Raw genomic sequence first — 144,179 nt, 5'->3', positions numbered from 1 at the left:
TCCAGCCCCAACCCCCCTTCATCGGCATCTGTCCAACTCTGCCCCAGCCCGTCCTGCATTTCAGAAGCACTAGTCTAACACGTCACAGATACTTTACCCCCTTTCTATCGGCCTCTCATGAGACTGAATCTTCCAGGCATTGTAGCCTTTCGTGTGTACTTGCCTCTCACACCTGGTCTTAATGGGACATCAGTCTATCAAGTGACTGACGTGGCTTCTGCCCTATTAGAGTCACTGACCTGTTCTGTTATATTTGTGACTCTACCCCAGCCCTTCCAGTGGTATCTGGTATCTGATATGAAAATGAACCTATTGAAGATTCTCTGGAGTTTAGGAGTTAACAGCGTGAGGCGTGACTGACTCTGCTCCAGGCCACCTGCAAGTGACTGACTCTGCCCCAGCCCCTTCGCTTCTCCAGCGGTGCGGATCTGAAACCCCATCCTTGAATGTTGTAGCCTGTCATGAGTGGCTAAAGTGCACACCCCGCCCCTGACACCCCTGCTGGGGCCTGGGGGATGCTGTCAGATGTGGTTAGCATCATCTGCGCCCTCACACTGCAGGAGCGTGGCTGATGTCTGCTCAGACGGGAGACACGTCCCCACCGCCCCCAGGCAGAGCAGTCCATCCTCTGGTGCTCTGCCCCGAGGGGACAGCGAGGATCGCACTGCGTCACTGCCCTGGCGTTAGGGATGGCGAGTTATCATCAGAGATGCATCTCAAGCGATAACCGACGCGGAGCAGGACTTCCGGTTCTTGGATTATTTACAGGACAGCCCCATCAGGCCCTAATCCCGCGGCCCCCTGGAGGGGAGCGCGCGGAATCCTGGTGCATGTTTTATATTCCTCATTACATACGAAGGCCGGGCAGTGCTCACATTGAAACACGCCTCCCATGACTGAACATGCTGATCTCTGTTGTCCGCTGTTTGTGTCGTTGGTCCTCAAGGAGTCATTCTGTGTATCACAGCCACCCAGTAGTGGCGGGGTCTGCTGTAGCGCTGCTGGCGCCCCCCATCCGTGGTGGGGGTGATGACCAACTCCACCACAGATTCCCTCACTACCACCCTTGAGCTGTGCCCCTCAGGACTCCATAACCACTCTCTTGCTCAGATGCATTTAATTAGTTATATAGCGCAACTCATACCAGTGTAAGGTGTCAGAGCACTTTGCATCACACACACATTACACAGAGAGATTCAATCTATCAATCATACGCGTGTAAATCAGTGTTTAGGAAATCACATGACAACCAAACTAGTAGGCAGTATAGGTTCAGAGTGCTTGGTCTGGAGAAGCACAAACACAGAATTGAAAAGGAAACACCATAGTTGGGAGTTCTCTTCAATAATAAGAATCGATTTCTACCCAAATGAACCCTTTTTGCAACATTAATCTATGCACTAATCGATACTTTGCAGTGTGCATGCAGCTTTTTGACGAGAGGTCATAATTCACTGTTCTATATAGGATTTTTATTTTATAAACTGCAAATAAACAAAAGGCTGTCTCTTGGAAAAGCAGTAACCCACTGACCTACCTATTTACAATATATTCTCTTCGTGAACTGCAGGGTACACATGCTTTAACCTTCTGTGCTACCTTTTTATTGTTGCTTGAAGTCAGCACCCAGTGGGGTGGCATCGGTGACACCACCCTAAAGCCGGTACTGAGTAGTACAGAGCATGCCATCGAATAGTCTCAAACAATCTATTCCTACGCAATACATGCCCTGCACCAGTCCTGCACATTCTCTAACCTGAACCAGTCACATAGTCACAAACAATCTATGCCATGCGCTGACCTACACAATCCACATAGTGCACCAGTGTCTTACAATCCATTCCCTGCACAAGTCCCACATAATGCATGTCTGCACCAGTTTGCTCAATCCATGCCCTGTGCCAGTCCCACACAATCTATGCCCGCACTAGTCCCACACATTGTCTGCCCTGGACCACTCCTGCACAATCCATGCCCTGCACCCGTCCCTCAAGGTACATGCATGCCCTTCACTAGTCTGCTCATTCCATTCCCTGCGTCACTCCAGTACAATCTATGCCCTGCACCAGTCCTGCGCAATCCATGCTCTACTCCAGTCTCGCACAAACCATGCCCTGCACAAGTCCCTCAGGGTACATGCATGCCCGCACCAGTCCCACACAATGTATGCCCTGCACCAGTCTTGCACATTCCATGCTATGCACCAGTCCCTCAGGGTACATGCATGCCCGCACCAGTCCTACATAATGTACACCCTGCACAAGTCTTGCACAATCCATTCTCTGCACCAGTCATGCACCATTCATGCTCTACACCAGTCTGCATAAACCATGCCCCGCACTAGTCTGCACAATCCATACCCTGCACCACTCCCTCAGGGTAAATGCATGCCCCACACAAGTCCCACACAATGTATGCCCTACGCCAGTCTTGCACAATCCATTCTCTGTACCAGTCCCTCAGGGTACATGCATGCCCGCACCAGTCCTACATAATGTACACCCTGCACAAGTCTTGCACAATCCATTCTCTGTACCAGTCATGCACAATCCATGCCCTGCACCAGTCTGTACAGTCCATGCTCTGCACCAGTCTGCACAATCCTTTCTCTGCACCAGTCTTCACAATCCATGCCCTGCACCAGTCTTCACAATCCATGCCCTGCACCAGTCTTCACAATCCATGCCCTGCACCAGTCTGCACAATCCATGCCCTGCTTCAGTCTTCACAATCCATGCCCTGCACCAGTCTTCACAATCCATGCCCTGTACCAGTCTTCACAATCTATGCCCTGCACCAGTCTGCACAATCCATGCCCTGCACCCGTTTTCACAATCCATGCCCTGCACCTGTCTGCACAATCCGTGCCCTGCACCAGTCTTCACAATCTATGCCCTGCACCAGTCTGCACAATCCATGCCCTGCACCAGTCTGCACAATCCATGCCCTGCACCAGTCTGCAAAATCCATGTCCTGCACCAGTCCGCACAATCCATTCTCTGCACCAGTCATGCACCATTCATGCCCTGCACCAGTCTTCACAATCGATGCCCTGCACCAGTCTGCACAATACATGCCCTGCACCAGTCTGCACAATCCATGCCCTGCACCAATCTTCACAATCCATGCCCTGCACCAGTCTTCACAATCCATGCCTTGCACCAGTCTGCACAATCCATGTCCTGCACAACTCTACACAATCTATGCCCTGCACCAGTCATACACAATCCAAGCCCTGCACCATTAATGCACAATCCATGCCCATGCACCAGTCTGCACAATCCATTCTCTGCAGCAGTCATGCACAATACATGCCCTGCACCAATCTGCACAATCCATGCCCTGCACCAGTCCCACACAGTCCATGCCTTGCACCAGTCTGCACAATCAATGCCTAGCACCAGTCTGCACAATCCATGCCTAGCACCAGTCTGCACAATCAATGCCCTGCAACAGTCTGCACAATCCATGCCTTGCACCAGTCTGCACAATCCATGCCCTACACCTGTCTCACACAGTCCATGCCTTGTACCAGTCTGCACAATCAATGCCCTGCACCAGTCTGCACAATCCATGCCTAGCACCAGTCTGCACAATCCATGCCTTGCACGAGCCCTGCACAATCCATGCCCTGCACCAGTCCTGCACAATCCATGCCCCTCACCAGTCTGAACAATCCATGTCCCGCACCAGTCTCACACATTCCATTCCCTGAACTAGACTACACTATCCATGTCCTGCACCAGTCCTACACAATCCATGCTCTGCACCAGTCTACACAATGCATGCCCTGCACCAGTCTGCACAATATATGCCCAGCACCAGTTTGCACAATCCATGCCCTGCACCAGCCCTGCACAGTCCATGCCCTGCACCAGTCTTCACATTCCATGCCCTGCACCAGTCTTCACAATCCATGCCCTGCACCAGTCTGCACAATCCATGCCCTGCACCAGTCGTACACAATCCATGCCCTGCACCAATCCCACACAATGCTTGCCCTGCACTATTGCTACATAATGGATGTTTTGCATGAGTCCTGCACAGTGCATGGATGCCATGCACCAGTCCTACACAATGAATGCTTCATGAGCCCTACACAATCCATGCCCTGCACCAGTCTTCACAATCCATGCCCTGCACCAGTCTTCACAAGCGATGCCCTGCACCAGTCTTCACAATCCATGCCCTGCACCAGTCTTCACAATCCATGCCCTGCACCAGTCTTCACAATCCATGCCCTGCACCAGTCTTCACAAGCGATGCCCTGCACCAGTTTTCACAACCCATACCCTGCACCAGTCTGCACAACCCATGCCCTGCACCAGTCTTCACAATCCATGCCCTGCAACAGTCTGCACAATCCATTCCCTGCACCAGTCTTCACAATCCATGCCCTGCACCAGTCTGCACAATCCTTTCTCTGCACCAGTCATGCACAATGCATGCCCTGCACCAGTCTGCACAATGCATGCCCTGCACCAGTCTGCACAATCCATGCCCTGCACCAGTCTTCACAATCCATGCCCTGCACTAGTCTTCGCAATCCATGCCCCGCACCAGTGCTACACAATCCATGCCTTGCACCAGTCTGCACAATCCATGCCCTGCACCAGTCTTCACAATCCATGCCCTGCACCAGTCCTGCACAATCCATGCCCTGTGTAGAAAGGTGGAATCTGACTATATGGTTGCCCCCACTTTTTGCCTGGTGTTTTGCTGATTTATGACTTAGTTGGACTGGGATCCTGCTATTCAGGGCCCCAGTCTATCTGCTTTCTCTGTAAAATTGTTTGCATGTACATTAGGTACATATCTAATTGGATTCTGGAGTGCCATAGAAGCCCCTAGTATATGGTACACTATGTACCTAGGGCATAGGTACCTCAGTGGCCTACCAGGGGCTGCAACATATATTATGCCATCCCTGGGAAGCACTCCAAAATGGCACCACAGGTCTGCTACTGCAGCCTGGGTAAGGGTGTGCTTGCACCCCTTACAGTGGTATAGGCTACCTATATCCACACCTATATACAGACACATTTAAACCTATAAGCCACTCCTATGGCAGGCCTTGACAATCCTGAAGGCAGAGTGCTTGGTTTTATGTGAGAGGGTGCCCAAGCATGAGCTGAGCCCCTCTGCAGCATTCGGAAATACTTCCTTATGGCTGTCCTGTGATACAGCCATACCATATACTCTTAAGTGCACTTTAACCTTGCGGTAAATGCTAACTTTGGGATGGCTGCATCAAAACATGTTGTGTTTGGTGTCAAACACTTTGGAATACTACCCCCCCCCCCCCGGCAGTTCTGGCAGCGGGGGTAGCATTCCACCCTTCTAGAGGGAGAGATATGTTCACACTGGCTAAACCCGGTAGGACTTTCCTGAGCCCTGGCATCACAAAATGGATGCCTCTGCCACAGACACAGGTCTGGCCTCCTCCTGCTGACCGAAACTCCATCAGGGGAGGCCTGGACAGTAGGTTTCCTGTCAAGGGGAGGTGTCCCCACCTCCCCACACAGGCTGATGTGTATTGGGGCTGGGCGGGAGCACTCTCTGGTGCCTTGAAGTCCTGCACTGGGGGCACAATTGGTGTCCCTGTGCATACTCCAGTTCAAACCGGTTGCAGGGGCTACCTGCCCTTGCTCTGGCGTGAAACTGGACAAAGAAAATGGGTGTAACCAGCCCTCTTTCTTGGCCCACCCATAGGTGGGGCCTTAGAGTTAGTCCATCCCTTAAACTTAGTATAAGTATAGGAATCCAGTCCCTAGGACTTTAGATTACCCTGGACGAAACTCTGCAATATACATCCTGGACCTTCGACGTTCTATCCTGACTAGAAGACTGAAGAAATCTCCCTTGGGGTCAAGGAGTGACTCCCCTGCTTGGCAGGCACCAAAGAAGCAACTGACAAGTCTGCAGTTCTGAAGCTCTTGCCGGACGCCAAAGTCTCTGCATCCCCAGAGGTGGATTTCCAGACTTCCCAGAGGCTACCCTGAGTCCACAGCAAAGCTGAGGCCCGTGACTTTCGTGGGTGACATGGGACCGTGACCCCTGGACACTGTGAACTTTTGCAGCAACACTATCTTCCTGGTCCTCCTTGAAGTTGTGCTTTGGGCTCCGAGTAGCCCCAGCCTTGAGCACCTCCTGCACCGAAGATTGTTGGCCTCTACTCCACGAGTGACCCATGGGCCAGCTTGAAGTGCGACCGCTTGAGGCTCCTTTGCGATCACTAGCCCGTTGGCTTGCAGGTCCCCACGAAGGCGACTCCTTTTCTGATTGGGCTTACCTGGTTGCTTCAGATGTGCCCTGATTTACCCTCGCTGGGTGAGACCCCCGGATCTTGCTGGTCTGCACCGCAGTCCTTTCTCTGAATTCTAGTGACTTGCCGTTGCCAAGGCTTGTTGGATCCATTCTGGTCGCCAACACCCCAGCACTCGACAGACTTTGTGGGACAGCTCGAATCCGTCTCGTGGACTTCGTCGACGCCTCCTTGACCTCGTGGCTGAAGAGTCAAGACACCCATCAACTCACCTGAAGCACCCAACATCTGTGGGCATTGGTCCATCCTGCCCTCTGTCACTGGCTAGTGACCCAGACTCTGTCCCCTCTACTTTCAAGTTACTTACATCCTAGATCCATGCATGGATCTCTTCGGACACTTATCCTCTTCCCGGCAGCAGCAGTTCTTTGCAGGCTTCCATTGAAATCGACAACGCGACCCGACACCAAAAGACATTGATGCACCCATCTTCCCTGGGTGAGGTAACTCGAGTCCTCCGGTCCAAAAGGGTTTGGTCCAGACTCGATTAGAAGTGTCCATAATCTTTAAATTTCCAACCACGACATTGCCCATAGAAGATAATATGAACCCGTGGTTGTGTTTTCACACTGCATACAGCTCCCGTGGGTCCCCTGTGTCACTACCCTGGGTGGTGCCTTGGGGTCCCAGTGATTCTAGAGGCAATAGGCCTAGTGCCTGTTCTAGTCGTGGTTCTTATACCACTTTCTTGGTGTTAGAAATGGGATTTCTGGTTGGCTAAGGCTTGCGCCAAAGTCAGGCAGAAACCACCACTCTAGTCAGGGCAAGGAAGTTACACGCCAAAGATAACCCCTGCTCACCCCCTTGGTAGCTTGGCACGAGCAGACAGGCTTATCCCTGAGGCGATGTGTAAAGCGTTTGCGCGCGCACCCAGCAACAACACCCAAGGCCCACCACAAAGGAAACTCCACACAAGGTATTCTATAAAAATAGCCTTTGTATTATACACAACACATTAGATAAAAACACACACTCTACAATGTGCCAACAGGCACGGGCAGAATTTACAAGGGATTATATATACAGGGGACAGGGCCACCTGGACCGCTGTCCGGAATTAGCACTCTTAGAACATAGGAATAATACTGTAGTATAAAATAACATATGTAGCACACAACCAGTAACTACTGGTATCAGGTAAGTACCACCTACGCAACCCTAACCACCTTAGGCAAATATTGCGCAGGGAATCAGGACCTCACTAGCACCACCTGTACTAGGGAGAAAACAACCACCTAAGTATCACAATCCCTGTAGGGGTCTAAGCACATAAACACATGATGCATAACATTCAGAGGTGTAAAGCAAAGCACATGACGCATAAACACATTCAGAGGTGCAGAAAAGGTACAATGGCGCCAAAACTCACATTAGCCACTACTGTGGCAGTCCCTATGCCAACTGGCCGTGAAGGGGCAAGGGCGCCCTGTGTCCAAATGTTAGGGCAAGGCTGCGCAAGCTGCGCCAGCCAAAACACAGAGGCTACAACCTAAACGTAGCAGTTGCCCACTAAGTGCTGGGCAACTGGAGAAATGCTGGGGCCAACGTTGGAGCCTCCCAGGGCTCTGAAACAACTGAAATGCCCCCTAGAGCCTCGCAGGCTCTAAATAATAATGTGCCGTCGTTGGAGTCCCTCTGGACTCTGAACTACTGATGGCCCCGCTGAAGCCTCAGGGCTCTGGAGTAATGATGCCCGGTAACGTGGGAGCCCCTCTGGGCTCTAAAACCAATGTAGCCCCCGTCGTTGGAGTGCTACTCGCACTCGAGAACATTCATGCCCAAGTTGGAGCGCCTCGCGCTCGAAACATGCATGCCCCCACGTTGGAGCGTACTCGCGCTCTGGACAACCACTGTCCCTTCGTTGGAGCGCCACTCACGCTCGAGAAGAAGAATGTCCCCAACCGTTGGAGCTACACAGAGCTCGAGAACCAAGCAATGCGGGCCTTCGCTGGAGCGCACCAGCGCTCTAAGCCAGCATGCACACGGAGTCCCCCCCAGCCCTTCCGCACTCACCGGGCTGTTGCACGGGGGACTCCCGCGTCGCCTTCTCTCTCTCTCTCCGGGGCAATCTTCCAGGGAGGCGGGGCCTACGGGCTCCGTACACGATGGCAGCTCGTCCCAGTGCGGGGTGGGCTCCCGCCTGGGTGGGACGTTTCTCCTCCGTGTCAGGGCACCGGGGCGCAGGGTAGGCTCCTGCCTGCTCCGGGACCTCCAGAACCAGCAGCGAGTCCTCGGTGGGAGGCGGGGTAGGCTCCCGCCCTCCTACTTCCTGTTCCTGTTGTCCCGGCGGCCCGCCCCCGGCCCGCCTGACTTCCGGGATGTCCCGGCCCGGGCTGCAGCGGTGATTTTTAAATATCGGCAATAAGAGGGGTAGGCTCCCTCGTGATAATAAAACACTATCCCGCGGGGTGGGCACCCGCTTATAGTTTTAGCAATGTCCCTGGCAGGGTGGGCACCTGCCAGGAGACCCCGGACTCGGCGAAAACGGGGCAAACGCCGGGTGGGCACCGGCTTGCAGCAAGACAGCGCTCCCGAGCGCTAAAGGCGGATAAAAGCGCTCCCAGGCGCTTAGGGCTACAAATAAAGCGCTCCCAGCGCTTTAAGGCACAAATAAAGTCCAGCCAAAGTCTTCCAAGAGCAGGGGGGCAAAGGCTGGGCCCAGAGCCAGCACACAGGGCCCTCCAGCAGGGAGGCAGTCCCCAGTGGCGGTCTCTCCTGGCGCCCAGCAGCAGCAGGCCCCCTCCAGATGATCCTGCAAGAGAACAGTTTCTGTGGGGACACAGCCCCATTTTTATACAGGCAAACCCTTTGTTCTGGGTTCAGGGTGAGGGGGAAAACCAGTCGCAGCTGGTTGGGGAGCACCCTTGATGTGCTCAGCCCCTCACTCTATTCACTGGCAGGGCTAGGGTCGTCAGTCGCACCACAGGGGGCGGGGCCAGCATTGTGTGTGGAAAACCCTGTCCTATTCAGGACCCAGGTGTACTCCTCCCACCCATCTAGCTGCTGATCTCCCCATTCACCACTGGGTGACTCATCCTGACTCTGGGGAATCCCTAGCCCGTCACATGACACGACCAGCCAATCACGCGACAGACACACTGCACACAGAAGTGCCCACTTCTAGAAGTGGCACTTCCACACTAGGTACATGCACGCCGCACACATCATCGCGCAGCATTCACTCCCACGAGTCCGCACATACCAAACTCGGGCCTGCACACCCCACGCATCAGGAACTACTAGGGACACATACATTCCCCATGCATTCCTATGGGAGGGCAGGCCTATCTCACCACATGCACTCAGAGTGTGCACGCACTTTACCCTGGGACACAGGGAAAGTGCGCAGGAACCAAACAAATCACCACACCAAGTCACCAGTAAAAAGCAAAAAAGTTCAGGGGTGAACCTGCCAGAAGGGCCAAGTCCAACACAACCCCCTTCCAGCCAAAACGCAGGGCAGACCAATCACCACCGTGATGGACTTCCCTGCTTGGGGCGATAGAACACGGACGCGGGCCCGCAACTGCAGGGACACCCTCCGGTTCTACGCCACGGTGAACCCATGGAATTCTTTCTAACACCACTGTCTGGACCAACTGGGCTACCCCACTGGTACTCCCAAGCTGTCCGCGGCCAAGACCAGGCCCTAGGCCACCCAGGTGCCACCGGTCTTTGCCTAATCACAGAGTGGGGGGTAGTAACCCCTGGCACATAGCGGCCATTCTCCACTCTTCCTCTCTGCAAGACAGGACTAGACTGCCACTGGTTCTCCAGCCTAGGGTCTACACCCTCAGGCGGACCAGGAGTCTCAGGGAAGGCTCTCCTCCCCCTACCTCTTCTCCTAGGGTTCCTCCTCCTCTGGTGAGGGGTACACCTAGAACGCCATTCCAACCCAGGGTTTAACCCCTCAGGTTGTACCGGGGCCAGCGGTGGGCTCTCCCACCCTCTGCACCCCCTTCCAGAGCCCTGCTCCCTACCAACTGGGGCGGTACCTCTGGAAGAAGAACTGGTCGGGACGCTGGTTACAGACGTCCCACCCTTCAGGTCAGGCTGATCCCGAACCTGGCCTTCCAACCTCCGGCCTAGAACCTTTGGTGGAATAATTGCCTGGCACTCCAGGACTTCTGGGGATTTCCACTCCATCCCCCTGAGGCTATCAAATGACACATATGTTGAGCGACTGTCTGTCTGGCGCTGATCTCCCGTCCCCTGTCCACCTGACAGTGCACGGAGAGTCCCCAGAACAGAAGTGGTGCCACCCTGGTCACTACACAGGATCCTAGCCCAACTGGGTAGTCCCTGACCCACAGGCTCTTCCACTGGGAAACTCATCCCCCAATCACTCCTCACACTGGACTCCTGTACCCTCCCTACCGGAGCGGTACTACCAGACTCTAGAACCACAGGAGCCCTGGTTACAGGTGCTCCAGGTCCCCCACTCACTAAGAGATCTTCCTCAAGTGGACTAACAGGACAGCCTAGGTCCCCAACTTGGTGTTATGTTATGTTATGTTAGTTGCATTTTAATGCGCACAGCAGCTCCAGCGAAGGAGCGTCCTGGCGCAGGGAAAGGTAAACACAACACAACACTAGGTCCGGTAACAAAAAGCAAACAATAAAAGCTAGAAACAATTAAAACAGGAAGGTTTTCAGGGCCCTGCGGAAAGACATTAGGTCATTCGAAAGGCGGATTTCCAAGGGGAGCGCATTCCAGAGGGTTGCGGCTTTCACGCGGAAGGAGCGACCCCCCATCCGACTAAGTCTGAAACGGGGGACGACCACCAAGGACTGTCCAAGGGATCGTAGTGAGCGGGTAGGAACATAGGGAGAGATCAGTGTATTGAGTATTCCGGGTGCCAACTCTCTCAGAATTTTAAAAACCAGGCAGAGAGCCTTGAATTGGATACGCTTGCATATCGGGAGCCAGTGCAAGGACCGCAGGGTGTTAGAGGTAGGGCAGGTTCGAGGCAGACCAACCACCGCCCTAGCCGCCGCATTCTGGACTCGTTGTAAACGAAGAATCTCGGCTTGGTTCGCTCCTAGTAGGAGAGAACTGGCGTAATCCAACCGCGAGATGATCATTGCTTGAATGACCAGCTGTCTTGTAGGAGCATCGAAGAATCGCAGCAGGGGTCTTAGCCCGCGTAGTACTCCAAAACAGCAGGCCGCCACTCTCTTTGTATGAGTCACAAAGCTTAGCGTGTGGTCAAGCCATACTCCGAGATTCCTGAGTTCCAGGACAGGGGCCGGCACTGATCCCAGCTCTGGAGGCCACCATTCGTCCCCCCAGTGGTCCGCTTCCCTTCCAACGATCATCACCTCTGTTTTTGACGCGTTCAGCTGGAGACAGTTGTTATTCATCCAGCTGGCCACCTCTCTCAGTCCACTTCGGAACCTGAAGGCATCCTGCTTGGCATCCCCGCTGATTGTAACCGCCAACTGAGTGTCGTCAGCATAGGAGACCATGGTAAGGCCCCATTGCCTGACGACCTCAGCCAGCGGCTGCACGTACAGATTAAAAAGCGCGGGACTCAGCGAGGAGCCCTGAGGGACCCCCAGGTCCAAAGGATGGTACTTGGACTGAAAAGGAGGGGTGGCAACGCAGAAGGAGCGATCACTGAGGAAGGAGCGGAACCACTGCAGAGCTGAACCACAAATGCCAATGTCCTGCAGGCGGTGTAGCAAGATGCGATGGGAGACAGTGTCAAAGGCAGCGCTCAGGTCTAGTAAAATAAGCGCTGCCGTTTGACCTGCATCGAGCACACTTCGCAAATGCTCAACCATTGCCAGAAGGGCCGTCTCAGTGCTGTGGCCAGCACGAAACCCATTCTGCGTGGGATCCAGGACATTCACAAGGGTCATATGCTCCGTGAGGGCCCGATTTACATGGGCCTCCATAACCTTGGCCGGCCAAGGGAGCAAAGATATAGGGCGGTAGTTTTCAGGTCTCGATGGATCCAAAGATGGTTTTTTTAGGATCGGGGAAACCACCGCTTGCTTCCATTTGGCAGGGACCAGGCCAGAGGTTAGGGAGAGGTTAATCAGGGAGCACACTGCTGTGCGTCCCTGAAAAGCAACGTCCCTGAAAAGAGCAGATCTTACCGGGTCTGCAGGCGATCCAGACTTGACTCGCAGGGCCCACTTTGCGAACTCCTCATTGGAGATGGTAGGAAGGGAGTGCAGCGATGGACAGCTGCTAGAGCCGCTCCAGGGAATCACAGGAGACAGTGTGCTTGGAAACGCCAGATAGATCTTCCTGACTTTATCCAAAAAGAAGGTGGCTAGGGCTTCACAGTGGGCGGTGGAACTGTCCAACTGTGGGGGAACTCTCTTTGCCATTAAGTCTTTTATGGTTTTAAAGATGGTTTTAGTCGGGTTAAGGCTATTTCGAAATTCGGCTGCGTAAAACGCCGCCCGGGCCCTGCATATAGCTCGATGGTAAAGCTTAACTAAGGCCAGGTAGATGGATTTCTTGTCGGTATCGTACGACTTACGCCACACCCTTTCCGCCCGTCTGCAAGAGGACTTCATTGCACGCAGCGCGCTGTCATACCAGGGGCTAGCCTGCCGGGGACTGGACTTGCTGGAGATGATAGGTACCAGGACGTCCAGCGCCCTGGTAATCCAGTTACAGAACCGGTCATAGCCCGAGGTGGCATTCAGCAGGGGACCTAATGGCTCAGCACCCATAATGCGGTGAAGGTCCTCTAACCTAAGTTTGTTCCAGTGGCGCCGGGGTATCCGCAAAGGAGGCGGTATAGTGGGATTGGCAGGGAGGGGAAGCCAAGCAGACACCAGATAGTGGTCAGACCATATCACAGGATCAACCGCCACAATCCGAACATCAGAGAGAGTGGTAAAAAACGGATCAAGGGTGTGGCCGGCCACGTGTGTAGGCTGAGAAATAAGCTGGGTCAACTGCAAAGCCTCTAAATCGGCCAAAAAACCACTGATGGCCAGAGACTCTAACCTATCAAAGTGGAGATTTAGGTCGCCCAAGATAGAAAAGTTTGCACAGCCGCTAGCCAATAGGCTCACAGCCTCCGGAAAGGCACCTCTAAAAGCTACATCGCTGTCTGGAGGGCGATAGACAACCATCCCTGACAGCGAGAACTGAGGGCTGATGGAAACCTTAAACAGCGCACTCTCACATCCAGCAATCTGCAAGACCGTCCAGGTACATGTAAAGGCGGATCTGATAAATAAGGCGATCCCTCCACCTCTAGAATGGCGGTTAGATCTGAAGCATGAATAGCCCGGAGGACAGGCAAGATTGACTATGGCGTCATCAGTATCTTGTAGCCAGGTTTCAGTTACAGCCAACAGATCTGGTGTCTTATCCAAAATGAGATCAGCCACAGACAGATGGTGTTTCACTAGAGATCTGGTGTTCAGATTTAAAAATCGTAGACCAGATCCCAAGCTACCAGGCAACGGAGAGAGACCAGGAGGAGCTCGTGGGGCGGGAGAAGTGGCGAGCTCGCGAATACCTACAGGCTGGCCCAATGACCATCTGTTGCAAGCACACTGAAACGGGCCACACAGCGGATGGTGGGGTGTGGCAGAGCAGCGTGGGAGAGTATCTCTGATGGCAAGAAGCGAGGCACCGGAATACATAATCATCCTGACAGGGCGACAGCTACGGGCACACAAATATACACAAAGTAAAGATAAAAGATAAAATCCCCCGCGTACCGCGCGTACTTAGCGCGGACTCCGGCGCGAGTCAGGCGCTACCGCTGCGCGTCACCGCTGCGCTAGCAGAGTGAGCTTTAAATACCAGCTCACCTGGGCTACATGAAGCGCTAGAGCGCTGCAGCAAGTGGCACAGGAGGCAGAGACCACCCCAAGATGGCGGCCAAGCGCCACGAAAAAACTACAAAACCGGTGAAATTCCGCGAAAAAACGCGGTGGGGGCACAATTTAAAATGCAGGTATGAGGCCAGAAACAGTTATACAAATAAAACGAGGCTCCAAACAAAAATAGTGAAAATGTCAGAAACGAGCTTTAAAATCAATAATAAGCGCAGCGCGCTTAAATGCGACTAGTATAGCGCATGCAGGCACCTTTCCCTCCTGAAACCATCCAAGTCCTGAGGCAGGGTTTCGGGCGTCTGGGGACCCTCGGTCACCCCCTCACTCCTGCTCCACTGAGCCAGGCAGTGAGCCCCTACACCCTCCTCGCTATCCTGGGACCTAGCTGGGCTACACTGAGCCTCCTCCACCACGCTGGGCTGGAGGATCTCTGACCCACTATTGTTGGAATCACTCACTAATGACACTAGAGGACCTCTCGCACTTTCCCAGCGCTCTGCTTCATCTCCAAGCTCAAATGGTGCAGACACTCCACACCCTAACAGGTGTTGGCGCAACCCCGGCGCACAACAATTGAGCAGGTGTTCTCTGAGAATCAGATCACACAGTTTATCATAATCAGATTCTGCGGGAACTCGTATCCAATCAAACAGTGCATCCTCACATTCATCCACAAACTCCTCCCAAGACTGGTGAGACAGTTTCCTACTGCCCCTGAACTTCAACCTTAACTCCTCCTCCTGGGGAACAGGTACCAGACTGGGGGAACTGGGACTGGGATTTCCTACACTGGAATCTATCTGGCTGCTACCACTGGACTCAACCCTCCCTGGGGAGTCCAGAAAACCACAACTGCGCTCAGGGGATAACCTACCCTCCAGAGCTAGTTTCTCTCTAGCAAAGGCCCTCTCAGCCTCCGCCATCTGTCCTTTGACCTCCAGCTGCGCCATCGCCTGGGCATGCTGCAACCTGAGCTTTTCTAACGTCAGCTGGTGCTCCCTTTCTTTCCTCCTATCTTCCCACTCCTCTGGGGACAGGGAAAGGGATGAGGCGCTGCCTCCTACTCTGGACCCAGCAAGGGACGCCCTACCTATGGGGTCTTCACTCTCTACTGGCGTCCAGGTATTGTCATCCTCTACCTCCTCTTCTGAATCTTCAGGGCTCCCCACAGACCCACCACCCTCCAGGTGTGAGGCCTGGGCCCTTTCCGTACTGCGCTCAAGATCCCTTTGCCTCTTAACCCACTGGATCATGTGGCCCCTAAGTTCACACATAGTGTCTGACTCTCTCACCCCTATGCCTCTCTCTCTACAGAACCTTTCCAACTCCTGCATACTGTAATAAATTAGATCACTGAGATCAAAAGCAGGCTCCATTCTGGCAGACGTTCTAGAGAAAAGATCACACAGGGAACCTAGGGGTCTGCGTTTAACACAGGAGCACACAATTCACAAAAAGATTCAGCAAGCTCTCTAACCCAGAGAACTCACACTCACTTGCCTAGTGCCACACACCATTCATCCACACACACAACCCTCCCCTCGGACTGGTAAGGCAGTTTCTACCACCCCTGATTCCTCAACCTGACCACCACGTGACACAGGTACCAACTCTGGGCGCAGGGCGGGGGACAAATGTACAGGACACTATTACGCTGCCACCACTGGATCCCACCCTCTGGTGAATCCAGAAACACAATGCACTAAGGGGGATGATCTACCCTCCCGAGCTAGGGACACCTAACTCACAGTGCACAAAAACACATTTCCAAAGAAATGACAAGTAAAAACAATTTTAAAACAATAATCCCTATACCATGTGATTTATCTAAATGCAGAGTTTTGTAGTGCGGCCAGTTGCTGCTGCGGTACAGCGCAAACGCAAGTCCAAATCCCACCGCTGATCACCAATGTTAGAAATGGGATTTCTGGTTGGCTAAGGCTTGCGCCAAAGTCAGGCAGAAACCACCACTCTAGTCAGGGCAAGGAAGTTACACGCCAAAGATAACCCCTGCTCACCCCCTTGGTAGCTTGGCACGAGCAGACAGGCTTATCCCTGAGGCGATGTGTAAGGCGTTTGCGCGCACACCCAGCAACAACACCCAAGGCCCACCACAAAGGAAACTCCACACAAGGTATTCTATAAAAATAGCCTTTGTATTATACACAACACATTAGATAAAAACACACACTCTACAATGTGCCAACAGGCACGGGCAGAATTTACAAGGGATTATATATACAGGGGACAGGGCCACCTGGACCGCTGTCCGGAATTAGCACTCTTAGAACATAGGAATAATACTGTAGTATAAAATAACATATGTAGCACACAACCAGTAACTACTGGTATCAGGTAAGTACCACCTACGCAACCCTAACCACCTTAGGCAAATATTGCGCAGGGAATCAGGACCTCACTAGCACCACCTGTACTAGGGAGAAAACAACCACCTAAGTATCACAATCCCTGTAGGGGTCTAAGCACATAAACACATGATGCATAACATTCAGAGGTGTAAAGCAAAGCACATGACGCATAAACACATTCAGAGGTGCAGAAAAGGTACAATGGCGCCAAAACTCACATTAGCCACTACTGTGGCAGTCCCTATGCCAACTGGCCGTGAAGGGGCAAGGGCGCCCTGTGTCCAAATGTTAGGGCAAGGCTGCGCAAGCTGCGCCAGCCAAAACACAGAGGCTACAACCTAAACGTAGCAGTTGCCCACTAAGTGCTGGGCAACTGGAGAAATGCTGGGGCCAACGTTGGAGCCTCCCAGGGCTCTGAAACAACTGAAATGCCCCCTAGAGCCTCGCAGGCTCTAAATAATAATGTGCCGTCGTTGGAGTCCCTCTGGACTCTGAACTACTGATGGCCCCGCTGAAGCCTCAGGGCTCTGGAGTAATGATGCCCGGTAACGTGGGAGCCCCTCTGGGCTCTAAAACCAATGTAGCCCCCGTCGTTGGAGTGCTACTCGCACTCGAGAACATTCATGCCCAAGTTGGAGCGCCTCGCGCTCGAAACATGCATGCCCCCACGTTGGAGCGTACTCGCGCTCTGGACAACCACTGTCCCTTCGTTGGAGCGCCACTCACGCTCGAGAAGAAGAATGTCCCCAACCGTTGGAGCTACACAGAGCTCGAGAACCAAGCAATGCGGGCCTTCGCTGGAGCGCACCAGCGCTCTAAGCCAGCATGCACACGGAGTCCCCCCCAGCCCTTCCGCACTCACCGGGCTGTTGCACGGGGGACTCCCGCGTCGCCTTCTCTCTCTCTCTCCGGGGCAATCTTCCAGGGAGGCGGGGCCTACGGGCTCCGTACACGATGGCAGCTCGTCCCAGTGCGGGGTGGGCTCCCGCCTGGGTGGGACGTTTCTCCTCCGTGTCAGGGCACCGGGGCGCAGGGTAGGCTCCTGCCTGCTCCGGGACCTCCAGAACCAGCAGCGAGTCCTCGGTGGGAGGCGGGGTAGGCTCCCGCCCTCCTACTTCCTGTTCCTGTTGTCCCGGCGGCCCGCCCCCGGCCCGCCTGACTTCCGGGATGTCCCGGCCCGGGCTGCAGCGGTGATTTTTAAATATCGGCAATAAGAGGGGTAGGCTCCCTCGTGATAATAAAACACTATCCCGCGGGGTGGGCACCCGCTTATAGTTTTAGCAATGTCCCTGGCAGGGTGGGCACCTGCCAGGAGACCCCGGACTCGGCGAAAACGGGGCAAACGCCGGGTGGGCACCGGCTTGCAGCAAGACAGCGCTCCCGAGCGCTAAAGGCGGATAAAAGCGCTCCCAGGCGCTTAGGGCTACAAATAAAGCGCTCCCAGCGCTTTAGGGCACAAATAAAGTCCAGCCAAAGTCTTCCAAGAGCAGGGGGGCAAAGGCTGGGCCCAGAGCCAGCACACAGGGCCCTCCAGCAGGGAGGCAGTCCCCAGTGGCGGTCTCTCCTGGCGCCCAGCAGCAGCAGGCCCCCTCCAGATGATCCTGCAAGAGAACAGTTTCTGTGGGGACACAGCCCCATTTTTATACAGGCAAACCCTTTGTTCTGGTTTCAGGGTGAGGGGGAAAACCAGTCGCAGCTGGTTGGGGAGCACCCTTGATGTGCTCAGCCCCTCACTCTATTCACTGGCAGGGCTAGGGTCGTCAGTCGCACCACAGGGGGCGGGGCCAGCATTGTGTGTGGAAAACCCTGTCCTATTCAGGACCCAGGTGTACTCCTCCCACCCATCTAGCTGCTGATTTCCCCATTCACCACTGGGTGACTCATCCTGACTCTGGGGAATCCCTAGCCCGTCACATGACACGACCAGCCAATCACGCGACAGACACACTGCACACAGAAGTGCCCACTTCTAGAAGTGGCACTTCCACACTAGGTACATGCACGCCGCACACATCATCGCGCAGCATTCACTCCCACGAGTCCGCACATACCAAACTCGGGCCTGCACACCCCACGCATCAGGAACTACTAGGGACACATACATTCCCCATGCATTCCTATGGGAGGGCAGGCCTATCTCACCACATGCACTCAGAGTGTGCACGCACTTTACCCTGGGACACAGGGAAAGTGCGCAGGAACCAAACAAATCACCACACCAAGTCACCAGTAAAAAGCAAAAAAGTTCAGGGGTGAACCTGCCAGAAGGGCCAAGTCCAACACTTGGTATATGGTTTGGTACGCCCCTAGGGCCCAAACGTGTACTTGTCCTTTTACTGATGCTTAATCACTTGTAACTTAAGTACTTCAAACTCCAGTCTCATAAAGAGACTAGAGGGGTGAGTGTTAACCTAAATACATATATTATAAATATATACCTGGTGCGGTTGTCCTTTCATTTGATCATTCAAGAGATTATAGACTGGTAAAACAAGCTGCTTTACATTCCTTCGAGACTTAGCCTGAAGGCTGCTCTCCATAGCTACCATTAGGATAGCTTTCATATAAGATTATCTTTAACCATTCACCATAAGGGGTTGTTTGGACTGATACAAGTTGCCCACTAGAACTAGTGGACAGCATATATTAGGCCACCTTCTCACACCCTGCACCAGTCCTGCACAATCCATGTCCTGCACCAGTCCTGCACAATCCATGCCCCGCAACAGACCCTCAGGGTACATGCATGCCCTTCACTAGTCTGCTACTTCCATGCCCTGTGCCACTCCCATACAATCAATGCTCCGCACAAGGCCCCAAAAACTGTATGCCCTTCACCAGTCTAAACACAATCTATGCCCTGCACCCGTCATACACAAACTATGCTCTGCACCAGTCCTACACAGTGCATGCCTTGCATGAGTTCTGCACAATTCATGCATTCCCTGCACCAGTCCTACACAATCAATAACGTGCATCAGTCCATGCCCTGTGCCAGTCTCGCACAATCCATTCTCTGCACCAGTCCCACACAATGCATGGCCTGCACCAGTCTGCACAATCCATTCCCTGCACCAGTCCTACACAATCGATGCCCTGCACCAGTCTTCACAATCCATGCCCTGCACCAGGCTTCAAAATCCATGCCCTGCACCAGTCTTCACAATCCATGCCCTGCACCAGTCCTACACAATGCATGCCCTGCACCAGTCTTGCACAATTTATGCTCTGCACCAGTCACACACAATCCATGCCCTGCACCAGTCATGCACAATCCATGCCCTGCACCCGTCCACATAATTCATGTTCTGCACCAGTTTTTAACAATCCATGTCCTGCACCAGTCCCTCAGGGTACATGCATGCCCGTACCAGTCCCACACAATGTATGCCCTGCACCAGTCATGCACAATCCATACCCTGCACCAGTGTGCACAATCCATGTCGTGCAACCGTCTGTACAATGCATGCCCTGCAACAGTCATGCACAATCTATGCCCTGCGCCAGTCTCTCACAATCCATGCCCTGCACTAGTCTGCACAATCCATGCTCTGCACCAGTCTTCACAATGCATGCCCTGCACGAGTCTGCAAACTCCGTGCCCTGTGGCAGTCGCGGATGATCCAGGCCCTACACCAGTCCTACACAATGCATGCTGTGCATGAGTCCTGCATTGTGCATGCATGCCCAGCACCAATTCCACACAATTTCATTCCCTGCACTAGTCTTGCACAATCTATGCCCTGCGAGAGTCTCACACAATCTATGCCCTGCAGTAGTCCTACATAATGCATGCCTTGCATGAGCCCTACACATTACATGCTGTCATGTACAAGTCCTACATAAATAATACTTCACCAGTCCTACACAATGCATGCCCTGCACCAGTCTGCACAATCCATGCCATGCATCAGTCTTGCATGATTCAGGCCCTACACTAGTCTTACACAATGCATGCCTTGCATGAGCCCTCTACAGTACATGCATGCCATGCATCAGTCTTACGCAATGAATGCTGCACCAGTCCTGCACAATGCATTCTCTGTACCAGTCTCGCAGGGTACATGCAAGCCCTTCACTAGTCTGCTCAATCCATGCTCTGTGCCGGTCCTGCACAATCTATGCCCTGCACTAGTCCTACACAATTCCTGCCTTGAACCAGTCCTGCACTAGTCTTCACAATGCAAGCCTTTCACTAGTCCTACACAATGCATGCCTTGGACCAGTCCTACACAAAGCATGCCCTGCACAAGTCCAGCATATTGTATGCCCTGTACAAGTCTCGCAGAATCCATGCCCTGCACCATCCTACGCAATCTATGCCCTGCATGAATACTACACAATGTATGCATGTCCTGCACACACTAGACCCACTCAATCTAAGTCCTGCACCAGTCTTACAAAAAGTATTTTCTGCACCAGTGCAGTACATGCATACCCTGCTAGTGTGCTCAATCCATGCCCTGCACTTGTGTAGTACATGCATGCCCTCCACCAGTGTAGTACATGCATGCCCTGCTAGTGTGCTCAATCCATGCCTTGCACCAGTGTAGTACATGCATGCCCTGCACTACTGTGCTCAATCCATGCCCTGCACCAGTGTAGTACATGCATGCCCTGCACTACTGTGCTCAATCCATGCCCTGCACCAGTGTAGTACATGCATGCCCTGCTAGTGTGCTCAATCCATGCCCTGCACCAGTGTAGTACATGCATGCCATCCACCAATGTAGTACATGCATGCCCTGCTAGTGTGCTCAATCCATGCCCTGCACCAGTGTAGTACATGCATGCCCTCCATCAGTGTAGTACATGCATGCCATGCTAGTGTGCTCAATCCATGCTCTGCACCAGTGTAGTACATGCATGCCTTGCACTACTGTGCTCAATCCATGCTCTGCACCAGTGTAGTACATGCATGCCCTGCACTACTGTGCTCAATCCATGACCTGCCCCAGTGTAGTACATGCGTGCCCTGCACTGCTGTGCTCAATCCATGCTCTGCACCAGTGTAGTACATGCATGCCCTGCACTACTGTGCTCAATCCATGCCCTGCACCAGTGTAGTACATGCATGCCCCGCATCAGTGTAGTACATGCATGCCCTGCACTACTGTGCTTAATCCATGCCCTGCACCAGTGTAGTACATGCATGCCCTGCACTACTGTGCTCAATCCATGCCCTGCACTTGTGTAGTAGATGCATGCCCTCCACCAGTGTAGTACATGCATGCCCTGCTAGTGTGCTCAATCCATGCCCTGCACCAGTGTAGTACATGCATGCCCTCTACCAGTGTAGTACATGCATGCCCTGCTAGTGTGCTCAATCCATGCCCTGCACCAGTGTAGTACATGCATGCCCTGCACTACTGTGCTCAATCCATGCTCTGCACCAGTGTAGTACATGCATGCCCTGCACTACTGTGCTCAATCCATGCCCTGCACCAGTGTAGCACATGCATGCCCTGCATCAGTGTAGTACATGCATGCCCTGCACTACTGTGCTCAATCCATGCCCTGCACCAGTGTAGTACATGCATGCCCTGCACCACTGTGCTCAATCCATGCCCTGGACCAGTGTAGTACATGCATGCCCTGCACTACTGTGCTCAATCCATGCCCTGCACCAGTGTAGTACATGCATGCCCTGCACCACTGTGCTCAATCCATGCCCTGCATCAGTGTAGTACATGCATGCCCTGCACTACTGTGCTCAATCCATGTCCTGCACCAGTGTAGCACATGCATGCCCTGCATCAGTGTAGTACATGCATGCCCTGCACTACTGTGCTCAATCCATGCTCTGCACCAGTGTAGTACATGCATGCCCTACACTACTGTGCTCAATCCATGCTCTGCACCAGTGTAGTACATGCATGCCCAGCACTACTGTGCTCAATCCATGCCCTGCCCCAGTGTAGTACATGCGTGCCCTGCACTGCTGTGCTCAATCCATGCTCTGCACCAGTGTAGTACATGCATGCCCTGCACTACTGTGCTCAATCCATGCCCTGCACCAGTGTAGTACATGCATGCCCCGCATCAGTGTAGTACATGCATGCCCTGCACTACTGTGCTCAATCCATGCCCTGCACCAGTGTAGTACATGCATGCCCTGCACTACTGTGCTCAATCCATGCCCTGCACTTGTGTAGTAGATGCATGCCCTCCACCAGTGTAGTACATGCATGCCCTGCTAGTGTGCTCAATCCATGCCCTGCACCAGTGTAGTACATGCATGCCCTCCACCAGTGTAGTACATGCATGCCCTGCTAGTGTGCTCAATCCATGCCCTGCACCAGTGTAGTACATGCATGCCCTGCACTACTGTGCTCAATCCATGCTCTGCACCAGTGTAGTACATGCATGCCCTGCACTACTGTGCTCAATCCATGCCCTGCACCAGTGTAGCACATGCATGCCCTGCATCAGTGTAGTACATGCATGCCCTGCACTACTGTGCTCAATCCATGCCCTGCACCAGTGTAGTACATGCATGCCCTGCACCACTGTGCTCAATCCATGCCCTGCACCAGTGTAGTACATGCATGCCCTGCACTACAGTGCTCAATCCATGCCCTGCACCCGTGTAGTACATGCATGCCCTGCACCACTGTGCTCAATCCATGCCCTGCATCAGTGTAGTACATGCATGCCCTGCACTACTGTGCTCAATCCATGTCCTGCACCGGTCCCAAATAATCCATGCCCTGCACCAGTCCTACACAGTCCATGCCCATGCACCAGTCCTACACAGTTCACGGCCATGCACCGGTACTTACATGCCCTGCACCAGTCTGCACCGTATTGCAGAAAATGATTTTCTTTTTTACTGATTGTTTGCATTCCGTGGATCATTCAAGGTGCCAGGGTGCTGGGCCTTCAGTTCTGCAGAGCAGATCTTCTCTGATACATGTGGACTCATGCTGTCTGCAGCGTGTTGCTGAGTGAGTCTGGGTGTCCGGTGACAGGAGCCTTGTGATGGGGTCTGGTTTAAGGGCGTTAATGGGGAACATTTGAGGGACAGGATTGTGGTTTAGGTGTAAGGTGGTTGTAATGAGTGAAAAGGGTCTGTCAGAGGGAGGACGGGATGGTGAAGCGCACTGTCCAACCCAGAGGTGTTTTTTAAATTAATTTTTTTACAGTTTTATATAGCGCACACTAGACCCGAGACATCGTGTATCAGAGCGCTTTACATGAGAACCAGATTCGTTACAGATAGACACATTAATTTTTTTGTTAGGCACGGGGAGATTAAGTGATTTGCCCAGAATCACAGGATGTTGGGTGTCCTTGCCGAGACTTGAACCCAGTCTCCCAGCTTCGGGGTTGACCGCTCTAACCGTAAGGCTTCATCCTCTCCCCCATGCTGAGAGTAGCAAGAAGGCGGGGCATGGACGAGGATTCTGTTGCTTTCAGGACTTCTTGTTCAGTATTAAGATGTTGAGGAGGTCACCTTACAAATAACAAAGCTGGACATTGAGGGGAAGCCGTATTGGAAGGAAGCAGCGACTGCTGGACCAGAAGGCAGAAGCCATACAATGACCGAATCTAAACTGATGTCCACAGGAGGCATTCCATGAGCATCGTGGTGGGTTCACCCACACAGCACCCATGGAATTTGATTCTGCCCCAGATTTACAAAGTGATGTGAACATGGGGAAGTGTCACATCTGTATGCCTTCAGAGGTGAGGCGTAATGAAGAGAAATATGTTAATTTCTCCTCATGTTAACTATGTTCAACATTTTTATGCTGCTCTAACTTGGTATGTATTTCTCTTACAAGTGATGAGCCACCCTTGAGGAAAAGCTACATAAGGAACGCATCTTCTACAAATGGCTTGCCAGCTATTCGCTTGTGCGACATAACCATCATTTACGGGCATGTAGCCTTTGCCCTATGCCAAAGTGAATGGGCAGAAATGCACCATATTTATGCAATAGGCCACATTTCTGTCCTTTCCCCCTGCACTGGCACCGGTACGGAAACCTAGCACCAATGCAGGCACCCTTGGACCATGGTTCAAGGGTGCCTACAAGAGTGCTAGGCTGCCAAAATGGCACAAGAGCAGGCAGAAAGGACAGAAATTCACTGTCTTAATTAAATATGGTGCATTTCCTCCCCGGTCCCTCCTGTCCTCGTCCCATTCATAAAATAGTGAGATATTACTATCTCACGACAGAAAAAAACACACAAAGGAATGCTGGCCCAACCCCCCAATCCCTCTGGGAGTACAAAAGAGTAGCAATCCCAGCATTCCTCCCGTTCTTTTTTTCTCTCTTGGACAGAATGAGACGAGGATGCAGGAGCTGGGGAGCTCCTGTTGACTTACCTGCTCTGCTGCCGGGCGGTGGAGTTTTGCTGGTCCCGCCCTCCTCCCTGCTGGGCTTGAGGGACTTCGGGTGGATTCCCTCTGCTAGGATTACTGAGAGAAGTTGGCCTGATATATGCTGTCCACTAGTTCTAGTGGGCACCTTGTACCAGTCCCAACAACCCCTTATGGTGAATAGGTTAAAGACAACCTTATGTGAAAGCTATCCTAGTGGTAGCTATGGAGAGTAGCCTTCAGGCTAAGTCTTGAAGGAATGTAAAGCAGCTTGTTTTACCAGTCTATAATCTCTTGAATGACCAAATGAAAGGACAACCACACCAGGTATATATTTAAAATATATGTATTTAAGATAAAACACACCCCTCTAGTCTCTTTATGAGATTGGAGTATGAAGTACTTAAGTTACAAGTCAGTATTCAACAATAACAGCACAAATACACGTTTGGGCCCTAGGGGCGTACCAAACCATATACCAATAAAGTGGTATAAGAACCACGACTGAACTAGACACAAGGCCTAGAACCTGTAGAAGTGCTTGGACCACAAGGTAGGGACACAGGGGACCCACGGGGGACGCGTGCAGTGTGAGAACACAGTCGCGAATCGCCGTTAACTTCTATGGGGAAAGTCACGGTTGGAAATTAAGAATTTAAGGACACTTAGAGGATGACTACGAGCGAACCCTTTTGAACTTAGAGGTGTCTAGGGCCAACACCCACGGGAGCACCGGAGTACTCGAGTTACCTCACCCAGGGAAGCCGGGTGCATAGGTGTCTTTTGGTGGATCGTCGCGTCGCTGTTTTCAATGAAAGCTGGCAAAGAAGTGCTGCTGCTGTGAAGAGGAGAAGTGTCCAAAGAGATCCAAGCCTGGATCAAGGATGGAAGGAACCTGAAAGCAGAGGGGACAGAGTCTGGGTCACTTGCCAGTTACCTAGGGCAGGATGGACCAATGCCCACAGATGTCGGGTCCTTCAGGTGAGTTGATGGGTGTCTTGACTCTTCAGCCACGAGGTCCAGGAAGCGTCGACGATGACCAGGAGCTGTATTCAAGCTGTCCCACGAAGTCAGTCGAGTGCTGCGGTGTCGGCGACCAGAATGGACCCAACAAGCCGTGGCAACGGCAAGTCAAGTAGAAATAGAAGAAGGATGTCGGTGCAGACCAGCAAGGTCTGGGGGACTCACCCAGCAAGGGTAAGTCAGGGCATGTCTGGAGCAACCAGGAAAGCCCAAGCAGAAAAGGAGATGCCTTCGTCGGGACCCACTAGCCAACGGGCTAGCGATGGCGAAGGAGCCTCGAGCAATCGCACTGGAAACTGGCCCATGGGTCACTCGTGGAGGCCAGAGATCTTCGGTGCTGTCGGTGCTCAAGGCTGGGGCTACTCGGAGCCCAAAGCACAACTTCGAGGAAGACCAGGAAGATGATGTACCGGCAAAAGTTCACAGTGTCCAGGGATCACGGTTCCACGTCACCCACGATAGCAACAGGCCTCAGCTTTGCTTTGGACTCAGGGTAACCTCGGGGAAGTCTGGAAATCCACCTCTGGTGATGCAAAGGCTTCAGCATCCGGCGGGAGCTTCAGAGTTGCAGACCGGACAGTTGCTTCTTTTGTGCCTGCCAAGCAGGAGAGTCACTCCTTGACCCCAAGGGAGATTTCTTCAGTCTTCTAGTCGAAATAGAAAGTCAAAGGTCCAGGATATATGTTGCAGAGTTTCGTCCAGGGTAATCTAAAGTCTCAAGGACTGGGTTCCTATACTTGTACTAAGATAGGGGGTTGGACATACTCTGGGGACCCACCTATGGGAGGGTTTGGAAAGAGGGGTGGTTACACCAATTTCCTTTTTCCAATTTCGCACAAAGAGCAGGGGCAAGTAGCCCCTGCAACCGGTTTGAACTGGACTATGCACAGGGACACCAAGTGTGCCACCAGTGCAGGACTTCAAAGCACCAGAGTGTTCTCCCGCCCAGCCCCAATACACATCTGCCTGCCTGGGGAGGTGGTTATACCTCCCTCGGACAGGAAACCTATTGTCCAGGCTCCCCTGCTGGAGTTTCGGTCAGCAGCAGGAGGCCAGACCCGTGTCTGTGGCATCCATTTTTTAATGCCAGGGCTCTAGAAAGTCTTTACCGGTTAGACCAGTGGGTACATGTCTCTCCCTCTAGAAGGGTGGAATGCTACCCCCTCCGCCAGAATTGGCGGGGGTAGTATTCCAAAGTGTTTGACACCAAACACGACATGCTTCCGTGCAGCCTATCCAAAGTTAGCATTTACCGCGAGGTTATAATGCACTTAAGAGTATATGGTCAGGCTGCACCACAAACAGCATCAGAGGAGGTACTCCGACGCTGCAGAGGGGCTCTGCTCAGGCAGCGGCACCCTCTCACATAAAAACCAAGCACTCTGCCTTCAGGATTGTTAAGGCCTGCCATAGGAGTGACTTATAGGTTTTATATGTGTGTGCAATGGTTGTGATATAGGTAGCCTATACCACAGTAAGGGATGCATGCACAACCTTACCCAGGCTGCAGTAGTAGACCTGTGGTGTCATTTTGGAGTGCTTCCCAGGGGTGGCATAATACATGCTTCAGCCCCTGGTAGGCCTCTGAGGTACCTATGCCCTGGGTACATAGTATACCATGTACTAGGGACTTATAAGGCACTCCAGAATCCAATTAGAGATGTACCTAATGTACATGGAAACCATTTATGAGAGGAAGCAGCTAGGCTGGGGTCCTGATTAGCAGGGCCACAGCCAGACTAAGGTCGAAAAACAGTGAAACACCAGCAAAACGTGGGGGTATCCATGTGAAGCACATCCTACTCTCCTACAATCACGGTGTTTGCGCTGCGGAGGAATTCTGTTCTTTGCCTCCCGGTCTGTCAGGCTTGCTCGGAGGCGCGGATTGTGGTGGACTGCCAGATTCACTTACGGGTCTTCAGTGCCTGACTTCCGGTTGATGGATGGCCCCGGAAGTCAGGCTCAGGCTGTTCCGGTCGGCGAGGAGTCGGCGTCTTTCGCACTTTAAGTAAGTACCGCATAGCAGTTTCTTATGCTGGCTGTTTATGTTTACTGATTTCCTGGTATTTCTCTTCATCACAGACTATGCTCCTGTTGCTAACCTGCAGGGGCATTTTGGGAGGTTCTTCCCTTCACTTTATGCTGCTGTTGGTTCAGGCGGCAGGGTTCTCGAGCCTGCTGGAGTGGCTCTGTTCATAATGGGGAAGCATTTGAGGAAACGCAGGCATGTGGAGTGGTCCGCCTCCTCTTCTTCCAGTTCTTCATCCACCCCTTCTCCAGCTCAGTCCAAACGCCATAGGGAAGGTGACGATGATCGTTTGAAGAGACTTATTAAGGAGACCCTGAGAGAGATGGGGGGAGGGTCTCCTCCTAAGGGTCCTCTCAGTCATCTGATTCAGAGGATAATTGGTTGGGAGGTGCGGAACGCAAGTGCAAATATGTGAAAAGGACGTGTTGCCGGAATTGCTACGTCATGTTAAATTGAACATGAGATTTCCAGATGCAGAGGCTCCCAGCACCTTGGGGGTGGGGGGGGGGGGGGGTTCTTCACTGAGGCAGTTTCCGTGCTCTGCAGCTGTAGATGTTCCAGTCCACCCTTTCATTTGTGAGGTTCCGAATAGGGAGTGGAAGGATCCAGATCGTATTTTGATGCCTGGGTTCATGGCAAAACTTTAGCCTCACCAGGACATGTCCAAGGAGTTGCCGGATTCTATCCCAATCGATTCCTTCATTGCAAGCCTGGTGGGTCGGATGTCCTTGGCAGAGGATGCAGTAATAAGGGATCCTGTGGGTAAAATGGTGGATGCCTCCCTACGGAACGTTTACTCTGGGTCTCATCTGGCCATGAGGGCCAGTATTTATGGTACCTATGTCTCGCAGTTTTTGTTATCTGATGTCAAAACTTTATATCTGTCCATGGATGACTCGTCAGACTGCTCTGGGTTGTTGAGCACATCGAGCGCCAAGTCGAGCTCCTGCCGGATATTTCCTTTGATGTGGTGCGGGCTTCTGCCCTTTCTGGTGGGGGTGGTTGCTCATCGCAACCTTGTCTTGAAGGACTGGAAGACAGATTTCAGCTCAGAAGTCTTGTGCCTTACATCTGCCGTTCCAGGGGACTATGATGTTTTGGGAGGAGTTGTAGGGCAAACTGCATAAGCTGTTTAAGGAGAAAAAGCACTCTTCTTCCTTCAAGCAGGCCCCCGCTGCGCCTCCTTCCTCCAAATCTAAATCTTTCTTTCATCCTCCTTCTCTGAGAAATATTTCTCTGGGTCATGGGAGGTTTTCTTCCGGCAGGGGTCAGGATCATAAGGCTAAATCCCCACCCCCTAAGCATTGCTCCTGACTATATGGTGGAGCCCCAGAATTGTTGGTAGGAGGATGGCTACAGTTCTTTCTTCCGGCATTGCTGCAGTCATGTTCTGACGTGTAGGCTCTGGGCATTGTTCGTCAGTGGTACAAGATCGAGTTTGTAGAGACTCCTCCGGAGTCGGGGATTCGCCTGACTCCTTGGTCTTCCTGTCCGGTCAAGAGGTCGGAGTTTTCTCTGGGGGTGCAGTCCCTCGTGCTGAAGGGGGCTATTCAGGAGGTTCCTCCTCTGAAGGTGGGGAGGGGGCTTTACTCCCTGATGTTTTAGGTGGCGTTTTTTTTTTTTTTTAAACCTTTATTTATATTTTCCAAGTGAAAAATAGAAGAAACATTTTGGTCAGAGGATGTACAGATCAGCACATATATCAATCACGTATACATCAAATCATGTCCATGAATTCGAGCCTCCTTTTTCAAATGTTAGCTAGCAACTATAGGCTCGTTCCGGGGTTCTTAATGTCCTTCTCCTCTACATTTCTGTCAAGTACATCACAGGTCAATATGAAGTCCACATCCATGTAGAGATCACAGGGGCATACATATGTTATCTGGGGATGTATTTCGTCATTCAGATTGTGTAGCCCAGCCCCCCGCCTCCTTTCCCTCCCCACCGTATCACAAGATAATAATTCACTGACCCTTCTCAAGATCCCAAGGTTATAATGTATGGGGGAGGGTCCTGTCACCGCTCTCTGCTGTCGGCTGATCATCCACGGGAGAGTCCACAGTGTGTGCCATCAGGTAATGTGTAAGGGGGCCCTATATGTCTTTTGGTCTCGAGGACCTGGGCAGCATCTCCGCATATCTTGTCAGTTGGTCCTGACAGTACATCATGTCTTTCAGCCATTCCTTGAATTTGGGGGCCCGTCCTCTTCCCCATTTGCATGCTACTCTGCGCTTAGCCAATAACAAGGAAAGTGTGATATATCTGCGGCGTGCTTTAGGGATTTGCTTAGTGTAGCCTAGAAGTGCAACTAGAGGGTCACTCTCCAGTGGCAGGTCTGTCATCTCAGAGAGCGCTGAAAAGACCCGGTTCCAATACTCCATCACTGTCGGGCATTCCCAGGCCAGATGGAGGAATCCAGCCCCCAATCTACCCCATCGACCACAGCAGTCTGTGTCTCGTAACCCAAAACGGTACAGCCTGGCCGGGCTATAGTATATGCGTTGCAAATATTTGTAATGGATTATACGTAGCCGGGCACTGGCCGAAATCTCTGCAGTTTGTAAGCAGCAATATTGCCATTGGTCGTTCGTAATATCCCTGCCTAGGTCAATCGCCCAATGTGTCCATGCAGCACTGTAAGGGTTCTCACACTCTGCTCTAATCGCTCGATACATATTGGACACCAGGTGTCCAGGGTTTGCGCTCTGCAGCATTTGGTGCAGTGGCTTGAGGGTCGCCGGTTCTCTTGGGAAACTCAGGAAAATGGCTTGTACTCCCTGCCGCAGATGCACATATAGGAATAACTCTAAGGGGGTAGGTTGTATGGCACCAAAGAATTGAGCTGACGTGCAAAAATTCCCATTACAGAAAAAAGCTCCCCAGGTTTGTCTGCGTACACGAGCGCATAACTGCCTAAAACCCTCTTCCTGCAACAGCAAGAGTTTTGGGTGGTACGTCAGGGGTAAGGTCGCGGAGTACGGATGCGACACTCCCAAGACCTTCATAATATATTGCCATGCATTCACCGTACTCGTGATTGTGGATAGCTCAGTGCTGCGAGGGCGGCGTTGCTCATATATCATTCCATCTAGGGGAATCGGGTCTGCCAGCCAGTGCTCCGCCGCAACTTGAGGCATGCATGCTGGTGGGTGCACCCAATAGTATACGTAATGGGCTTGGGCATATGCTTGGTGAAGTTCAAAATCCGGGATGTCAAAGCCACCCTGCGCTGTGGGTCTCGTGAGTGTCGTCCATTGGACCCGCGGCCGTTTACCGCCCCAAAATAGTCACGTAAGTTCAGATTGCAATGTTTTAAAAAAGGAACGCCCTGGATGGTAAGGAAGGTTCAGAAAAAGGTATAAAAACTGCGGCAATATCACCATCTTAATCAGCGAGGCTCTGCCTGCCATTGATAGCGGTAGGGCGACCCATCGTGTGATATTAGAGGTAAGACGGCTTATGGCAGTTCCATAATTGAGGCAAATCATTTCGTCTCTGTCTCCGGAAATCCGTATCCCTAAATACCTCAGATCTGTATCGCACCATGCCAGCGGGTAATCCAGGGGGAATTTGGTCACCGCCGGTGTCAGGGGGAAAAGCTGCGATTTTTCCCAATTAATATAGACCCCAGAGAGTTTCCCAAAGACTATGAATTCCCGTAGCAAAGGGTTCAAGTTTATTTGAGGATCTCGAACATAGAGCGTCAGATCGTCTGCATATAGCAAGATCAATATTTGTCGCAATGGACAGCGGAGCGCTCTGTCGTTATGGTGTTGCCACAACCTGCATGCCAAGGGTTCGATCGCTAGGGCAAATAAGAGGGGGGACAGCGGGCATCCCTGTCTAGTCCCTCTTGTGATGGGGACAGCTGCTGAAGTGTGACCATTGATAAGGACTCTAGCCGTAGGTTGATGATATAGCAGCCGTATCCAGGAGACAAACCCCGGGGGAACCCCATGCGGTACAGAATGCCAAAGAGGTAGTCCCACTCCACCGAGTCAAACGCCTTCGTGGCGTCCAGAAATATCGCAGCTAGCGGTAGATCAGGCGACATGTTCTGTACTATTGAGAAAAGTGTACGAAGGTTATGGGAAGTCGCCCTTCCAGGGATAAAGCCTGCCTGGTCTGCCAGTACTAATTTGTCAATCAGGAGGAGTACTCGGTTTGCAATGAGCTTCGCCAATATTTTGGTATCTCAGTTCAGGAGCGACAAGGGTCTGTAGGAGGCACAGGACGTAGGTTCCTTGCCAGGTTTCAGAATGGAGATAATCAAGGCTTCTCTCATCGAAGGGGGAAGTAAACCGCTCTCCAAGGACTCCTCATACACTTCCCGCAATATCAGGGCTATTACATCTATGTAGGCTTTATAAAACTCGGGAGGGAGGCCGTCGAGGCCTGGCGTTTTGCCAGATTTCTGCTGCATTATGGCTTCCTGTATTTCATCCAACTTAAACAGGGCACACAGGAATTCACGATGGTGATCTTCCAACCATCCCAATGCAACCTGTTGGACTTGGCCCTTTTTGCAGGGTCATCCCTAAACTTTTTGCCTTCCTTCGGTATTTTTTCTGACCTGGTGTTGGCTGTTTTATGACTCTGGGCACCTTACCACTGCTGATCAGTGCTAAGGTGCATATGCTCTCCCTATGGTAAAATGTATACATTGATTGGTGTCCATGTTTGGCTTATTTGGTTTACTATCAGCCCCTAGTAAAGTGCACCAGGAGTGCCAGGGCTTGTAGATGCAAATGCTGCTGGTGGGCTTGCAGCACTGGTTGTGCCACCCACAGAAGCGGCCTAGTAAAATGTGTCTAAGGTCTGTCACTGCAGAGCCTGCATGCAGTCTGGTACTGTCGTGCTGATTGCGCAAGTGCACCTACTTGCCAGTCCCCAAACCTTCCCTTAACTACCTATTAGTAACCCCTCTGGTAGGCCCAAGGGCGGGGTGCATTGTAGGTATAAGGTAGGACATGCCCTGATGTGTGTGGCATGTCCTAATAGTGAATTACAGCCATTTTCGTTTTTCACTATTGAAGGCTACCTGCTCTCCATAGGCCAGAATGGGCTGCTGGAATTACTACACGCTGTAATCCCAGTGGACTCATAAAGCATGGTAGAAAGTCAAGTTTAGTATGCCTGAACTCAGAATAATAAAATACTTCTTTTAGTAAAGTTTATTTTAATATCCTGTGTTGTAAATACTACTTTTAGAAAGTTAGTATTTACTAGGCCTGGGCGGTAAATTCCGTTCCGCTCGCGGAATTTGCGAAATTTCGGTAATTTCGCGTTCCGCGGAGAACGCGAAATTGCCCAAAATTCAGCTTTCCGCGACTTCGCGAAATTTTTTCTTGTTTGCGTTCTCAAAATGCGTGTTCGTGAGATATTTCTCCCCGAGCACGCAAACAGCAACTGTGAACAGGAAAAAACCATCGCGAACAAGCAATTTCGCGTGTTCGTGGAATTTCTGCATGTTCGCGGAGATTTTTTACCGTTTCGTGGAGATTTGCGTAACGCGATTACGCAAATTCCGCCCACCCCTAGTATTTACTGACCTGGCCATTTCAGTCCGCCTCTGCTATGTGTGTGTGTTCTGCCTAGTAACAGAAAGGAGCAGGGCTGGGGAATCCCAGGAGACAGGCTGGCTGCCAGGTGGTGGGTAGAGAGATTACACCAGGATGGGTGGGAGGAGTACACCTTTGACTCTGAATAGACCTGTGCTCTGCCACCACAATGCCGGCTCCGCCCCCTGTGGAGCGGCTGATGTCTCTGCCCTGCTGCTGAAAGGAAAGAGCAGAGTCACCACAAAAAAGTGCTCCAAAACTGGACTGAGCCAGGCCCAGGCCCCCTGGCGACAAAGAACAAAAGAATTGTGCTATAAAAGAAGGAGCCCTGCTCCTAAGAAATCAGATCCTGTTTGCACCAAGGCGAACCTCTGCCTGATGGAGAAGGACCTGGAGAAGCTGAAGGAGGAATACCGTCTCTCTGCCTGAGAGACTGGCCTGCAGTGGGTGCCTGTCTGCTGGAAGGAGAGGAAAAGACTAAAGGAAAAGACTTTGATTCAACTTGTGCTTTTAAACAATCTCCAAGGGCTTACTTGTGAACTTGCCCCCTGACCTGCGCCCCAGGAACAGTGGGGGCTACCTTCCCCCAAGGAGAAGAGAAACTGCTGGAGACGATCCTTGAATGCTGACCCCTGAGAACCTGTGCGTCCCCCTCTCTCTGAGCGCCGCGACTTCTGCCACCGGGGCTGCTCTGAGCACAGTAAAGGCCTACCTGGCCCGAGCACAGCAAGCAACTGCCCCCCGAACTGTAGCTCGCAATGTAAAGAAGAACCTGACCAGGCTCCAAGCGCCGAGCCTCTGCGACCCCCGGAAGTGGAGAGCATTGTAAGGACCTGTGACGCCCTGTTCACCCCCTGAGCGAAGCTGCCAGCGCGACGCGCTGAAGAGATTGCCCCCGAGCTGCCCCTCCTTCTCCTGCCCATGATCGTGTGGCCGAGACCGTCCTGGAGCACCCCACGAAGCACCGCCGCCCACTGCCAAGAAGGGACGACAACGCGACGTGGGACGCTCCTGCAAGGACCCCCTGAAGCTGCTGTGATCACCCCCTGTGCAAGGAATAAGGTACTGTGTGCGAGCGCGCTGAAGTACGACCCGCCCGCTGCTTGGTTCGGGCCGTACTAGCGCTGTAGACCCGCTACACGACGAACGCGTGCATTGTGAGCTTTGGTACGGCTCGTCCAGCTTGAAATACATTGACGGCGCTCACGCAGGAAGCGTGAGCTTTGGCAAGAGGCGTACCGGACGTGTACGACGCGTACCAACGAAGGTACGGTCCGTACAGTTCACGTCCCGGGTACGCGTGCTCACGCGAGAAGCATGAGAAACGGCGAGTGACGTCCAAAACCTCGTACGAAGCGTACGCAAGGCGCTACGAAGCGCACAATACCCCAAAGACGCATTTTTAAAGTAGAACTTTGCCATTTTAAGATCTGTGGACTGCCTGAAAGCAATACAAGTAACTGGAACCTCATATAAGTGAAGAACTGTATTTTTGAAAGCCTGCTTAAAGAAATCTTTTATATAAAGACCTTTATTTTTACATAAATACAGCCTTGTGTCTCTGTGTGGTGGGTTGGTGGTTATTGTGTGGGACACTTCGAATGCTTAACCTAATGCCCTCTGGAAATATAGCCTGACTGCTTGCGCCACATTACCTAGAGGGTGAGCAGGGGTTATTTTTAAAGAGGTAATCCTACGCCCTGACTTAGAGGAAAGGGTCCCTCCTCGTCGCAAGTGCATACCTGCGCCAACCAGAGACCCCGGATTCTAACACAACCTCACCTAGAAAAGTCTCAATCTCTAAGGTGTCACCTCTCTGTGTGGTGTACACTTTAGTGTAATGGTCTACAAAAGCCTCCTGTATGTCCTCCCCGGGCGTTCTCCCTCTCCGTATCACTGGGCCTGCCAGTATTTCCCCAGAAACTTTGACTCGCGGTTTGCTGTTTCTACATATTCCGATAGTTTCTCTCGAAACTCAATTGGTGCTTGTCCTCTGTCTCCCTCAGTCATGCGTATCTCCGTCTCCCTTAGCTCCCCCTCCAGTCTTTGAAGTCGCCTCCGAATGTCGCGTAGCACTCCAAAGCTTTTAGAGATACATATCCCTCTGATCGTAACTTTGAAGGCTTCCCACACAGTTTCTACTGACTTTACTGAGCCCTTGTTTCTCTGAAAGAAACTTCGGATCTCTTCTTCCAGTTCCGCATGAAACACCGTGTCCAGCAAGGCCATGGGTTGCAGTCGCCAGACAGAGCGCGGCTTTCCATTCCCTAATAAATCGATCAACAGGTGCACTGGCGAGTGATCAGAATATGTGCGGGCTAGGTGGCTCACTCCTTCAATGGACGGTCCCAGACCTCTCGATGTGAGGCAGTAATCAATTCTGGCCCATGACGCTGCCCCCAACGTAAAATGTGTACCTTCTGTGGACTGTGGGTGCATGTAGCGCCATGTATCTATGAGCCCCACCTCTTCCAGGATATCTTGCAACGTTGCCTGCGAGCGAGTATAATGATGCGGCATTACCCTAGATCTATCCATGTGGGGGTCCAGGGCTACATTAAAATCCCCTCCCCAGATAATGTGTGTGGTGTCCAATGCCAATATTTTACCCCATAGGACTGAAAAAAATTCAGGCGCATCAACATTTGGCCCATTACAGCTAATCAGCGCAACCGTGTCAGCTCCCAACCTTCCCCAAACTATGGCGTATCGCCTCTGTGGGTCTACCATCTCTCCCCGTGGCAGAAAAGGCATTTGGCGTTTAATAAGGATAGCCACCCCCCGGGCATAGGAAGAATATGAGCAAAACAGTCGGTAGCCTGCCCATTTCCCGGCAAATGAGATAGGGCGCTGTGGAGTAAAATGAGTTTCCTGCAAAAAAGCTACACTGATGCGATGTCGGTCTAGATTTGATAGTATCTGTCTTCTTTTTCTAGGGTCTCCCATCCCTCTCACATTCCAGGACAGAACCCCCAAAGATTTATCCGAGGTCATGTTGCCAGGTCCGATTAGAAGTAGTATATAGGGCTAGTCGTAGACCTGTCATCGTCCCACTATCTACTGTCGTCTTACATCCAGACCGTTTACTGATTATCGTCACATTGCATTGTAATGTAATCCAAACAACCCCTCCCCCTCCCTCCTCCCACTTAAGCATCCCAATCATGCCAGCATAGTAATTCCCACCCCCCTCCCAGCCCCAATTACACCCCTCCTGCAAGACTGGTAGGTCTTGCGTATTTGAGGCAACCAGAAGAAACAAAGAGTAGAGGGTTCTCCCAAGTGGGGACCTATCGCCAGGTGGCTTACAAGTAGCACTTACTTCCCCAGGGGCGCAAGGTGTCGCTCCACACCCCATAGAGGTAGCAAGGGTGTCCGGTGTGTTCCGTGCACGTTCTGCTATGCCAAGTGCACAATATCATGTAGACGTATAGTTTATATTGACAGAGGTATCATCTTCATCTTAGGGCCAAAGAGCAGTGTCCAAGTTCTGCATCTGTGCCTATGTCCAGTTACGTCTTTATGACATAATCATTCAATATCCGATGTGGTGGGTGACCGAGATTCGTCTGTAGAGCGTGTAGGTTTGCTGCGTCATTTCACTTGCTTCAGATATTCCTCAGCTTGTTGTGGCCTAGTTAAAAACATTTGCTTCCCCTGGTGAGTGATGCGTAGGCGGGCCGGGTAGAGCAAGGCATAATCAATTTGCGCCTGTCGAAGCTTCTGTTTTACAGGAAGGAATTTCCGTCTGTCCTCCTGTACCGCAGTGGTGAAGTCCGGATATATAGTGAAACTTATTCCTTCATAGTTGAGTTGCTTCTTCTCTTGCGCCATTTTAAGAGCTACATCCCGGTCCCGGTAGTTAAGGAGGCGGGCTATGATAGGCCGCGGCGTGCCTCCCACCGGGGGTTTAGGTCCTAGTGAGCGATGCGCTATCTCCACTACGAATTGGGAGGAAAAGGATTCCGCCCCCATCACCGCCAACAGCATTTTCTCCACATACAGCTCTATCCTGCCCATATTGGTGCCCTCCGGTATTCCAATGAGGCGGAGGTTGTTGCGTCGACTTCTCGCTTCCATGTCCTCGCTCTTGGAGGCGATCACTTTTAACAATTTGTCCATCTGGGTCACGTTTTCCTGCATATGCGCAGCCGCGTCTTCCGAATCCGAGATGCGCCTTTCAGCTTCTTTGATCCTGTCCTCATGTCCGTCTATTTTGTGCAATATATTGTCCATCCTCGTAGTCATGTCATCCATCTTGCTTGCGATTGTTGCTATGCCCTGGCGCACTTCCAGAAGGATAGTTTTCATGTCTGCATCAGGTTCAGTTGGCACTTCCCGGGCCCCCAGAGACATAGATCCGGCATCTTCTTCCGGGGCCAGTTTGGAGCTCTTCTTAGCTTCAAATTGGAGCCGAGACTGCCGTGCATCCAGCTTCCCCATTTTGCGCTTGCGGTGTTTGGTATTTTCTAGTGCCACTGAGTTGCCCCCAGACAGCCGCGAAGAGTAGTACCTGCCGCAACCCGATCGTACAATGCGCTCTCCCTGCTCTATCTTCCGTGGTCTACTCCAATAGGCATCAACAGCAGCAGGCCGCGTCACGCCGGCCACCGGGATGGAGCTCACTCTCCTCCACAGCGCCGCCTCATGCTGGAGTCGGTTTACGTCCGCAGCAGCGGCCCGCCGCCAGTCTCTGTGGCTCAGCGTCCATCATTGGCGTGTTTGCTGAAAAGACATATCCCAGGCTCCGTATCTCGTCAGCATCTCAGGGCAGCCAGCGCGCCTCCATCTAACAGTGCATATGCCCCCAGGCAAGGTGTCAGGCTACCACCAATCGCAATGGTTATCTCAGAGTCTTTGGCATGCAGAGTCGTTCTGTCAGGAGTCCCCGCTATCGCTGCATCAGGTCATTCACAAAGGCGCAGGCCAGGCATCTCATTGCAGCAGGTTAAGTTCTAGCACACCTCTGCCATCATATTATACTCCACCAGTCAGTTCTCCACTTTGCCCACGTAGCGTTGGCCTCTCGGATAGCCCGCCACCTCTAGGGAGTGCGCCCAGGGGGGTCCACCTCCAGTATCAGCCGCACTGTCAGTGACACCGAGGCGGCATAGACATCCGTTGCCCGTCTGTCCTACTGTCGCGCATCACCGCAGCGCTTCTACGTATCACCCCGATTGCCTCAATGCCGCCCCCGGATCACACTCCCTCATCTGGGTTACGTGCCTGAGCTGTAGCCTGGCTAGTTCAAATTACAGGGTCGCTCTCTCCGCTGCTGTCCTGTTCCCAGTCGTCACCCTCCGGCCGAGGTGTTTGCGGTGCCGTCAGCTCCGCCAGTGCAAGCCGCGCCCGCAGCTCACCGTCTCTGGTCTGTCAGACTGCATGGGTCTCCCAGCCTGTCATCTTTATTTATGGCTTGCTACAAGGCCGTTCCGCAGCCTCCCATACCCGCACTGTCCTCCAGTAGATATGTCACCCAAGGATATGCTGCTCGCCCCCTCCGCTGCACTCTGCAGGTTAGCGGGGCCTTCACTCCACGTGGGCGCCACGGCCTCGCGTAGTTCATCGTGTCCCTGGTCCGTCCTCCAGCGGGATATGGCTCGTCCCCGGTCAAATGTTTGATCGCCGCCTTCCACCTTCTCACTTCTCCGTCACTGCCATAACTGTCGCAGACAATGCAGTAGCGCCTTTTCTGTCGTTTCCTCTCCGTTGTATCTCATCGAAGGCATGCAGGAAGGATTTATTAACGGATCTTAGGCACCGGACTGCGGGAGCTTCACCGTAAGGCAGCCATTCCGCACTTGCGCCACCTAGCGCCCCCCAAGGTGACGGGGGTTCTGTCTGGTCTTTGAATTCAAAGGCTCTCAACAAGTTTGTGGTCCATCTATCCTTCCACATGGAGACTCTACAGAGGGTAATTCCCTTGATGCTCCCGGGTCATTTCTTGTGCACCCTCAATCTCCAGGACTCTTATTATCATGTCATGGATCACCCTTGCTTTTGTCAGTTTTTACGGTTTTGCCTTCGGGGCAGTCATTCTCAGTTTCAGGTTCTGCCCTTTGGCCTCAGGTCAGCCCCCCATGCGTTTACTATGGTGGTTGCCCCTCTGGTGGCTTATCTTCATCTTCAAGGGATCCACCTGTACCCTCATCTGGACGATTGGTTGGTTCAGGCTCCCTCTCGGGATCAGTTGGTGGTGGATCGGGAGGTGGTGTGTTCAGCTTTGTGAGCTCATGGGTTTATTCTGAACTTACACAAGTGTGAGTTGGAACCCTCGCAAGACCTGATTTTCATCAGGCGCACTTCCGGAACGTCCTCAACAGGGTGTTCCTTTCGGTTTCTCGGGCAGTGACGTTGTGTTCTCTGGCTCGGAGATTTTTGGAGGGGGCTCCTTTCAGTTCCATCTGTGTTTGTGCTCGCTGAGGCTCATGGAGGGTACGGTGTTCATGGTGGCCTAGGCTTGTTTTCATCTTCGGCCTCTATAGTTGTATCTGCTGGCGCATTGGAACCCTTTGTCCCGCAATCTGGTTCTTCGAGTTTCAGTGTCCCCTACCCTTCTTCCTGATCTGCGCTGGTGGACTTTGTCGGTCCATCTGTCTCAGGGGCTGCCGTTGCAATCTTTCGCTCTGGCTGTTCTGACAACGGATGCCAGTGTATTCGGGTGGGGGGAGACTCTGGATTCCCAGTCTCTTCAGGGTCAGTGGTCCCCTCAGGAGGGGCGTCCTTCCTCGAACTGGAGAAAGTTGACTGCGGTTTACAGTGCAGTGATGGGTTTACGAGTGCTGTTGTCCGGTCACAATGTACTAGTCCATTCAGACAACTTGGTCTCTGTGGCGTACCTGAACCATCAGGGGGTTTCCAGGTCCAAATCCCTGAATGCTGTGGTGGTTCCTTTCTTCTGCTGGGTGGAGGGGCACCTTCTGTCTCTTATCGGCTGTTCACATTCGGTGGGTGAACAATGGTGTGGCAGATGCTCTCAGCCAGTTTTTCCCCGCCTCCCAGGAATTGTCTCTGACTCCTGTGGCCTTTCAGCTTGTGTGCAGGCGGTTTGGTCATCCTTATCTCAACCTCTTTGCTTCCTGACACAATGTCCAGCTGCCCCTGTTCTGCTCTCGATTTCGGCAGGAGGGGACCTGGGGGGTGGATGCTCTGTCCATTCCTTGGCCTCCTTGCCTTCAGCATGCTTTTCCTTCTCTGGCTCTCATCCCCCAGTTTTTGACTCGCCTCTGTCAGCAGTCTGGGGAGCCGGTGGTGGTGGTTTCCTTCTGGCCCTGATGGTCGTGGTTCCCCACTCTGAAGTTGTTGGCGGTTCAGGGTCTGTGGTTTCTCCCTTGCTTTCCGCCCCCTCTGAGGTCAGCTCCAGTAATGTCTCTTCCTCGGCTTCAGCTGTCTGCATGAAGGTTGAGAGGCAGAGGTGTCAGAGTCAGGGTTTCCCTGACCATTTAGCCTTGGCTCTGCAGCAGTCTCGTAGGCCTTCCACCTTGAAATCGTATGGCTATCGCTGGGGGAATTTCCAACGTTGGTGTGGGGTGCTGGGGTTGTCCCCTGTGTGTTCTATGCCTGATGTGTTTCAGTTCCTTTGGGAAGGGTTGAGAAGCGGTTGGCGGTTTCCACTTTAGGGGCTCAGTGGGCTGCGATTAAAGGCTTTTGTTCCCCATGGGGGAGTTTATCGGATGTGGATGATTTGGTCTCCCGAATGCTTCGGAGTTTCTCTTTGACCCGTCCTGTGGTGTGGCCTTCTTTTCCTTAATGGGATTTACCTCTGGTTTTGCGGGCCCTGGTGGTTCCTCTGTTTGAGCCTTTGTCGGAGGTGGATGTCAAATTTCTGACTTTAAAAGTGGTGTTTTTGGTGCCCATTACTTTGGCTAGGTGCCTTGATGAGTTGGGGGCTGTGATGGCCCGGGAGCAGTTTTTGTCCTTCTCCAATGATGGGGTTGTCCTTCGGTTGGATTCGGCATTTGTTCCCAAAGTTGCTTTCCAATTCCATCGTTCCCAGGAGTTGGTGTTGCCTGTTCTGGATGCCGCTCCGGTGTTGGATGGTGATCTTCCTTGGCCTTTGCTGGATGTGTGCCAGGCTTTGCCGATTTATTTTGACTGTACAAGTTCCTTGCGGAAATCAGAGTCTTTGCTTGTCTCCTTTGGTCCATTGGGGTGGCCTACACCACCTGGGACTATACCTGGTGGCCCTCCCCTCTCGTAAACCCACCCACTCCATCAGTCCACGCCCGAAAACCTCGGCATCATTCTACGCTCCTCCCTCACCATGACCCACCAGATCAATGCCGTCGCCTCCACCTGCTTCAACCTCCTCCGCATCCTCCACAAGACCTTCAAGTGGATCCCCCCGAATGCAGAAAGATCATCACCCACGCACTCATAACCAGCAGACAGGACTACGGTAATGCCCTCTACGCCGTAATCAGAAAAAATCCTGCTACACAAGCTCCAAACCTTCCAGAACACCGCAGCCAGACTTGTCCTAGTAACCCCACGACATGAGCACATGACCCAGCACCTACAAAACCTCCACTTGCCCCCCATCGAGAAGAAAGTAACCTTCAAGCTATTCACCCATGCCTACGAATCCCTCCATAACATCAGACCCAAATACCTTAATGAAAGAGTCTCCTTACATGTAACCAAAAGGAACCTCTGCTCTGCCGACCTCGCCCTGGCAGAGACCCCACGCATCCACAGAACCAGAGCAGGTGGAAGAGCCTTCTCCTTTGTTGCAGCAAAGACCTGGAAGGAGCTCCCAGTCAACATCAGACGCTCCCCCACTCTGCACACCTTCAGGAAGAGCCTCAAGACCTGGCTCTTCAACTGATCCGGAGCTGCCCCCCCCCACCCCCAGCACTTGAGACCCTCACGGGTGAGTAGCGTACTTTAAAAAAAACCTTATTGATTGATTGATTGTTTGCTAGCGCAATGAATGGACAGGAATGCGCTGTATCATGTTAAATGTGGTGCATTCCAGTCCTTTCACACCTAGCAGCAAGCTGCCTTGTGGCGTGAAATAATGATAAATCTACCCTAGAGTTTATAAACCTCAGAGGTCGTTGGCCGAAGCAGGTCATTATGTTGGCCTATTCTCTTCAGGGGGTGTCCTTGGCCGAAATCTGTAGGGCGGCTACTTGGGCTTCCTCTAGACCTTTTGTGCGACACTACAGTATCCAGAATTTGCTGGGTGATGATGCGAATTTTGGATTGGGGATTCTGCGAGATGTGTGCTCCTGAATTTTTTCCCATTTCTACAGTAAATCACTTGGTTTGCAGTCCTTTTTTTTTGTCTGGGTGGTTTGTTGTTGATACATGCCGGTGTTTGCTTGGGTATTCTCAGCCGAGGCTCTCACTGGTAAATGCTGTGGGGCGGTGAAGCGGGGTTGGGGCAGGGTGGATGGTAGTGGAATCAGACATACGACGGCAATGTGAAAACTATCAAAATAAATAATTTAAAGCATTTACCTTGCACTCCCTGCATCGCTGATGTCTGTGATGCGCCGAGCGCAAAGTAAGTGCTTTTATTTATTTATTTTGTTAGTTTTTACATTGCCGTCGTATATCTGATTTCACTACTCCCCACCCTGCCCCGCCCCGCCTCACCGCCCCACAGCATTTACTTGTGTGAGCCGCAGCTGGGTATTCTCACTGTTTTATGAATGGGACGAGGACAGGAGGGACCTGGAGGTAATGCCCTATTACTTACCGGTAATCTTCATTACTCCTGGTACCGCTGTCCTCGTCCCCTTCATGGCTTTCCTCCCTCCCTCCCTGTCTTGCCGGCCTTCATCTGGTCTTGGTATTTGAGGAAGAATGCTGGGATTGGTACTCTTTTGTTGGGGGTTGGGCCAGCATTCCTTTGATTCTTTTTTCTGTCATGAGATAGTCATTTCTCACTGTTTTATGAATGGGACGAGGGCAACGGGACCAGCAGTAATAAAGATTACCAGCATGTGATAGGGCATTCCTGCCCATTCACGTTGATATAGGACAGCGTACCAAGGTGCCTTGCTGTGCTGCTCCACGCCCAAATGCCATAATTGAGGCCCATAATGTTTTCAGTCCATTTTCCGTTGCGATTCTGGTCTGGACTCTTCGTATGGCTTGGGCTCCCTTTCTTCAAAGCCCTCCTGCCTGGGAATCCGCACATTTATGAGCTGGGGTTAAATGTAGGCCTGGGCGGTGAATTCCGTTCCGCTTGCGGAATTTGCAGAATTTGGGTAATTTCAGGTTCCGTGGAGAACGTGGATTTGCCCAAAATTCTGCGTTCCGCGGCTTCGCAGAATTTTTTGCTTGTTCGCGTTCTCAAAATGAGTGTTCGCGAGAAATTTCCCCTGAGCACACAAACAGCATTCGCGAACAGGGAAAGAGCATAGCGAACAAGCAACTCCGCGTGTTTGTGGAATTTCTGCGTGCTCGCGGAGATTTTTTACCGTTGTGCGGAGCTTTGCGTAGCGCGACTACACAAATTCCGCCCACTCCTAGTTAAATGTGTCACATAATTCCGTATTTACGTACAAAAGTCTAGTTGTGTAGAATATCGCAATCTTTGCATATTTCCATGGTTGTGAGAAAAGCGCGAAGCTTTGAGAAACCATAGTGCAACCTGCACGCCTCTTTCCTGCCCTCCGCTCTCGTCGCCACTACACAGATAAAGGAGGGTGTACTCCGTGCATGGTTTCTCTGGGGCGGGATGAGGGGGGAAGGGCGATCTTTCCATGACTGTTCACTTCTTTTCAATGTGTTGTTCGGTGCACCGAGGTGAAAAATATGTACACATTCAGAAAAGCAAATATGAGATTAAATAAAAACTTATTTCAGAATACCTGCATTTTGAGATTCTTTATTGACTTTTGGTTACAACAAATTATCGTATTTCGGCCTGAAAATATTCATTAAGGTGTCTCGTGCTGAACTACAGTGGAAGAGGTAAAGAAATAAAATAAAATTAATATTAAGCTAAAAAAATAATAAAGCAGGTGTGGGTTTAAAAGTGAGCTGACACCGGGTCTTGCCGATTCTGATGGATAAAGGTAGGAATATATCGCGTTAATAACGCATCTCCCCTTTAAAAAAATTAAAAGAAATTCATCAAAAACGAGTTTTGTCTTTTCTGTTTTTGAAGTCTGATATTATCCCAGTGAACCATCAATACTGACCAGGTGCCGCTACAGTGGCGACCCAGTTCTAAGGAATACTGAGGGACTCTTTGTCGATGACCTGAAAGCTTCTGTTATCAATATTGACCTGATAGCGGCTACAGTGGCGACCCGGGTCTAAGGAATACTGAGGGGCTCTTTGGGGCATATCAACAACAACCGGCGATAATTATCGCTAAGCGCACTTAGCGCTAGGATAATTATCGCCGGCTAGCGTTGATTTTTATCGCTGAGATAGCGTGCTATTAGCAACGCTTATCTCAATAGCGATAAAAATCCTCACGCTAAGTGGCTAACGTGAGATTATCGCTGGAAACCCAGCGATAATCTCACGTTAGCTTGTTGATAGGGACAGACAAACTTAGCCATGATATCCTCCTTCCATAGGATATCATGGCTAAGTCAGAAAAATACCAGACGTAAAAAAGCAGCGTTAACCGCGGTTAGCGCTGCTTTTTTTGTCTCTAACAGGGTTAGCAATATTCTTGATAATAGGAGAAATGTTGCTTAGCGACATTTCTCCTTTTACTTTACTCTGGAACGCCCCCTTTGCATTTCATTAGAGATGCAAGGGGAAGCGTAGAGTAAATGGGTGCTAACATGCAAATTTGCATGTTAGCACCCTGTTGTTGATAGGGTGCTAGCTTTATCTCTGCATTTTTGGCTTTTAAAGCCAAAAAAGCAGAGATAAAGCCCTTGTTGATATGCCCCTTAGTCCCTGACCTGAAAGCTTCTGTTATCAATATTGACCTGATAGCAGCTACAGTGGCGAACCAGGTCTAAGGAATACTAAGGGGCTCTTTGCCCCTGACCTGCAAGCTTCTGATATCAATATAGACCTGATAGCAGCTACAGTGGCGACCCGGGTCCAAGGAATACTAAGGGTCTCTTTGTCCCTGACCTGAAAGCTTCTGTTATCAGTATTGACCTGATAGCAGCTACAGTGGCGACCCGGGTCTAGGGAATACTAAGGGTCTCTTTGTCCCTGACCTGCAAGCTTCTGTTATCAGTATTGACCTGATAGCAGCTACAGTGGTGAACCGTGTCTAGGGAATACTAAGGGTCTCTTTGGTCCGGACCTGCAAGCTTCTGTTATCAGTATTGACCTGATAGCAGCTACAGTGGTGACCCAGGTCTAGGGAATACTAAGGGTCTCTTTGTCCCTGACCTGCAAGCTTCTGTTATCAGTATTGACCTGATAGCAGCTGTAGTAGCGACCCGGGTATAAGGAATATTAAGGGGCTCTTTGTCCCTGACCTGAAAGCTTCTGTTATCAGTATTGACCTGATGCAGCTACAGTGGCGACTCAGGTTTAAGGAATACTTAGGGGATCTCCGTCCATGACCTAACAGCTTCTGTTATCAATATTGACCTAATAGCTACTAGAGTGGCGACCTAGGTCTAAGGAATACTAAGGGGCTCTTTGTCCCTGACCTGAAAGCTTCTGTTATCAATATTGACCCGATGCAGCTACAGTGGCAACCCGGGTCTAAGGAATGCTAAGGGGCTCTCTTTGCACCTGACCTGAAAGCTTCTGTTATCAATATTGACCTGATGCAGCTACAGTGGCGACTCAGGTTTAAAGAATACTTAGGGGCTTTCCGTCCAGGACCTAAAATCTTCTGTTATCATATTGACCTAATGCAGCTACAGTGGCGACCCAGGTCTGCGAATACTTAGCGGCTCTCTGTCCCTGACCTGAAAGCTTCTGTTATCAATATTGACCTGATGCAGCTACAGTGGCGACCCAGGTCTGCGAATACTTTGCGGCTCTCTCTCTGTCCATGGCCTGAAAGCTTCTGTTATCAATATTTACCTGATGCAGCTACAGTGGCGAGCCAGGTCTGCGAATACTTAGCGGCTCTCTCTCTGTCCATGGCCTGAAAGCTTCTGTTATCAATATTGACCTGATGCAGCTACAGTGACGACCCAGGTTTAAGGAATGCTTAGCGGCTCTCTATTCATGACCTGAAAGCTTCTGTTATCAGTATTGACCTGATGCAGCTCCAGTGGCGGCCCTGTCTGCTAATACTTAGCGGCTCTCTGTCCCTGACCTGAAAGCTTCTGTTATCAATATTGACCTGATGCAGCTACAGTTGGTGACCCAGGTCTGCGAATACTTAGCAGCTCTCCATCCCCTCTCGCTCCAGGGGAAAGACCTGGAGAAAATTCAATGAGCCGTATACAAGAAATTATATTGTCTGCCAACATCCACAAGAAACACCTTGATCCACCTCGAGTTTGACATCATCCAACAAAAATTAGAAGAACTGGCTACTTTAGCAAAATACCATTATGTGGCAACTATGCCCCCTGCTAATTCCATGAAGGCTGTCATAAAAATCATTTTCTCAAAACTAAACAATCTCTGGTATGATAAACTTTCCACATCACCGGAGCTATTGCAGTTAGCCATTGCGAATTGGGACTCGAGTATAATTAACTATGCTGCCATCAAATTAACGATAAAAAAGCAGCTGCGTCTCTGCTGCCACAAACTGGACATAGAATCCCTTGCTGCCAGGCACTTCTGCGAAACTCTGTGCCTTCCACAAATTCTACAAACACCTACGCACCACCTTACGCAGCTCATGGGGAGCCAGGAATTACATCAGATCTTAGCTTCAAGACTACACCCGCTTCCCATAAAAGAACTATACCCAACCTGGAAAGTGCTCACAGATTTCACTGTGTGCCGATTATGCAACTATAGAGGGGAGTCCCTGGCACATATACTCCTATGCTGCCCGGTACTGCGGCAAGCCCGCCGAATCCATCTCATGCCTATACTTCTCTCACTGGGCACACATACCGCAAAGGATGCCTTTCCAGCTTTACACCTTGGATACAGTAAAGAACATGGCCAATTTCGGCAAATTCATCTACCAAGCACATTCACTCTTGAAAGAAAAAATGGCACATGAAGGGGATCACTAACGGTGTGAAGTAATTTACCACAAGAAAACCCCACTCCGCAAGAACTACTTTTCTCAGGGTCTCAATGAATGAACTATGGTAATGTTTTATCTTTATTTGTTTACCAAACAGCCAACACCAGCTGGGCATACACCCTCTCGCTGCAATGATTTTAAAGTTTGATTACGTTTTAACTCATGACATATGCTTTTAACTTTATATTGTAATGAGTTTAAGTAATCACACAATAAACGTATTCATTGTTCATTCATTCACTCTCTCTCCCAGGCTCTCCGTGTGCTCCGGCCTCCTCCTTACCCACTATCCCCCTCTGTCCATCCATTATCCCTATCTCTCCGCCGCCAGCTCCAAGTCATATCCCTCCGCCTGCGGATCCACGCGCTCCCATCTCATATCCCTCCGCCTGCGGATCCACGCGCCCCCATCTCACATCCCTCCACCTGCGGAACCACGCGCTCCCATCTCATATCCCTCCACTTTCGGATCCACGCGCTCCCATCTCATATCCCTCCGCCTGCGGATTCACGCACTCCCAGTCCCATCTCATATCCCTCCGCCTGCGGATCCACACGTTCCCATCTCATATCCCTCCGCCTGCGGATCCACGCGCTCATAATTGAATTAAGATTATCGAGCCCAATCCGCCAGACGTGTAATTCCCTTTGTTTCCCTTTCTCGGCCATGTCTTGATACCGCTCTCTGATATGTGGGCCACGGGCTCTCGAGTCAATTAGAGGACAGCTGTGAATTGAATTTGCAAAGATTTGAAAGGGCTCCTCGGAGTGGAAATTGGAAAGACAAGCATCTCCCCTGACGCTGGCTGTGTAATGACTTTGGCGAGCTGGCTTTTATTCTCCATTTAAAAGGGGCCCCCTGAGGAGAGGGGACACCACTCAGTGAGAGCGTCTGAGCAGGGAGGGCAGTGCCTTACTGCTGCCCTGCTAATGAGTTTAATATCGCAAATGTGATATCTCCCGCCTCAGGCTGCGCGTGGTGAAGCGCGGCGGCGCGTGGTGGCGCGAGGCATCCACTGGGGAATGGCCTCCTTGTCGCCCCGCGTCGCCCCCTGGACTTCCAGCTATGTGGTCGTGTCACCCACTTCATCTCTCACTTTGACTCTCTGTCTAACTTCCCAACACTTCTTCCTCTAAGAAAGCAAATCAGAAAGGAGCGCAGACCCACACAGCAGTCCCAAACCAACATGCTGCCATGCACTCAATACAACACTGGCATGGGAGTTATTGAAACAAATATGTCTGCAGAGCTCTATGAAATATTCCATGGCTACCATGGACATCAATGCACCAGAATGCCCCGGGTAGCAGAAAAGGCAAAATGCCCCCTTGACCTCTGATGATGTCACAGGCTTCCCCCTACCTGTAGCTCCTCACCAGCCTCCTGAGAAGCAGGAGCTGTAAAGAGGGGGCCCTAGTGTAAGTGAGCAGGAGTCCTAGAGTCCCGGGAACTTTATGGCCCTACAGGTGGCTTCAGGTTCTTTAAACAGATGGGTAACGGGGGCAGTGCCAGGGGTAGCGAAGGGTAAGCCAAGGGTAGCAAAGAGTGCAAGGGCACCAGCTGCCAGCTCTGTAGAGTGACTTGGTGTGGAAGGGGCTGCATGGCACCCGGGCAGGGGCACAAGAATCATGCAAGTGTGCCGTCACCGCAACTTTTGCTAAATATAGATTTGCTGCATAATCAATCATATGCCTCATAATATGCAAATTTTAACAACAAAAAAATTGTTTCTAGCTCAAACGGTTGAAAAGTTACTAAAAATGCAGCGACACGTGTTGCAGCGCAGTGGGAGGCCCTTTGCAAAGCTGTGCTTGTCGCCTTTCTGGTGCATATTGCTATATGTGTGTGTCAAACTGGTACCGATGAGGTGCAGGCAATGAACAGCAAGTATTACTATAGTTTATCAATGATGAAATAATGAAGTAATACTATTATGAAATGTGCCGCATTATGCAACATAATTTGGCTTTTCTTGCCTCATAATTTACTCAACCCCAGTCATTATTTGGCCCTCTCCTGCCACATAATTCCAGTGGCCCTGCACCTGGGTGAATGGCCGGAGAGTCTCGCGCATCAGTTTTCCCGTGCTGTGTTAGGTGCTCTCTGGAGCAGAGATCTGGAGTGAGGTGCTGGTGTATTGAACGGTCCAAAGAGATGGAACACACTTGCCAGTTTTTTTTAAATATTGATGAATAGTTGGACCCAGTCTGTTTCTAAGCGCTTCTATTTTTTTTCGAACAAAATGGAACCATGCCTCAAGAAGGTACAGTGATGTTCCAAAGATCACACAATTTATTGAGAGAGGAGAAACAGGATGAGGGGTCACGTCTACTGGTACCCCACTTATCAGGGTAGCCAGGAGCCAACATCTCCCCCAGAGCGGATGACACACACAAAGCACCTTACAGGTTGTTGTGGGGTGTCCTGGAAGCCAGGCCATTCTGCCAGCCATAGAAGTGCTGCGGACCCCGTTCTATACACATGCAATCCTCCTTGTATTGCAGTTCTGCTCGTTTTACAGTACTTTTGTGTCCTAAAGCTAAAGCCTTTTGTAATGTCGGGGTGCAGAGCGTTAGGATTTCCCACTCTTGCAACAGCAGCTGTTGGTTCTATGTAGTGGATTGACCAGGGCTCCACACTGGAGGGGCCCCCGTTAAAGGGTTAACCGTCTGCATAAAAACAGAACACTTCTTAATTTGTCAGTTTAAATTAACCTAGTCCACCCACCCTTATCCCTCACACTCTCAGGTAGGAGGCAAAGAACGACTACTAACAACAAAACCTCCCCCTATACAATTTTAAATTGGTGATACATCCAACAAATAACGAAAGCCTCATTGCATCACAGAAAAAGAGTATGATACTTTTTTTATATGATAAAGATTTATTTTTATATGAACAATGTTATAAATAAGAAAAACATTTCAATGTATATAATTTGAATGATTTGTACTAGCAAAGTACCAAGGCGAGCCCATAAACAGGAAACACAGAGAATAATGTAACACAGAATTAGACCTCACATGACACAATAAAACAAAGCAAACATGTGGATAGAGCAAAATACACAAAAAACACAACACAATAACATATGTATGTCGAATAAATACTAATAAAGAAAAGAATACAAAAATACACAATAACACAAATTATTCATATCAGCCAATGAATAGCCAGAGCGCCGACGCGCGTTTCGGAGTGGACCCCAAAGTCCACCAATTCCTTCGTCAGGGCGCAGTAGAAGATAATCATAGAATGGACAAAATTCCCATCTACTGAGTCTCTTTAGTCAATTGAGATTGCGAGGTGAGGGGGCTCCTTGGAGACACACTGTATACTCATTACTCATACAGAATCTGCGAAGCCAGCTTAAGAGGTGAGCGGCTACTAATAGTTCTCAAACCGAATGTAGATCAAACAGGAAATACGTGTACCAATATAAAGAGCATCCCAATAAGATGAATTCAATAGTAACTGTCGATTGTGGGAATGCAAGGCATAAGGAATGCATACAGAGGAATAGATGATCCTCAATTAAATCAGTGAAAACGTGCCTTTCTGCCAAAAAAGGCGATGATACAGGCTATATATAATGGAATATTTATGTAAACCGCAGCCTCAGGTCGGTCATGACGACGGGATGCAAGTAAGCTGGAAGAATAGAAAAATACGGTCTGATAGTATAAACGGCTCGTGAAAAGGCAAAGAGGCAAAGAACGTTCTCTCTCTGCACTTACTTCAGGTTGTCTCTTCAACCTGACCCCTCTCTTCACTTCTCTTGCTCTGCCTATCCATACATATCGGTGTATATATAACCCCCTGACAAACCTCTCTCTAAACACAGCTTCCTTACAGAGCCCTGTCTCTCATGACCTCACCTCTCCACCACTCTTCCCCTACCCCATCTTCTCTTAGACTCTGACCCCATTCACTATCTCACCCCTTCCTCTCTACCACACTACTCTGTTTCCATCTGACCTCTGTTTATCTTGTCTCTCCAGATCTCTCTCCAACTCTCTGTACCTTACCTCAACTCTTTAATGCTACCTCTACTAAAGTTGTCTTTCTACTTCACCAGCACCTCAAAATCTCCCTTTGCCTAAATTCTCTCTTTACCTCATATCTCTCTAAATCCAACTCTCTCTATTACTATTTTACCTTGTGAATTTACCTGTGTCTCAGAAGAGACAACCTGTACCCGTTCGCAATTAACTGTACCACCTCACTCAATGTCAATCTGCACTCACTCAGAAGATTTATCCCTACCCACCCAACCAGTCGATGTGTACTCACCTAGACAAGTCAATGTGTACCCACTTAGACTAGTCATTGTGTACTCACCTAGACAAGTCGATGTGTACCCACTTAGACGAGTCGTTGTGTACCCACTTATACTGGCTGATCTGTACTCACTTGGACAAGTCAATCTGTACCTGATCAGAAGAGTCGATCTGTACCCACTCAGAAGAGTCCATTCATACCCACTCAGAAGAGTCCATCTGTACCCACTCAGAAGAGTCCATCTGTACCCACTCAGAAGAGTTCATTTGTACCCACTCAGAAGATTGAGCTCAACCCGCCCAAACAGTCGTTGTGTACCCACTTATACTGGCTGATCTGTACTCACTTGGACAAGTCAATCTGTACCTGATCAGAAGAGTCGATCTGTACCCACTCAGAAGAGTCCATTCGTACCCACTCAGAAGAGTCCATCTGTACCCACTCAGAAGAGTCCATCTGTACCCACTCAGAAGAGTTCATTTGTACCCACTCAGAAGATTGAGCTCAACCCGCCCAAACAGTCGATGTGTACTCACTTAGATGAGTCATTGTGTACCCACTTAGACGAGTCGTTGTGTACCCACCTAGACAAGTCGATGTGTACCCACTTAGACGAGCCGCTGTGTACCCACTTATACTGGCTGATCTGTACTCACTTGGACAAGTTCATCTGTACCTGATCAGAAGAGTCCATCTGTACCCACTCAGAAGTGTCGACCTGTACCGACTCAGAAGTGTCGACCCGTACTCACTCGTAAGAGCCAATGTGTAACTGTGTGCCGCTTTTACGCATGGTTCTCAAGAGTCAATATTCTCTCTCTGCATTCAGTGCCCCAGTGCTTGTGCTTGGACCCTAATATGGAACTGATAAAACTGCTTTCACCTAATGGGTCTGTACGACGCTCCCATATAGTCATAGTTGACAGTGCAGGCAATGTACCCATGGCATGGGAGCTAAATGTCATATGTGGGCTGCAGTGTGTATTTTCACTACACACATATGACAAAATATATGACTGCTGCGAGCACATGACAAGGAAAGGAGCCTCAGCCATTTAGGATTGCCTGTTGTTGAATATTCAGAACTCACCCTACAGTGTGCCTTTTAAGCCCACTTGTAAGGGTGCCCTATATATAAAAAAAAGCAGCAAACTATATATTTAAAAGGTGTACCCGCACCCACCGATAGATTTACTGTGCAGTCAATGGTAGGTAGAGTTTTCCATGAACAGGCTAGGTGTGATTAAAGTATTTATTCCACACCTCCACCCAGGAAAATGCTAGAAAAATTATTACATTATTTTCCACTTAATTTTCAAAAGATGATTTATTGGTGAAATCAGATTTTGATACCTTTATTGGAAAAGTAATTTCATAAAAAATGTCTGCCTCTCATCCCACCTCTGGAGCTGAAATATGCATCTGGGCTGGGAGAGGTAATGATGTCTCTGGCCCAGATGACAATAGTCTGACTCTGGCCCCAAGAAGAACAGGGAGGTGATGTGGGAGGGATAAAGGACAGCTGGCAGAGCAGGAGGGCAGTATCTACAGTTTTTTAATATTGATGCTTCATCCCCAAGACCCTCCTCGCCAGTGTGGCTCCAATCTCAAAGGGATAGAGAACCAGCTTTCACCCAGTCAGGTGGGAGGAGAGTTCTTCTAAACAAGGACGTGGCTCGGGAGCTGAAGCGAGACCTGCCTTCTAACAGGAGGATTCTGCCATTTCGAAACAGGGGCTGGGTGATTGTACACTAAGCCGAAAAGGTAAGGTGGCAAATGAAGGAGGGCATAGGGGGAGAAAGTAGCCAGGATTGAGTAGAGAACATTCGTCTATAACTAGGGTTAGGGCACAGGACGACACTGGCCCCTCAACAATACCTCTGTAGAACATTCCCGGAACTGGAAAGTCTACACATGAAGAAGGCCCTGTGAAGCATCCCAACAGCAACCTCTGGTCCTTTTATGAGTGAGAGTGTGGGCCGCGACTGCTGTTGGAATGTGTAAGGCTGGATTTTTGGCAATGTACCGTTCGGATCGGGACGGTTGATCTTTACTGCTTAGCTGGGTGGTCGTTGTCCCTGGCAGCTGCTGTGGAAATAAACTTTTTACTACATCCGAAGACTGTTCCTGTCTTGTGTTTCCTGTGGGAATGCTACACCCTGATAGACAAAAGAACATTCCTGACTCCTGCTAGAAGATTAGGACTAAAGGATTCCTGACTCCTGGCACCCAGGGGCTTGGACTGCTTTCCAAGGGTCAAGTGGTGGGCCTCCTGTTTGCCTGCTCCAGGGGCAGAAGCACTCTTGAATCTTGTACATGTATTTCTGCATCTTCCCTGTTGCTTTCTCCCAAGCTGTTCAGCCAGTGTGAGTGCGCTGCATGGCATGTTGGTGTGGTGATGATGAATGGAATGTTTGGGTGCCTGGGTGGTGCGATGTGTCAGTTGACGTATGGGCGGAGCAGCAGGCGGGCAGCTCCTGGAGGGGCTCATCAACATGAACTTTCCAACCTGCAAATGAATCTGAATAAATAATCTACAAAACAACACCTCGGCAACCTGACATTCATTGCAACAGATTCCTTACTCAAAGAGGATCCAGATGACTGTGGAGAACTGGACTCTGCAGGCGGCCGGGCTAGAGAGAGACCTTTTCCAGCAGTTGATAAGGGTGAGACTTAGTCAAATTTGTCTTCCTTTGGTGGACAGGATGAGGTGCTCAGGCCGGCCCTGGAGGCATGCGTCACCTGTGCCAGTTGCCAGCCCACGCTGCGTGGTGCCCTGTGCCTGCTTGTTTAACAGATCATGGCCTGAGGCGCCTCCAAGGAAGGCTGGACAGAATGTGTGACAAGGGACAAGCCTAGCGCGTGGGACCCCGACACCCCCCAACAGTCCAAATCTTCCAATCAAGCATATTCTGGGTTCACAAATTGCTCCAGCGCTACCTAACAAACACCACCTTACTTATTTGCTGAAATTATATTTTTAGGGGACTGGACTAAAAACCGGGGTTGCATTTTACCCTGTCCTAAAATGTATCTGTGTGAGGTTCTATTCTTAACTCCAGATCAACGTCCCTTGAAGATACATATATGGTCATGGTACATATATGTGGAGTTGTACATAGTAAAACTTTACTTACCCATAGAAAATGACCCACATAAAATTATTTTCCTGATATTTTTGACACAATATTCTGTCTCACAATATTCCTGTTTCCGATATTTTGTCCGAATACTAGGCGGCATTTGCTTTGGGGGCACAACCGCTGTGCACCTCCATTTTCCATCTTCGATCTGGCTCCTGCCTCCCTGCGCTCTCATTTCCCATCCACCATCTGTTAATCTCTCTTCTTTTATATTACTTCTTTTTTGTTCCTTAGTTTTTCCATTCCTCTTCCCTTCTCGTTCGTGCCTCATTCACCCCTCTTTTTTCCAGTGACCCCCGTAGCCCCCACACTCTCTGCTTGTTTTGTGCTTGCCACTTCTCTCACATTCCATTCTTTGTATTTTATTTTCGTCGCAGGGAGACAGACAGAGCCGGAGAGGTGCAGGTGACACCAGTGATTTCCACTTCAAACAGGTGCTGGCGGTTTGTGGACAGAATTTCAATGACGGGTGCACACTTCTGAAGCTTTGAGGGTCCCGCATCCCCTCTGATGAGGATGCAAGAAGAAGAACAAACATATATCTACTCCATGGTGCTGGGCGTGAGGCAACTAGCAATTGCATGGACGTGCTGGCAATATAGGAGATTTAGTGCACCCGTGGAAGCCCCAAATTGGGAGGTCCCAGTTCTCCTCTAACATCAATTTCTCCGTTTGTTTAGTTTAATTCAACTGTACTATGCTGTCGGTCAGTCTGTCGGTGCGTTCCATATAAGCAAGGCCCGTATAATTATGTGGCAGAAAAGAAGCTAATTGTGTGGTATGTTTGACTAAACCAAGTCCTCTAATGGCTCATTGCTCACTGACTCTACTCATGAAGAGATGCTGCAGTCATTACGTCACTGCACTTTGCTCTTTGCTCTAACCGGCGTTTAACTTCATGCCTGCCCTTAAACTCTATGGGGCAGATTTATGTTTCCTGGCGCATCCCTGCAAATCAGCAGGGATGCGCCAGGAATGATGCGTCACGCAAGTTTACCCTTGCGCCACCACAGATGCGCCGCATTTACAATGCAGCGCATCGATGCACAAGGATAAACAGATGTGTGACGCATCTGATGGCGTAAGGGTGGCGCATTGCTGGAGTCGTGTCGCAAGCACAACGCAACTCCAGCAATGTTCAGGGGCTGCCCATACCTAACATGCTGCGTCATGCCTTACGCCTGCTTCAAGCAGACGCAGGGTTTTGACGCAGCAGCGTCGGAAAAGTGACTCAGTGAAATCTTGTTCATTTCACTGCGTCACTTTTCCGAGGCTTTTTCCGATGGAACGCCCACACTGCATACATTAAACCTGACGCAGGTTTAATGTAGCGTAGGGCTTTACAACGTGACGCATGTCCCTAGATGCGTCACGTTGTAAATAAGGCGAAACATGGCGCATGGTTTACGCCGCCGCTGCGTCACAGAAGTGACGCAACGGCGGCGTAAATGTCTCGCAAGGGGCTTATAAATCTGCCCCTTTGTAACCAGCAGCACTGCCCTTGCGCAGGTGCGGACAGTAGCTTTCCTGTGCCCTGTCCTCTCTGGCAGGCGTGATCATGTTTCGCACAATGCACTGTGCGCTCTGACAGAATTAATGCGTTTCTTATCTTTTAACCTCGACTTCTCTTTTAACACGTTTATAGCTCCCAATAACGACCCTGTTTCTAGGCCCACAGTTCAGCCTGTGGCTTACGTCTGTGAAACACGTAGGCTAACTCTTGTACTGAATTAAGTTCTTATCACACGTTTTGCCTCATTGTCACTTTGTAAAACGTGAGTGTTTTTCTATTCGACTTGGTATGTTTACTATGTTTGTGTCTTTGTTAAAATTGCAATGGTTTTTAATTATCCACACAAAAAAACATAGAAGTCTGACGGCCTCATTACGACGCTGGTCAGATTCACGTCCGACTGGCACCGTGGCGGAAGCAGCACCGCCCGACTAGTAGTAGGCGGTCTCGCTGTCCATATTCCAACGACCGCATTCAAGACGGTCGCAATGTGTATACTTTGTATTGCGGCATGAGCAGCGGGCTGCAGGACATGCCGCAGTGCAAAACATGCACATCTGACGCAGACACCGCATGGTGCCTGCCACATGGTGCAAGGATTTGTAGCGGCCCATATCGGCCGGCCAGAGGGCAAGGGGTCCTGCTACCGACCCCCAAGTCGCTTTCTGCCTGCCTTTTCATGGCGGACTAACTGCCATGAAATGGCCGTCGGAAAGGGACATTGTAATCCCTACGGCGGTGCCTGAGCAGGCACCGCCACTGTTGTAGGGATGGAGGTCCCTGCGACGGTCCAATGGGCTCCGCTCCTACCCTGAAAGTCTCGGGGGGATTCGTCAAGCGGGGGCTGACAAAAAAGGGGGGTCCCAAAACGCGTTTTCCCCATGCATTTTCCCATAGGACCTTTAGTCCGAGCTACAGCCTGAACGGCTGAACAGAATTACTTGAAATTGGGCAGAGAGGTAGTCCTCAGGTCAGGGATGTGCCTTTTGCAGGTCTGGTGTAAATCTGTTCAGTAGGTCCTGAGAAAATAGCATTTAAATCAATATATATATCTGTAAGCGCGCTCCGTGCGCGTACGGTAAGCTTACCGTACGCGTACGGTGCCGTGCGCGAGCTCAATTCTGATTGGTGGTTAAATGACTGTAAACATTCGAATCGGTCGAAATCAGAAAGTATCGGCCGCCATTTTCTGTCTCTCGCACTGAAAAACAAAGGTTGATAACATGAAAAGGGGGCAACAAAGAGAGTTGCAGACCCCCTAGCGTTCGTCAGGGGGTTCACGAAGGACCAAAAAGTATGAAAAATAAATTTAATAATTTTTAAAAAAAATCGCGGAGTACGCGTAAGGTAAGCTTACCGTACGCGTACGGTAAAAAAAAAGAAAAAAAAAAAAGAATTAACAATCACATTTAATATAGAAATCTAAGGACCCCCAAGGGAGAAAAAAACAATTGATATTTTGTAAAAAATGGAGAGGCGTGCATGGTACGAAATGCGCCACGTGGGCGCTCGGGGTGCGAAGGGCACCGAGTGCCCACCGCGCGCGCACAGTGCGCGAAGCGCAGCGTGCGCGCAAAAATTAAAAATAAATACATAACTTAGCATTTAAAAAACCGTACAAATTCACAGAAAAAACCATAGGTTTCACACACGTTATAGTTAGGAATTAGCATTTAAAAAACCTTGCAAATTCACTTAAAAAACCATAGGTTTCACACAAGTTATAGTTAGCTGTACATTTCACTCGTAAAAAACCAATGAAATTCCACGTTATAGTTAGATCAGGTAACTATAACTTGCGCGACCGCAATGCACAATGTGTCATTTCAGATGTCATCATTAATGTCATGAGTGATGTCACTGACCATGTCATAAGTGATGTAATATGTGACGTCATCAGCAGTGCATTGCGGGGGCGCAAGTTATAGTTACCTGATCTAACTATAACGTGGAATTTCATTGGTTTTTTACGAGTGAAATGTACAGCTAACTATAACTTGTGTGAAACCTATGGTTTTTTAAGTGAATATATATATATATATATATATTCAGTGAAAAAACCATAGGTTTCACACATGTTATAGTTAGCTGGACATTTTACTCGTAAAAAACCATTGAAATTGCCCCGTTATAGTTAGTTCAGCTAACTATAACTCGCGCGCCCGCAATGCACTGCTGATGACGTCACATATTACATCACTCATGACATGGTCAGTGACATCACTCATGACATCACTGATGACATCTCAAATGACATCACTGATGACATCATCCAGTGAATGTGTGTTTTTCTGAAAATTAAATATGTTTTATATATGTATATCTCAAGGTCGATGAAAGAATAAATGGGTATATTACTGTCTAAATGGATGATTTCTTATTGAAAAATTGATTGTGTAACTGACTGATTAAGTGTATCATAGTGAATACATGGCTTAGTGAGTAATGTTTAAATATATAAATATCTGTATCAGTCTCTCACTTTGTGTATAAGTGGCTGCATGGGTTGGTGAGTATCTACATGGGTGTCTATATAGGATATTAGTTGGTTTTTTGAGTATCAGTCTGAGTGTCTGCATGGTTCGGTGGGGGGTATTACGTAGTGCATAGGTGCATGAATGATTGACTCACTGTTTGTATGTGTTGATCAGAGCATGTGTGCAGGACTGCATGGGTGGATGAGTGTGTGTATGGGTGTGTTAGTGAGTGAATGACTGTCTCAATAGTGTCTTTATGAGTAACTACATATGTTTTAAACTAGTATATGTGACTATTGGTGTAAATAAGTGAGTATATGTGAGAGTGAGACATTGGAAGAGTTCCTGTATGAATAAGTATGTTTTTCTATAAGTGATTGTTTAAAAGACTAAGTATGTGTAAGTTTCCGTAGAAGTAAGTGTGGTGGTGTGTGAATAACTGTATATGCAAGTAAATGTATGTTTTATTCTTTTTGAACACAAGTTGGTCGCACACTGCTCGTCACACCAGCAAGTTGCCCCAAAGGACTGTGGTGAATGTAGTGGCGACGGCGTGTACGCCTATGCCACGATGTGTAAAAGGAAAAAAGTATGTGTTGCATTTAGCCATCCCTGGACACGTGTTTCGAGGTAGTTGCCTCTCGTCAGCAGGGAGCAGGACAATGTAAAGGGGTGCCGAGTGGACTGCCAAAATGTAATTAAAACAGGTCAAATACCTCTCATGGCGCGCAGGTGCAGAACCAGGGTTCGTCAGCCCGATAGCTCACGGGAGCCGTAACAATTTGAACACAAGTTGGTCGCACACTGCTCGTCACACCAGCAAGTTGCCCCAAAGGACTGTGGTGAATGTAGTGGCGACGGCGTGTACGCCTATGCCACGATGTGTAAAAGGAAAAAAGTATGTGTTGCATTTAGCCATCCCTGGACACGTGTTTCGAGGTAGTTGCCTCTCGTCAGCAGGGAGCAGGACAATGTAAAGGGGTGCCGAGTGGACTGCCAAAATGTAATTAAAACAGGTCAAATACCTCTCATGGCGCGCAGGTGCAGAACCAGGGCTCGTCAGCCCGATAGCTCACGGGAGCCGTAACAATTTGAACACAAGTTGGTCGCACACTGCTCGTCACACCAGCAAGTTGCCCCAAAGGACTGTGGTGAATGTAGTGGCGACGGCGTGTACGCCTATGCCACGATGTGTAAAAGGAAAAAAGTATGTGTTGCATTTAGCCATCCCTGGACACGTGTTTCGAGGTAGTTGCCTCTCGTCAGCAGGGAGCAGGACAATGTAAAGGGGTGCCGAGTGGACTGCCAAAATGTAATTAAAACAGGTCAAATACCTCTCATGGCGCGCAGGTGCAGAACCAGGGCTCGTCAGCCCGATAGCTCACGGGAGCCGTAACAATTTGAACACAAGTTGGTCGCACACTGCTCGTCACACCAGCAAGTTGCCCCAAAGGACTGTGGTGAATGTAGTGGCGACGGCGTGTACGCCTATGCCACGATGTGTAAAAGGAAAAAAGTATGTGTTGCATTTAGCCATCCCTGGACACGTGTTTCGAGGTAGTTGCCTCTCGTCAGCAGGGAGCAGGACAATGTAAAGGGGTGCCGAGTGGACTGCCAACATGTAATTAAAACAGGTCAAATACCTCTCATGGCGCGCAGGTGCAGAACCAGGGCTCGTCAGCCCGATAGCTCACGGGAGCCGTAACAATTTGAACACAAGTTGGTCGCACACTGCTCGTCACACCAGCAAGTTGCCCCAAAGGACTGTGGTGAATGTAGTGGCGACGGCGTGTACGCCTATGCCACGATGTGTAAAAGGAAAAAAGTATGTGTTGCATTTAGCCATCCCTGGACACGTGTTTCGAGGTAGTTGCCTCTCGTCAGCAGGGAGCAGGACAATGTAAAGGGGTGCCGAGTGGACTGCCAAAATGTAATTAAAACAGGTCAAATACCTCTCATGGCGCGCAGGTGCAGAACCAGGGCTCGTCAGCCCGATAGCTCACGGGAGCCATAACAATTTGAACACAAGTTGGTCGCACACTGCTCGTCACACCAGCAAGTTGCCCCAAAGGACTGTGGTGAATGTAGTGGCGACGGCGTGTACGCCTATGCCACGATGTGTAAAAGGAAAAAAGTATGTGTTGCATTTAGCCATCCCTGGACACGTGTTTCGAGGTAGTTGCCTCTCGTCAGCAGGGAGCAGGACAATGTAAAGGGGTGCCGAGTGGACTGCCAAAATGTAATTAAAACAGGTCAAATACCTCTCATGGCGCGCAGGTGCAGAACCAGGGCTCGTCAGCCCGATAGCTCACGGGAGCCGTAACAATTTGAACACAAGTTGGTCGCACACTGCTCGTCACACCAGCAAGTTGCCCCAAAGGACTGTGGTGAATGTAGTGGCGACGGCGTGTACGCCTATGCCACGATGTGTAAAAGGAAAAAAGTATGTGTTGCATTTAGCCATCCCTGGACACGTGTTTCGAGGTAGTTGCCTCTCGTCAGCAGGGAGCAGGACAATGTAAAGGGGTGCCGAGTTGACTGCCAAAATGTAATTAAAACAGGTCAAATACCTCTCATGGCGCGCAGGTGCAGAACCAGGGCTCGTCAGCCCGATAGCTCACGGGAGCCGTAACAATTTGAACACAAGTTGGTCGCACACTGCTCGTCACACCAGCAAGTTGCCCCAAAGGACTGTGGTGAATGTAGTGGCGACGGCGTGTACGCCTATGCCACGATGTGTAAAAGGAAAAAAGTATGTGTTGCATTTAGCCATCCCTGGACACGTGTTTCGAGGTAGTTGCCTCTCGTCAGCAGGGAGCAGGACAATGTAAAGGGGTGCCGAGTGGACTGCCAAAATGTAATTAAAACAGGTCAAATACCTCTCATGGCGCGCAGGTGCAGAACCAGGGCTCGTCAGCCCGATAGCTCACGGGAGCCGTAACAATTTGAACACAAGTTGGTCGCACACTGCTCGTCACACCAGCAAGTTGCCCCAAAGGACTGTGGTGAATGTAGTGGCGACGGCGTGTACGCCTATGCCACGATGTGTAAAAGGAAAAAAGTATGTGTTGCATTTAGCCATCCCTGGACACGTGTTTCGAGGTAGTTGCCTCTCGTCAGCAGGGAGCAGGACAATGTAAAGGGGTGCCGAGTGGACTGCCAAAATGTAATTAAAACAGGTCAAATACCTCTCATGGCGCGCAGGTGCAGAACCAGGGCTCGTCAGCCCGATAGCTCACGGGAGCCGTAACAATTTGAACACAAGTTGGTCGCACACTGCTCGTCACACCAGCAAGTTGCCCCAAAGGACTGTGGTGAATGTAGTGGCGACGGCGTGTACGCCTATGCCACGATGTGTAAAAGGAAAAAAGTATGTGTTGCATTTAGCCATCCCTGGACACGTGTTTCGAGGTAGTTGCCTCTCGTCAGCAGGGAGCAGGACAATGTAAAGGGGTGCCGAGTGGACTGCCAAAATGTAATTAAAACAGGTCAAATACCTCTCATGGCGCGCAGGTGCAGAACCAGGGCTCGTCAGCCCGATAGCTCACGGGAGCCGTAACAATTTGAACACAAGTTGGTCGCACACTGCTCGTCACACCAGCAAGTTGCCCCAAAGGACTGTGGTGAATGTAGTGGCGACGGCGTGTACGCCTATGCCACGATGTGTAAAAGGAAAAAAGTATGTGTTGCATTTAGCCATCCCTGGACACGTGTTTCGAGGTAGTTGCCTCTCGTCAGCAGGGAGCAGGACAATGTAAAGGGGTGCCGAGTGGACTGCCAAAATGTAATTAAAACAGGTCAAATACCTCTCATGGCGCGCAGGTGCAGAACCAGGGCTCGTCAGCCCGATAGCTCACGGGAGCCGTAACAATTTGAACACAAGTTGGTCGCACACTGCTCGTCACACCAGCAAGTTGCCCCAAAGGACTGTGGTGAATGTAGTGGCGACGGCGTGTACGCCTATGCCACGATGTGTAAAAGGAAAAAAGTATGTGTTGCATTTAGCCATCCCTGGACACGTGTTTCGAGGTAGTTGCCTCTCGTCAGCAGGGAGCAGGACAATGTAAAGGGGTGCCGAGTGGACTGCCAAAATGTAATTAAAACAGGTCAAATACCTCTCATGGCGCGCAGGTGCAGAACCAGGGCTCGTCAGCCCGATAGCTCACGGGAGCCGTAACAATTTGAACACAAGTTGGTCGCACACTGCTCGTCACACCAGCAAGTTGCCCCAAAGGACTGTGGTGAATGTAGTGGCGACGGCGTGTACGCCTATGCCACGATGTGTAAAAGGAAAAAAGTATGTGTTGCATTTAGCCATCCCTGGACACGTGTTTCGAGGTAGTTGCCTCTCGTCAGCAGGGAGCAGGACAATGTAAAGGGGTGCCGAGTGGACTGCCAAAATGTAATTAAAACAGGTCAAATACCTCTCATGGCGCGCAGGTGCAGAACCAGGGCTCGTCAGCCCGATAGCTCACGGGAGCCGTAACAATTTGAACACAAGTTGGTCGCACACTGCTCGTCACACCAGCAAGTTGCCCCAAAGGACTGTGGTGAATGTAGTGGCGACGGCGTGTACACCTATGCCACGATGTGTAAAAGGAAAAAAGTATGTGTTGCATTTAGCCATCCCTGGACACGTGTTTCGAGGTAGTTGCCTCTCGTCAGCAGGGAGCAGGACAATGTAAAGGGGTGCCGAGTGGACTGCCAAAATGTAATTAAAACAGGTCAAATACCTCTCATGGCGCGCAGGTGCAGAACCAGGGCTCGTCAGCCCGATAGCTCACGGGAGCCGTAACAATTTGAACACAAGTTGGTCGCACACTGCTCGTCACACCAGCAAGTTGCCCCAAAGGACTGTGGTGAATGTAGTGGCGACGGCGTGTACGCCTATGCCACGATGTGTAAAAGGAAAAAAGTATGTGTTGCATTTAGCCATCCCTGGACACGTGTTTCGAGGTAGTTGCCTCTCGTCAGCAGGGAGCAGGACAATGTAAAGGGGTGCCGAGTGGACTGCCAAAATGTAATTAAAACAGGTCAAATACCTCTCATGGCGCGCAGGTGCAGAACCAGGGCTCGTCAGCCCGATAGCTCACGGGAGCCGTAACAATTTGAACACAAGTTGGTCGCACACTGCTCGTCACACCAGCAAGTTGCCCCAAAGGACTGTGGTGAATGTAGTGGCGACGGCGTGTACGCCTATGCCACGATGTGTAAAAGGAAAAAAGTATGTGTTGCATTTAGCCATCCCTGGACACGTGTTTCGAGGTAGTTGCCTCTCGTCAGCAGGGAGCAGGACAATGTAAAGGGGTGCCGAGTGGACTGCCAAAATGTAATTAAAACAGGTCAAATACCTCTCATGGCGCGCAGGTGCAGAACCAGGGCTCGTCAGCCCGATAGCTCACGGGAGCCGTAACAATTTGAACACAAGTTGGTCGCACACTGCTCGTCACACCAGCAAGTTGCCCCAAAGGACTGTGGTGAATGTAGTGGCGACGGCGTGTACGCCTATGCCATGATGTGTAAAAGGAAAAAAGTATGTGTTGCATTTAGCCATCCCTGGACACGTGTTTCGAGGTAGTTGCCTCTCGTCAGCAGGGAGCAGGACAATGTAAAGGGGTGCCGAGTGGACTGCCAAAATGTAATTAAAACAGGTCAAATACCTCTCATGGCGCGCAGGTGCAGAACCAGGGCTCGTCAGCCCGATAGCTCACGGGAGCCGTAACAATTTGAACACAAGTTGGTCGCACACTGCTCGTCACACCAGCAAGTTGCCCCAAAGGACTGTGGTGAATGTAGTGGCGACGGCGTGTACGCCTATGCCACGATGTGTAAAAGGAAAAAAGTATGTGTTGCATTTAGCCATCCCTGGACACGTGTTTCGAGGTAGTTGCCTCTCGTCAGCAGGGAGCAGGACAATGTAAAGGGGTGCCGAGTGGACTGCCAAAATGTAATTAAAACAGGTCAAATACCTCTCATGGCGCGCAGGTGCAGAACCAGGGCTCGTCAGCCCGATAGCTCACGGGAGCCGTAACAATTTGAACACAAGTTGGTCGCACACTGCTCGTCACACCAGCAAGTTGCCCCAAAGGACTGTGGTGAATGTAGTGGCGACGGCGTGTACGCCTATGCCACGATGTGTAAAAGGAAAAAAGTATGTGTTGCATTTAGCCATCCCTGGACACGTGTTTCGAGGTAGTTGCCTCTCGTCAGCAGGGAGCAGGACAATGTAAAGGGGTGCCGAGTGGACTGCCAAAATGTAATTAAAACAGGTCAAATACCTCTCATGGCGCGCAGGTGCAGAACCAGGGCTCGTCAGCCCGATAGCTCACGGGAGCCGTAACAATTTGAACACAAGTTGGTCGCACACTGCTCGTCACACCAGCAAGTTGCCCCAAAGGACTGTGGTGAATGTAGTGGCGACGGCGTGTACGCCTATGCCACGATGTGTAAAAGGAAAAAAGTATGTGTTGCATTTAGCCATCCCTGGACACGTGTTTCGAGGTAGTTGCCTCTCGTCAGCAGGGAGCAGGACAATGTAAAGGGGTGCCGAGTGGACTGCCAAAATGTAATTAAAACAGGTCAAATACCTCTCATGGCGCGCAGGTGCAGAACCAGGGCTCGTCAGCCCGATAGCTCACGGGAGCCGTAACAATTTGAACACAAGTTGGTCGCACACTGCTCGTCACACCAGCAAGTTGCCCCAAAGGACTGTGGTGAATGTAGTGGCGACGGCGTGTACGCCTATGCCACGATGTGTAAAAGGAAAAAAGTATGTGTTTTATTTAGCCATCCCTGGACACGTGTTTCGAGGTAGTTGCCTCTCGTCAGCAGGGAGCAGGACAATGTAAAGGGGTGCCGAGTGGACTGCCAAAATGTAATTAAAACAGGTCAAATACCTCTCATGGCGCGCAGGTGCAGAACCAGGGCTCGTCAGCCCGATAGCTCACGGGAGCCGTAACAATTTGAACACAAGTTGGTCGCACACTGCTCGTCACACCAGCAAGTTGCCCCAAAGGACTGTGGTGAATGTAGTGGCGACGGCGTGTACGCCTATGCCACGATGTGTAAAAGGAAAAAAGTATGTGTTGCATTTAGCCATCCCTGGACACGTGTTTCGAGGTAGTTGCCTCTCGTCAGCAGGGAGCAGGACAATGTAAAGGGGTGCCGAGTGGACTGCCAAAATGTAATTAAAACAGGTCAAATACCTCTCATGGCGCGCAGGTGCAGAACCAGGGCTCGTCAGCCCGATAGCTCACGGGAGCCGTAACAATTTGAACACAAGTTGGTCGCACACTGCTCGTCACACCAGCAAGTTGCCCCAAAGGACTGTGGTGAATGTAGTGGCGACGGCGTGTACGCCTATGCCACGATGTGTAAAAGGAAAAAAGTATGTGTTGCATTTAGCCATCCCTGGACACGTGTTTCGAGGTAGTTGCCTCTCGTCAGCAGGGAGCAGGACAATGTAAAGGGGTGCCGAGTGGACTGCCAAAATGTAATTAAAACAGGTCAAATACCTCTCATGGCGCGCAGGTGCAGAACCAGGGCTCGTCAGCCCGATAGCTCACGGGAGCCGTAACAATTTGAACACAAGTTGGTCGCACACTGCTCGTCACACCAGCAAGTTGCCCCAAAGGACTGTGGTGAATGTAGTGGCGACGGCGTGTACGCCTATGCCACGATGTGTAAAAGGAAAAAAGTATGTGTTGCAATGTATGTTTTATTCTTTATTAGCATGGGTGACTATGTGTGTGAGTAGCTCTATGGATAAGTGGCATTGTGTAACAGGATGTATAGGTGTATGAGTACATATGATAAGTGAGTACATGTATGAGTGACTGTATTGAACTGTTGGTGAATGAATGGATGTGTATGTGGATCTTAGAATTACTGAAGAGGTTGTTGTAACTGTTATTGGTATGTCCATTCTTTTGTAAATTTTAGTCTCTATTTTTGTATGTGTGTATCAAAGGTTATATTAGGGTGAGAGGAGGTCTGCCACTCTATCACAAGGATGATGTCATCAGTGATGTCATTTGAGATGTCATCAGTGATGTCATGAGTGATGTCACTGACCATGTCATGAGTGATGTAATATGTGACGTCATCAGCAGTGCATTGCGGGCGCGCGAGTTATAGTTAGCTGAACTAACTATAACGGGGCAATTTCAATGGTTTTTTACGAGTAAAATGTCCAGCTAACTATAACATGTGTGAAACCTATGGTTTTTTTCACTGAATTTCTAAGGTTTTTTAAATGCTAATTCCTAACTATAACGTGTGTGAAACCTATGGTTTTTTCACTGAATTTCTAAGGTTTTTTAAATGCTAAGTCCTAACTATAACGTGTGTGAAACCCATGGTTTTTTCAGTGAATTTGCAAGGTTTTTTAAATGCTAATTTTTTTTTTTCTTCTATTTTTTCTAACATATTTTTATTTTAATTTTCTTACCTTTTATAAAGACTATGATAAAATTTTTAAAATTCTTTAATATGTTTTTTTTAATATATTTTTTAAAATAAACATGTAAAATTTATTAGCAGTACTTTTTTTCTATTTTTTTTATTATTTTTTTAGTACGCGTACCGTAAGCTCACGGTAAGCGTACGGTTCACGTAACGTCCGTAATTTTTCTACGCTGCTTGCGTATAGTTATGCAATTTGCGTAGCCGCGCGTACTCCGCGTGGGACGCGTACGCGTGTACGCTACACGCGCACGTTACGCGGAAGTGTCGGGGAGTGACTGTTATGCGCATGCGCGCAAGCGCGTGTCTTTTTTACGCGCATGCGCACTTTTGCCGTAAGCGTACCGTAAGCGTACGGTAGGTCATGTGATCATGAAACACAACTTTTGATTGGTTGAAACTACTTTCAGTTCTAGAACTCTCCTACACCACACCCATTCCCCTCATTTCTGCTTGTGATCCCTTAGGAGAAGGAGCTGGGTTATCTTTGTGATAAGATGGCAGAACAGCAGAGCTCTTCTGAGAGTGAGGCTAGCACTAGCAGCACTGTCTTGAGGCAGAGAGCGAGGAAACAAAAGCCCTCTTATGTATGGGATTATTTTACTTTTCCTGAAGGCCAGCAAAAGGTGAATGCACCCTTAGTAACTTGCAAGCTGTGTAAGCGTGTACTTTCTAGAGGTAATCCTGACAGGAAGTATTCCTTTGGGAATCATACCATGAAGAGACACCTCCAGGATGTACACAGAAGGACACATGGTCATCTTTTTGGAGGTAACTCTTCAGAAAGACAAGCAAGTACATCCACAGCAGCTCAGCCTGGACCATCATCTGCAGAGCTGACTCCTTCTTCTGCAGGTCAGGTGAGCCCTTCATCTGTGGTGGGAGAATCTCCTTTTGCTGGCCCTCTGGAAATGAACCCTCGATTTCGAAGGGTTGATATTCGATGCACCTTTTGTCAAGATCTAATTTGCCATAGGGAGACCAGTGTTTCCCTAGTGAACAACAAAATAGATCAGCACATTTGTCGCTTTGAATAATTTTCCCATGCTTTCTTTCCTCTGTCCCTGCATGAACACAACGGTTCTTTTAAGAGCCAACCTTATCTTTCATCTTTTTTTTACATATGTTTTTAGAAACTTTTTTTTTTTTTTTACCGTACGCGTACGGTGCGCGTACTTTTTTTTTTTTTTTTTTAAAAACACTAAAAATCAATTATCACATTACAAGGTCCTTGAGAGACTACAATTATTATTATTGACTTACCATACTCACTCAAAAAAATATTTATTCATTTGTTTTTTAAAAAAATAGCTTTAAAAATGGTTCTAGTTTTCGTAAATTTTCTATATCAATCTGAAAAAAAAAGAAAAAAGTATTAATATTTTTAAAACATTTTATAATACAGTACACATATTTACATTTTTTTCCCAAAAATATTTTTGCTGTTTTCAGAATATATTGCATTTCACTATAAATGCACATGTCCAAACTTCTTTTGCAGACCACCACCATGTGTAACCTGGGTGGCTGCCTACACTCCAGCAAGGGCAACCAGCCTTAGTGATGCTGAATGTATTTGCATTACAGACTGAAACCTGAAAACCCCACTCGCTTGTAAATACTGTGCATGATTATACATGGCAAGCAGCTGGGTGTGTGCTAAGATTCTGCTTCTTCCCCCAAAAAATCGCTCCCCCTTTTTCCTACTAATGCAACTGTGAAATCACCAGAGCAAAACGCAATAAATCTCTGCCTGTAATTCCTATTTCCACACAGAGTCATGTTTTCACATTAGTCCCAAAACGAAATTTCTTTGCCAATTTGAAAGCACACTTACTGCTCTTTTTTTTTGGCAAGTGAAAATCACTTTTACAGACTGACACATTATGAATCCACTTTTTTGATTTTCTTAAATGCACATGTCCAAACTGCTTTTTCAGACCACCACCATGTGTAACCTGGGTGGCTGCCTACATTCCAGTAAGGGCAACCAGCCTTAGTGATGCTGAATGTATTTGCATTACTGAGTCCAACCTCAAACCCTTAAACTATTCTTTTTTTTTCCAGTACACCTTAATTTATCGTGAAAACATAGTCCATATTATTTTGCATGTTCCTCACATTTAAATTTCTCCCAAAACAGAAAATAATAAACACAACTTCAACAAAAAGAATTGCTTTTCTATTATTCATTTCTTAATTTACCATATACATCCCCTCTCAAACTCTAAACTCACCTTTAAAATTAGTTAGTTGTGAAAGAAATGTGGCACTCAAACAGCAGATTATCAGAGCCAGGATCTCTGTTGTGTTCACCTCTCTCCTCTCAGCAGAACCAGATAATGGCAAACTTTCCCTCTATTTTTCCACACATATACATGTAAGTTTCAAATCTCAGTGCTTCCCCCTTTTTTTCAAATGTAATCACACATTTCTATTGGTTGAAAACCAACCCTTTTCCAAAAGTACCCTGCCCCCAACTTGACTTCTGCCTAGTACCCTTCCCCCAACTTGACTTCTGCCTGCTACCATAGCAACAGCTCATGGAACACTGCTGTGTGGAGTTAGGTCAGAAGTTCGCCACACAATGTTTCAATTCCTCAGAGCAAGAGTGCTTGACTTTTCAAACCTAACAGCAAATCCATAGTACTGTTCTTTGGTTACACATTTTTTTGTACCAATACAAAACATGCTTCTATTAATTTACACATACAGCCTAGTTTTTATTCTAGAATGGTATGAAACAGCCAATCAGTTCTTTTTGTTTTGAAAAAAATATGTATGCCTCCATTTCCAAACTGTCTTTCTTTTCATATTGCCATTCTACTGAAAGACACCTCCTGAGTGCATCCAGTTCTCCTTTGAATATGTTCACAGTGTGGATTGTAGGGCACAGCTATGTCTTCTGGAGTGAAAAGTATGCAGAGAAAACAGATATGGTGAGAGACCTTGCTTTGCCAAATGTAGACATTAAATGGATTGGTCAGAGAGGGTTAAAGTGGCACCAATTGATGCCATTGGTGAAATCCTTCATGCAAATCCAACACCCTGACCTCATAATAGTGCACTGTGGTGGCAATGACCTAGGCACTTTGACTGGGGTAGGTCTGGAAATGCTTATGAAGGACACCTTTACACAACTGTTTTCACTTTTCCCTAAAACTGCCTTTGTGTTTTCCAACATATGCCAAAGGCAAAAATGGAACTGGTCCAATCATTTCTGTCCGCAGATTGACAAAGCAAGAAAGCACGTCAACAAATCTGTTTCTGCTTTCCTCCGTGACTATGGTATGGGTGCCATTTACCACAACAACTTGCGTTATGACATGCAAGACATTTATAGAGGAGATGGTGTGCACTTCAATGATGAAGGGAACAGAGTCTTCCTTTTGAACCTTAGACTCTGCATCGGTACTTACTTGTAGGTACCACTAAAAAAATGACTTCATAAACACAACAGCTCTTTTTAGAGCTCCCTAATATCTAAATTCTTAATTCTGCATTTCATTTTTTTTTTTTTTTACTTACCGTACGCGTACCCCGTGATTTTTTTAAAAATCAATAAATGTTTTTTTTGTACTTTTCTGTCCTTCTTTGACCCCCTTACAAATGTTAGGGGGTCTGTAACTCTTCTCATTGCCCCCTTTTCTTGTTTTCACTCTTTTTTTTCAGAGTGAAATACACAAAATGGCGGCCGCCGCTTCCTGGTTTCGGCCGATTCGAATGTTTACTAAGATCTAAGGGCCAATCAGAATCTCGCTCGCGCACGCCATTTTTCTTCCGTACGCTTACCATAAGCTCACCGTACGCGTACCCCGTGATTTTTTTAAAAAACAATAAATGTTTTTTTTGTACTTTACAGTCCTTCTTTGACCCCCTCACAAATGTAAGGGGGTCTGTAACTCTCCTCTTTGCCCCCTTTTCTTGTTTTCACTCTTTTTTTCAGAGTGAAATACACAAAATGGCGGCCGCCGCTTCCTGGTTTCGGCCGATTCGAATGTTTACTAAGATCTAAGAGCCAATCAGAATCGCGCTCGCGCACGCCACCGTACGCGTACGGTAAGCGTACGGTAAGCGTACCGTAAGCGGGCTCAGATATATATATTGATTTAAAGGCTATTTTCTCAGAATCTACTGAACAGATTTACACCAAACCTACAAAAGGCACTTCCTTGACCTAGGGACTACCTCTCTGCCAAATTTCGAGTAATTCTGTTCAGCCGTTCGGGCTGTAGCTCGTTCTAAAGGTCCTATGGAAAAATGCATGGGAAAAACGCGTTTTGGGACCCCCCTTTTATCTCAGCCCCCGCTTGACGGATCCCCCCGAGACTTTCAGGGTAGGAGCGGAGCGTAGCGCCCCACCTATTTTGAGAAATTCGCGAGGATTCGTCGACCGGCGCCAAAGTTATTCAAAATAGAATGTTGCGGATTTCCTATGGAAAAGGGGTCCTAACTATAACTACCTACTGGCGACCGCCAGTAGGTAATATAATTTCAGTTTCTTCGACTAACGACGCACACTCAGGAGTCCATTTGCAACCACAGGGGTTTATTTCAGTAAACCGCTACGCGTTTCGACACAAAGAGTGTCTTGATCACACGATTCTAACAGTGCTACATGGTGTGTATTTAGCAACAAAGAACATAGAAAAGGCACTTAATTACGAGCACCCACTTCCGCCTCGTTTTTTTTGGCATCCATCTTGTAGTGGTAACCAATAACAGTACTAAATACCTTAACATTTGGAATTTACAGTTTCTTTATTTAACAACAGATCCACAGAGAATGAATTAATAACACCTGAAGATGTTAGCAATTTTCCCGAACTTACTGTAGGTGATGCCACTGTATTAGAAACTGTATATAGCTTGGGGAATGTAACAACTAATGATGAGGATGGTATACATTCAGAATATACAAGTACTGATAGAGCAGCATGTACCCCTTTCAAACCTAAATCTATCTTCTGTCCGGTTCTCCCTCATGATTCATTAGACACTTTCCATGAAGTGGTTAATAGAGAACTCAATAAACACAAGTACAAAACAGTTAATTGTAATAATGTGAGGTTTAACTTAACCAAACAACAAAGGGATTTTATTACCTCTCTGGCTAAAGATACAAATGTTTTCATTAGACCATCGGACAAAGGAGGTAATATTGTACTCTGGGGGAGACAACTGTACATAGAAGAGATATGTAAACAACTTAAAGATGCAAACTTCTATGTTGTTAGTAATACTACAGAGTATAATTCGAGCATAACAAACACATGGGAAAAACTGGCTCTATGGCAAGAAACTGGTCTGATTACATGGCCAGAGTACTGTTTCCTTAAAAAAGACTACCCTAAACTACCTATAATATATCTGTTGCCCAAAATTCATAAAAATGCAACTAAACCACCAGGGAGACCCATTGTTTCATCGATAGGGAGTGTGAACGAGAACATATCCAAGTACATAGATCATTTTTTGAGGGAGTATGTGACACTCCTCCCTTCTTACACCAAAGATACCAAAGATTTCCATAAAAAAATAGAAAATGTTAAATGGGTCAATGATGATCTACTCATTACCATGGACGTAAGTTCACTTTATACCATCATTGACCATGAACAGGGTATTGAGGCCTGTTTTCACTTTTTGAAGGAACGTGATATAGGTTATCTTGAACATACACACATGCTGGTAGAGATGTTGAGGATGTGTCTCACCAACAATATCTTTATGTTTGACGGTAATCTCTATAAGCAAGTGCGCGGTACCGCTATGGGTTCATGCTTTGCACCGAGTTTTGCAAATCTGTTCCGGGGCAAATGGGAAGAGGAAATTCGTATGGATGAAAATTTAAAAGTTGACTTCAACTCAGTGGTGGTCTGGATCAGGTATATCGATGATCTTTTTATTGTTTGGAGAGGTACTGAGCTCGAAGCACAAAATTTCATTCAGAAACTCAATTCTAATCCATACAATATTACACTCACCTCTAACATCAACAAAGAAAAGCTGGAATTTCTTGATACTCTTGTCATGGTAGAGCAAGGTAAGCTAGTCACCAGTCTCCATAGAAAGGAAACAGCTGGCAACAGTCTCCTTCATGCCCACAGTGCTCACCCAGAGGCTCTCAAGTAGAGCATACCGTTTGGGGAGCTACTGAGGGCAAGGAGGAACTGCAGTACTGATGACATGAACATATGTGAACAAGAGAAAATGCTCGTTAGATTCAGGGAACGTGGTTATCCAGAATGGGCTCTTATTAGAGCTATGAAAAGGATTAAAGAAACCACTAGGTCAAGCACCCTTGAAACTAAACAATCGACATCGAGTGATGAGGTTGAAACCAGTGTGATCACTACATTTAACCATGACTCTCAAAAAGTTAAGAAAATACTTGCCGACAACTGGAAAATCCTTAAAACTGACAGTGTGATAGGCTCCAGTATAGGCGATAGACCCCTGGTTACTTATCGGAGGGGTAGAAGTTTGAGGGACATTTTGGTGAAAGGTGATATCTCGGAAATTCCGAATAGAAACATCCACAATCTCAAAGGCTTCTATCCATGTGGGCACTGCAGGGCTTGCAAATCTAGCCACATAATGAAGGAATTTGAGGTCCCAGGCACTAGACAGAACAGAACGATAAGGCAATTCCTGACATGTAGTACTAGTTTTATAGTATATGTCTTAGAATGCCCTTGTAAATTGAAGTATGTTGGTAGCACTACGTGCATGGTCAAGAAACGGGTTCAAGAACATCTACGGGCCATTACCAACAGAGATCTACATTACCCCATTGCCCGCCATTTCCAAGAGAAACATCAGTCTAATAACGCCTTTCTTAGATTTTTTGCCATTGAACAGGTCAATATAGGTAAAAGGGGCGGTAATAGAGAATTGGCCCTAAGGAAAAAAGAATCCAAATGGATTATAGAACTGGAAACTAGATTCCCGGGAGGACATAATCTCGATGAAGAATTAGCCACTCATTTACATGAGAACTAGAAACCTCTTGGGTTTCCAACTGTGTTGAACTAAGATAACTGTAAAGTAATTTTGTGATTGAATTTAAGAACTGTATTGTAAATAATGTGGTTTTAACTTTGTCCTTTGTCTTGTTGGATTTCAGGAGGAAAGGAAGGGACCCTTCGCTGGCACTTGGGGTGATAAACTTCACGGGTACCCTACCCTTTTCTTCGTCAGAAACATCTGGGCACTTTACATCAAGGCAAGAGACGTTGAGAAGTATAGCTATTTATCTTTTTCAACTCACACTTTTATTCACATTAGTTTTTGTAGTATTTTCTTTTTGACATGACTGTGTATTTGTGCAGTCACCTTTTGTTCTGTAAACAAGAACTAACAAAAGGCCTAGTTCAGAGCCACTGTGGCGTTTATATTGATTTAGTCCCACTTCTCTTCTTTTTTGAAACAAATCAAGTACTTAAGGGGCACTTGCCTAGAAAACTTTTTTCAACCCTTTTTTGATGCCTCTAATCTTGGACACTAGTTCGCGTTTATTTACAGCATTCGACAAATACTCTTTTAATATTGAGAGATGCTTTGCATGAAATATGCACATGTATTTTCAATGTTTACCTCAAATAAGTAGGTATCATGCATTAGACCTTAAATGTATATATATAAAATGTATGATTCTCTGTATATATTGCGTTTTTTACACCACTGCAGTTTATGTACTTATCATCCATTGTGGGGTATATTATTAACATTTATCAATTTTGTTCAATTGTCGGTCGAGTTGGAGACATGAAACTGTAAATTCCAAATGTTAAGGTATTTAGTACTGTTATTGGTTACCACTACAAGATGGATGCCAAAAAAAACGAGGCGGAAGTGGGTGCTCGTAATTAAGTGCCTTTTCTATGTTCTTTGTTGCTAAATACACGCCATGTAGCACTGTTAGAATCGTGTGATCAAGACACTCTTGGTGTCGAAACGCGTAGCGGTTTACTGAAATAAACCCCTGTGGTTGCAAATGGACTCCTGAGTGTGCGTCGTTACTCGAAGAAACTGAAATTATTATTGTACCGGCTTGGGCTTCTGCCGGCTGACGCATCACCTGGCAACGGGACTGATCCCGGAAGGACCCGTATCTTTTCTGATATATATATATATATATATATATATATATATATATATATATATATATATATATATATATATATATATATATATATATATATATATATATATATATATATATATATATATATATATAAATATATACCTACATAAGCATACACACTTAAATATATATGTTTGTATGTTGATATTTACATATAAATATCACATAACACTATTATTGAAAAAAAATCCTATTATTTTAAATCTGCTTTGTTTTTCTACATTTACTAATATAAAACATTATGGACCTAATTATGATGTCAGTCGGAATTGCCTCTGAACAACACCGTTTGATGGAAAGAACCGACTGACCATAGGTCGGTGGTTCCGAACAGCGCAATTGCCTTGCATCCGCACATGGTGCCGTCGCAAACTTCCATTATTCAATGGGAGATTGTTCCACGGGCTGAAACCGACCGCGGCACAAGCTTCCATTAAAAAATGGAAGTTTTTTAAATCCCTGCACCGTTGTGTCAAGCCTGCCACATGGTGCAGGGAAGTTTAGGGGGCACCATAGATGCCCCCAGAGGTAAATGCGAAGGGCCATGGGGATGGGGACCCTGCTAGGGGCCCCTAAAGTTAGTTTCGGACAGCAAATACATGTCAGAATAGCCGACAAGGATTGGCTGTCAGAAACCGGCATCATAATCCCTACGGCGGAAACACCATCCTTAAGGGATTATGAGGGCTTTCCGGCTCCTTGAGCCCATCGGAATTGCGTTGGATTCCCTGGCCGGTTTAAACTCTGACCGCCTGCATCATAATAAGGCGGTCCGACTTTAAACCTACCATGTCGCTTTCCAATTGACATTGTAATCAGTCCCTTATTATATATACATAAAATAATTAACAACTTAAAGGGAAAAAATAATTTGACCAAAAATAATTAACAAATATATAAATAAACTGATATATGTATATACAGATAGTATTTTTTTTTTTTAAGTAGTAACATCCGTGAAAAATAGATATACTATTTATTCTACAATGTATACAACAGTAGGGAAAGTGTTGGACTCCGAAGTGGTGAGATTTACTATTCCCACTCCAGTCTGCGCAACAGTAGGAAAAGCCTTTGGATTCCAGAGGGGTACATTTACTATTCCCACTCCAGATTGTGCAACAATAGGGAAACCGTTGGATTCTGAAGGGGTAAAATTTACTATCCCCACTCCAATCTGTGCAACAGTAAGGCAAGCGTTGGACATTGGATGGGTAACATTTACAATTCCCACTCCAGTCTCTACATCAGTAAGGAAAGCGTTGGACACGAGAGGAGTAACATTTTCTATTCTCAATCGAGTCTGTGCAAAAATAGGGAAAACGTTGGACTCCAGAGGGGTAAAATGTACGATTCCCACTCCAGTCTGTGCAAACATAACAGGCAACTATTAAAAAGTAATCAAAATAAAAAAGTATAAAACAATTAACTGAAGTAATAAATAAAATATTATTAATAAATGAATACATATTGTTATTTATTATTACTTGAATAATGTCCCACCCTATTCTCCGACAAAGAGAACTAAACACACCTAATATATAACATAAAAAATTAAATTATTAAACAATTGATAAAATTATAAATCAATGAAATATTTCAATAAAAAATATTAATTAATTAGCAATTAATTATTACCTAATTAACTTCCAACCCTACATGCGAAACAACCCACACATAAAATGTAACTTAAAAAATATAATTACACAATTTACATAATTAATTGTCAATCAAATAATTAATATTAAATTCATAATTAATTATCAATACATTTTTCCTCAATTAACTTCCCACCCTCTACCACTACAAGGCAACAACCCACACCTATAATATAACTTGCGAAATATGATAATTATTATACAATGTACATAATTAATTATTGATTAAACAATTAATAATACATTAAAAATTAATTATTAAAACATTATGCTTAAAAAGTTTCCCATGCTTTACCCCTACAAACCCAACAACCCACATCTAAAATATATCTTGAAAAATATAATAATTACACAATTTACATAATTCATTATCAATTAAACAATAATTAATGAATACATAAGTAATCATTAATTAATTAATGATACTTAATTACCTTCCCACCCTTTACCTCTATAAACCCAAAAACCTGCACCTAAAAATTAACTTAAAAGTATATTATTTCTCAATTTACATAATGAATTATAAATTAAATTAATAATATTAGTTAAACATTAATTATTAATGAATTATAATTATTTATCTCCCCACCCTGTACCCCTACAAACCTCACACATGCTACAATACTATAAATTACAATTAACAATTAAATTACATTTAAAAAATAATATAAAATTACAATGTATATTTAAAAACATTAATACCAATTATACAACCAGTTTATAACATATACGATTAAAACCTAAACTATAATACATAAAGATCATTAAAAAATGAAACTTTATACAACTATATTTTTTGCAAATGATATTAACAACACAGCTATTCTTGAAAAGAATATTACTTATAAAATCGATATTTTTTTAACAATATTTCTACATCTCGATATTTATGTATCACGATATTAAAACCTCGATATTTGTGTGGACTCGATATTTTTGAGTCTAACTTTTGTCCAAATAACTCACCCTCACAGAGGTGGGGCACCGCTCGGTGTCCTATCATAGAGTCTCAGTCGTGGAATGGCCTTCGTCATCAGACTGTCTACCACAGAGTTTCAATAGCAGCCTGTGCTGTGTGGTGTTTCTGGTGCTGTTTGTCTGTGTTTGCGGCATGCACGCCAATTCACCAGAATGTCTAGGTACCCAAAATGACATCAAATAAATGTTGAAAGAAAATGGAGGCAAATAGCAAATTTTTTAGCACAATATTCACATACACTTACAGAAAGAGTATAGGCCGAAAAACGCTAATTAAATATTCGGATCTTTCATGGTGAACCAATGAAATCGGACACTCTCCATGAGTTAACTATGTATTGTTAAACATGTGCTGAATGTGCCGGCGTATGTCAAAATTATCTTTAGGGCTGACAGTTTGTTATAGGTGCCACCCATAAGGTGCCCCCACTGAAGCCAAAAATTACATACAATATGCCAGTGTCAGAATTCATTATTGCCGTTCCTATAGCATGGATGACCGCTGTGTCAAAAGTCAACGATAGTATGTCCGGTCCAGCGTTTTGACGTTTGCCGCATCTTTCTTTATGGCACAGCTCAACTGTTGTCCACCCTAATGCAAAGAATTACCACCAATATGACAGCATTTTGCCATGGGTGCCCCAGTGCCAAGAAGTTCCTCCAGTAAAACAGCACCACCATTTTTAGGTCGTGCCTAGAGCCGCGCATGCGCTGCTTGTGAGACTTTTAGTAAGGGGCTTCAGAAAGCTCACCAAGCTTACCACACGCTTGTGCGTGTGTTTTTGTTTTTCTCACAGGCTATTGGGCTATGGGTGTGTCTTTCTAAGAAAGACAGCACGCAATTGGGCAAAGGCGGGTGCATGTCCCGCCTTTGCTCCGCCCACGGCCTATTGCTTGCGGTTACCCCACGGGCGACATCTGTTTGCAATTATCGTGCACAGACGCGTGCGAGATAATGGAAAACAGATGTCTCGCTGTGGCGTGCGTGCGCGCACTACTTGTTTTTTTGGGGTTTATTGTTATACGAAATGGCTGCCAAAGCAGTGAGAATAAGGACAAATCTCAGGCTTCGTGAGATCACGGTTTTCTGTGTGACATCAGGTTGGTTTCGCTTTCTGTCATATATATCGGAGGCTTTTGGAATCGTTCACGGCGGGATTAAGACTGCTTGTGAGATCAGTTTAATACGGTAACTGCAATACATTTCTAGAAAGACTTTATGCCGCTTTGTGGCAGTCACATTTACATTTATGTGGGCTGCAGACTCAGGTATGTTTTGTTGCGGTCTCACTGTCCTCTGTGTTGGGAGGTGTCGTAAGGTTTGGCAGTTGCAGCCTCGCTGCCCTCCATGTGGGTGCTGTCGTGGGCTGGGCTGTTGCAGTCCCACTGTCCTCTCTGTAGAGAGCTCCTGAAGGGTGCACTCGGCAGTCTCGTAGACCTCTCTGTGTAGCATGTCTGCAGCATGCTTTTGGGCAGTCTCGCTGCACTTCCGGTGGGCACCTTTGTCTTGGCTCTTCTGATGGAGCCTCACCCCCTCCATCGCAAGGTGATGCTGGCAGTCTTATTGTCCTGACAACGGAGGTCTCATGTCTGTCCTGCTGCAGTCTCACCATGTAGTCTTTGAACAGTGTCTACGAGGTGCTCTGTTGCAATCTCACTATCACCCATTCCTAGCTTTCTACAAACTGCCCCCAGTCTTTCAAATGTCCCTTTTTGGAAGGTGTTTTTAAAGCCGCTCTTCAGCCTTCCTCACTTACGTCCTCTTCTTTGATTTCTCCCCTCAGACCCTCCTATAAACGCTCCTCTCGCGCGTCTGCTCCTTTCAAGGCGCATCTCTTATCCGCCCCGCAAACCATGACGGAAACTCCTCACGCTCCTCTCTGAACCCCCCTTGGTGCACCACTGCTCCCTTCTCTCCTCCATATCACTCCCATATCCCCCCAGACACTGTCCGGTCAGCCGACAGCTCTTCGTTCTCTCCCTCTCCCTTCTTCTCGGCCCTCCCCAGAGTTCTCACGCTCCTGTGATCACTCACACCTCCTTCCTGTTCCCATGCACCTCTTTCCCCCAACTATTTCTTTCCCTCACTCTGGATTCCTCAGTCTTCCCATTGCACCCCAGACACCCTTCCGTTCACCTCATCTGCTTGCCCCTCCCCCCGCCCGCTGCTTCTCATTCCATTCAATATTAATGCTCTTTAAAATGTTTTTTTAAGCAATATTTATATTAAGTATTGTGGCTCTGAGCTGTTGGCGCACTAGGAATAAAAGCGGGCAGTAAATATGTAAGTGTGGTGGGCCATTGACGGGGTGGGGGGGTGCAAGCATTGAACGCAAGAAGGCGATGCTCTGGGTTTCATTGCGCATGGGTTTTGTCTCTTCGAGTGGGCAGTCGCCTTTTCCCCAGCTTTCTTTGCAGGCCGTGTCCTTTGACACATGTACTGTTACAAGCAGGGGTGAAGGGGTCACGGGGATGGCAGTGAAAAGAAAGTGCTTAGCGCAGGGAGTGGGAAGAGGGGAACACACTATTGTTCCCCTGAGGAGAGGAGAGAGGAGGCGGGCACGACTGACAACCACATTGTGCTGCTTACTGTTAAATGTTGTGCATGGAAGTTTTTTAGGTCTCGGCTAGCGTAGGCTGCGCACATGCGCAGTCCCGCTGGCGAGATTTTATGTTTTTGGGTAGCTTTCACTAGCGGGGTTTAAGCCCCGCCCCTCTTTTCCATTGGCTGGCGTCACCGTTTATGCTAAACGGTGGCCAGCCATTGGAATAGAGCTTCCAGTGATGTACACTTTTCTCTTTTAGAGCCGTCCCACTTGGACTGGCTCGTCTGACTTCCTGCTGGCGTAAAAGCTTTCTTATCTTCTTTATGGGGCGAAACAGATGGCCCCATAAAGAAGTTAATAAACCTTTTACGCCAGCAGGGCAGTCTGTCCAAGTGGCACAGCTCCAAAAGAGAAAAGTCTCTGTTGAGGACAGGCACGCGCAGCAAACTCCATCCTGGGCACCCTCGTCGACTTTTACCCCGGTCATTCGGAAATTGCGGTGCAGTGAGGTGCAAAGGCTCACGGCTTCACTTTTTCTTTTTTGCGCATTTGGTTCTCACTCACTGATTCTGCAAAAGTCATATCTCTGTAACGTTTCCTTTCCAAACTGAAATAAGGAATGAGATGTAAAGGTGCCTTCCCGTATGATGGAGTCTCCCCTCCCCCTCCCCGCTCAGTGTTAAAGTTAGAAAATAAATGATTGCGGTGTCCTGCAAGAGAAACGTTAATTTCTCTGGCGCGGCGTGTTGTGGCTTGAGCTTCACAATCAAACCCCCCACGTCTCCCCCTCCCTCGACCACAGCACCCCGGCACAAGCCTGGCAGGCCCTTCAAAGGCTCCGGAGCGGGCACCAGCCCATGGGGTTCCTACGCCATGTGCTGAAACAGCTGCTCCGAGGCTGGTGGGCAGACGCAGGCCCAAACAAAGGGAGGAAAGAGGGAGAAAACAACACACACACGGCCCCCTCCCAGGCCGAGCTGCTGTTCACCCCTGTCCAGGGGCGCTTCAACGCCCCTCATTGGAAACTCAAAGTAGCCCCCCAAACAAAACAAGCAGCAAAAAACATACAGCCCGAAAACTCAAAGCGAATATCACATGCTCCGGCGGGCCGTAATACCCCGCCAAAGCCTGACACGGGAATAATTATCAAGGGGCCGTTTAGCCTGGTTTATAGGGGTGGGATGTCTCTCCCCCTTTTTTTTAATTAAACAAAGTAACTTTCCCAGCGGATTAAGGGAAAGGATAAAGGTGTGATAACATTTTAGAAAATTGTTACCCTACCTGAAAAAATACTTTTCTTCCCGGACAGTGAGGGAAACCTCAAGGGGCTGTCTTCTGTAAACACCCCCCTGCAGGTGACGTAGCCTTTCCAGCTGGCTGGCTCTTTTGAGTAGTGCATGGTTATCATAATGCAGCATGGCCACCCCCAACGTTGTAAGAAGTGTTCCCTCGAGGACAAGGTGTCCCCTCCGACCAACAACAGAGGCGAGCATTTGCTGGTTTGTTTCTTGTATTAGTTAGATTACCACAGTCCTTATCGAGCATTTGATTGATTAGTAATGCCTGCCGGTCAGAGTCAATCGAAGGCAACGGTAAAGCTAAATATGCGCTTGAGACAATCTAAGGCTGGGCGGCCAAAACGGGGCACTTTATATTTAAGGTCACCGGATAGCTTCATGTTCCCCACTCTTACATTGTTTTAAGATGCCGATTTGTTTCAGCTGAAATTAATATAGTCTGAACTCCCAGAATTGGAGGATGTGGCCTAACGGCCAGAGTGGGGAACAAGGATCGAGCCTCGGCGTTGGCTCGACGTCCCGTGATTATGGGCAAATCACTTAATCTCCCTTCCAAAAAGGAGTGTGTCCTTGTGTAATGCAACTGGTGCTCATGTAAAGTGCTCCAATACCTCCGGGTCGAGTTCACGCTATATAAATATGCAACAACAAAAAAATGCACTGGGCTGCTCAATTGGAACCGAAGACATGAAAACACTGACGCCATTGAGTCACGTGGTATTCACAGTTCTTACACCAGAGTCCGAAAGGATTATGACTTCAAAATGGACTTTGTAGTAAGTTATAGAAAGCAATACTATACTTTTATACTAAAAGCAATCAATTAAACGAGTAAACAGTCATAACTGTGTATTTTTAGCCACAGAGAATCCTAAGCGTGGATTTTGACGGAGGACACGCATCTAGGAACAGAGTTCAGATCGCATTACACATCTGCTCTGGGGAGCAATCTAGGCCTAAACAAATACATACTTTTGAAAACAAAGCCAAAGGGCCGTCCCCAAACACCTTTGTGTTTTTTTTTTACTTTGGAGTGTTTTACGTAGATGGATAGACAGTGACCGTGTTAACAATTTAACACAAACGAGAACAGCCTGTAAACTAAGTGACGGTCAGCGCACTGTGCAGGGTCGAGTCGGGGGCCTGTGCCTGCACAAACATGAAGACACGAAGTGCAGCTTCAGGTGGGGTCATTATGTACCAAAATTACGGGCAACGCAGGGTATCATGGCTGGGATGTGCGGCTCTATGACTCTTTAACAAATAATCTGTTGTTGGGAAAGTGTTTTTCTCTAGAACTTCTAGAGTGAGTGAGCAAAGGCCACTCAAAGTGTAGGGTGTTTAGAAAAATAGATATGTGGTGGAATGAAAACTAGCCAGAAACCAAGGATGACCAGGCGAGTGAGTCCTCGTGAATACACAACTTTATCCAGGACTAGATATCACTCCTGGGGGATGGGGTAAGAGATCTCGCGCTGACTGCGGCTAGCCTGAGGGGCCAAATGACCACGGAAAAAAGACTTTTCTTCCCGGACAGTGGGGGAAACATCAAGGGGCTGTCTTCTGTAAACACCCCCCTGCGGGTGACGTGGCCTTTCCAGCTGGCTCTTTCGAGTAGTGCATGGTTCTCATAGTGCAGCATGGCCACCCCCAACGTTGTAAGAAGTATTCCCTCGGAGGACGAGGTGTCCCCTCCGGCCAACAACAGAGGCGAGCGTTTGCTGGTTTGTTTCTTGTATTAGTTAGATTACCACAGTCCTTATTGATTGATTGATTGATTGATTGATTAGTAATGCCTGCCGGTCAGAGTCAATCGAAGGCAGTGGTAAAGCTAAATATGCGCTTGAGACAATCTAAAGCTGGGCGGCCAAAACAGGGCACTTTGTATTTAAGTCACCGGATAACTTCATGTTCCCCACTCTTACATTGTTTTAAGATGCCAATTTGTTTCTGCTGAAATTAATCTAGTCTGAACTCCCAGAATTTGAGGATGTGGCCTAACGGCCAGAGTTGGGGAACAAGGATCGAGCATTGGCGTTGGCTCAACATCCTGTGATTCTGGGCAAATCACTTAATCTCCCTACCAACAAGCAATAAAAATGCAATAGGTCTCGCCTTTGATTAAGTTAAAGCCATTTCCTTTGCTATAGAATACAATTAGCAAAGCAAATGGCTTTAACTTAATCAAAGGCGAGACCTATTGCATTTTCAATGCTTGTTTTGTGTCGCCAGGGTGAGAGCACCGCCCTATATTCTTTCCTGCTCCAAACCAGCCCAGAGAGTGATTTTGGTTAATCACAACTACCCCTGTGCCTTGGGTGTTGTTTAAGGTAGGCGTCTTTTGGGGGCTCCATCATAGTGGTCACTCTCCTGTCACTTAGAGCGAACTGGCTGTGTTCGCATCTTGCTGTCAGTGTCACGTTGGTTCAACCATTTGGATACTCCTAGGTGAGGCCTGTGTGTCTATAGACAGGAGTTGTGCTCTTGCCAGAAAAAACACTCTATGGTCTTCTACTCTACGCAGAGTAATTACATAAAGCAATGATTTAGCTGTAGCTCACGTATCTTCCTAACACCTGATGCGCAGTTGGTTCCGTACATTCAATATAAAGTTAGAGTACAAGTTTGTTTTTGGATGTTTAAAATAGACAGGAGTATATAATTTACATTTTTAGGCCCATTCGCACCAGAGATGAGCATAACTGGCGTAATTCGCTGAAGCTTAATTGGGTGAAATTAAATTACAGCAAAATTATGCAAGATCATGTGGAATAATTTGAGCCGCTTAACCCTGCATTTACAATTTTCTTGTGCCAAAATGCACCCTGTTATCCAAACAGGACGTGAAGCTCAGAAAGGGATGTTCTATTTACATAATTTGTATTTAATAGAATTGGGAAGCAGGAGAACAGTCTCACAGTTGAGATAGGGATTCACACACACTGGCGACCGCTTTTGAATTGGCTTTAAAACCATTCAAAGATGGCTGCAGCGTCTACGTGGGATGCGGTGGACTAAGTGGCAGTCGGAGCCTGATAGCACTGCTTGTCCTTAAAAAAAAAAAACAAGCATTGGCATAGCCAATAGGTCTCCCCTTTGGGACCTTATAAGTGTTAAGTTATCCAGTACAATATCCTTGGTGCAACAACATCAAGTGTTGCATAGCTAAACACTTATAGGGTCCCAAAAGCGAGACCTATTGGCTATGCCAATGCTTGTTCAAGCATGGCTCTATGCCAAAAAGTACCTTCAGTATGTCAGCGCAAGCATTTTCTCAGTGGTGTTCTCATAACCCAAGGATTACCTCTGGTATGTCAGAGCCAATGATTGGCACAGACGTCTGTCACAGTAAGCACTGCCTCCAGTATGTCAGAGCCAATGTTTGGCAGAGACGCCTGTCACGGTAAGCACTTCCTCCAGTATGTCAGAGCCAATGTTTGGCACAGGCGCCTGTCACGGTAAGCACTGCCTCCAGTATGTCAGAGCCAATGTTTGGCACGGACGTCTGTCACGGTAAGCACTACCTCCAGTATGTCAGAGCCAACGTTTGGCACAATTGCCTGTCACGGTAAGCACTGCCTCCAGTATGTCAGAGCCAACGTTTGGCATGGACGCCTGTCACGGTAAGCACTGCCTCCAGTATGTCAGAGCCAACGTTTGGCATGGACGCCTGTCATGGTAAGCACTGCCTCCAGTATGTCAGAGCCAACATTTGGCACAGACGCCTGTCATGGTAAGCACTGCCTCCAGTATGTCAGAGCCAATGTTTGGCACGGACGCCTGTCACGGTAAGCACTGCCTCCAGTATGTCAGAGCCAACGTTTGGCATGGACGCCTGTCATGGTAAGCACTGCCTCCAGGATGTCAGAGCCAACGTTTGACATGGACGCCTGTCACGGTAAGCACTGCCTCCAGTATGTCAGAGCCAACATTTGGCACAGACGCCTGTCATGGTAAGCACTGCCTTCAGTATGTCAGAGCCAACGTTTGGCACAGTTGCCTGTCATGGTAAGCACTGCCTCCAGTATGTCAGAGTCAACGTTTGACATGGACGCCTGTCACGGTAAGCACTGCCTCCAGTATGTCAGAGTCAATGTTTGGCATGGACGCCTATCACGGTAAGCACTGCCTCCAGTATGTCAGAGCCAACGTTTGGCACGGACGCCTGTCATGGTAAGCACTGCCTCCAGGATGTCAGAGCCCATGTTTGCCATGGACGTCTGTCACGGTAAGCACTGCCTCCAGTATGTCAGCGCCAATGTTTGGCACGGACGTCTGTCACGGTAAGCACTGCCTCCAGTATGTTAGAGCCAATGTTTGGCACAGGTGCCTGTTATGGAAGCACTGCCTCCAGTATGTCAGCGCCAACGGTTGGCACAGACACCTGTCACGGTAAGCACTGCCTCCAGTATGTCAGCACCAACGTTTTACACAGGTGCCCGTCACGGTAAGAACTGCCTCCAGTATGTCAGAGCCAATGTTTGTCACAGGTGCCTGTCACGGTAAGCACTGCCTCCAGTATGTCTGAGCCAATGTTTGACATAGGTGCCTGTCATGGTAAGCACTGCCTACAGTATGTCAGCGCCAACGTTTGGCACATGTGCCTGTCACGGTAAGCACTGCCTCCAGTATGTCAGAGACAATATTTGGCATGGGTTCCTGTCATGGTAAGCACTGCCTCCAGTATGCTGGCGCCAACATTTTGCCATCAGTACCTTCATAAGCCAAGAACTACCTTCAGTTTGCCAGATCTAACTGCAGACATGACAACTCATTCTCAGCCACAATCAGATTCATTCATTTACACTCATTTTCACTAGCTCGATCTCACTATTACTCTCACTCACTCTTTGTGACTCACTCCTAATTTCTCACTTTCTCGCTCTTAACCTCACTCGCTCTTTCGTAGTCCTTTCTATTCTCACTCACAGTTACACTCATTCATTGTCACTCAATGTCACTCATCCTCAATCACATTCCCATACTCTCTCTAACACTTCACAATCATTCTTATTCATTCTCACTCCCTTCCAGTAATTTTTTCGCTCACTCCCTCATTCTCATTCACTCTGACTCAGTCCCACTTGATTGCTGATACTAGTCTCTCATTCTCACCCACTGCCTATCACTCTCGCTCACACACTTACACATACAGACACATGCTAACACATACAGACACACTGGCACCTGCACGCATGGACTTCACTAAACACATTTATAACATTTTGTTCTACTGACCTCCGCTGCCAGCGAATGTCTGTTCCAGTCCCTGGGGCTCCATTTAAAAGACGCAAATAGTGAATAATGTATTATTTATTATTAGTATAATACAAATGGGCTGAAATCAAGGAGGGTGGAGCCCAAATGCACAACATGGTGAGACGCCCCTTTGTTGTTGGCATTGATGTTTCCACATTTGAAGGCAGGGGTTGCACACGTAGTGCCAGTGGTCGCAAGGGGCAAGCCAGGGGTCGCTGCTGTGACCCCTGCCATCCAGATGTGCATTCCTCCTCTACTCATCTCTTTCTTTCTATCCCGTTTGTCTCTATATTTCATATCTGTCTGTTAGACCTGGCACCTTGGCGTGAGTCTCCCTTCCACTTTTTGTCGCTGTGCCTCATGTGTTTTTATGGTGTTGGCCGCTCAGAGCACTGTGCCACTGCCAACCAGTGCCACAGTGCAAGTGCTCCCTATGTAAAATGTATATGGTGGTTGGATTCCATGATTGGCTTATTTGGTTTACTATCAGACCCCAGTAAAGTGCACGAGGAGTGCCAGGACGTGTAAATATAAATACCGCTGGTGGGCTCGCAGCACTGGTTGTGCCACCCACAGAAGCGGCCTGGTAAAATGTATCTAAGGTCTGCCATTGCAGAACCTGTGTGCAGTCTGTTACTGACATGCTGACTGGGCAAGTACACACTTGCCAGTCCCTAAAACCTTCCCTTAACTTCATATGAGTCACCCCTATGGTAGGCCCAAGGGCAGGGTGCATTGTAAGCATAAGGTAGGACAAGCCCTGCTGTGTGTGGCATGTCCTAATAGTGAATTACAGCCATTTTCGTTTTTCACTATTGTAAGGCTACCCTGTTCTCATAGGCCAGAATGGGCTGTTAAGATTGTTACATCCTATGATCCTAACAGGCCCAGGGAACATGGTAGAAGATCGAGTTTAGTATGCCTGAACTCAGAATATTAATGTACATCTTTTAGTAAGGTTTATTTTAATATTCTGCGTTTGCAAATGCCGCTTTTAGAAAGCTGGCCTTTGCTTGCCTAACCATTTTAGCCCATCTCTGCGTGATGTGTATCTGCTGTCTGGCTTGCGTGAGTGACAGGCGTGGGGAAACCCAGATGGGCAGGGCTAGGTAGCCTGGTGGTGAATAGGACGATTGACAGGTAGATGGGTGGGAGGAGTACACCTGGACTCTGAATAGGACTGTGCTCTGCCACCACAATGCCGGCTCCGCCCCCTGTGGAGCGTCTGATGACTCTGCCCTGCACCCTGAATGAAGAAGCCTGCATCGCGTAAACAAAGTGCTCCAGAACTGGACTGAACTAGGCAAGGGCCCCCCTGGCCTGGGAGAACAAAATAAATGTAGTATAAATGTAGGAGCCCTGCTCCTAAGAAATCAGATCCTGCTACAAGACGAACCTCTACCTGAGGAGAAGGAACCGGGAAAGCTGTGGGAGGAATAATGTCCCTGACCTTGGGGATTGGCCTACAGTGGTTGCCCTGCTGCTAAAGGAGAGGAGAAAGATTGCTGATAAACTTTGCTTCAACTTGTGCTGTTTAAGATCTCCAAGGGCTTGTGCAGAGCTTGCCCTCTGAACGAAGTCCCAGGACCAGTGGACTTCACCGCCGTCTGAGAGTGCAGGAAAACGGACCGTTTTCCCTGTAATCTGGAAGAGAACTGCTGCGTGCGCTCCCCGAACGAAGCGTACTTCCCCTGAAAGCTTGCACCCGCTGTCCGGCCCGAACAATGTGATTGTGGCCCCTCTATGAGCCGTAGCTCGCACCGCAAAGGAGGGTCTCACCTAGCCTGAGCAACGTGACTATTGGCCCCTACGAGTCGCAACTCGCACCGTAACGGAAGGACTGTGACCGTACTTGCTTTACCCCCCTACGAACCACATTGCTTGCGTACGCGCCTTCCCTCTGCTTTGGGGAAAGCCGCGGCGCGTGTGGTGATCCCGTGCGTCTCCCCTGTGAGGAGCGTACGAGTGTTTGTGCCCCGCAGCGTGATCTTCAGTTTACCCCTCACCGGCACTGCGCGAACTCCGCAACCCGCTGGAAAGTGCCCCCGGATGCCCGTCCCCTGAGCCTGCACGCCCAAGGTCTCCAAGTACCGTAGTACGCAACGCCAGGACGACCCCGCATCAGAGATCGCACTAAATGCCCGCGCAGCCTTCGTGCCGACTTCCACAAGATAAAGGTACTGTGTCCGATCGCACCGCGAGGTGCACGCTCCCCCTTGGAGCGCCCGCAGAGCGAGTGAGACCCGTTCCCCAACAGAACCGGGAACGAAGTGCACGGACCTTGTAACACTACGCTGAACTAAGAACTCTTTTTAACAAGTAATATTGTGGGCCCATTTTACACGTTATTGGGTCTTGTAATAAATCTGAAATCTATAAACAAAGTCTATTTTTGATACACCCAGTGTGGAGTCCATTTGGGGGTAACATTGGATTGTTGTATGTGATCACAAATGCTTAACCATTACGCCTAAGATAACGCCTTGTCTGCTCGTGCCAAGCTAACTAGAGGGTGAGCAGGGGTTATTGTTAGAGTGTAACCCCTTACCCTGACTGGAAGAAGGACTCCCTGTTTGTCCCAGGTACTCACCTGTGCCACTCAGGGAATCCGGATTCTAACACTGTCTCACTTGTATCCGTCTCTCTCACTTTGTCTTACTCCTTCTGCCCTCTCCTACACCAGCCTCTCTTTATCACCTCTCACACGTCGCCTGCAATCCCGCTCAGCCTCATTCTCACCTGCCTTTCATTTAGTTCTCCTTCTCTCAGATGTCTCTTTTTTTCCTGCCCCCATGTGACCTTCGAGACTGTCTCTTTATCACCTCTTTCTCGAGCTGTCTCCCCATCTACTTCTGTCTCACATCACTGTGTCTTTCTCATCTGAATGCCTGTCACAAATGTCTTTCCCTCTCTGGCTTTCTGCAGTCTCTTTTGAGCCGGTCTCTCTTCATCACCTTTCACATCTGTCTCTTCCATCTATTTTTTTCAACATCTGCCTCGCCTATCTCAGCTGTTTCTTGCTGTATTTTACTTTCTCTGTCTCCCCCTCTCGCTCTCACACTCACTACAAATCTTTGCCTCTCTTTGCCTAACCTGTGCGTCTCACGCGTCTTTTCCCCTCTTCTGCTCTTTCTACCCTCCCTGGTCATCTCGCGTCTCTGCTTTATTGCTCTCCCCACCCTCAATGTCCAGGGACAGCCAAACTTACAATGAGACATTTGTGGCTGACCCGCTCAAGCAGCAGCAATAAATGAATGATGCTCAAGTTTGTTTTATTTTCTGTTTGAACCCCCTCACAAAGGCTGCAGAGACAGCCCAGGCCGGAGGCACCGGGGTATGCACGGAGGCAGCATGGTTCCATGGCAGTGCTGTTTGTGGCAGCCACCAGCCCTGCTCGCGGCAGGCTGAGGGGATTTTATAGGACCTTGTGTTCCCAGCACTTCATGGACCCGGGGGTCGCAGGATCGCTGCCAAGGGTCACAAGGGGTCGCAATTGTGACCCCAGCAACCCCTAAATACCGCCCATGGTTTGCTGCCACCGTGGAAGGCACTGTGGTCCTGAACAGGAAAACATCGCAAAAGCACCCCAGCACCGAGGATTACAGGGATGGAACCTTCCAGATAGCTTCTGTAAACAGACTCCACTCACTCATTCTGCCTAATGCCAGCCTTGCCACCTTAAAGACAAATGCCACCATGTGGTTGGAAGTGGGGGCATAGAGGGGTGGGATCCAAGTGGGTGGAAGTGGGGGCATAGAGGGGTGGGATCCATGTGGGTGGAAGTGGGGGCATAGAGGGGTGGGATCCATCTGGGTGGAAGTGGGGGCATAAAGGAGTGGGATCCGTGTGGGTGGAAGTGGGGGCATAAAGGGGTGGCATCTATGAAGATGCGAGCCATAAACCCCCTTAGTGATCTCTTTGTAGGTTTGCTACTCCTGAATTCAGGCAATTAGATTGAAATTGGACCTACCTTCATGGAATGTCCAGGTCCAGTCAAGCTTGCTTAGATTCTGGAACCGCCTGGGTCTGGGGGAAGTCACCAAGGTATCAAAATGGTGTATGAAGGAAATTCAATCCAGTGAGTTAAAGTGGGCGAAGGCAACAAGAAGGAAACTCCTGACCATTTGTGATCACCTGATGATGGACATTGACCCTATGACACTCCAAATTAATGTGATAAAGAATGTGCTTAAAGTGCAGGGTAAGGTATGCTCGAGGGCAATAGATCTAAAGTATTTGAGAGAAAAAGATTCTGTAAAGTTTATGAGCGCTGGATGGGAGAAAGACTCCAGCTTTCCATATATGGATTTGCTACCTAACCGTTGGTTAAGGAAAGAAGTCTTTAAGTTAAGAATAGGAACTAAACCGCTATTTACAAATAGCGGAATAAAAGCTGCCCTTTCACATCCGGATGGTAAATGTGTGTGTAAAATAGGAATGAAGTGTGATATTTTGCACCTTTTATTGGACTGTTATCTGTTTTTAAATCAACGTAAAGTGTTCCTTCGCCCGATATTTTTAAAATATGATGTCAATGAGCGCTCGCAAGCACGTGATCTCTTAGTGGAAATGGAAAATCTTGACATTGCGATAGCCATTGGGAAATTTATGCAGGGTGTTTATAAATTTTTAAACTGAGTAGAGACCCATGAAAAGGCCAAAGTTTTTTTTTAATTCTAATGAATTTTGGTTTTAATTGTATAAATGTAGTTTTAGGACAGTAGAATTTTTATAGCAAATGGAAAGAATTTGTATTATGTCGATTTTAGATGATAAAATATGTATTGTGGTTTATAGATCAATTGGTCTAAATAAACTTTATTTTTTGATTGATACTCCTGAACCCCGTGTTAAGTTACCACTGCTTGTTCTTTCTCTCCGCCGGCATCCATCAGCTCTCTCTTACCACAAGAACCCTTCATGGATCTTTACTCCCAACCCTCCTCCCTGACTGCAGAAGCCCACGTGTCATCCTTCTCCCAGACTATCTTTCTAAAGATTGCCCATAAACCTGTAGTAATCAGCCCAGTGATGATACCTAAATTAAACTCAGCCACTGATAATCTCTTGGGGCCGCATTCCAGTTCATTATTTTTCACCCACAAATACAGAAATTTGACATACACAAATGAGTCTTCATCCTGCTCCAGTAGGAACAATCCAGCCCGAAGTGCCAGACCAGGTTCCCTCGAGATGGGAACACAAGAATCTCCAGACTGGTTTTGACCTATTTAGGTCTCTTCAGAGAGGTACAGCTTGAGTCTTGAGGTCCAGTGAGCCCAGGGCCCACGTCCGGGCATGCCCGTCACACGTAGGGCATACACTACAAAAAACAACAAAGTGATGGCAGGATAACTTGAATTCATCTCAGCAACTGGTCTCTTCTCAGGCCACGCTGCAGGGCATAATATTTCCCGATCGGCCCGATTAATTACCAGTGGCTGAGATCAATTTACACATGTTCTCCATCGCTCTTGTTTTCTGCTGGGTCAACCTACTATGCAGCGGGTATGCTCAGACATGGTGCCCATGCTCACAGGGCCACAGGCCTCACACCTCCCTCACAAGGCCTAACTAGGCTAAAACCAGCCCACATTTGCTTGTGTTCCTCTTATGAGAAGACCTGGTGAGGCAGTTTGGGCTGCACTGGAGCCGGCCCAAGGTTCATTTGCATACAGCTAGTTGTAAAGAATTCGGGGCCTGATTCACAGAACTTACTTAAGACAAAATCCTAAACTTACTACCATTTTGGTATTCACAGAAGGCACTTACTCATTTTGGTATTCACAGAAGGCACTTACTCATTTCGGTATTCACAGAAGTTAGGAGTCCTAACCTTAGGACTCCTAAATGCCTTCTGTGAATACCGAAAGCCGTAAAATTAGGATTTTTCTCAGTTTAGTAGTAGTAAAGTTAGGACTCCTAAATGCTTTCTGTGAATACCGAAAGCCGTAAAATTAGGATTTTTCTCAGTTTAGTAGTAGTATAGTTAGGACTCCTAACTTTAGGACTCCTAAACTGAGAAAAATCCTAATTTTAAAACTTTCGGTATTCACAGAAGGCATTTAGGAGTCCTAAAGTTAGGACTCCTAACTTCTGTGAATACCGAAGTGAGTAAGTGTCTTCTGGGAATACCAAAATGAGTAAGTGCCTTCTGTGAATACCAAAATGGTAGTAAGTTTAGGATTTTGTCTTAAGTTAGTTCTGTGAATCGGGCCCTCGGTTATTAATTGAGAGGGGTGGAAGCCCCGATCAACTAATAAACATGTCCCTTGTCAGGGTGACACCCAAATGTCGCCCAATTAACATGTGCTTAGCACTCAGACTTAAATTAGAGGTAATGTATGAAATATATATGCAACACTCAAAGAGTAATATAGTGAAAAAGCAATACCAATAAAATCCCAAAGGTAAAAGAACACCGGAATGAACAAAATCTAATCAGTTGAACCGGAGATATTAATTTTTAAAGCCTTAGGTAGAAATAGTGCCAAGAAGCCCAGAGCACCACTCACGGTTAGCTGGTTGCTCTAGAGCGGAGGAAAGTCACAAGTTCAGGTGATCTGCGTTGGAGTGCAGGTCGGGTACAGGAACCAGGCTAGTTCCACTGAAGAGTTACCGTCTCAAGTCTGGTGCTAAGAGTTCTGTTGGATTGGAGGGGGCCGCAAGGAGGAGGCTTTTTGATGCGAAGAGTTAGTTGAGCATTCTGGACTGTCATTGATGTCGCACGAGCAACCTGACATTGCTTGAGCTTTACATTGGTTGATCGTCAGGAATGATCACAGTTGGCACGAATGCAGGCTGTGCGTTGGCAGTCATCAAAGACGATCGCTGTCGGCACACAGAGCAGGCCATGCAGGAGCTTCACAATGGTGGTCTCCACGTGTAGTCAATTCTTGGCGCAGAGAACACTTTGCAATCATGAGGAACTCAAACATCAGGATTTTCAGCTTTTCTTGAGGAGATGTTCTCCCTGGTGCCAGCCAAGGGCCCATGACCTGGTGGGCACCTGTTGGGGATCAGGACTCACTAACACAGAGGCTAGCAGCAGGGCTCAGGCAGGTCCAGGCAAGTCCAGGTGGTTCTTGTCAGCCGGGCGGTTGCAGGGAGGCTTCTGGAAGCTTCTTGTGTCCATTTAGTGTACACAAGAGGTCATCCAATTGACCATTAGGGTCTCTCTGGGTAGCCTGAGATCAAGACAAGTAGGTGCAATCTTCCTTCTTTAGACAGCATTGCAGTCCTTCCAGCAGCAGGGCAGTTCGTCTGGCAGCAGGCCAGTCGTTCTTCTGAATCTTCCGTAGCTCCAGAAGCGTTGAAATGAGAGGTCCTGAAAGTCCCAGTTTTATACTTGATGTCAGCCGGTGTGTGGAGGAATTCCCTGACCAACTCTGAAAAGTGTTTCTGTTCATCTCTTTCCCTTACCAAGGTTCTGCATGCAAATTGTCTAGGGTGGCAAAGGAAAGAGCAGGCCTAGTGTCAGGTTCCTTTGTGTGTGCTGCAGGTAGAGGCCTTTGAAAAGTAATCCGTGGAGGTACAGCTCCTCCCTAACCATGCTGTCAGGGAGACCCTCTCACCTCACACCTAGGTTTCCTTTGTTTTACTGTCTGGAAGCAATACAGAATCCAACAGCAAAGCCATTCACAATCATGTGACCCGGAACAAAGAGAGAAAGGCACATTTGGTTTAGGCAGAGAAATGCTGTTTGTGTTCCGGTTCAGGTGGGATCTGTCCTGGCCTATTGGAGCGGGACCAAGGCTGATTTGTATTTGGCGAGTTTCTTCCTCAGGTGGCAACATAGGCACCTGATTAATGGACCGGAAAGTTCCCCGTAATTAATTACTAGTGACTGACTTTATTTCAAAGCATTCCACCCTTCACTTTTTTTTTTCTCACATACATACACCCTTGCATAGTAGTAGTAATTTATTTGATCAGTAAATGATAATAAAATCCGAAACAATGCAATAGAACAATAAAAAATTAATACAGACAACATAATACATCATCGTAGATTTCTAGATATATCGTTACAAAATAGGGATATAAAGTAAGGCCGGATAGAAGGACTGGTTTCTAATACAGATTTAGGGACAGATTTACAATAAACGCAGCGCGGTGCAGGAAGTCATTTAGCTGTGCCGCGCTGCTTTTAGTTTGGGAGCACAGGGATGCAACACATTTACAACAATATGTCGCATCGCTGTGCTTCCCTCTGTGCTGGATCACAAACTGCTGCCATGCGCCGGCGCAGGCACCCTTGCACCACGGTGCAAGGGTGCCTGCGTCACGGGGATGATTGTTTATGTGCAGGAAAAGTTCCCTTCCTGCACATAAACAATCAGAAATGGAGTTTTGCAACGTCTATGTGTGCAGCATTAGCGCACATGGAACTTGTAAAACGTCTTTATTTAAAGGATTGTTTATGGGCAGGAAGGGACAACTTCCTGTACATAAACAATCACCAGAGGGGATTTCCTCTTTCTATGCGTGCTATTCTGCAGCACGCATAGAAAGAGGAAAAGAAACTAGGAAAAATGAATACATTTCTCCACGTTGCGCCTCTCTATGCCTCCTTTGGGGAGGCGTAGCATTCAGGCGCTTTTCCAGATTTACGATTTCTTGTAAATCTGGAAATGTGTCTGGTTCCATGGGAACACCCACAGCAACACCCATGGAACTCCCCTTTCACGCAAAGTGTTGCGTGTAAAGGGGCCATTTTTACAAGGACAGGAAAAGCCAAACAGGGTGGCTTTTCCTGTCCTTGTAAATATGGGGCAGAGAAATGCGCTGACGGTGTGTCACAAAAAGTGATGCACTGGCAGCACAAGGGGCATGTAAATCTGCACCCTTAGTTCCTGGACTTAAAATATATCTTGCATTGTATCCCTTCCTATTCGATTGCTGCTCAGTACCGTTTTCCCTCTTTCACCATGGGTCTTAGGACGTGCCTATTTACTCGGCTGCCAGCAAAATAGCACATAATCTCTGCTGTTTCGCTAGCTTTGAACTAAATAGTAGAGATGATGTACAATTTGACCAGTGGATGGATTAATAGCATGAAGGAGGTCTTATTTAGCCAGCCATTGAGAAAATAAGAACTCCAGGCAATAGTAGTGAGGTGGCCATCTTGTAATGAGGATGCAACATTTGCACAGTAGCGACTGCTACCAAACTCGGATGGTGGGTTTGGGGCAGGAGAGTGGCAGGGGCAAACACTTAGAAAAAACAAAAAAAACACCTGTGTTGGCAGGCTGCCGCCTCTCCTCTGTCCTTATCGTCCTGCTCGGTCCTGCAGAAGAATACAAGAAGCAGCAGGAAACACCCAGCTCCCGATACCCAATCACAGCGCTGCAATGCAGCGTTGTGATTGGTTTGAGCGTTATGGATCGGCGCTCAGCCAGGGAATGAGGTTCTGGGCATGTTCTTCATGCAGGCTGTAATCCAGCCTGCATGGAGAATATAGAAAGTGCACATGACTGTTTCAGGCGGGCCCGAGAGGGCTGACCAAACGGTCATGTGCACTTAGGAGTGGGCAAACCACTCCTCCACTGCTCCTCTGTTCTCGGAGCAGCACCGGGTGCCCAGAAAGCTGCCGCAGCAGAAGAAAACATGAAATGATAATAACGCAATTTATTATCATTTTATATTTCCTGCTGCGGAGCGTCGGGGCGACGCTCCTCCGCCTTAGCGGAAGAGCCGCCACTGCATTTGTGATGCATATGAAAGTAAGTGCCTATACAAATATACAACAAGAAGGTGAGTGCATGACTAAGGCTCAGGGGTCTCCAACCTTTTCTGTACTGATAGCTACTTATGTTCAGTGAAACGCGTTGAGAGCTACTAAATATTGTATAATTGAATTTTTTTTATATGTATAATAATTCAACTATGCAAAAGCATTCTAATTTAATAGGCTGGGCTGCACATATGTGAGCTGCTCAGAAGTAGCTGGAGAGCTACAGTAGCATTTCCCGCTAAGCTGTTTACAGATGAACGATCAGTAAAAAACAATTTTGAAAAAAACATTTATGTAATTTTAATATTTAAATATAACATGTATAAAACAAACAGAAGCTTCAGGAAATAGCATACGTATATTTCACGCTTGGGTCAGGAAGTATTTGTCTGTCAGCAAAGAATACTACGGATGATTTTAAAGTATTCTACATAAACGTTTTATTCACTCATGAGAATACATTGTTTTGTCAATGTTCATGATGCTCCTTTTGGGGGTTTTAGAGGGCTGGGCTCTTTTTGGGCTTCTTATGGAAGACCTTGTGCTGGCGTTAGGCTTCTGTTTAAGGGGGGTTGTGCTTGTTTAGCATTTCAAATCTGGCAACACAGCAACAGTCTCCAAGCAGCAGCAAACGGGGAATGCAGACAGATGGGTGGTATCCAGGCCTCAGAAGGAAGGCCACTTACAGGAGACAATTGGTGTTTGGGGGCACAGTACTTTGGGGCTCTTGCAGGAGGTAAAATGACTGAGGCACTGTAAAGGGGCTTCTGTGGAATGGAGGAGTTAAAGCAGGAGATAGGTATGTAATCTGGGTAAGTTCAATCAGTTCAATCAGCTGCCTGTGAATAAACACATTTTTTCAAATGTTTACCCAGCAGAATAGGTTTAGGGCATCGGTGCCTATTGATCTCATGCCATGAGGGTCCCCTTAAGCCTCTTTGCCATTTTTATCACCTGCACAAGGCCTCTTGGGGTTGGTGGGTTTGATTCTTAACATATTGAGCAGTGTTTTAAGTGAGCAAGGCACTGTCTCTACTGGAACCTCAGTTCTGTACTTGACAGTGCTGTCTCAGCAAAAGAGATCTGGAAGCCCAAAAAATAAATTAATAAAAATCTATGTGACAGACTTAGAGGCTGTTCTTGACTAAAGTCATTGTGGAAGGGGTGCTGGAGAAGGGAGCAGGAGGAGGATGAAAATAGGAGAATAAGGGCAAACAGGAGGACCACTAGGAGGGCTAGAATGACCAGAACCACCAGAACCAGGACAAGAACAACTAGGCCCAGAGAAACCTAATCTATGAGGACCAGGGCAAACAGACAATGAGAAGCAGGAAAATGAAATGCAGTACTAGGGGTGTCGGGATCAGAGTGAGAAGAATTAGGAGGGCCAGGAGGATGTAAGAACATGGGGAGAAAGATCATGAGGGCCTGTGTGCATCAACCAAGACCAGAGGTGCGTGGACATTCAGGGCCAGGAGGAGCAGACCCAGGTAGACAGACCAAAGAGGACCAGCACCGTGAGAGAAGGAGAGCTAAGATCATCACAGACATCAGATCGAGTGGGATGGGACCAAAGGGCCAGAGGCCAAAGGACCTGGACCAGGAAGCCCACAACCAGAAAGGACTAGGACTAGCAGGACCTGCAGACCCTAGATTAGAATGACCAGGGGGTTATGAAGGACAACAAAGCCTGGGCCCAGTGGGACCAGGATCAGAAGGTTGAGGAGCTTTAGACTCAGGGGATCCTAAACCAGGGTGACAAGAACTACATAAACCAAGGTGAAGCACAACATAGGAGCTAGGAGTGCTAGTGCCAGAGAGATGAGGAAGATCAAAATCAATTGGACCATTACTAGGAGTACCCCATGGCCAGATGGACAAGAACAAGGGAGAACAGGCAAACCAGGAGACTAGGAAGTCTAGTAGGAACAGGATGGTACAGGAGGACTTGGGACTTTAAGGCTAGGCAAATCAAAGGCAGTGGAACTAGCATCAGAAAACCTGATACATTAGGGCCAGACAAAGGAGTACCAGAACTAAACCAAGACTATGTGTGCCAAGATGATCAGGATCAGAATGATTAGGAAGAGGCAAACAAGGGGACGTGGTAAACCAGAGGAGCAAAACCAGGAGGACTAACAGTCAATAATTAGGGTGAGGAGGATCAAAAGGTCCGGGACAGGGACCCTGTGAAACAGGAGACCCAAGATCCAAACGACCAGGGCAGGAGCATATGGGAATGACGACCAGCTTAACCGGGACCAGAACTAGGAAAGGCACGGATGATCTATGAAAGGACAGGTTATTACAGAGCCATACGGACAAGGAGCAGGAGGCCGAGGGCCAGAGGGCTAAGAAGATGAAGACTGGAAGGACAATGGCCAATATGTCCAGGGTAAGCAGGATAGAGCTTAGGATGACTGAGGGGGCAAGGGTACCCAAACGAGCAGAGCAAGAGGACTAGGTAAACTAAAAGTATCATGACCAGGAGGACTGGAAACAGGGCTAAGAGAGTCATGAGAATCATTCATTACATGTGGTGGTCTAGTTTGAGGAGAATCTGAGGTAAGAAGGCCAACCAGCATCTGGAAGACCAAGTGGAATAGACAGTGTTGGCCAGGCCCAAAATGACGAAGCTCAGGAGGACGGTACAAGGAGAACCTGGATCAACAGGAACTAAGTCAATGGCTGCAGTACCAGTAGGACTAAATGAACAAGAAACAGATCCTGGAGAACAAGGACAACTCAAACCAGGAGGACAAAGACTAAGAATGGCAGAACATGAGAAGCAAGATGGACTAAGACCTATAGTGCCAGGGCTAGGAACTTGGAAAAGAAAAGATCCAGGACAAGGAAACTATGAACAAGAGGACCACAAAGGACCAGGACCAGATACGACTAGACTGGGGGAACCAGGAAGGGTCATGATAGCCAAAAAGCAACATTCATGGAGACAAGCACAATAGGAGATGGGAGACTAAGACAACCAGGAACAAGGAGCCCAAGGCTAGGACAGCAGGTGGGTCAGGTCCAGGAGAATAAGGTCCAGGAGAACCCAAACTAAAAGGAAATTGCCCAAGAGGGTCAGGGACAATGGGCGCAGAATCTCACATATGACAAGGTCTATTAAAAACAAGAACAACATAACTTTCGCCAGGAGTGCCAGGTAGTTGAGACCTGGGACACAAGCAGTCAGAGTCAGAAGAAAAAGTTCCAAGAGAACCAGAAAACAAAGGACTAATGGGACCAGGCATACCAGGATAAAGGGGATCAGGACCTTGAGTAGCAGGACCAGTAGGACCAGGGTGAGGAGGAAAAGGAGGATCATGAGGAATAGGACCAGGGCCATCAGGAACAGAATGATCACAGCCTGAAGGTCCAGACCACAGGGCAAGGAACAGGATGGCCAGGAAGATGAGCAACAGGATGGCCAGGCCCAGGAGGATCAGATAAAGGAGGACCATGTGGAAATTTAGCTTGCAAACTGAACATTATCTGCGCCATCTTGCCTCTCCCCAGCGCCACGCATAGCAAATGCACGGTCGCCATTTTAGGCACCCCACTCTCTCTCCCCGCTCACTCTCGATTGCCAGCGCTTTCCCCCGGCGCTGCGAGCATCCCCCGCGCGCCGGCCACCCCCGCTCTCTCATACAGGCCATAAACCCTCTCCTTCTGCGCGACCCTGCTACGGGACCACTTCCGACCGACAACCCATACATGGTCATGCCTCTCCTTTGATAACCCCCTTCCTCTGCGCCCCATTGTCTGAACTGGTCCCAGGCCATCACCTAGCCCTGCGGATGCAGTTTATTGCCCCTACTGTAAGGGAAACACCCCACATCAAAGGGATTACAGTAGATCAAAGCCCCTACTCCCTGAGACCCGACCGGTCACACTCCCCCCCCCCCCCAGGAATTGGCGGAATACCCTGCTGCGCAATAGCCATCTCCTACTGTGGATGGGGTGGGAACTTCTACTGTATCTATGTGTGGGATCGGATCTGAACCGGGGCTTCAGGGGATATTTCCCCCGCGCATCAAGGGAATCTCAAGAATGTACTATGTATAATAAAGCAATAAACCAGTGTATAAGAGACCAGGTCTCAGAGATGCAGTTAGAGCACCTCGTGACGATACCTTGCTGTCTGATCTGATGTGTTCTGCTCCGACGGAATAAAACTTTGTTTCCTGCCTTCCAGTCTCCGGCGCCTGCCTCTTTTATTGGTAAATTATCGAGTGGTATGAGAGGCTATTACCGCCGGGCAAATACTTGAAAGGTTATCAACTGAAACTGCCGCTACCATTTAACAATTGGCGTCCCAAACGTGGGGCCCATCAGCGACACGTGGATCCAGTGGGAGAGGTCCCGACGACAGAGTGAACGACTGCAACGATCGGGAGAGCTCCTGCCCAATAGACCCTCGTCTGGCAGCCGATCATCCGAACTTCACTGGTTCCGAGCAGACCTCTCTCGAGTGATCTACGGTCCTGACTGGGAACCATCAGGAGTGCCGCGGCAAATACGGAGAGTAGAGGACGATCGGGCGCTGGAGGCGGAAGACGAGAAACTGTCCACGCGGTCCGGGTAAGGTCGTGATACACGACAAATTGAGAAATAATTGATTGATTGTTTGATGCTTTGGAAATACTAGTATTGCTCATTGATTGTGCTCATTGATTGTTCTCTTTGAGATATTCGCTGCCTACAAACGGGGAGGAGTAGAAATACTCTCTCTCTCTCCCTTTGCAGATAGTGAAGGGTAGGTAACGCAGACTTTTGTCCCCGTTGAAACCCGTCGTGCCTATCTTTATCTCCCCATTGATTGATTGTCCGAACATTGATTGTTTTGGAGAATAGTGCTTTTTGAGATATTCTCTGTTTGCAAATAACGTAGAATAGGAATATTCTGTCTAGTCTTTGCAAATAGTGAAGGGTAGGTAATGCTGACTTTTGTCCCCGTTGAAACCCGTCATGCCTATCTTTATCTCCCATTGATTGATTGATTGATTGATTGTCCGAACACTAGTTGTTCGATATTGGTTCTTTGGAGGTATTCTCTGCTTGCAAATAACGAAGAATAGAGATATTCTGTCTAGTCTTTGCAAGCAGTGAAAAGATAGGTAGTGCTGACTTTTGTCCCCGTTGAAACCCGTCATGCCTATCTTCTCCCCACTGATTGGTAGTTGGGTCTGCCCGGACCGCTTATTAGAGGTGAACCATCCGGCTCCACTGGAGGGCACCCCTAATAAGGACATGTTCACTAAATATGGACTAGTCGCCGTAGCTTATACCAAGCTATGGCATAAATATACAAAGAAGGACCCCGAGAGTCAGTGGCCACTGATGGGATCCTTCGACGACCATAAGATAGAGGCGCTAGAAATAGCTCTGCGTAGCAATAAGACGACGCCTACTATGCTTGACAGTATCGGCATGTGGCGCAAAGAAGCGACGCAACGGAAAAAGAGGGAAGAAGTAAAAGCAGAAAAGGAATTACGAAAGGCAGCTCACCTTGCCGCTAGAAAGTTAGAAGAAGACATAAAGGAGAGAAGGGAAACTAAACTAAGACAGGAGCCCGAAACCTCAGGCCAGTACGCTGTTAGGACCCCTTCTTTGCTCTACCCTGAGTTGTCCTCCAAGCAGCGAACGAATGACGAGTTACTGTTAGGTCCCCCGATCATTTACATGCCCCCTCCGTATGCACCCTCCCAATCAATAGTGCAACACCCACAACCCCCGAACACGAGCGAAAGCAGTACAGGGGCCTCGGCCCTCACGGCCTCCGCACCGGCTGAGCCTCTTGTGCCGAACCCAACGTCGACTACAACGCTAGACGACCATGAGATAGGAAAGAAAGAGTCCACCAGAATGAATCGATTAACTAAGGATGAACGAACAGGAATCGACAAGATAGTAAAGGCACTGGTAGGATCCTTTTTGACCTTACAAAAACTAAAATAACGCTAGGAGTTAGCCCTTTGTGGGAAATATGAAACCAAGGGAAGGAGTCAAGCTCACGGTCGAGACGACCGCGAGGTAGCCCGACTCCATTACTCTCGCTACCTAAACATGTCTGCCCTACTGCCCACCCCGCCCAATAAGCATGACAAAATCCCGCACAAACGGAAGCCTGCTGACACCCACCATCGACGTCACCAAACTAGGGCTAGATCGCGCACAATTGGGCAATGTTATTTTTCCGATTGCACAGTAACCTCCTTGTGCTCGTCATCAGACTACAAATATGTACAAACACTCCAACGAAGTAATGTAGTTATAACATTTTAATAACTTATAGGATATAACAAACACACCAACAGGGTAAACAGGTTAAAACACGTTTTAAAACAACTATTTACATGACAGTCTGCTGCAACCTCCATCCCAAAGCCTTAACGTCCACGTGACACCGTCCTCGCCTCTCCTTCCTCGAAATTGCAACATTGGCCTGTTTTGGGCGGTCCCTCTTAGTTGACTTTGGGCTATAAAAGCCATGCAAAAATCCCTTGACATCAGTGGCGGGCGATTGTGCGAATAGGCCGGAGGCTATACGAAGCGCCAAAGTTCTGGCAACACCAAGGCGGAGCCCGCCACGCTGTGCGGGCCTTTCCGCTTTCTCTTCTTCTTTCTTTAATGAGGGCTGGTGCCCTGGCGGGGGGAGGCGACGCGGACGGGCCTCCCCCACCTCCCCAGGTGGAGGCTCGCCGGGCACCCCAACCGTCTTTGACTCACCGGCCAGCTAAGCTGCACCCAACCGTCTTTAATTCGCCGACCAGCTAAGCTGCACCCAACCGTCTTTAATTCGCCGGCCAGCTAAGCTGCACCCAGCCATCTTTTTCATCGGCCTGCTGAATTTCACCCTGGCACGCTGTGCGGATCTTCCCAGTCACTTCTTCCTTCAATAACGGAGGGTGCCCTGGCGGGGGGAGGCGACGCGGACGGGCCTCCCCCACCTCCCCAGGTGGAGGCTCGCCAGCAGATGAGGGCACCCCAACCGCATCTTTCACACGTCAGCCAGCTGAGTTGCGCCCTGCCACTTCATTCGCCGTTCGGCTGAGCCGGCACCCCTGCACGCGGCCGCCAGGCAACCACCCAAGCACCGGGTTCACCAGGACTGCCGCTAGCACCCGACGTGAGGAGTGGGCCCCCGCAGCAAGGTAATCGGGGACCCACCCCGGTGGTGATACCATCCAAACTGCTGTCGTCACTGCTACTGGAATCACCCCGGTGGCAGTACCATCCGAACTGCCGCTGTTACTGCTGCTGGCTCCTCTCCGGTGACTGTACCGAAGAGCTGCTGCTACTGCTGCCCTTGAACTCCGGCGGTTGACCCCTCCGGTTCCAGGCCTGGCCCACCGTGAGACTATTCTGGACTCGAAAGCTTGTTTGCTAGGGCATGGGCCCCACCCTTGACAGAACGCTCCCCTCAGCCTTGCAGAATTGGTTGGAGTCATTTGACATTCGACTCCTGCGGACTTCCGGTAAGGACAAAACCACCACCATTGCTCTTTTTGCCCCCGGGCGGCAGCCACCTTGCCTCCGCTTGGTGCAGTGAGACAGTAGAGCGTCGGCGGAAGAACCCGCCTGCTGCCCCGCCCTAAGAACAAACCGTGGCATTGCTACAAGGTTGCAGTGACGCCATGCTGACGCAAAGTTGACGCTAACGAGAGTTCTCGAACTACCGAAAGGAATTCTGGTTCAACAGCTAATTCATGGAAAGACTTAGACTGTGCACTGGCCCGACCCCGCCCCAAGATGGCGCTGATGTAGGAGTGGCCTACAACTCCTTGTGGCGTTCCAGCCACGTGACATTTGTGTTAAAAAGAGATATATAAATATATGCATGCGATGCTTTCACACATGATGGTGGGGGAGAGGGGGGGGAACCGATTTTTATGTTAATCTAGTGTTGCTCATGTTGCTCGACGCCTCTCGCACCGTGGCCGGCCTATAGCGGCTGTAGGCCCGTATTTCTACACTGACATTGTTTTAAATAAAGGGCTTCTTAAAAAGGAATTACGGAATCAGTGTCATGACTAATCATCTGGGTTGTTGAAGGTTTCTCTTTTAAATAAAAGATTGTCACTCCTAAGCGAAAGCATACAGATAATACGGACTCAATTTGCCTAAAATATTTTTGTTTAACGGAATTTGTACCCATCACGCCTGCCCCCCCTTTTTCCAAGAATTGTCAAATCAATAATGAACTATAACTTAAGGTATATGTCACACGCAAGGTATGGTATCCTGCACCATAATACACGACCAATTGAGAAATACATGCACGACCAGGGAACCCGAATTTAGGAGATGAATGAACTAGAGCATCTTTGCCTCGAACTAAAGAATAATAGGTCCGTGGTATTACCCACCCCTGCGGCTAGCCTGGTACATGGTAGGTAGAACCTTTCGTGTCTGCGCGCACTGGGGTATTTTGAATACTGCACCTCCCCTCCCCTCTTATTTTCCCCTCTATAGGTCACGACGAAGTTCCGACTGAAGAGTGGAGTGGACATGGACCGCACCAAGTTCAATATCAGGGAAAACATAGACAAACGTTGTGAGATAGTGCGTAAAATTACAGACCACCATTGGGAACATGAAAAACTGTATGATATGATTGTGCGTGTGTACTACGATTATACGATATGAATGTGTATGCATTTCATGTTCGGGTCACTTGAAGAGAGCGTCATTGTATGATTGAAGTGCGCGTCCACCGATCAAAGGGAGGAGAATAAAGGGTCAGACAACCCATAAGATAAACTACAAAATACTAAAGGTACGCAGCATGCATAGGAATAGAGGACAGGAAAGGAGAGGTCCCCGTGCTCGACGCAGCCCTGAGTCTCCGTCTTGATGCATGTACTGTCACACCCTATCTGGCATTTGTGTGTACGTGATCACCGAATTTATGTCTTTTCCCCGCTTGTGTTTTCTTACATGGAACAGACCCATGCTACTCCATGTTGTGTGTGCACCAAGTGGCCTATTATCTTACCCATCTCTCTCTCTCTCGTTTTGTGTCGTATGTATGCCAAAATAGCCTACTTGATGCACACGTCTCTCTCTCTCTCTCTCTCTCTCTCTCTCTCTCTCTCTCTCTCTCTCTCTCTCTCTCTCTCTCTCTCTCTCTCTCTCTCTCTCTCTCTCTCACTCTCTCTCCCCCTCCCTCGCAAAAGGCTCTTTCTTGCCCTCTTTTCTTCTTGAATAAATTAACGACATACACCTCTTTGGTAAGTGTATAATTGGCCTGAACACAGTGGTGTTCAAACTAATTGACAGAAACAAAAACGACCATACTTTACCACGTTACTACCTCTCCTTTTTACAAACGTTAAGCCTAATTGGCTGAGAAGGAAAGGACAGGTAAGACGACTGATGTCTCCCAATCTGACCCTCAACACGGGGACTATATGTCAGTGGTTTTTGTTCTTAAGGGACACCATCTCCACCGCCCAGAATTACCCCTGACCAATTAGCCCGAAATAGAATGTCTAAAGCACCCTGTTCTCCCAAAGATAACTCCAGCCCTATACTAGCCGTCTCAGAGTATCCCGAACGAAACAGCTGATGGCCCTGTTTTAAACTGATAAAGGGTCACCTACTGTATGAAAAGGGTACTCGTGAACGCATGACCGTAGCACCTCACACTTACGGGTATTACCAAACCTTGTATTATAGGGCGCAGAAACTGACACCTAGAAGGCCAGACGATGGACAGGGACACCCACAGAACCCTGCACCACAGCAGTAATTAATAGATTAGTAACACGCACCTTAACACCAGAGTTAATAGACACCAATCATATAGTAACAGATAAGAGCATTTCCGCAACTACTCAGTGGTTGGGAGAGAGAATGAAGTATGTAAATGTCTTCCCTGCCAAAATCCCTAAGACTTTCGTTTCTTATAACCTATTCAAGGATAACCTGCAGCCATCGGAAGAGAGGGGTCGGACGTGACGCACAGTCTGGCTGCGGATCATAAAGCATCTATGACATCGACCAAGGGGGAAGCGACGAAGCAAAAAGGGTGTGAGACGAGACACCATTATCAGAACGATAAGCGCGAAGGGCTACATCGAGGCCCCTGCCCACTGACCAGCGTGCCTGAAGTCTCAACCCGTCGGGCCCGATTGATGGGCCCAGTGCTGAAAGATTCTGCTCTCCTTGGTCCGCATTTTTGATCCGATCCCACGCCACCCCATTCTCTCTTCCTCTTTCATTTGGACTATGACTTTGACCTACTACCGAGGAACAAAAGGCCGGCACCCTGTCTCAAAGTACCTGTGGTGAACTGTGTTAAGGAACAGGACTGTGATCAAAGAACAGTGAGTGGTCACACCCTGCCACGTGAGAAATCGGATTTGAGCTGGACCTTAGCTCCACCGCCGGTGCTCAACAGTGCCAACGAAAGAAGAACAACAATGAGAGCTTACCAGTGATAGCTCTTTATAAAACAAGGACACTGGAAAGAAGGACCCATGTCAAAGTTGAAAATCCTCTCCCAACCACCTTATTATATTAACTATCTTCTTCATGATGTTGCATCAATCACTTCCGACTGTACACTGAGAAGTTAAGAAAATGTAACTTTGTATAGTAACATTCATACAACACCAGCCATGTACACGACTATACTGCAACTTTGAATGTACTTCCTCCTCGCCTACTTTATCAAACTGTATGAGACAATGTACAAATGTGTCAGATTACTCCTGCCTACCCTAAAGACTCTGTATCTTTAAATGTATGACGAACATTGACGATACTGTAACTGAAAGGCTAACAAAGGTGAATATTGGCCGGACAAGCTGGTGAGATATGTTAAAAGGGAGGACTGTGGAAATTTAGCTTGCAAACTGAACATTATCTGCGCCATCTTGCCTCTCCCCAGCGCCACGCATAGCAAATGCACGGTCGCCATTTTAGGCACCCCACTCTCTCTCCCCGCTCACTCTCGATTGCCAGCGCTTTCCCCCGGCGCTGCGAGCATCCCCCGCGCGCCGGCCACCCCCGCTCTCTCATACAGGCCATAAACCCTCTCCTTCTGCGCGACCCTGCTACGGGACCACTTCCGACCGACAACCCATACATGGTCATGCCTCTCCTTTGATAACCCCCTTCCTCTGCGCCCCATTGTCTGAACTGGTCCCAGGCCATCACCTAGCCCTGCGGATGCAGTTTATTGCCCCTACTGTAAGGGAAACACCCCACATCAAAGGGATTACAGTAGATCAAAGCCCCTACTCCCTGAGACCCGACCGGTCACACACCCCCCCCCCCCAGGAATTGGCGGAATACCCTGCTGCGCAATAGCCATCTCCTACTGTGGATGGGGTGGGAACTTCTACTGTATCTATGTGTGGGATCGGATCTGAACCGGGGCTTCAGGGGATATTTCCCCCGCGCATCAAGGGAATCTCAAGAATGTACTATGTATGATAAAGCAATAAACCAGTGTATAAGAGACCAGGTCTCAGAGATGCAGTTAGAGCACCTCGTGACGATACCTTGCTGTCTGATCTGATGTGTTCTGCTCCGACGGAATAAAACTTTGTTTCCTGCCTTCCAGTCTCCGGCGCCTGCCTCTTTTATTGGTAAATTATCGAGTGGTATGAGAGGCGATTACCGCCGGGCAAATACTTGAAAGGTTATCAACTGAAACTGCCGCTACCATTTAACAACCATGATGAGTTTGTGTAGCAGCATGAGGACAAGCAGCAGGAAGACCACGGCCAAGAGGATCAGGAGCAGATCCAGGAAGACAATATCTGGGCCAATAGGTCCAGGCCAGAATAAGCAAGGAAGACGAGGGGTGAGTTCTAGGACTACCAAAGCCAGGAGGACCAGGACCAGAGACAGAAGCATTAAAATAATAAGCACCAATAGGACTGGAACCGTCCTAGGAGTGCCAGGGAGACCATGACCATAGGATTGGAGCACAAAGTACTAGGGGGAGCAGAAAGACCAGGGCCTGAGGATAGCAGGACCAGGGTGAGGTAGATCAGGACGACCATAACAACTAGAGCCAAAAAGACTATGTGGACTGGACCTGGATGTCCAGAAGGACCACAACCAAAATGATGAGGCTCAGAAGGACCCAAACAAAGAGAACCAGGACCGGTAGGGCCCAGACCTTTGGGTGCACGCTAGAAGGATTTTGAGGGGAAGGCACAGGGCTAGGAGGACAAAGATGATTGAAAACAGAAAGACAAAAGCTGAGAGGGCTAGGCCTAAGAGTGCCAGGACACAAGAGGACAGGTAGATCTAGGGGGCCAGCAGCACCAGGGATTGATGTACTGGAAATCAGATGAGCAAGGTAAGAAGAATCAAAAAGACCAGGTTAAATCGACGTGGGTAAAGAGGATCAGGAAAGAAAAGAAAGAGCTAGGAGATGGGGGCCTGAAAGGACCATAATGGCCAGATGGACCAGAACCAAGAGGTCTAGGCATACAAAGACCGGTAGAAGGAGCACCAGAAACAAAAGGATCAAGTCCAGGAAGAAAACACGGACTGTGAGGACCTGGAATAGGATGATCATTGCAAGGCAAACCAAACTGAAAGTGAGGAAGACTGGGAGAACAGAACCTGAAGAATAAAAAGAAGATGGACAGGCAACCAGAGTCAACAGGACAAGAGTTAAGAGGACCAGGGCAATGAGGACTAGTGGCACCACAACAGAGGGGAAAAGAAAGTTAAATTCAGAGAGGCGCAGAATATCAGGACCTGGCATACCAGGCCAAGCAGGACCGGGATGAGGAGGAAGAGGTAGAACAGAAGAAGTAAGGCCAGGATGACAGGAGCCACGATGACCAAGCTGGGTGCCTAAGAACAGCTAAGGACAGGATGACCTGAACACGAAGGATCAGGATAAAGTGGACATGTTAGTTCAAGATGATAATGAGCAGAAGGACCAGGGCTAAGAGTATCATGACATGTTGGAGGAGCACCCGGAGAACTAGTCAGGTCAGGACGAGGTGTACTAGGGCCATTAAGAGCAGGGATCAGATATAGGAGTATTTTGTGGAGTAGAAGAATCAGAATAGGTAGCAAAAGAGCTAGGAGGACCAGATAGGTCAGAACCAAGGGACCAGGACCTGAACTTCCAAATGGAGCATGAGGACTAGAAACTGGGGTATTAGGACCAGGCTGCTGAGGATCAGGAGAACCAGGACAACCAGAGCCACGAGGACCAATGGGACCAGACCAGGGCCACAATTACAAGATCCAGTCCCAGCGGACCAAATAAGGAGGACCAGGACCAGTGAAGGCATCAACAGGTGGACACCAAGGACCAGGGCAAGGAGAATCACGATTACTAAAACCAGGTACACTGGGGGGGGCAGCACTATGAGAACCAGGACAACAGGGCTAGGCGGATAAGGACGCTGAAGATCAGCAGGATCAGGGTGAGGATCAGTGGTACCAGGAATGGGAAGCCCAGGAAGGGCTAATACTAGGATGAGCCAAGAGCAGGGCCAGGAAGACCAGGGTCAGGAAGGCCCCCTCACCCCGATTCAGAAAAGCAGTACAAAGGTTAACAGAACTAGTTAGACCAGGATAAGGATTAGGAGAACCAAAACAACCCAGAAAAGGAAGACACGGAACATGAGTAGGAGGAGGAACAATGCCTGAAGGCACAAAAGGACCTCGAAACAGAGGAAGAAGACCAGAAGCAGGAGACACCATTGTGAGTCTAGGGCACATGTCTTAAATGGCTCTTATTTAGGTTTCATATCCTGCCATCCCCCAAAAACCCCCACCTCTTCAGCCCACGTATGGAATTGGTAAAATATTTGTTGAAAAATCATAGCATGCAAAGTGAATAAAATCCGGGACTGTTACACTCTGATCTCTGAGTGTGGAAATCCCGGTACTCTGAGGGTTGGGTTAATCCGAGGGCAGGGGGACTGAAACTTGTCAGAGGTGTTCAAAGGTGGATGGGTAAAAATGAGGGTGGTCTGTGAAGGTTTGAGAAACTCAGATGGCTGAAGTTAGGAAAAAAAGGTAATAGCTAACAAAGGAGTCAAAGGGATCTGGCAATCAACAAAGGGAAGCTCAACGTCATAAGAAGGGGTGATGGAGTCTCCAGACAGATCGTCTGAGATGGCCCAAAGAGGCATTTTGCATTACCCCGAGATTTTGCGCTCACATTCAATGTGTGTGTATGTGATGTGGGTATATAGCAAGGGGCAGATTTACTAAAATGTCATGCAATGCAAGGAAGCAAGTCAATTCGCTGGGCTATCTGCTAAGATATGATGTATGTCTGCTCCCTGCCTGCGCTGGTGCACTGTGTGCAGCCTAGCATTAACAGAGACACCCTGGCACCATAGTGCAAGAGTGCCTGCATCACTAGTAGAATTATATGCAAGGTAGCTCTGTGTGGCTTACTGAATCCCATTTAAGGGCTTTAGTTACTCTGTGGCGTCTTGCTTGACCCAAGGGCAAAGCAAGTAGTTTGTAAATCTGCCCCTATATTTTCCCCTAAGTGTGTAGTAGTAAGACTCCTTGTGGCATGAATGTCTAGGTCTTTGTGCCCAGATCAGTTAGATGCATTGTGCATGATTTTTTGTAGCTTCCATAGTGGGAGTGTATTGACTGCATCCCTGTGGCTAGAGGGTGGAGACCCAGAACTGAAGTGAGGGACAATAGAGAAAAGGCTACCCAAAAAAAATCTGTGAGGTCCTTTTTAGCAAAGGGCTGCTAATTAGTTCTTCCTGGGAGACGACATAGGGTAGATGGTGGGAGTAAGGAGTAGGTCATAGGTTTCTCTTGTTAAAGGGCTTACCTTTTCTCTGTGCCTGATGACTACTCCGAAAGGCTGATGACAGCCAGGTGCTGAGATCTCACGCTTCACGTTGTCCTTGTATTGGATACTTCTGCTTGGAGCCAGCACTATTGCTACTGCAGTGAGAACCATCACCTCGCATGAAGGCTGTGCCTGTGCTACAGCCAGAAAATGACATTTAAAAGAGAAACACCCAAATCAGTTCTGAAACCTCAATAGAGGATCCACACCCCCTTACTGGAGGATGAGTATTAAAGTGGAACTGTGAAATCATTGATCAGAAGGTCATAGGAATGGAGCTAACATAATGTCTCTGTTTATTCAGTGCCTTATTTCTTCTAATATTTGTAATAAAGTCAATGAAGAGAAATCTCTGTGAGTTTCTTTTCTTCTCTGTCTTTGATACATGTATGTCTTTCAAATGGGACAATCCTTTCCTGCTCCAATGGCATTCAGTTCAATTAATTTTAGTCCCATTTCTTTGTTTGTGGCTTCTCAACAGAATGCTCTGATGGCCCGACAAAGTGCAGGCCATGGAATCAAGGACTTTATACGATCTGCCCAATTTAGAGTATGAAACCTGGCTGTAAAGGACAGGAAAAAAATAAGCATTCTGTCACCGTGGGAGAAAACTCCCAGCATGTGGGACCATTAGTATTTTTGGTTTTCGAAAACAAACTCCTGCTTTGGAAGTCTGTTTTTTAAAAATAAAACTTTTTGTAAAGATTTCTAGAGACCCCCAAGTCTAACAGCCCTCATGTCTGATTGAACCTTCCATCAAATGTTTTGTGCATATTCAGGAACCACCATTACAGCAGTTCCTGTTAATGTAGGAAGATGTCTACAGGGCCAGTGGCAACTCTACATTTGGTGGGCAGAGGTCCTTCAGGATGTCAGAGGCATCGTCCTCTGCCATCCTGGTGGAGTTAACTCCATACTCAAAAGTCTACATCAGGCCCATAGTTTTTCTTACTTGTAATGAGATTGGAATGAAGCCTCTCCATTATACTGTGTTGGCCACTTCATAAGGGGTCCTGTGCAATTGTTTTTATTTTGATAAAATCACTGTAAATATAAGATGACTCCATGTAAGCGTAATAAAACATTTACATTTCTGGTTTTTGTTTTTAGGGATCATTGTTTTCAGGTGTTTTAGTCTGAATTCTTTAATTGAACTGAACCAGAATTAACAATTCCAGCATGCACTGACTTGCTGCAGAAAAGTAGATATTCCTGTTACACGGAGCCTTTTGCTAATCCTATTTCAGGCCGTGGTACATTCCCATGGTTTCGTGAGTAACAGCGAGTATATAGCTTTAGTCGAGTAAACAGCTTTAACTTCTCTTGCAAAGGTTCTAGTCATCGTATCATAAGTCATATCTGTAGGTAAATGTAAAGAAGTAAGAGCATTTGTGGAGCAGGAGACAACTCCACAAAGGGCCTCCCGGTGTAATGGAGTGGCATTCCGTGCCGTGTCTGCCAATATAACTTGAACACATTCACATATTTCTGCGCTTTAGACCTGTAAGGTAGTGCCTGCATCTAAGCCAGTTTTAGCACTAACAAACAAAAAAAAAATCACAAGGTTTGTGACCACCAAAGTACTTATCATTAAGTACAAAACACTCTTCATGACTTGGAAATATTTCTAGACTAGTAAAAGGACTTTTGCGATTTTTGTTCTCAATTGCAACAAGGAGGGTTCATAAAAGGAGCTTCCTCCCTTTCCGTTCCAATTTGGAGAAGAATTTATTGATAGCTTGTGACTGCAATTGCAAACCATTCATGGGCTAATGATTCCAGAGTTTTTAGAATTTTATTTATTGATTTATTGAGTTTTATAAAGAGCAGAATATGCAAGTGACCCTTTCGGGAATCAGAATGCTGTACATCAGGAAAAATAGACATATTTGATTATACAAATGTGGGGAAAGAACAAAAGTGAGTCAAAGTACGAACGAGGGGTGACAAACATAGTCTAGATTTGGAAAGAACATTCAATAAGTAGAGTGTCATCAGGAGGCTGAGTTTTCATTGGGTTAGTGATCATTAGTAGTTGTTTAACATTCCGCTTGAATATGGCCATTGAGGGGTTGGATCTGGTTTCAGGAGGAAGAGACTTCCAAATTTAGGGGGCCATTCTGGAGAAGGATCGATTGTAGGTCTTTTCTTTTTTCAAAATCGTGGGGTTTCAGTAGAAGGGAGCCTGTTTTTCGTAGAGTTCTAGACTCGCCTCACAGGATGAATTTCTTGGGCAGGTAAGTTGGCGTGTTGTGGTGAAGAGCTTTGCAAGTCAAGCAGGCAATTTGTAGGTGGATCTTTGCCTCAAAGGGGCCAGTTCATTGTTCTGAGATCTGAGGTGATGTGATCACTTTTTTGAGCAATTAATGAGATGAGCTGCTGCGTTAAATGTTGCCTTCAGAGGTGCCAGTTTTGCTTTTGATAGACCCACGAGGGTGGCACTACCATAATCTGGTTTGGGGATCACAAGCGCTTAAATTGCTGTCTTGAGAGCTTCAGTTGGAATGAAAGGTATTTATTTTCTTAGTAACTGCAGTTGGTAGTTGGCACTTCTGGTGGCGGCAGTGATGTGATCCTTCATAGAGAGATGATTGTCAAGAATTATTCCTAACGATTTTGCTGAGGATATAATGTGTGGGGGGCAGTTTGGAGCTGCTAGGTCTGCGAGCCAATCTTTGAAGTTAGGAGTGTGATTGGGAGGAGAGATTAAGAGGTATTGAGTTTTGATGGCATTGAGTTTCAGGTAGATGCGAATGAGCCAGTGTTCAGTTTTTATCAGTGTGTTGTTGAGGGTGCTGATGTCTCCTGGAGATGAGATTTCTAGGTAGAATTACATGTCATCAGCGTATATATGGTACGAGATGTTAGAAAGTTGGAGGATATCTGCTTGGGGTTTCATGAGCTGGTTGAAAATGGTGGGGGAGAGTGGGGAGCATTGAGAGACACCATTTGTGACTGGCGTCCGGATGGACAGAGCATGATTGAGCAGAATTAATTGAGTCCTGTTGTGGAAGAAAGTAGAGAACCATTGTACCACAGCATCAGATAGGCCCCCCTATGTTCAGGAGGTACTAAAGGTTCTCATGTTTAATGTTGCAAACGCAGCTGGCAGAAAACGACAGCTCGCACTGTGCAAGATGCCATTTTCAATGATTGCACAGTGCGGACAAGCATCCGGCACTGTGCAATCATCGAGAACAGCGCACTATGCAGTTTGCATATCTCGCGTAGTGCGAAGTGCACTTTGCGTAGCTACACGTAGCGCTACTATGCGAACTATGCCCAGGGTTAATAATTGGTAGGGTTCATTCTGGTCGAGAAGTCTCAAGGCATCATTGACGATATGAACGGGGGCAGTGTCGGTACTGTGACCCGGCCTGAAGCCTGATTGACACTGGTCAAGGAGTTGGAATTGCTCTATGGGGTTACATAGCTGTAAATTTAAGCATTTTTCCCGGAGCTTGGCCAGAGTTGGGATGTTGGTAATAGGGCGGTAGTTGATGGGCTCTGATTGAGCAGCATCGATTTTATTTTTAATATAGGGGTGACCTGGCCACATTTTGGATAGTGTGCTATGGAACCTTGTGTTAGGTGATCATTAATAATTCTGATTTAAAGAGGAAGCAGGGAGTGTTTGACCTCTTTGAGAACTTTGGAGGGTAAGGGGTTGTTGCAATGATTAGAGAGGTTAGTAGATTTAAGATGCTAGATTAGTTAAGAATCTTAAAGATGGACCAAGAGGCGTTATTTTTTGGTTTAGGGAGGCGCTTTTAAGGTAGTCATCTTGCGAGATGGGAGTGTGAGGTGACGTGGCGGTAATGGATAAAAGCTTCAACGCGGATTTCAGTGTCAATTTCCTTGGTTTTCCTATTGAAGAAGGAGGTATATACATCATGACGGAGCTGAGTTGAGTACACCGAAGAATGAAGGGGTTTGGGTTTTCTATTGATTTGATTTTTGACAAGTTCAAACAGTTTCTTAGGACAGTTTTCGGCCCTGTCAAGTTTCAGTTTGAAGGAGGATGCCTCAGATCTTCTGATATGCCTGTTGTAGGCTTTTCTTCTTAGTTTCAGTAAATTTAATTAGTTGGGGGGGGGGGGAGTCTCCAAGTTCTTCCCGGTGCTCCTAGTGAGTGACGTTCATCATTAAAACTTTAGTGGAACCAAGGGTTGGATTTTTGATGTAAATGAAGTGTATTTATATAGCACTCCGCACACCCCCGAAAGGGTCTCTCAGGCGCTGTGCAACCCTTCCTGGCCTTTCCCTGTGAAGTGCCCACTCCTGGGCACCCCCAAGGTGAAAGCCAGGCATCCTAGCACTTTTTGGGCCGTTGTGGAGATTAAGCAAGCTATTGCCCAGCGTTGCAGAGTGAGACCCATGATTAGAATAGGCACCAAGGCGAGAATTATCGGGTCCGGGGAAATTGAGCCCAAGACCCGCCGAGGCGGGAATTGAACCCTGGTCCGGGCCAGACCTCTGCATCAGGGTTTGCCGCTCTAACCATTGAGCCACACTTCTCTGATATGGATCTGGATTATTTTCTATTGATTGAGCGTGATAGCATTCATGACGTCGGACATTGAGTTGATGTGGTGATCTGTGAGGTCTTGTGTGTCTAAGATGTTAATGGGTGGAGGTAAAATGTTGCTGCTGAGAGTGATTAGTGTGAGTGGGTTGACGTTTCTGGTGTTTCTGGTCCAGCATTTGGCGTTCACTGGTTGACCTTTTGCTATAACTACCCTTTCTGCTATGGAGAATGAGGTGCAGTGGTGGTCTGTCCAGTCGCATGTAGGATGGATTCCATTTGGATGGTGCAGTCCAAACTTTTATTAGGTCTAATTTGGCCCTTTTATTGTGTGTTGGGCTGTTGCAGGCTTGAACCAGGTTGAGGTGGTGGAGGAAGGAGTTGAAGCTATTCACCAGGGGGTTATTTGTGACATTCCAGTTGAAATTGAAATTACCAAGAAAGGTCTGATTATTGTGTGAGCTGTTGTTGGTAGAGATGATCTCCATGATTTGTTCTATGGATGAGTGATTGGCACTAGGAGGGTGGCCGATCACGTGCAGTGTGCATCATGTGTTGTCATTAGTTGAGATGTTGATCCCCAGATATTCGCATGAGGATAGAGATTGAGTAGCCATTTGTTTTATTAAGAGATTGTGCCGATGAGTATAGGCAATGTCCCGACCCAGATGGCTAGAACGATGCAAACGAATAATGTCATGGCTGGGAGGCATTAGTAAGTCCAGTATGTGGGGATGAGGAGGCAGAAAGCCAAGTTTACTCAGATCATGAGTAAAGATGAGGACAGCAATATTGGCAGCATGCTGCACTGCCGATCGGCAACCAAGTAACGCACATTTTAGGTTAGTTTTGGTAACAGTTGTGGGTGGATGAGAAATGGGGACTGGTTTGAGGTTGGATTTAAGGATGGACCTTAAGGAGGGAGGGGGTCTCGAATTGAATGACTGATAATTATCTGGATTTGGGGGATTTTCCCGAGGGGCATGGAGTGATTGATGGGATGGGAGGCGAGCAGGGACAAGGGATCATCGTTCAATAAGTTGGTGACCAGTCCATTGGGTCAGGAGGAGAGGTCAAGATTCGGATTGCAGTTCCATTTAGGTAAAGGGTTTCTGGTTTTAGCACGGCTGGTGGTGGTAGGGTGTTTGAGTAGAGAGGTGTTCCGGGTCCCGTAGTGTTTATTTTTCAAACAATTGATTTCCAGATTAAAGGTAGTATGTATTAGTGACTGGATGTCTGCCCTCATTAAATGGGGTGGTAAATAATTTTCAAACCGAAAGCTGTCGGGTAAACATTGAAGTCTTGCTGCTAATTTCAGGGCCGCAGGCCAAATAATAAATAATTTCTACTATTTAGTTAGTGCCCAAGTAAATAGCAAAAAATAAAATCACTATTTATCCATCAGCCGGGTAAATAGCTGTCACCTATGCCTTAATACCAGGACCTTCAAAGGGGCATTAATATACCCGAGGCGCCGCACGTTTCAGAGCCCGGCGCTTGTACATCAACATTTATGCATGAATGTTTGAAGGCAAGCAAGCCGCAGAAGGCGCTATCACTACGTGGCTCCAGCTGCCACAGCTGTCGCGTTTTCCTTTTCCCTGAAGAACCTACTTTTTTATACTTAGAATGAGGTGCTTATGACAGCGAGCAAATACAGCGGAAGCGTAGAGTGGCCATGCATCAAACATTGGGCAAGCTTTCTTCCCCTTTACAAAGCCTTCCCTTTCCATTCTAATGTGATGCCTAAATAAAAATATCATAGGTAGAAACATATCACATCAGTATCATTGGTAATAAGGATGCATGTACATTAAACCACGAAAAGTAAAACCGAAACATAAATACAGATATGTAAATGACAGCTACCACTTGAGTGAAAGGTAGAAAAGGAGGGAGCAGTCGCCACATGCATCAAAATAAAAACCGGTCGCAAACGGGCAGATTCTCAGAATCTGCCCCTTTGCGACGGTATTTATGCATCATCCCAAATGCAAAAATCACAATTTAAGTAATCTGTAAATTGCGATTACTTAAATTGCGATTGCATTTAAGGAATCGCAAATTACGATTCCTTAAATGCAAAGCATTAAAGTTAAAAAAATAGCGATTTCGCTAATAGGAGTTGCAAATTACCATCAATTTGTACTTGATGGTAATTTGCAAAAACTTTAAAAAATGCACTAAAGTGCTTTTTTCAAAGTTCCATTTTACACACACTTGGGGCATGTGTGTGTGCAACATGTACTCATGTGCCGATTTCAGGGGTGCAACAGGGTATCCTTTTGGAACCCTTGCACCCTTGAAATTGCATGCGAATTTGTGAGTACCTATTGAGATAAGCGTTGCTAATAGCACGCTATCTCAGCGATAAAAATCCTTGCTAGCAGGCGATAATTATCCTAGCGCTAAGTGCGCTTAGCGATAATTATCGCCGGTTGTTGCTGATATGCCCCCAAATTACTAATAATGGGAGGTTAGCATAAGCATCTATTTATAACAATTCCAATATTATTGGGACTGATATTAAGTAGGTCTAGGTGAAATTTAAATTCCAGTGGCATAGTTCATGCAATTTTGGGAATTTCACCCTGCTGTTGGTATGCGAAATTCCTGTACCACGTGTGGTAAACATTTGCTGCAAACGCACTTGAACTACAGGATGCAAGCGGCTTTTGTTGACGTGCTTTGTTTAGCTGCATCCTTGCAGCAAAATTGAAACAAGGGCTCATTTGTCCTAAAACATGGCACAAAATGATAGATTTTCATTTCGCATAATTAACATACTTTTGCGTCATTTTCCAGAAATTTTGTGTAATTGTGTAAAAGCAAATTTTGAGAATTTTGCACACGCCCAACATTAAGTTATATCAAATTACAGTCCATAAATCCATCATGATGCAGTGAATTTCCATACTCGTGTTTATTAATAAATACTTGGATCCAAGCAGTCTAGCTTTCTGAAATAGGATGTATTTGTTCCTATGTATTTATAGGCGGTATTTATTTCTACAGGTGACACATGCTTTCTCAAAGCTGTAATCAACATAACAAGATATAATATAAACTTTCTTTTAAAAAATGGTGAAAAAGGAACGTTAAAATTGTTAAAAGTAATTCAAAGATTTTCTCATAGGAGAATGGGATTCATCGGGAATCCTTCAGGTCGGACATATCAGAAAAAACGTAGACGCAAATATTGCTGCGCTAATCAAATCTCTCAATCACACAAGCCAATATCTTCAACCATTTAACAAAATCCATTTCAATAAATCTAAATGAAACACATCATCAAGGGAGGGTGGATCCATATGCAACTTAATGCACTCTCGATCTTATTAGATCAGTTTCTAAATGTACATTTTTTCAATATTGGAGCACATTTTGTTTTGTGAATTCGTCTGAGAGGCAGCAGCACATCGGCGAGTGAACCTTAGAGGTAGCACCTTAGAGGTAGCACACCGGCGAGTGATCCTTAGAGGCAGCACACCGGCGAGTGATCCTTAGAGGCAGCACATCGGCGAGTGAACCTTAGAGGCAGCACACCGGCGAGTGAACCTTAGAGGTAGCACACCGGCGAGTGAACCTTAGAGGTAGCACACCGGCGAGTGATCCTTAGAGGTAGCACACCGGCGAGTGAACCTCAGAGGTAGCACACCGGCGAGTGAACCTTAGAGGTAGTACACCGGCGAGTGAACCTTAGAGGCAGCACACCGGCGAGTGAACCTTAGAGGCAGCACACCGGCGAGTGAACCTTAGAGGTAGCACACCGGCGAGTGATCCTTAGAGGCAGCACACCGGCGAGTGATCCTTAGAGGCAGCACATCGGCGAGTGAACCTTAGAGGCAGCACACCGGCGAGTGAACCTTAGAGGCAGCACACCGGCGAGTGAACCTTAGAGGTAGCACACCGGCGAGTGATCCTTAGAGGCAGCACACCGGCGAGTGAACCTTGAAGGCAGCACACCGGCTAGTGAACCTTAGAGGCAGCACACCGGCGAGTGAACCTTGAAGGCAGCACACCGGCTAGTGAACCTTAGAGGCAGCACACCGGCGAGTGAACCTTAGAGGCAGCACACCGGCGAGTGAACCTTAGAGGTAGCACACCGGCGAGTGAACCTTAGAGGCAGCACACCGGCGAGTGAACCTTAGAGGTAGCACACCGGCGAGTGATCCTTAGAGGTAGCACACCGGCGAGTGAACCTTAGAGGCAGCACATCGGCGAGTGAACCTTAGAGGTAGCACACCGGTGAGTGAACCTTAGAGGTAGCACACCGGCGAGTGAACCTTAGAGGCAGCACACCGGCGAGTGAACCTTGAAGGCAGCACACCGGCGAGTGAACCTTAGAGGCAGCACACCGGCGAGTGAACCTTAGAGGCAGCACACCGGCGAGTGAACCTTAGAGGTAGCACACCGGCGAGTGAACCTTAGAGGTAGCACCTTAGAGGTAGCACACCGGCGAGTGATCCTTAGAGGCAGCACACCGGCGAGTGATCCTTAGAGGCAGCACATCGGCGAGTGAACCTTAGAGGCAGCACACCGGCGAGTGAACCTTAGAGGCAGCACACCGGCGAGTGAACCTTAGAGGTAGCACACCGGCGAGTGATCCTTAGAGGCAGCACACCGGCGAGTGATCCTTAGAGGCAGCACATCGGCGAGTGAACCTTAGAGGCAGCACACCGGCGAGTGAACCTTAGAGGCAGCACACCGGCGAGTGAACCTTAGAGGTAGCACACCGGCGAGTGATCCTTAGAGGCAGCACACCGGCGAGTGAACCTTGAAGGCAGCACACCGGCTAGTGAACCTTAGAGGCAGCACACCGGCGAGTGAACCTTGAAGGCAGCACACCGGCTAGTGAACCTTAGAGGCAGCACACCGGCGAGTGAACCTTAGAGGCAGCACACCGGCGAGTGAACCTTAGAGGTAGCACACCGGCGAGTGAACCTTAGAGGCAGCACACCGGCGAGTGAACCTTGAAGGCAGCACACCGGCTAGTGAACCTTAGAGGCAGCACACCGGCGAGTGAACCTTAGAGGCAGCACACCGGCGAGTGAACCTTAGAGGCAGCACACCGGCGAGTGAACCTTAGAGGTAGCACACCGGCGAGTGAACCTTAGAGGCAGCACACCGGCGAGTGAACCTTAGAGGTAGCACACCGGCGAGTGATCCTTAGAGGTAGCACACCGGCGAGTGAACCTTAGAGGCAGCACATCGGCGAGTGAACCTTAGAGGTAGCACAGCGGCGAATGAACCTTAGAGGTAGCACACCGGCGAGTGAACCTTAGGGGCAGCACACCGGCGAGTGAACCTTCAATGCTGACCCGCACCGACCTTATTTGTTTAGCTGCATCCTTGCAGCAAAATTGAAACAAGGGCTCATTTGTCCTAAAACATGGCACAAAATGATAGATTTTCATTTCGCATAATTAACATACTTTTGCGTCATTTTCCAGAAATTTTGTGTAATTGTGTAAAAGCAAATTTTGAGAATTTTGCACACGCCCAACATTAAGTTATATCAAATTACAGTCCATAAATCCATCATGATGCAGTGAATTTCCATACTCGTGTTTATTAATAAATACTTGGATCCAAGCAGTCTAGCTTTCTGAAATAGGATGTATTTGTTCCTATGTATTTATAGGCGGTATTTATTTCTACAGGTGACACATGCTTTCTCAAAGCTGTAATCAACATAACAAGATATAATATAAACTTTCTTTTAAAAAATGGTGAAAAAGGAACGTTAAAATTGTTAAAAGTAATTCAAAGATTTTCTCATAGGAGAATGGGATTCATCGGGAATCCTTCAGGTCGGACATATCAGAAAAAACGTAGACGCAAATATTGCTGCGCTAATCAAATCTCTCAATCACACAAGCCAATATCTTCAACCATTTAACAAAATCCATTTCAATAAATCTAAATGAAACACATCATCAAGGGAGGGTGGATCCATATGCAACTTAATGCACTCTCGATCTTATTAGATCAGTTTCTAAATGTACATTTTTTCAATATTGGAGCACATTTTGTTTTGTGAATTCGTCTGAGAGGCAGCAGCACATCGGCGAGTGAACCTTAGAGGTAGCACCTTAGAGGTAGCACACCGGCGAGTGATCCTTAGAGGCAGCACACCGGCGAGTGATCCTTAGAGGCAGCACATCGGCGAGTGAACCTTAGAGGCAGCACACCGGCGAGTGAACCTTAGAGGTAGCACACCGGCGAGTGAACCTTAGAGGTAGCACACCGGCGAGTGATCCTTAGAGGTAGCACACCGGCGAGTGAACCTCAGAGGTAGCACACCGGCGAGTGAACCTTAGAGGTAGTACACCGGCGAGTGAACCTTAGAGGCAGCACACCGGCGAGTGAACCTTAGAGGCAGCACACCGGCGAGTGAACCTTAGAGGTAGCACACCGGCGAGTGATCCTTAGAGGCAGCACACCGGCGAGTGATCCTTAGAGGCAGCACATCGGCGAGTGAACCTTAGAGGCAGCACACCGGCGAGTGAACCTTAGAGGCAGCACACCGGCGAGTGAACCTTAGAGGTAGCACACCGGCGAGTGATCCTTAGAGGCAGCACACCGGCGAGTGAACCTTGAAGGCAGCACACCGGCTAGTGAACCTTAGAGGCAGCACACCGGCGAGTGAACCTTGAAGGCAGCACACCGGCTAGTGAACCTTAGAGGCAGCACACCGGCGAGTGAACCTTAGAGGCAGCACACCGGCGAGTGAACCTTAGAGGTAGCACACCGGCGAGTGAACCTTAGAGGCAGCACACCGGCGAGTGAACCTTAGAGGTAGCACACCGGCGAGTGATCCTTAGAGGTAGCACACCGGCGAGTGAACCTTAGAGGCAGCACATCGGCGAGTGAACCTTAGAGGTAGCACACCGGTGAGTGAACCTTAGAGGTAGCACACCGGCGAGTGAACCTTAGAGGCAGCACACCGGCGAGTGAACCTTGAAGGCAGCACACCGGCGAGTGAACCTTAGAGGCAGCACACCGGCGAGTGAACCTTAGAGGCAGCACACCGGCGAGTGAACCTTAGAGGTAGCACACCGGCGAGTGAACCTTAGAGGTAGCACCTTAGAGGTAGCACACCGGCGAGTGATCCTTAGAGGCAGCACACCGGCGAGTGATCCTTAGAGGCAGCACATCGGCGAGTGAACCTTAGAGGCAGCACACCGGCGAGTGAACCTTAGAGGCAGCACACCGGCGAGTGAACCTTAGAGGTAGCACACCGGCGAGTGATCCTTAGAGGCAGCACACCGGCGAGTGATCCTTAGAGGCAGCACATCGGCGAGTGAACCTTAGAGGCAGCACACCGGCGAGTGAACCTTAGAGGCAGCACACCGGCGAGTGAACCTTAGAGGTAGCACACCGGCGAGTGATCCTTAGAGGCAGCACACCGGCGAGTGAACCTTGAAGGCAGCACACCGGCTAGTGAACCTTAGAGGCAGCACACCGGCGAGTGAACCTTGAAGGCAGCACACCGGCTAGTGAACCTTAGAGGCAGCACACCGGCGAGTGAACCTTAGAGGCAGCACACCGGCGAGTGAACCTTAGAGGTAGCACACCGGCGAGTGAACCTTAGAGGCAGCACACCGGCGAGTGAACCTTGAAGGCAGCACACCGGCTAGTGAACCTTAGAGGCAGCACACCGGCGAGTGAACCTTAGAGGCAGCACACCGGCGAGTGAACCTTAGAGGCAGCACACCGGCGAGTGAACCTTAGAGGTAGCACACCGGCGAGTGAACCTTAGAGGCAGCACACCGGCGAGTGAACCTTAGAGGTAGCACACCGGCGAGTGATCCTTAGAGGTAGCACACCGGCGAGTGAACCTTAGAGGCAGCACATCGGCGAGTGAACCTTAGAGGTAGCACACCGGTGAGTGAACCTTAGAGGTAGCACACCGGCGAGTGAACCTTAGAGGCAGCACACCGGCGAGTGAACCTTGAAGGCAGCACACCGGCGAGTGAACCTTAGAGGCAGCACACCGGCGAGTGAACCTTAGAGGCAGCACACCGGCGAGTGAACCTTAGAGGTAGCACACCGGCGAGTGATCCTTAGAGGTAGCACACCGGCGAGTGAACCTCAGAGGTAGCACACCGGCGAGTGAACCTTAGAGGTAGTACACCGGCGAGTGAACCTTAGAGGTAGCACACCGGCGAGTGAACCTTAGAGGTGGCACACCGGCGAGTGAACCTTAGAGGTAGCACACCGGCGAGTGAACCTTAGAGGTAGCACACCGGCTAGTGATCCTTAGAGGCAGCACACAGGCGAGTGAACCTTAGAGGTAGCACACCGGTGAGTAAACCTTAGAGGTAGCACACCGGTGAGTGAACCTCAGAGGTAGCACACCGGCGAGTGAGCCTTAGAGGTAGCACACCGGCGAGTGAACCTTAGAGGTAGCACACCGGCGAGTGAACCTTAGAGGTAGCACACCTGCGAGTGAACCTTAGAGGTAGCACACCGGCTAGTGATCTTTAGAGGCAGCACACAGGCGAGTGAACCTTAGAGGTAGCACACCGGTGAGTAAACCTTAGAGGTAGCACACCGGTGAGTGAACCTCAGAGGTAGCACACCTGCGAGTGAGCCTTAGAGGTAGCACACCGGCGAGTGAACCTTAGAGGTAGCACACCGGCGAGTGAACCTTAGAGGTAGCACACCGGCGAGTGAACCTTAGAGATAGCACACCGGCGAGTGATCCTTAGAGGTAGCACACCGGCGAGTGAACCTTAGAGGTAGCACACCGGCGAGTGATCCTTAGAGGTAGCACACCGGCGAGTGAACCTGAGAGGTAGCACACCGGCGAGTGAACCTTAGAGGTAGCACACCGGCGAGTGAACCTCAGAGGTAGCACACCGGCGAGTGAACCTTAGAGGTAGCACACCGGCGAGTGAACCTTAGAGGTAGCACACCGGCGAGTGAACCTTAGAGGTAGCACCTTAGAGGTAGCACACCGGCGAGTGATCCTTAGAGGTAGCACACCGGCGAGTGAACCTTAGAGGTAGCACACCGGCTAGTGAACCTTAGAGGTAGCACACCGGCTAGTGAACCTTAGAGGTAGCACACCGGGTAGTGAACCTTAGAGGCAGCACACCGACGAGTGAACCTTAGAGGTAGCACAGCGGCGAATGAACCTTAGAGGTAGCACAGCGGCGAATGAACCTTAGAGGTAGCACACCGGCTAGTGAACCTTAGGGGCAGCACACCGGCGAGTGAACCTTCAATGCTGACCCGCACCGACCTTATTTGTTGCATGGATCAATACCTCTTATCTTCTATCCGATCCTGAATCAAGGGGGAGCTAGACTAGTCTGAAAGGCACCTTAGGAACTCAGAATGGGCCCAAAAATATAATGCAACGTGATGTTGAGACCTATGATTGTGGAGAACAGTAATAGAACTCTCCAGTCCTAAACAAGGTGACTATAATACCCGAGAGGTTTGATCAACGCAACTTTACTCGTGTCTATAATATTTTGTTGATATTTCTGATCTAAAGGCATCACAATGAATATATAGTTAATAACTCGAATTGTTAACAACAATTTATAATTATCTTATTCGTCATTCTTTGTATAAACTTTATGATATGTGTCCTTTTATGTTGTTTTTCCACTGCGAGAAAGCGATTTTCTGTGAAAGTGTTGGCTGTAGGAGAAATAAATATTTATGTATTTAATATTTTGTAGTGTTAATACTGTGAATTAATTTATTATTAATGGTTTTTATTTTGCTTGTTAATTGTTATCAATTAATTAATTCTTTTTTAATTGATTATGCTAATTGTGTCATGTTTTACAACATTGGTGGTGTCATTTATTGGGGAATATGGTGGGAGGTAAATTATTTATAATTAATTAATTATTTGTTAATTAATGCTAATTAATTGATTATTAAAAATGCGAATTGTGGGGTTTATAGTTGTAAATGTTGGTAAGAATTGTTTTTTAAATTAATCTATAATTTGTTGTTAATTGCTATTAATTTTATCTGTAAAATTAGTTATGGGAATTGTGTGAATATGTTTACGTGTGTGTTTTGGTGTTTATTGGGATAGAGGGTGAAAACTAAATTAGTTTAAATAGATTCATCATTATTTGATCATTAATATTAATTTATTAATTGATAAATATTTTTGGTAATTGTTTTGTTTTTATTTTGTTTGGGTATTTAGGTTCAATCGCTGTAATCTTTGGTTTTATCACTCCGCTATTCAACACGTTCCTTACTGTTGCACTCATTGGAGTGGAAATAGTAATTTATTACTCTCAGCTATCCAACACTATCCCTACTGTTGCACTCTCTGGAGTGGGAATAGTAATTTATTCTCCTACGCTATCCAACACTATCCCTACTGTTGCACTTATTGGAGTGGGAATAGTAATTTATTCACCTCTGCTATCTAACACTTTTCTTACTGTTGCACTTAATGTAGTATAAAATGTAGTTTTAGAAATTAATAAATATTTTAATACTTTAATTTCATAATATATATATATTTTATGTTACAGGTGTATGTATATATATGCATTTATAATGTTTAATATATTTCTAACATTTTATAATTTATTAAAATAATCATTTATTAATTATCATTAAGTATATATATATTACATTTTGTATATGTTTGTTTAATTTATTAATACATCACATTTATTACTTATAATTGTTATCATTTTCTAATAATTTTAAATATTTTTTTAAGTTATATGTATTATTTATTTTATTTTACATTATTTATATACATGTTTAAAAAACTGTATTTTTTACTTCAATATTTTTAACAACTGTAGTTGTTTTCTCGATGTTTTAGTACTTACCATTATGAAGATACAATGTCGATATTTTTGACATCGATATTTATGTTCCGGTATTTTGGGAACACAATATTTTGTCAGTGATTTGATTTTCAGCCGCGGCCTGTGCAGGTAAGAGTGATGGGTCGAGCGGGAGGGATTTCGAGAGACGATGATGAGGGCAAATTAAATAAATAATTAATTTTCTCTCGTCGTCGTCGTCTTTTGAAATCCAAAGCCCCACCACTCTTTCCTGCATGGGCCGCGCCTGGCGATTTTGCACATTTTATCAGCAGAGACCTCAACGTTTTGCATGATCAGTACAAGCTTTGTCTTCACTCCTTCTCATCCCAGAGGTAAACTTATGGCCAACCAGCCTGTGTACGGGCAAGAGCTCATAGGCTGGTGATTTTTAAGGTATTACATGTGGTTCTGACATTCAGTGTAATATACAAAACATTATTTTACCATAAGAAACAAATATACAGAGATGCGACAAGACAGACAGGTATACCTAGTGATACAGAAAGAGACCCACATGCAGGCAGACAGGCGGGCAGGGTGGAAGTTAGGCCAGTTACAGATAGAAAGATGCATGTGTGTGGACAAACACGGGGCGGAAGCAGACTGTTGGACATTTAAGCATTTAGACAGACCAACAAAACAAGAGGCAGGCAGGTAGGGAAGCAAACAGGGAGACAGGCATGCATGTAGGAAGACATAGAGTGGAGTGGCTGGGTACATAGACAGATACATGTACAGACATGGAGCCAGGCCGGTTAGTGGACAAGTAGACAGACACATGCACACACATGGATTAAGGCTGGTGGGTGGCTGCATAAACAGCTGCATGCCCAGGTGTGCAGTCAGGCTGTTGGGCTGACACAAAGTCAGATGAAAGCACAGACTTAGGTGCCGATTCCGATCCTGTAAAACCCGGGTACGAACCGTCGGACGGAGCGTTTTCTCCATCCGACTCGTACCCGGGAAAAACACCTTACAAACCCGCAAGTACGATTCGTACAGAAACACCATTTCCGTACGAATCGTAAAAAACACCGACCGGCAAAAAAATACATACAAATCGGATCCGGGACACCGCGTACGCGACATTCGCACGGAGTCAGGCAGCGTTTTTTGCGGATCAGCAAGTACGATTCGTACCCACAGCACTTCGCATGGCAAAATTTTTACGGGACCCAAAAAGTGCCGGAAAAGCTAAGTACACCACGATGCACGACGAAAAGGGGGCCCGGTACGCACCGTACCCCCATCCCTACACGTCCGTACCGTACCCACAGCCCCCCCATGTACGCACCGTACCACCAGCCTCCCGTATGTACGGTGCAGACCCTCACCCCCGTAGGTACGGTGCGGACCCCCACCCCCGTAGGTACGGTGCGGACCCCCACCCCCGTAGGTACGGTGCGGACCCCCACCCCCGTAGGTACGGTGTGGACCCCCACCCCCATAGGTATGGTGCGGACCCCCACCCCCGTAGGTACGGTGCGGACCCCCAGCGCGTAGGTACGGAGCAGACCCCCACCCCCGTAGGTATGGTGCGGACCCCCACCCCCGTAGGTAGGCGCGCTAGGGGTCCGCACCCTACCTACGGGGGTGGGGGTCCGCACCATACCTACGGGGGTGGGGGTCTGCACCGTACCTACGGGGGTGGAGGTCCGTACCGTACCTATGGGGGTGGGGGTCCGCTCCGTACCTACGCGCTGGGGATCCGCACCGTACCTACGGGGGTGGGGGTCCGCTCCGTACCTACGGGGGTGGGGGTCCGCACCATACCTACGGGGGTGAGGTGGGGGTACGGCACGTACACGGGGGGGCTGGGAGTACGGCGCGTACTTGGGGGGGCTGGGGGTACGGCGCGTACTTGGGGGGGCTGGGGGTACGGCGCGTACTTGTGGGGGTGGGCCGGGGGGGTGTTCTGCGTATATGCGGGCACATGTTTGGACGTCTCCATGGTTGCCATGGGAGTTAGCTCCGTACGGTGTTTTTTCCATACGGTTGTGCATTCAAACGTACGGGACGGATCATACTTGCGCGCTTGGACTTCAGTTCACCGATTCGTACGTAAAACTCTCCGGGGACGTGTCGGACACTTTTCTGACCCGAGGACGTGCCGGGGAATTTTCTAGGCCTGGGCGGTAAATTCCGTTCCGCTCGCGGAATTTGCGGAATTTGAGTAATTTCGCGTTCCGCGGAGAACGCGAAATTGCCCAAAAATCTGCGTTCCGCGACTTCGCGAAATTTTTTGCTTGTTCGCGTTCTCAATATGCGTGTTCGAGAGATATTTCACCCCGAGCACGCAAACAGCGATCGCGAACAGGAAAAAAGTATCGCGAACAAGCAATTCCGCGTGTTCGCGGAATTTCTGCGTGTTCGCGGAGATTTTTTACCGTTTCGCGGAGATTTGCGTAACGCGATTACGCAAATTCCGCCCACCCCTAGAATTTTCCCAATGCGATTCGTATGGATTTTTTAACATACGAATCTTACTTGCCAGTTTGTACGGGACTTGTACGATTCATACGTAAAAAAATCCGGATACGATTCGTACGGGGAATATTTTTCACGGATCGGAATCGGCACCAAAGAGTCCGCCTGGTTAGTGGGAACGTAGGCACACACTTGGACAAACATGGAGTCAGACTGGAGGACAAGCACATAGACAGGCACATGCACAGATATGGAGTCAGGCTGCTTGTCGGGCACATAGACAGGCACATGCTCAGACTAGCAGAGAGGCAGGTCGTTAGGCTGGTGGATAGGCAACTAGACACATACATGTTCAAACATGGAATCAGGCAGGTGGGTGGGCACGTAGACAGATACATGCACAGACATCGACTCAGGTTGCTGGGGGGCATGCCGACAGATACAAGCACAGACATGGAGTCAGGCTGGTGGGTGGGTGCGTAGACAGATACAAGCAGAGACACTGAGTCAGGCTGGTGGGTGGGTCGGTAGACACATACATGACCATATAGGCAGAAAGGCAGGTAGATAGGCTGGTGGACAGACAGAAGTGCAGACACTGGGTCAGGCTGGTGGGTGAGCATCTAGACAGATACAAGCCCAGACATGGAGTCAGGCTGGTGGGTGGGTGCGTAGACAGATACAAGCACAGACATGGAGTCAGGCTGGTGAGTGAGTATTTGGACAGATACAAGCATAGACTGGGTCTGGCTGATAGATGAGCATCTAGACAGATACAAGCACAGACATGGAGTCAGGCTGGTGGGTGAGACTCTAGACAGATACAAGCACAGGCATGGAGTCAGGCTGGTGGGCATGCAGACAGATACAAGCACAGACACGGAGTCAGGCCAGTGGGTGGGTGCACAGACACTGGGTCAGGCTGGTGGGTAAGCAAGCAGACAGATACAAGCACAGACATGGAGTCAGGCTGGTGGCTGGGTGCACAGACCGATACAAGTGCATACACTGGGTCAGACTGGTGGGTGAGCATGCAGACAGATACAAGCACAGACATGGAGTCAGGCTGGTGGGTGGGTGCACAGACAGATACAAGCGCAGACACTGGGTCAGTCTGGTGGGTGGGTTCATAGACAGATACTAGCACAGACACTGAGTCAGGCTGGTGGGTGGGCGTGTAGACAGACACAAGCACAGACATGAAGTCAGGCTGGTAGGTGGGTGCACAGACAGATACAGACACTGGGTCAGTCTGGTGGGTGGGTTCACAGACAGATACAGGCACAGACACTGGGTCAGGCTGGTAGGAGGGCATGCAGACAGATACAAGACAGACATGGAGTCAGGCTACAACCACATGCTGACAAGAGATGCAGGTGGTCAGGCTGGTGCCCCTGGCAGGGGGGCAGGTGGATTGACAAGAAGGCAGACTTGCCGGTAGTTAGAGCCGACGTTCACTGTTCTCTGTATTGCGCTCATCATCGGTGGTAATTGTGGGCATCTGCCTGCCCTCTCTTGTGAGGCAAGGCCACTGAGCACCCTGCCAAGATGCAGAAGCCTTGCTGCCATTCTCGCCCTGAGCTGTGTTTGCACATGTTTGTCTGTTCATAATCCCTCTGCTCGGGAGTCTGATGTGTACACACCCTCTGCCAGGGCTGGGAGCCTCGGACCCAGCACCGCACTGTGGTTATCTCACTCCAACCTGCCGCACAGGCGCGCTCCCGCGCAGTTGCCGTTCCCACGGGCGGGACTGGGGTTGCTGGTGTGCGTGCACGTTGGCGGGAACGAAGCTCATTCAGGATAATGCCCTGTCCAGCGAGCAGCAGGGCCTCACCGCACCTTGCGTCTCTTGTGTCCAGTGCATGGTGAGCAACCTTTCATCTGTTGAGGCGTCTCTGTGTGCTCTTGTGCACACCCAGCAGGGGTGGCCTTCATGCCATCTCACTGCGTCTGTTCACTGGCTGGGGCCATGGCCACTGGACTTTATGCGTCAGTGGAGTCTCTAGTGACCCATCAGGGCTGACATATTATGTGGCAAGAAAAGGCATATTATGCGGCATAAGGAAGCACAATCTGTGGCCGAATTATTTTTTTCATTTTAATAACCATTAATACTGTCGGGGCAAAGCTTCACTACCGAGGGCAAGTTTAATTGCTGAATACTACATTCAGCAACTGAAAGGTCCCCTTGTCGACCTCTGCAGGGAGTTTGCCACTGCGCGTAACTACGTGCGGGGCTCTTTTTATGGTCTGGCTTGGAAGCGCAGCTGTCACCAGACAATTATGTGAGAAAGAATTACCATGAGAAGGGTTTGGCTCGGCCCACATGTTGGACCAAAAGTACATGTTTTAATTCGACAGAAGTTGTGTGATTCCACAAAAAATAGCGTGCTCTCCAGACAGCTGTGATCATTGTGTTAATTTATCCGGCTGGCTGAAGTTCAACTTTCAGGGGCTCACATGACATTGGAATGATATTATAGTGTCTTGGATAGGTAGATAATTGTTGCTTTTTCTTGGCAGTGGCACAGATGGGAGGAGGGCAGGCATTAATCTATGTGGAGTTTTAAGGTGAGACTCCTGCCCTTTTGGCCTACACCAATATTGTTCTACAGTTCTTTGCTTCCACACAAATGCATATCCATTCCCATGCCATCTATTTCTAATGCCTCACATTAAAATACAATATTCTTTTGAAGTCAGACCTCTTGGTATTGCCAATGCTTGTTCCTAACTACCAATCCATTTGAGCTACAAACATTTTTTTTTCTGAAAAATCTGTCAAATCTGCTGTGGATGCTTGATAATGTTACAAATGTGGAAAATTCATGCGATTTCCAGGTCTGGTGGATCAGTGGGCTAATGCATCCACTGCAGGTGCCTGTGTTCGACCTCGTGGTCACAGGTACAAATCCCGGCGAGTCCACTCAGCCTTTCATCCATTTGAGGTCGATAAAATGAGTACCATTGAGTTGGGTAACAATAAACATCTGTTATTTCAGTGCCAAGATGCCCCGTTGCTGGGGTGAACGTGTGCTTTACAAATACACCTGTTATGTTCGAGTGAATATGTTCCACGTGCCCCCACCACCAAGGGGTGGTTTTGTAGACACTAAACCACAAATGTATGTAGGTTTGGGACCAAAGCTGGAACCAAGTGGGCCGGGCCTGGTGCCCTGGCCCTCCCCACTGGTGGTCACAGCTTTGTTTTCTCCATGCGTGGCAGTCCCTGGAAACTGGGTGTCCCATGAACAATTAGGAATGGGAGGGGGCTATGCCTGCACACCCCCACAAATGTCCTCTTGGCCCCCGGGGACATTTGAAAGCCATGCTAGGGGTTGGTATGTTATGTTATGTTAGCGTCACTTAGTATGGCATGGCGAATCATACCCGAAGTAATATCTCAACTCTTCTGCTGCAGTGTAAGACTAGCGAAGCTACTAAAACAGCCATGTTTTGAGGAATTTTTTCACCTTTCCCAGCCCTGTACACACGCAAATTAGTAGAGGAAGCTTATTCCAGGAGGAGGGAGCCAGGTAGGAGAAAGACCTCCCGCCAAATCTGGAGGTCGGATCCGTGGAATTGTAAGTCGGGCTTTGCCTCTGGATCCCATCAATGCGGTCGCGTGATAGTATCTGCGGCTGCCCTGTAGGTAGCTCGGGGTATTGCAATTCTACGTTTGATAGGTAAGGCAGCACATCTTACAGGTGAGCCTTTGCCGCCAACGCAATGAGTGCAGCACTGGGGCAGAGGGAGAACCCGACAGGAGATCACGCACAAGTGGGGCTGCAGAATGTGTCACCACCTTCAGGTCCGACAATAAAGTCTCACTGGCTCCAACAAGCGGAGCGTTTCAATAGGCGAGGCAACCTGCGGGGAAGGCTGTAGCCAAGGTTGTCTTAGAAGTAGAGGGGAGCCAAGGACATGCTTTTTTCACTAATCACATGGAGGCAAAGCTAGTTGCACAGAGGGTGAAACATGTTCTATGAGGAACAAAGAAGAGTCCAGCTCAACGCAGGGATGTTTGACTGCTTGTCATCTGTTTCCTGGCGGTTCCTTGGTGTGACCCCTCTACAGGGGCCGCTGCTCCTCCAGTGGCCCCCCAGCAGGGCTGTCCCTCTTCTGTCCCTCTGAGTTCAGGAGAAGGCTGTCTACTCGCACTACTGGAGTGTCAAGGATGCTTGCACTGGGCAGTTATCTTCAAGCTCAGAAGTGTACAACCTTTCTCAAAATCAAAGCTTTCGCATTAGAATTCAGTACTGGTGGAATACTTTGGGCTGTTTAGTGAATTGAGGAAATCAAGAAGTGATGGGTGGAAAGTTTGAATGAATCTCAGCCACTGGTTGTTACCCTTGGCCGCTCTCGAATGCTTCGCTTTTTGGCCGGCTGTTCTCTCTGAGGGTATCCACACGCAAACCAGCTTTCGACATGCTCACCAAGACCAGAGCAGACTGTACTGCCAGATCACATCCACTCTGGACGGGAGCGCGGGCCACCGCAGGCCACTTTCAAGGAGCGCCTCACTGGTGGGGCCCACCGAGGATGAAAGAGTCAGAAGGGCCTCGGCTGGGCAGGTGCTGCAAGGCACAGCCAAAAATGAATTGCATATTGTTAGTTCCTGGCTGCAAAGGTGTGTGTATGTTAAAAAAACAATGGAATGGAATGTAACCCAGAGTCATTACCAGTGGTTGAGATCAATTGAAAGACTCCATCCATCAGCCCCTTTTTTGTGCGGTTCTAGTGAGTTTCCCTAAGTGAGCGGGATTGCCGAGCTCGCTGTGCCTTAGAGCTCACGCTGACTCTCACTGAGGACGTCCAACAAGGCTTAAACCGCCTGGGTTTGCTTCTGTTTCGGTTCTGAGTGGACATGGCCTGGCAGATGTGTCTTCACTGCCCGTTGAGAGGCGAGGCCAAGACAGATTTGTTGGTCCCAATGTGTGAAATGGCACAGCAGTAAACAATAAGCCAGCCCAGAGTCATTTCCAGAGGCCAGTGTTCAGTTTCACGCGCTTTATCATCACTTTCTGTGCTAAGTGTAGTAATGTTGCAAAAATGGTGCCTGCACATGGGGTCTAGTCAAAGCTTTAACAGATGCTGATTAAACCACATTGCCAGAAGAAAGCTTCCTTCACCTCATTCAGAAAGGCAACTGCAGTGGTCTTACTCGTGAAACACGCAAACCTAGCCCGACTCACCTGCTCCCGCCTCCAAGACAGCTTTACGCATGTCGTCCTGCAGTGCCACTGAGCTGCATGAGGCTGGTGTAAAACCACCCAACATCCCACATGCGGCGTTCAATGTCCATGCCACCTGTGCATCTTTACACGTGTTTACCAGGGGCCTACTACCCAACCAAATATACCAACTGATGCTTGACAACTGCCCATCCTGTTTTAGGTGCAGAACATTCGCAGCTCACAAATCCCCAAAATGGCAGCAATTTACGTCCATAAAAAGTCAGAAAGAGAGACAACATGAAAAGGGGGTGCCTAGGACGCCTGCTGCAGTCCGCTTGTGAGACTGACTGTCGGGAAGAACATGTGATCTGCTTTGTAATGCACCACTTGGCAGTGGCAGCTGCTTTGCAAAAAAATGGTTCGACAGGATCTTGATTTAAAAAAAATGAAAATAAAATTTCCCTTACCTATGACGGGCCGCCGCCTCTCCTCCGGTCTCCTCTCTTCCTGGCAGCACGGAAGCACGCAGGCTTTCAGACTCCCCTGAGCGAATCACGATGCTGCTGTCATCAGCGTGAAAGCAGAGTAGCGATTGGTCTGTGCGGCCTGGTTCAGCGCTCAGACAGGGAGTGGGAGCCTGGGCATGTTCTCCACCTGACTGTGCAATGCAGCCGGGTGGAGAAATGCTAAGTGCGCATGAGGATTTGAATGGCGCAAGGCGGCTGGCCAAGCCGTCATTCGCACTTCTCTTGCACATTATACCACTCCTCCTCCTTCTCCCTGTGACACAGCCCCAGCCCGCCCGCCCTAACCTGGCTCGGGATCCATACAAAAAAATAAAATGCCAATAACGTATCTTTATTCACGTTGTGTTATTATCATTTTATTTTTCCCTTCACACTCAGTGAGTCGACGCTCCTCCCCCTTATTTATTAATTTATTCATTTATAGAGCGCCTGGTTACACCAACGGTGTGTCCCCGCGCTGAGACACCTAAAAGAGTAGACAGCTTTACCTACATGGCTGAAAAGCTGTTCATTATTCTATTTTTGTGAACAGCCATGTCTTCAGTTTTCTACGGAAGATATTTTCGCTGGGATCTGCTCTCATGGTAATTGGCAAGGTGTTCCATAGTTTAGCTGCTAGGTACCTGAAGGAGTGGGCCCCCAATCTGGCTCTAAATACTCTAGGGACAGTCAGCAAGGCCATATCCATGGATCGTAAGTTACGTTCAGGGATATATCTGGTCAGTAGTGTTTCAAGGTATCGAGGACTTTTGTGTGCGAGTACGCGAATACGGTAGCACATTGCCTTAAATACGATCCTCTTCTCCACTGGCAGCCAGTGTGGGGTAGTTAAGGCCTTCTTTATATTAGTTCTCCTTGGGAGGCTGAGGACCATGCACGCCGCTGCATTTGGCACCCTTTGTAATTTAGTTAGTCCTTTTTTTGAGGCACCCAGATATAGTACGTTTCCATAGTCTAGTTGTGAGGTGGTTACTGCATGAACTATGGTTCTCCTGGCTTTGGATGGTAGCAGGTCTATAACTTTCCTCAGGGTTTCCCTTAGCAGAGGAGTTGCCACTGCCACCTTCCATTTACTGTGTAGCTGCAATTTGTCAGGACTGTAATGACCCTGATTTCTCATTGAGGTACAGGCGCGCGCCAGCTGTGCTTGCTGTGCTGAGTCACCCGATATGCTGCTGTCACCCACAGTGGTTAGGCGTACACTGAAAAACTGCTATTAAACAAATAAATGAATGCAATGTATTCTTTTAATTTGCAAGGATTCTTCAGTGTTGTTTCATCGAAGCCATATAAACCCATCAGGGATTGGATCCTTTTAACGCATGCTGGGTTGGTGTTGGCGTCCTGCATGAGCCCTGAAAGGCACAGTGATCACTACTTCTGTCAGGACCATGAGCCACATACTGAGCATCCAGTTAATGGCAGAAGCCACCGCTCCGTCCCTTGGCCTCCCCTGCACCGCATCAAGACCGTCCCCGCAATCAAAAAGGAACGCGGCGAATTATTGATTTACAGAGCAACGCAGCGCAGTCTGCGTTGGGTTAGGATTGAGCGTCCCAGAGCCTGCCCACGCTTACTAAATATGGCCCTGCTGCGCTCGTCCCCAGTGCTGAAGCTCTTGCAGTACAAAATACTATGCTTAGACATACCCAGTGCTTAATTTGACCCAGTGGTTTCTGGTACTCGCACCAGCACTTAATTGTCAACACCAGCTTGTCATATGTCCTGTGCAGGCCCATTGTCGTTTTCCCAATGTTAGCATGAGCACGCTGCAGACTGCCCTCTGCTTTGCGCTCATTCCTATACAAGCTTATTTTGCTTCGTGCCACACTGTACTTTCACACAGAACCTGCTGTTGTTTTCACGTTCTGTTCTTTCCTGGGATTTAGTCTAAACACCGTAGATAAGGTCAAGCAACAATGTCCCTTGGTATTTTCTTCTAGTCAGGCCCTAACACCCAGACAAAACATGCAAATGCAGCTGTTGTTTGGGAACACGTCCTTTTCTCAAAAAGGTATGTACGGATAGGTAACAACACACTTGGAAGGGGATCTTTCCAGGGAAGAGATCGTAACAGTATCTGAGATGTAGAACTTTCAACTGTGCATGCTAAGGTACGGGGTCTGCTGCAAGCACCCAGAGATCTTCTGCTATATAATGATTTGACTTCTGTGGAAGGGGAAGGGGGGTTAGGCTACTCTGTCTTGTATACTGACTACTCCTTTTATGATTTATGGATTACTTACTATGCTGACTGTATTTGTGTTAGGCATCTTTTTACTTATTGTGGCACGTATACTGCATACTAGAGCACGATAGTAAAAATAAACATATTAAACGTGTGTCTCTGTCAGAACTTATTGTGGACTAGTGTGAGTGTTAGAGTGAAAGGGCGTGTCCTGTCACTGCGATTCCTGGGAGAGTCAGAGGTGTTGTTTTCTGTGGTGTCTAATAAAGTGGCGGCTCCTTCACTATGGCAGAGGAGCATTGCCCTGCCGCTACCCTCAAAAGTCGACAAATAAAACGATAATAAAACAAGTTATAGTTTTATTTTCAAACTGTGCGTGCTGCGTCCTGGGGGCGCCGCCATCGGGCAGTCAGGAGAGGGAGTGGTGGTCAGCACTGCTGTCAGTGCGCATATGTGTTTGGCGGCTGTCTGAGGTCGGGAAAAGACATATGCGCACTGAGCTGTCTCTAATCCAGCTGCATTGCTGAGTTAGAAACAGCAAAGCACAGGTTCCCAGTCTCCTCGGGAGCGCAAATTCCCAGCGCTCCGGCCAATGCTGCTTTCTAGTGTGAAAGCAGCGTCAGCATTGGCTGCAAGGGAGGTCGGGAGCCTGTGCTGCAGAGGAAAGCACACTGAGAAGAGCATCGGCGGCAGGTGGAAGGTACATTTCTTTTCTTCGTTTATGTTTGTTATGTTTCCCCTCCTTCCCCCGACCTCCCCATCGTTCGTCTTACCCCACCCAGCCCCCAAACCACCCACCACTACTCCCGCACAGCAGCCGCTACTGGTCTACTCACTTGTTCCTCTGTGGGTGAGTAGGAGGGCAAGTAAGACACTATAGCTAGTCGGTCCGGGGCATATAGGTACTAAAGTGGAAGGATGACTCAGTCGCTACCCACCACAGTTCTATGGGCCCAAGCATAGTTCTGTGATTCCATAGAATCACTGCAAAAAGCTCTTATGATAGTCGGGCCACATTGTGCCACCGTTTGCATAATTTAGAGAAGAGCCCAACAACACTAGTTTGTTTATTTAAAATACCCCAAAATGACTAATACCTGCTTCCCACGCCGTTCTTATACCTTTGGGAGCTGGCAATAGTCTGAATTGTCACGTTAAGTGACGTGTGCTGTTATAGTGGTTCTGTTGGCACTGCCACTGGCAGCGCTGGCAGGGTGATTGGGAGGAGTAAGCTGCAGTGGTCTCCTGACTAAAGTCTTCTACAGAAACCAAGTACTTCGACAATCTACACTACGCTGGATGACTGAAGAATCTACCTTGGAGTAAAGGAGTTATTCCCCTGCAAGGCAGGCACCTTTAATGCATCTGACCGGTTTGCATCTCCCGAGCTCCTGAGGACTCCGAAGATTTCTGCAACACAGCAGGTGGGGTCCCGAGCGTCCCTGAGGTTGTACAGTTTTCACAGCCATCCTGAGACCCGTATCCCTCGTGGGGACCGTGCAACCTGAACCCATTGGCACCGTGTACTTTTGCAGCAGCATATGCTTTTTGGCAATCCCTGAGGCTGTACTTTGGGCTACGTGTAGTCCTGACCCCGAGCAGTATTTTCACCAAAGATTTCCAGCCTACACTCCACGAGTGTTCCCTGGACAGGTATTTTGTGATTCAGCTCGAGGTCCCTTTGCGATCCCTGGTCCGTTGGCCTGTGGGTCCCTGTGAAGGTAACTTTGACTTTCAGTGGGCTTTCCTGGTAGCTCCACACGTGCCCTGACTCTCCATTGCTTGGAGAGTCTCCAGGACCTTGCTGGTCTTCACTGAACCTTATTTACTCTGACCCGTGGGTTGCAGTTGCCAAGGCTTGTTGGTGTTCAATACGGACACTGACCCCACAGCACTAGACATCCTTCATGGGACAGCTCACCTCCTGACTTTGGTCATTGTCGATGTCTCCTGGTCCCCGTGGCTGCAGAGTTAAGCATCACATCATCTCACCTGAAGCACCCAACATCGGTGGGCATTCATCTATCATGCCCCTGGTCACCCTGAAGTGACCCAGAATCTGTCCCCTCTGCTTTCAGGTTCTTCTCACTTCGGATCCAGGTTTGTATCCCACTGGACACTTTTCATCTTGCCGGCAGCAGCACTTTTTCACAGCACGCCATTGAAAACGACGAAGGTTTCCGACACCACTTGACCCCTATGCATCCGGCTCTTCTGGGATAGGTAACACAGGTATCTCGGTACTCTCAAAGGTGCTGGCCTTAGAACCTTCTATGTTCCAAGGTGTCTGCTTATAGTCCTCTCCAAAGTGTCCTTAATCTCTAAAATTCCAACCGTGACTTTCCCATAAGATTGTACGGAGCTCACACCTGTGTTCACACACTGCACCCGTCCTCCGTGGGTCCCCTGTGTCACTACTTTGGGTGGTTCCTTAAGGGCCCAGCGATTCTACGTGCTCTAGGCACTGTGTCTAGTCAAGTTGTGGTTGTTATACCACTTTCATAGTATATGGTTTGGTCTCCCCCTGGAGCCCGCTGTGTATTGTGCAATTTACTGTTGTTCTAGTGATTTAATATTGTGTGATTTGTGCTCTAATCTCATAAAGACGTTAGTAGAGCGTGTTTAGTAATAAATACATATATTCTGTGTATCTCTTGTGTGGTTCTCCTTTAACTTGGTCATTCAGGAGGTTCTGATCTGGTAAAACAAGCTGCTTTACATTCCTTCGAGGCTTAGCCTAAATGCTGCTCTCCATAGCTACAACTAGGATAGCTTTCAATAAAGGTTGTCTTTAACCTAATCATCAATAAGGGTTGTTTGGACTGATACAAGGTGCTCACTTTAATTAGTGGACAGCATATACCAGGACAACTTCTCACAAAGATCAAACGCAATTCTGTACTACGCTACGCAGGGAAATGCCCGGGAATGTTAATGCGTTTTATAACTATAAGCATGCTCAAAAAACATTTAGGATATCCATCAATAGTGCCAAACAAAGAGCAACTGATCAGTTCTGGTTGAAACTAGTACATGCCAGTAAAAATTCTAACCCAAAGTTTTTTTGGTCACTTGTGAATAGGTGGTCACTGGGTGTAAGCGGGCGATGCAGTGCAAACATAAGTGAAGCTAAATGGGCCCTTTTCTTAACAGAGCACTTTAAGGACCATAACAATGGAGGGGATCAATTGAACATCAATTCATTACGGGATACCACGCCGATATCACTGGAAACTACGAGTAATGGTACACTAATCAAGCCATCACCTCCGCTTTAGTTACCAACATTATGGAAAGCGTGAACCAGCAAGACGATCTGCTTTCAAAGTCCCGGACGGCCCGGGAAGGCATGAGACGAAATATCGCGCGTTGAATCAGCAATGCCCGGTCGGGCGGGGCTCCAGGACCTAACGGGCTTCCACAGGCACTGTTTAAAGCTGACCCTAAGCTTTGGTCTGAACATCTGGCCCCCCTATTTCTGCATTGTCGGCACACCAACAACATACCAGAATCGTGAAAAAAAGGAGCTATAATTCACCCTATCTTTAAAGGAGGCAAGAGAGCTGATCCCAAAAACTACAGGATGAGAGCTATTTTAGATGTAGACTCTAAATATTATGCTAGCTGATTGCTGAAAGAGCTGCCATCCTGGGCATTAGAAACTCAGCGTTTGCCATTTAACCAGACAGGTTTTGTGGCCAAATCAGGCACCACTAGGGATTTACTGGCCCCATCTGTACTTATGGAGAGAGCAGCGTCTTCAAAAATGTCACTCACGGCTGCTTTGTTGATTTTAAAGCGGCCTTCGATCGGGTGCCCAGGGGCCTGTTGTGGCACAAACTGAAAAAATGGGGAATACCCCATGACCTGCTACAGTCCATTATCCAACTTCTCTTAAATACTTAGATCCGCATGAAGCTGGATGAGGGGTCACACGTTTCAAGAAAAATACAGACCTCCTGTGGGTCAAACGAGGATGTGTGTTGGCCCCCCTCCTATTCCATCTTTTTATTTCAGATTTATCTCACCTATTGGATAATGTCGACGCCCACTCCCCCAACTTGGTGGATCCCGAATTAGTAATCTGCTGTACGCAGACAACCTCGTTCTGTTCAGCTATACGAGGGTTGGTTTACAGAGACTACTTGACCAGCTGCTTTCTTATACAACAAGTAACGCCCTGGAATTAAATCTTTCAATAACGAAGGCCATCACCTTTGGGAAACGGAAGCAGCAGAATGGCGGGTGGTTTTTAGTGGTAAAAATATCGAGACAGTGACATCATACAAATACTTGGGCATCTATATGGATTCCAAGGGTTCCTTCCTAAAACAGAAAGAAGTGGTTAAAGCGAAAGCACTATCTCTTGAAGCAGCATTAATGGATCTCTCAAGACAGCTACTCGGCCCTAGCCTATCTCCCCTTTTGACAGTTATGAAGGCTAAGGTCACAAACTATTTAACCTATGCTCAAGAGATAAATGTTAGGGAGCAATTCTTCAATGTTGAATAAAATACGAACTAGAATTTTTAAACGAGCCCGGCACTTGCCGATATCAGCATCGCCAGCTCAGATCAGGCTCGAGTTTGGTCTCTTGAATCATCAGGGTGCCGGAGCCGGTGCATTCAAAAAGATGTGACACCGATGGCGCAACTCGCGCGAGGGAAGCCTGGAGGACATGCTGTGGCAAGAAATATCAGCTGGCCAATCCAGTCAAAAACATTGACGTTACCTTGAAAACTCCTTACAACTGCTTGAAGTTGTAGATTACTGGGGTACCAACCCACCCCAGCAGGCATTAAAACTGTTCATCAAGAGAGTTGTTCGACTTTGGTCTTTCCATCTTGACAGGGCACAATTGTCCAAAAGCAAACATTCCCGGTCCATAATAAGGGAGCTCAAACCTAGATCCGAGGCCCCTTATTTTTCAAGCACTTATGCACTTTTTTGGAAGAAAAGATGTATGTCACTGAGGATGGGTGAATGGCCTCTTCTAAAACATCTGCCAGCATGGCGCCATTCAAGCCACGACACCAAGTGCAGAGGGTGCGAGCACCACTCAGAATCAATTGAGCACGTGGTGTGTGTCTGCCCCGCCTTTCTTCATGATAGAAGCATCTTGCTGCGGGGCGAATAGATTAAACACGGAGCCAGATCATGCCGGCACGCCACCATAGCAGCAATGAATCCTGAAAACACGATGCTCAACATCCGGTTTACTAAGTTTGTCATTAAAATGGCAAAAAATCTCACAACTGAAGGACTGCAAGTATCAGCGCCGTAACTTGCACATCCATGAACATACTTGGGGGCAGATTTATGACGACTGGCTCATCCCTGCATATCAGCAGGGATGCGCCAGTTATTATGCGCCACAGCTGCGCCACCATGGATGCGCCGCATTTATAATGCGGCGCACCATGGGGCAAAAACGGCACAGATGCGTGACGCATCTGTGCCGAAAAGTGGCGCATTGCTGGAGTTGCGTCGCAAGCGCGACGCAGCTCCAGCAATGATCTGGGGGGCCCTATCTGTACAATGCTGCGTCAATCCTTACGCCTGCTTCAAGCAGGCGCAGGGTTTTGACGCAGCATGGGCCTAAAAGTGACTGAGTGAAATCTTGTAGATTTCACTCAGCCACTTTTAGGAGGCGTTCCTGCGCTGGAAGGCCCCCACCTGCCCTGGAACGCCTACATGTGGCGCAGGGCTTTACAACGTGACGCATCTAGGAGATGCGTCACGTTTGTAAATGCCCCGCACCATGGCGCAGGATTTGCGCCGTTGCTGCGTCACAAAAGTGACGCAACGGCGGCGCAAAAGTGCCGCAAGTGCAACATAAATCTGCCCCTTGGTCTTCCATGTTCTCTATTCCATTCTGAGACACTTACTGTTGCTGCTCCCGTTCGTTTTTTTCTGAAAGTCATGGCTGGGTTGTATATTTAACAATAAGGATATTACGTTCCAATGTACTTTAGTAACCTTTTTTGAAATTTGTTAAAACATCTTGTATTAATGTTTACCTTTAATACTTTTAGCCTTTTTTCTTTTGTATTTGAGATGAATTGTGTTGCCTTCTCTTATTATCCTAATTGTCATGATTTTAAGTAATCAAACAATAAAATTTACTGCATGAGAAGTCCCCTGGATCTAAAAATTTCATCAGAGCAGCTCATCCTTGTGTTAGTGGACTACCATTCACATTGGGTCACAGTGCGAAGTGTGACAAATTAACACAACAACCGTAAAAACTTTCCTTAGAGACACATTTTGTGACGATTGGACATCGGAAATTCTGGTTATCGACAAAAGGGTAGAAACCTCTGACCTAATGAGAAAGTTCCTGGATGAGTTTCACATCCAATACCATAAAATTGATATGTATTGCCTGCGTGCTAACAGATTGGTCGAGAGAATAAAAAAGATGGTGAAAGAATGTTTGCAAAGAGCACAAGTAACAGGAGTACCAGGCAATATACAACTACAGGAAACTATCTGGGCACACTGTATGACAACAAATAGCAACACATGGGTAGCCCCCTTTATATGTTTAAAACGCATAAACCCCAGATCAAAGAACATGGCTTCACGGTTGAGGAGAACAAAAAGAACTGAGG

Source organism: Triturus cristatus, chromosome 3_1 (genome assembly GCF_964204655.1).
Source record: "Triturus cristatus chromosome 3_1, aTriCri1.1, whole genome shotgun sequence".
NCBI classification, from domain to species: domain Eukaryota; kingdom Metazoa; phylum Chordata; class Amphibia; order Caudata; family Salamandridae; genus Triturus; species Triturus cristatus.
The sequence above is the reverse complement of the archived record's forward strand: the minus strand, read 5'-3'. Positions refer to the sequence as shown.